The 136487-nt window shown below is 34.2% G+C and overlaps 10 protein-coding genes, 1 long non-coding RNA gene, 1 other non-coding gene and 2 pseudogenes across 19 annotated transcripts; 7 read left to right on the top strand and 7 right to left on the bottom strand.

The window, feature by feature from the left end:
* The first annotated feature begins 23024 nt into the window (after nt 1–23024).
* LOC144559844 (putative disease resistance protein RGA1) lies at nt 23025–28460 on the top strand. Its single transcript, XM_078308989.1, has 2 exons — nt 23025–26902; nt 27824–28460. The coding sequence occupies exon 1, from the start codon at nt 23160–23162 to the stop codon at nt 26865–26867; it is 3708 nt and encodes a 1235-aa protein (XP_078165115.1). The 5' UTR covers nt 23025–23159; the 3' UTR covers nt 26868–26902; nt 27824–28460.
* A 16305-nt stretch (nt 28461–44765) lies between these two features.
* LOC144559265 (VQ motif-containing protein 9-like) lies at nt 44766–45932 on the top strand. Its single transcript, XM_078308279.1, has one exon. It carries the CDS (start codon nt 44963–44965, stop codon nt 45695–45697), a length of 735 nt encoding a protein of 244 aa, XP_078164405.1. The 5' UTR covers nt 44766–44962; the 3' UTR covers nt 45698–45932.
* An 830-nt stretch (nt 45933–46762) lies between these two features.
* Nucleotides 46763–49923, bottom strand: ABC4 (UbiA prenyltransferase family protein). Its single transcript, XM_078308278.1, has 10 exons — nt 49630–49923; nt 49258–49361; nt 48943–49014; nt 48714–48852; nt 48318–48412; nt 48113–48212; nt 47849–47887; nt 47595–47705; nt 47443–47508; nt 46763–47009 (listed from the first exon to the last, which is right to left on the bottom strand). Exons 1-10 carry the CDS (start codon nt 49867–49869, stop codon nt 46914–46916), a joined length of 1062 nt encoding a protein of 353 aa, XP_078164404.1. The 5' UTR covers nt 49870–49923; the 3' UTR covers nt 46763–46913.
* Nucleotides 49924–50852: 929 nt separating this feature from the next.
* Nucleotides 50853–52390, bottom strand: LOC144559483 (ras-related protein Rab11D-like). The gene is made up of 2 exons (XM_078308506.1): nt 52054–52390; nt 50853–51569 (listed from the first exon to the last, which is right to left on the bottom strand). The coding sequence occupies exons 1-2, from the start codon at nt 52260–52262 to the stop codon at nt 51125–51127; spliced, it is 654 nt and encodes a 217-aa protein (XP_078164632.1). The 5' UTR covers nt 52263–52390; the 3' UTR covers nt 50853–51124.
* Nucleotides 52391–58055: 5665 nt separating this feature from the next.
* On the bottom strand, nt 58056–59206 carry LOC144559301 (small heat shock protein, chloroplastic pseudogene; annotated as a pseudogene). The gene is made up of 3 exons (XR_013513116.1): nt 58930–59206; nt 58624–58818; nt 58056–58328 (listed from the first exon to the last, which is right to left on the bottom strand). The product of XR_013513116.1 is annotated as a small heat shock protein, chloroplastic pseudogene (transcript).
* Nucleotides 59207–60633: 1427 nt separating this feature from the next.
* LOC144559263 (RNA-binding (RRM/RBD/RNP motifs) family protein) lies at nt 60634–64517 on the top strand. Of its 3 annotated transcripts, XM_078308274.1 has the most exons (6): nt 60634–60907; nt 61019–61127; nt 61443–61513; nt 63421–63612; nt 63990–64120; nt 64203–64517. In XM_078308274.1, exons 1-6 carry the CDS (start codon nt 60806–60808, stop codon nt 64249–64251), a joined length of 654 nt encoding a protein of 217 aa, XP_078164400.1. In that variant the 5' UTR covers nt 60634–60805; the 3' UTR covers nt 64252–64517. The 3 variants fall into 3 exon arrangements, with proteins under 3 accessions (XP_078164400.1, XP_078164403.1, XP_078164401.1); XM_078308277.1 differs by lacking the exons at nt 60634–60907; nt 61019–61127 and adding an exon at nt 62038–62090 and having other exon boundaries at nt 61466–61513; XM_078308275.1 differs by lacking the exons at nt 60634–60907; nt 61019–61127; nt 61443–61513 and adding an exon at nt 61581–62090.
* Nucleotides 64518–65043: 526 nt separating this feature from the next.
* LOC144559256 (pentatricopeptide repeat-containing protein At4g16470-like) lies at nt 65044–66922 on the top strand. The gene has a single exon (XM_078308266.1). It carries the CDS (start codon nt 65109–65111, stop codon nt 66867–66869), a length of 1761 nt encoding a protein of 586 aa, XP_078164392.1. The 5' UTR covers nt 65044–65108; the 3' UTR covers nt 66870–66922.
* A 293-nt stretch (nt 66923–67215) lies between these two features.
* On the top strand, nt 67216–68378 carry LOC144559262 (protein PHOSPHATE-INDUCED 1-like). The gene has a single exon (XM_078308273.1). The coding sequence runs from the start codon at nt 67216–67218 to the stop codon at nt 68122–68124; it is 909 nt and encodes a 302-aa protein (XP_078164399.1). The 3' UTR covers nt 68125–68378.
* Nucleotides 68379–72741: 4363 nt separating this feature from the next.
* On the bottom strand, nt 72742–73971 carry LOC144559865 (uncharacterized). Its single transcript, XR_013513276.1, has 2 exons — nt 73647–73971; nt 72742–73075 (listed from the first exon to the last, which is right to left on the bottom strand). It is a non-coding gene; the product is annotated as an uncharacterized LOC144559865 (long non-coding RNA).
* Nucleotides 73972–78661: 4690 nt separating this feature from the next.
* Nucleotides 78662–85313, top strand: LOC144559257 (7-deoxyloganetin glucosyltransferase-like). 2 transcript variants are annotated; one of them, XM_078308267.1, is made up of 4 exons: nt 78662–78763; nt 81951–82190; nt 82985–83240; nt 84234–85313. In XM_078308267.1, exons 1-4 carry the CDS (start codon nt 78701–78703, stop codon nt 85157–85159), a joined length of 1485 nt encoding a protein of 494 aa, XP_078164393.1. In that variant the 5' UTR covers nt 78662–78700; the 3' UTR covers nt 85160–85313. The 2 variants fall into 2 exon arrangements, with proteins under 2 accessions (XP_078164393.1, XP_078164394.1); XM_078308268.1 differs by lacking the exon at nt 78662–78763 and having other exon boundaries at nt 81848–82190.
* Nucleotides 85314–89246: 3933 nt separating this feature from the next.
* Nucleotides 89247–92218, bottom strand: LOC144559258 (7-deoxyloganetin glucosyltransferase-like; annotated as a pseudogene). Its single transcript, XR_013513112.1, has 3 exons — nt 91900–92218; nt 90790–91048; nt 89247–90347 (listed from the first exon to the last, which is right to left on the bottom strand). The product of XR_013513112.1 is annotated as a 7-deoxyloganetin glucosyltransferase-like (transcript).
* A 3811-nt stretch (nt 92219–96029) lies between these two features.
* Nucleotides 96030–131445, bottom strand: LOC144559259 (7-deoxyloganetin glucosyltransferase-like). 3 transcript variants are annotated; one of them, XM_078308271.1, is made up of 4 exons: nt 131442–131445; nt 98095–98380; nt 97438–97693; nt 96030–96954 (listed from the first exon to the last, which is right to left on the bottom strand). In XM_078308271.1, the coding sequence occupies exons 2-4, from the start codon at nt 98356–98358 to the stop codon at nt 96035–96037; spliced, it is 1440 nt and encodes a 479-aa protein (XP_078164397.1). In that variant the 5' UTR covers nt 98359–98380; nt 131442–131445; the 3' UTR covers nt 96030–96034. The 3 variants fall into 3 exon arrangements, with proteins under 3 accessions (XP_078164397.1, XP_078164396.1, XP_078164395.1); XM_078308270.1 differs by lacking the exon at nt 131442–131445 and adding an exon at nt 100319–100322; XM_078308269.1 differs by lacking the exon at nt 131442–131445 and having other exon boundaries at nt 98095–98478.
* Nucleotides 120314–120398, top strand: TRNAY-GUA (transfer RNA tyrosine (anticodon GUA)). Its single transcript is given in 2 exon segments — nt 120314–120350; nt 120363–120398. It is a non-coding gene; the product is annotated as a tRNA-Tyr (tRNA).
* LOC144559255 (uncharacterized) lies at nt 124090–128654 on the bottom strand. The gene is made up of 5 exons (XM_078308264.1): nt 128484–128654; nt 127135–127527; nt 125932–127045; nt 125500–125646; nt 124090–124814 (listed from the first exon to the last, which is right to left on the bottom strand). The coding sequence occupies exons 2-5, from the start codon at nt 127189–127191 to the stop codon at nt 124342–124344; spliced, it is 1791 nt and encodes a 596-aa protein (XP_078164390.1). The 5' UTR covers nt 127192–127527; nt 128484–128654; the 3' UTR covers nt 124090–124341.
* Nucleotides 131446–136487: the final 5042 nt, after the last annotated feature.

Raw genomic sequence — 136487 nt, 5'->3', positions numbered from 1 at the left:
AATTTTTTTTTTGTTTTCTCAACTTTGAAAAACACCATTTGGCGGCTATAGGAGATAAATGGCGAATGCAAGTCAGTCAAGCAGGCTTATTGTCAAATCAATCAAATCATGGAACATCTCTATTGATCAATTCTATGGAGTATATAGAAGATAAAAAGGCAGTCAGCCTTTTTGTACAGAAAATGAATTGCATTAGCCGCCTTCTCAGGATTTTCTCGAGATAATGTAATCTACAATATTTGCATTTATTTGGTGAATAGTGAATTGGCCGATACAACGGTTGTATAATTCTGTTTGTGTACGTGCAACTTGCCGGATGGAATCCTCACTACTGTTGAGATTTAAAAAAAAGGGGGAATTTCATGTATCCCCCTCAAAAACTTTAATATTACGTATTTCCCCCTCAAAAGTTTATAATAACATATTTTCCCCTCAAAATTATAGAAAGTCACAAATTTATCCAAAAACAATAAAATAATAAAAGTTAACACTTAAAATTTACTAAACAATATTAATTAATAAGATATGACCATTATACTCTCCTCCCTCCTTTCTCTCAGCTAATAGTTTTGATGGTCCAACTTAATATTTTTCGATTTACTATGTGAATTTAAACTTTCATTAGAAGACGATGAAGTGGAAGCTACATTTTTTCCCTTTCTTTGAACCAACTCCTGAGGAAGACTCTCAATTTTACCCTCCTTCCAAATATCGTCTACTTTATTTCCATTGTCAAACTACCCATTTCAACCAACTTATCCTTCACCGATTGAATATTGTTTCGTAAATCAATCAACTCCTTCAGTGTTGTTTCTCTAAACCTATTATCAGCCAATTCAACCCTAAGTAGAACTAAAATCCATTCTTGCACAGAGACCAAATGCATTGAAACAAGTATCAAATACTGCTTAATTTTCCTATAAGTGATATAACTAATCAATATACACATTCTATTCAAGTACCAGTAAAGGACATTTGAAAGTACATCTTCTCTCTTTTGTACCAGTAGTCCCCTGTACCAGTCCGGTAACTATGCTCTTCCCCATCAACTGTAGTTGTTTGTATTTACCAGTTTGTGTAGTTGTTATGTTCCGTCCCGCTGCATACTCTATCTCCATGCATGTCAATCCGTACCGGTGCTGCCTGGTACATTCTTGCAGTGCTGTAAATTGTGCCTCTTCTCCAGCAGTAGTGAATTCTCCAAACTCCCTTCTCTGTTTATGCAGTTTGTCAATCATGATCAGTCTGTACCGTCCAGCCCTTGTACCAGCTGTACCGATTTTTCAAAATACTTCAACTGCCAAAGGATCTCCTCCAGCAATTGATCTGTGATCTGTGTTATTATTAGAGTCGTTAAAAACATGCACATCTTTCTCGCCACACCACGAACTGCATAATCAGAAGTGCCGATTTTTGTGACTGGTTAAGTTTTTCCACCTTGTCAAAATCCATTAATTCAATCTCTGGTTTTTGTGGCCACTCCTAGTTCGGTCTTGTCGGTATCAGGCCGGCATATAGTTGCAATATATAAGGACATTCCCGGAATATATGTTGTGTCATCTCTCTATTTCTTTTGCAAAGAATACACATGCTCTCTATCATCCAACTATGCTCCTGCAAATTCTCATGTGTTTGTTTTGAATTGCTAGCCATCAGAAAAAGATCTGCAAACTACAGACCCTTAACATCTATCTTTTTTTTTTTAATACCAACCATACAACATTTCTACTACATTCACTTATAAATTAGTAATACGAACCACATACCATATGGACTACATTTCTATAAAATAAACTAGTAATTTGAATACTTCAAATTTTAATAACCCAATTCTGGTTTCAGACCACGTCTCAACTTTATGAGCTCTTAAAACTTGTACCAGTAAGCAAGGAAGGAAGGTGTACCAACTGGTACTGAAGTCAGCAGGGTAAGGGTAAACACAAAAAAGAAATACTCTGCAAGGAGATGAGAATTGAAATGATTTTAGAAAACCTCCAGATTACTCAAATTAAATTACAAAAGTACAGTTTAATCTCAATGAAAATAAGTTGTGGACAAGGTATATGCATAATAGACATTCAGTATGCAAGTAGACAAAGAATTGTCCGAATCAAAGAATTGCATTTATATCTCCTCATTAAATAATTGCCCAAATCGGAGGACCGGGTTTGAGGAAAATAGAGAAAATAGATGGATTAAACTTGAGGGATTATGAACTACTATGACTACTTCTAAACAGGTTCCCATGATATTTTAGCGATTTTAGCCTATTAAACTTGAGACCTGATTCTGAACACAGTAAATTTCGCTAAAAGAAAATCAGCCTGATCTGACATACTATAGTAATTTCAGCAATTTCTGTGATGAAGTACTTACTCGACAGGAAATTTCAGTCTATTAAGTACTTAATTGAAATCAGAGAATACGTTTGATGCCAAGATTTATTTGGAGCATTAACTTTTTGCAGCGACGCTAGAGAATTCTTTGGAATGAGCATACATATAGAGAAGAAAGGAGAGAATGAGGGAGGGGGTATAATAGTCACATCTTATTAATTAATATTTTTTAGATAATTTTTAGTGTTAAATTTTATTATTTTATTGTGTTTTGGTAAATATGTGACTTTTCATTATTTTGAGGGGGAAATATGATATTATAAATTTTTGAGGGGGAAATACGTAATATTGAAGTTTTTGAGGGGGATACATGAAATTCCCCCTAAAAAAAAATTATCTAAACCGTAAGATTCAAATCACGGTCAAGAATCTCGAATTCACATCGTCTGATATGGCTTAAATTTGGAATTTGCCTATGAAAATTTCAGATCGTCAGAATTTTTAAAACATGAATCTTGATCTACTCCGTAAATTGTAAACTGGTTCGAATTAAATTAAAAAAAAATCTAATTTTTAAACAAATTCAAGATTTAAATTATGTGAGAAGATACGCACTCCCTTCTGATTATTCATGCCTTCATGGCATGATGAAAGCGAATCTCAGTGATATTAACATTGTGATAGGAATTGTTGGGCTTTTTACAACTTAGGTCCTTATTATGTTGAGTCATTTATGGAGGCTTACTAGATTAATCTAACACAGCCTAATTTTATCTTCTTTTCAGTCCAAAGTCGAATCAACCAACACAGAAAGTACAAGAAAAAAAAATCTAGATCTTGCTTGATTCTTTGCAAGTTTGCTTGATTCAGGTTTTATTAGGATTTTTTTTTCCTGACCCGAACTAGGTTTCTTCTATTCATAATTATAAGTCCTACGATTTTTTAATCAACTGTGATACTGTCTCATTCTCGGTTTCTCTCCTCTCTTTCATATGAGTTGTGTGTGTGGAGTCTGTGGACTGGGGAAGCATCTCATACCCACTGGCTCACATAGTTACATTATAAAGAGATCAGGGCAGCCCGACATTTGAAAGAGACGCTCTGCAGGTGGGGTCTGGTCAGGAGATAGAGACCGTCTTTTAAATAAAGCAATAATTGAGATGTGGGGTCAAGTGATAATTACTGGAGAATAAAGGAAAGTGAATACTGGAGGTGATCGTTTTTAGAGTTTGTTATCTGTTTGTTAGAAGTTGGTTACGCAGCTACTGTGGACAGTGTTGACGTGGCAGCTAGCCAATCAACTGAGAAATCTATTTTACAATTTACCAAATTACTTTGTTATTTTCGATCGCCTTCTGAGTTTGTAACCAGTTGGAACATAATAACATGTCTGCTAGATTTTATTATCCATTTTAGTAACTCGCCACAATTTTCTAATTTAAAGGGGATATGATTTTAAGGTCATCCCGCAGGTATGTAAATCAACAAAAAAAAACAATATATATTTGCATTTTAGTAACTCGTCCCTCTTTTCTAATTTAAGGTTGACAATGATTGATGGTCATCCAGCAGGATTACTATATAAATAATAAAAAATGGTATATGTTCGTTTTTGAATTTGCTGGTATTTGTTTTTTATTTATGTAATTTTTTATTTACTTTACTTGTGTTTTGCTTAATATTGGGTTATGAAAGAATTAAGCATAGATCTCTTCATCTCACAGTAAATCTTATTGTGCAGTGAATTAAAGAAATATACTCTTATTAACCAAGTCATCTCTCTAATTATTTGTTTAATTAATCATCTCCCTGAAAGCATAATAGTTATTTTAACATATTTATTAACTTAGGTTGGATGTAACTAACTGTTTCCATTTACCTAGTCATATTGATAACACAATTAATGTAGCAATTCTATCTATTATGATAATTATAACTATTTTGATTATATAAAGAGTAAATTACAGTAATGGTAAGGATCACTCGTTTACCATTTTGGTCCTTAAAGTTTCAAAAGTATATCACTTTGGTCCTTAAAAGACTCACTTGTTTACAATTTTGATTTTTCTATTATAAAAGTATCATTTTAATTCTGAAAGTATCACTTATTTTATCATTTTATTCCTTAAAAATTTTCATTTGTAACAAATTAGTACAATAATTATAGTATACTGAAAGTTTCATTTGTTTATCATTTTATTCTTTAAAAGTATCATTTTAGTTCTGAAAGTATCACTTGTCTCTCATTCTTTCTATATATTGTTAGAAAAAGAAAACGAGAGAAACCCATTTTATAGCATATTAAAAAGTTTAATTTTATATCTCACACCATGTTTGGTTGTGGCCTATGTCACACCCCGCGGCCACGGGTCGTAACAGTCCCCCGCCGTAAGCATACAACGTCGTGTATGCTTACAAGGCAATTAACAATTTAATCCAAACAACAAGCAATATAAACAAGTTTCTAGTATATGATCAGAGTACACAGTCTGGACAGAAAATAATACAACAAAAGTATCTCATCCGGATACCAACCATGAGGCCTACCCTAAATCTATACAACAAAACATATCTAGGGTCATGTAATGGTAAGCTACTAAGGCCTACTAGTCTCGTGCCTCTCCGGAATCAGTCGCACCAATACCTGTAAAGTAACCCGAAGGGTGGGGGTGAGAATAAAATTCTCAGTGCGAAATTTGCCACAGTTTAGATTATTGGACTTGCAATCAGACTCTATATTCAACAATGAAACCCAAACCATAACAGTTCAAACAGATATATATTCATAAATAACAGAATGCCAATGCTAGACAACAATTAATCCAATTTGAATCACAGTTTACGGAATTTCCAAGATGAATTTCAAACACAACACATATTTGGCTTAACTCGACTCATTAGGGCTTGTAGCAACTACAGATGTTCTTTCGAGCTGGACCCTTTATCAAACCCACATCTGTAGGGTTACTGACACCTACAGATGGCCCACCGAGCTGGACCCTTTATCTGACACCCATCTGCAATTGCTTGGCTTAACAGTTTATTAAGGTCTGGTTCAAGTCACATAAAGAAAATTCTCTTTAGAATCGTTTCCAGTATTCGCAATATTCAATTAACCATCCAAATGCATTAACACGTAGGAGAATGCCACCGAGCCATAGACGTTACACACTAGTTGTTAGTTTGTAATAATCTAGAAGTCAATAAAATGATAATTTATCATAAAGCTTTGTTCATGAATTGAATGTTTATTTATATATCATTTTGTTGCCTTGAGTATTATTGAATTTATGGATCATTTCGAGTTCATGACTGAAATTGTGAAACTCCATAATATAGATGATATATACTCTTAAAAAGTCACTGACCAAGGTAATTAGCAGGAACACTAATTACCGCGATAAAGTTAGTATGTGGATTAAAAGATGGTTAAGTTTTACAAACCACCTAACACGAGATGTCATTTTAATCACATAGATACATTAAATAGAATGAGATGTCATTTTAATCACATAGATGTCATTTTACAAACCACCTAACACGAGATGTTTTAGGAACATGGTATTTGACAGACCCCGAATGAGACATTAAATAGAATTGTGTTCGTGTCATTTATGTTTTCATTCAGTGTCACGTTCTACAGTATGAGGTATTTATCGTTCTCACTGAGAAATATGTATGTGTGATTGTTATCTAACACTGTCCGTAAAAAGCAGTCATAACGGTAGCATTTCCATAATAGCTTAGCTGAGGAAGTGATAGTCTACCAAGAATACTATTTGTCCCTCGTATTTTATACGAGCTATAGCATCACTGGGCCCCTTGATAGAGTAAGATTATCTGCTAGCGGTATAATTACAAGAGTAATTATATTTGATAATCTGCTCAAGATCAAGAAAAGATTCAGTTAGCAAGGATGACACACATCTACCTTGAAACTAATTTGATAGCTATGAGACAGAAGAACAGACACAAGTAAATTGTTTACTGGATCGTGATATTGTACTGTACAACATTATCTGTGTAATTGGATGGTCATGATGTGTTGCCAGATGCCGCTCATGATTATAGAAGTTAAAACAGTTTTAACTCTGTTTACCAACATAACACAGATCCTATTGGGTCACACCATATAAGAGTTAATCGGAGAATCTTATTGTGATTGATTATAAATTGGTTATGATCAATAGTAAGATGGTTATAATTAATTATACGTGTTATAATTAAATTATAAATGTTATGTAAAAATAACAAGCAAAAACATTGGTTAATTTATAAGCGTGTGTGACACGTTGTATAAAAGTTAACCGGTTAATTTATAAACGTACACGGTACGTTGTATAAATTACCGAAACAACAACCGCAAGAAATATAATTGTTCAGAATAATTATACGAATATTATTTGTATTCGGGCCGAGGGCATTCGGGTTTTTTCAGATTCGTCCTTATCCGCATGACGTGTCATCGATCCTATCCAGATGACACGTCATCGATCTTATCCACATGTCATCATTCTTATCCATTCAATTGCATATCTTGTAAATAGGCCGAACTTGGAGGGCATTTTGGTCTTTTGGCAACCGACCCTAAACCCTATAAATAGGGGTGGAGGGGTAGAGAGAAAAACACACTAATTCACACGTATCGTTTCGTGCAGAATCGAATCGGTATTTTCTCTCTTTCTCGGTTTCTCTCCCAAATAGTGTTTCGATTGAGAAAATAAAGTTATACGTAGTTGACGTATAATCTTGCGGGTTGTTGTGAAGTATATTTACGGGATTGATAAATAGTGTTTTACCGAATTTCGCGGTATGTCAGTTTTGCTTATTGATGAAACTGAGCAACCAAAAATTCGTGTTAACGGGTTTTCGTCTTTTTCTCTGTGAATAGTGTTTTTGCATAATTCCTCGGTTTACAGTATTTCTGGCAAAAGAAATAAACCGCTCTCTGGTTAGTCCTGGTGGATAACCTATAGAGGCACCATACGTTTGGTGCTCCGAGGAGAATCATTCCCGTGATGTAGCTCTACTCGCTCGGTCTGCATTCCAACTATGATTTGGAAACAATGTATAAATATGCTATATTAATATATTTAATTGGTAAGTAGATTAAAGTTTTAGAAATCAATCATGGAGTAGATCTGTAAAAGGATTAAATTGGGTTTTGATGCCAAAGGAATACTGAAGGTGGACCGTCTTGGAAAGTTTCCTGACATACCCCGTTTAATCCTGAGCTTAAGTTGGCCGTAGAAATTTTTGTTCTACGGTCATTCCGCAGCTTAAGCCTAAATGGGTTTTGGTTACCCATAAACCCAACACTAGTCACCCACGATTCCAATTCACGCATCATAACATAATCAACCTCCCTCGTCCCAACCGGTACTGGGAAACATTGAGGGCCGTTCACCTAAGGCCATTTAGGATCCTGGGAATCAAAGCCAGCATACTGCCCGACTTTGCAAATTCATTGGATCAAAGTGCTTAACTTCGTAAATCCATTCACATACATATCCAAATCGTGGTGACTTTCAATCAAATCAGATTATAATAGATCGACACAACCTACAACCATACCAGCATGCAAATCACTCAAGTCACATCAATTCGAGTTTAATTTGATTGGGCTATGATATCTCCATATTATATCTAAATTACAGCCCTGATTTACACTAAAACCTGTGTTTTAAAGCCTATAAAAGTGGACTTTGTACTTGTATTTCGATGAAATGTGGTACTGCTATGCTTTGTTTGGTATTTTGCAGGAAAAAAGGGCGAAAAACTGGATCTGACTACTTTTCATACTGCCCGTATGACATTCTGTACGGGCCGTACAAGATCTGCCCAACCACACAGAAGTTTCCACAACAGAGGCACAAAGTCTCCAAGACAAAGCACAGGCATACGGGCCGTACGGGGTCACATACGGCCCGTAGGGCGCTAATTCGGAAAATCCAGCTGGAATCTGAAATGAGCATAATTTAAGGAGGCCGAAAAGGAAGCCTCTGGGGGCGCGATCTGGGGCATTAAATGAGATATTTCCACACCAAAAAAAGGGGGATTCACCACTGGAAGTTGGACAACCTTTCTTGGAGCAAAAGACAAGAGGAGGAGAAGAGGAAGAGAAGGGAAAAACGCGAGTTTGCAACGGATCTTCGGATTTCTCCACTGTTTTGTCATGAACTCTTTTATTTCTTGTTATTTGTGTTATCTTATGAACATGAGTAGCTAATTTACTTTGTTTCTAGGGCTAAGATGTAGTTTCTAGTTTGGTTTTGTTTGCATGCTACTTGGATTTTGTGTTGAATGCTTTGTTTTTACCTTGTTGAGTAGTATTTTGATTGCTTTATTTGTGCTTGCTTGAATTGATTAGTCATCCCGTTAGATGAATGCGCACATCTAAGTGTTAGGAGCCAAGTCTATGACATTTAATCCAACCAAATAAAGTATATGAAGTAGGGTGAAACCAAGGAGTACCCGAAAGGTGAAACTTTCCTCGAGGCGAAAGTCCTTGGATACTTTTAGTAAACCAACAAGTAACTTGGATAAATTAGGCCAAAATGCGAAAGTTGAGGTTTAACGTATCTAAGAGGGAAGTATTTGAGTCCGATAATCAAGTACTAGGCCAAAATGCGAAAGTTGAGGTTAGGTATCTAGATCTGGTCGATAGAAACCCTAAACATTAGCACCAACACAGAAAACAGTAGCTGCAGCATTAACTCGGGGTCCCCTACGGGCCGTATGGTAATCCGTACGGGCCGTATGCCTCGGGGCTGAACAGAAATGAAATCTGAACCCTGGAAATGTTTTTTTATCAATTGAAAACAACTTTAATTCTCTTTATCGTATTTTAAACTTGTCATAAATCATTAGAATTGTTAGAACTAAATCAAACCAATTTCTCTCACTTCTAGAATCTCAAGTAATTTTAAGACGAGTCCGGTTATTTTCTTCTGTCCCTTTGGATCGATACCTAAGCATACTCATCGATAGGATAGTACACTTGCTATCTGATTTGACAGAGTATAACAAAGGTTTAAAAGGTATAGCTTGCTATACTGAAACTTTGTAGCATATATTATGTGCGAACAAGTTTCTCAAGGACATCCTCACGAACAAGCGAAGCTTGGAGGGGCGTGAGACAGTGAAACTCACAGAGCAGTGCAGCGCAATCTTGAGTAACGAGCTCCCACCCAAACTGGAAGATCCTGGCAAATTCTCCATTCCTTGCGAAATTGGGAAGGCTACCATCAAGCGAGCACTATGTGACTTAGGGGCCAGCGTGAGTCTCATGCCACGCACCATCTTTGAGCACATGGGAGTAGGCGAGCTCAAACCCACGCGCATGACTCTGCAGCTTGCTGATTCTTCTGTCAGGGTACCACTTGGCATAGTGGAGGATGTGCCGGTTCTGGTCGGTAAGTTCTATGTACCCGTTGATTTTGTGGTGATGGAGATGGAGGAGGACAAGGAAATCCCAATCATTCTGGGACGACCATTTTTAAAGATAGCTCGAACACTCATTGATGTGGAGAATAGGACTCTGACTCTGCGGATTGGCGATGAGAAAGTGGAGTTCAACCTCAACCGAGCTATGAAGTACCCATCTGAACCATCTGAACCGGAGACATGCTACGCCATCGACGTCGTTGATCAATTGGTCAAGGAACAAAGCCGTGAGGATTATGGTAAATCTTTTAAAAATTACTCTGATTATTTGGCTGAATTGCAGGAGAAGAAAGTGGCTCAGGAGAAGGCATGTGCGGCAGAAGCAAAACCCGACCCTCTGGAGGACCTGACACACGACCCGCATACATCTCACACGGACCGTATACCACAGTCAGGGAAGCTGGAGATAGCATCACACGGACCGAACACATCTCACACGGACCGTGCACAAGCCCAAACAAAACAACAAACTCTTGAACTCAAGCTTCTTCCAGCTCACCTCACATTCTTAGAGAATTTGAAAGCTCTGCAAATGGTGATTCAAGGTATTATAATGAGAGCTCAGCACACTGTGATCTGGAACTTCATCGAGAAGGCGACAGGCACAAAACCAGCCACATGCGAGCTCAAGATTTTACCAGCAGACCATCATACGGGCCGTGCAGACCAGTACACAGTCCGTGCACCTCAGAGGTGGGCGCTCCGCCCGGATCCACCCGACCCACCTTTCACCAACCAGTGAGGCGCCCCTGCCTCACCCCTCACTCCGTATCTGGTTAGTTTCCATATTTTCTTCTATTTTATTTTTCTTGTGTGAATTCAAGCATTAAGGACAATGTTTCATTCAAGCTTGAGGGGGTGGAATAGAAGAAAACTGTATCTGCATTTAGGTCATGTTTATTTTTCAAAAATTTGTATTTTTAGGTGATAAATTTGTGTGAATTGCGAGAATTAGGGTCCAATTTGAGAAATTTTGGTTGTGACATGGTTGAATTTGTGAAATTGAAAATAACCACACATTTGGTTGGAAGAACTGTATACGATAGTTTGTTTTGGGACTTTGTAGAATTGAGAATTGAATTGTACCAAGAAAGCATTTGAAACCGAACTATGCCTTGTAAAAATAGAGAAATGAGATTCGAAAACAATAGAAAGGTTGGGATATCCATTGGTATGAGATAATACCATTGGATATGTGTATTCATGATATGTGCAAACAAATGAAAAAGATGGAGAAAATAAGAGTACTGGCTATAAGTCCATTAGGGCGCCTTTGAGCTCGTCTCCCAAATAAAATAAAATAAAAACAAAAACAAAAAAAGGGAAAAGAAAGAAAGAACTTTTGCACATAACAACACATGTAGTCCACGACTTTCTGACCTAAGCTTACTCCAAGCTTGGGGGGATTTCAAAGAAAAACAAATCACCACAAATGAGGGCATAAACTTGGTAGAAAAATGAACTATTGATGCGTTTGATTACTTAGTTCTTGCAAATAGCAATACATTTTTTAATATAGAGTTTTAATCGATTCAATTGTGGGGTGAATCAAAGTTGACGAAAGGAAACCAAATCACTACCCAAAATGACTCTAATAGGTTTCTAACGAACGCAAGATCATGAAATTTTTCCTCTTAGTAGATTAACTTGCATTTAGGTAAGTCCAACAACCAGAACCACACCTAAGTTAGAATTTTTGCTTGAGGACAAGCAAAGTTCAAGCTTGGGGGAATTTGATATATCCATATTATATCTAAATTACAGCCCTGATTTACACTAAAACCTGTGTTTTAAAGCCTATAAAAGTGGACTTTGTACTTGTATTTCGATGAAATGTGGTACTGCTATGCTTTGTTTGGTATTTTGCAGGAAAAAAGGGCGAAAAACTGGATCTGACAGTTTTTCATAAGGCCCGTATGATATTCCCTACGGGCCGTACAAGATCTGCCCAACCACACAAAAGGTTCCACAACAGAGGCACAAAGTCTCCAAGACAAAGCATAGGCATACGGCCCGTAGGGCGCTAATTCGGAAAATCCAGCTAGAATCTGAAATGAGCATAATTTAAGGAGGCCGAAAAGGAAGCCTCTGGGGGCGCGATCTGGGCCATTAAATGAGATATTTCCTCACCAAAAAGGAGGATTCACCACTGAAACTTGGACAAGCTTTCTTGGAGCAAAAGACAAAAGGAGGAGAGGAGGAAGAGAAGTGAAAAACGGGAGTTTGCAACGGATCTTCGGATTTTCCACTGTTTTGTCATGAACTCTTTTATTTCTTGTTATTTGTGTTATCTTATGAACATGAGTAGCTAATTTACTTTGTTTCTAGGGCTAAGATGTAGTTCTAGTTTGGTTTTGTTTGCATGCTACTTGGATTTTGGGTTGAATGCTTTGTTTTTACCTTGTTGAGTAGTATTTAGATTGCTTTATTTGTGCTTGTTTGAATCGATTAGTCATCCCGTTAGATGAATGCGCACATCTAAGTGTTAGGAGCCAAGTCTATGACATTTAATCCAACCGAATAAAGTATATGAAGTAGGGTGAAACCAAGGAGTACCCGAAAGGTGAAACTTTCCTTGAGGCGAAAGTCCTTGGATACTTTTAGTAAACCAACAAGTAACTTAGATAAATTAGGCCAAAATGCGAAAGTTGAGGTTTAACGCATCTAAGAGGGAAGTATTTGAGTCCGGTAATCGGGTACTAGGCCAAAATGCGAAATTTTAGGTTAGGTATCTAGATCTGGTCGATAGAAACCCTAAACATCAGTATCAACGCAGAAAACAGTAGCTGCAGCATTAACTCGGGGTCCCCTACGGCCCGTATGGTAATCCGTACGGGCCGTATGCCTCGGGGCTGAACAGAAATGAAATCTGAACCCTGGAAACGTCTTTTTATCAATTGAAAACAACTTTAATTCTCTTTATCGTCTTTTAAACTTGTCATAAATCATTAGAATTGTTAGAACTAAATCAAACCAATTTCTCTCACTTCTAGAATCTCAAGTAATTTTAAGACGAGTTCGGTTATTTTCTTCCGTCCCTGTGGATCGATACCTGAGCATACTCATCGATAGGATAGTACAAAAACTTGTTCGCACAGAATATATGCTTACAAACTTTCGGTATAGCAAGCTATACCTTTTAAACCTTTGTTATACTCTGTCAAATCAGATAGCAAGTGTACTATCCTATCGATGAGTATGCTCAGGTATCGATCCACAGGGACGGAAGAAAATAACCGAACTCGTCTTAAAATTACTTGAGATTCTAGAAGTGAGAGAAATTGGTTTGATTTAGTTCTAACAATTCTAATGATTTATGACAAGTTTAAAAGACGATAAAGAGAATTAAAGTTGTTTTCAATTGATAAAAAGGCGTTTCCAGGGTTCAGATTTCATTTCTGTTTAGCCCCGAGGCATACGGCCCGTAGGGGACCCCGAGTTAATGCTGCAGCTACTGTTTTCTGTGTTGGTGCTAATGTTTAGGGTTTCTATCGACCAGATCTAGATACCTAACCTCAACTTTCGCATTTTGGCCTAGTACTTGATTACCGGACTCAAATACTTCCCTCTTAGATACGTTAAACCTCAACTTTCGCATTTTGGCCTAATTTATCCAAGTTACTTGTTGGTTTACTAAAAGTATCCAAGGACTTTCGCCTCGAGGAAAGTTTCACCTTTCGGGAACTCCTTGGTTTCACCCTACTTCATATACTTTATTTGGTTGGATTAAATGTCATAGACTTGGCTCCTAACACTTAGATGTGCGCATTCATCTAACGGGATGACTAATCAATTCAAGCAAGCACAAATAAAGCAATCAAAATACTACTCAACAAAGTAAAAACAAAGCATTCAACACAAAATCCAAGTAACATGCAAACAAAACCAAACTAGAAACTACATCTTAGCCCTAGAAACAAAGTAAATTAGCTACTCATGTTCATAAGATAACACAAATAACAAGATATAAAAGAGTTCATGACAAAACAGTGGAGAAATCCGAAGATCCGTTGCAAACTCGCGTTTTTCTCTTCTCTTCCTCCTCTCCTCCTCTTGTCTTTTGCTCCAAGAAAGGTTGTCCAAGTTCCAGTGGTGAATCCCCCTTTTTTTGGTGTGGAAATATCTCATTTAATGCCCCAGATCGCGCCCCCAGAGGCTTCCTTTTCGGCCTCCTTAAATTATGCTCATTTCAGATTCCAGCTGGATTTTCCGAATTAGCGCCCTACGGGCCGTATGGGACCCCGTACGGCCCGTATGCCTGTGCTTTGTCTTGGAGACTTTGTGCCTCTGTTGTGGAAACTTCTGTGTGGTTGGGCAGATCTTGTACGGCCCGTACAGAATGTCATACGGGCCGTATGAAAAGTTGTCAGATCCAGTTTTTCGCCCTTTTTTCCTGCAAAATACCAAACAAAGCATAGCAGTACTACATTTCATCGAAATACAAGTACAAAGTCCACTTTTATAGGCTTTAAAACACAGGTTTTAGTGTAAATCAGGGCTGTAATTTAGATATAATATGGAGATATCAAATTTCCCCAAGCTTGAACTTTGCTTGTCCTCAAGCAAAAATTCTAACTTAGGTGTGATTCTGGTTGTTGGACTTACCTAAATGCAAGTTAATCTACTAAGAGGAAAATTTGCATGGTCTTGCGTTCGTTAGAAACCTATTAGAGTCATTTTGGGTAGTGATTTGGTTTCCTTTGGTCAACTTTGATTCACCCCACAATTCAATCAATTAAAACTCTATATTCAAGAATGTATTGCTATTTGTAAGAACTAAGTAATCAAACGCATCAATAGTTCATTTTTCTACCAAGTTTATGCCCCCATTTGTGGTGATTTGTTTTTCTTTGATGCTCCCCCAAGCTTGGAACAAGCTTAGGTCAGAAAGTCGCGGACTACATGTGTTGATATGTGCAAAAAGTTCTTTTATTTTTTTTTATTTTTATTTTATTTTTGGGAGACGAGCTCAAAGGCGCCCTAATGGACTTATAGCCAGTACTCTTATTTTCTCCATCTTTTTTATTTGTTTGCACATATCATGAATACACATATCCAATGGTATTCTCTCATACCAATGGCTATCCCAACCTTTCTATTGTTTTCAAATCTCATTTCTCTATTTTACAAGGCACATTTTGGTTTCAAATGCTTTCTTGGTACAATTCAATTCTTAATTCTACAAAGTTCCAAAACAAACTATCGTATACAGTTCTTCCAACCAAATGTGTGGTTATTTCCAATTTCACAAATTCAACCATGTCACAACCAAAATTTCTCAAATTGAACCCTAATTCTCGCAATTCACACAAATTTATCACCTAAAAATACAAATTTTTGAAAAATAAACATGACCTAAATGCAGATACAGTTTTCTTCTATTTCACCCCCCAAGCTTGAATGAAGCATTGTCCTCAATGCTTGAATTCACACAAGAAAAAGAAAATAGAAGAAAATATGGAAACTAACCAGACATGGAGTGAGGGGTGAAGCAGGGCGCCTCACCGATTGGTAGGAGGTGGGTCGGGTGGTTTTTGGTGGAGCGCCGTGTCAAATGTGTCAAAGGGATACACCATTCTTTCCTTATACTGGTCGGGTGTTTTTTTCGTTTTAATGCACCAAGGGACAGAATGCATAGACCATGTTGGTTGTGCACGGCCCGTATGCTGGTCTGTACGGTCCGTGTGCCTGTGATCATCCGCTGGTATGGTCCTATGCATGCATGTGGCTAGGTTTGTGCCCATCAACTCCTCGATTAAGTTCCCGATCACAGTTTGCTGAATTTTCAAATCCTCCAAGAGTCCAGCAGTGCGATTCGGGGGCGGATCTGAGCGAAGTGTCGTGTTCTCAAACACTTGCAAAAGAAAAATCCACCCCATATCTTTCAAGTCCTTGATCGAGCACCCGATCGCGCTTATGTGAGCTTTCAATTTTCCCAAGAGCGTGGCAGTCCGATTAGGGTTTAGATCTGCAGTTAAGATCACAGGACAAGATTTATCTGAGTCTAGAAACTCATACCTGAAGTTAGCTGGGAGAGGCTTTAATTCGGGAGTGATCTGCTCTGTCTGGCTGGTTGTACGGTCCGTATGAATATTGTGCGGACCGTATGCCTCAGCTCCAGCCTGAGCTTTTGGTTCCTTCTCAATCTCCAGCTTCTCTGTTTGAGATTCCTCTGGTGTACAGTCTGTATAATCTGGGTACGGTCCGTATGGCAATTCTTCCAGACAGATAGGCGTCATGTCTGCCGTGCAGATCGTCTCAAACTCGCTTGTTTCATCCTGCAACTCAGATAAATAATCAGAGTAATTTTTAACTGAGCTCCCGTATCCCTCACGGAGTTGTCCCTTAGCCAATCGATCCTCCACGTTGACTGCACAGCATGTTTCTGGTTCAGCTAGCCTCTGAGGGAAAGGAACAGGTGGCTGGTAGGGTGGTGGTTTCTTAGCCACCTTCTTTTTCTGTCTGTCAGCTTCATTTTGTACGGGCCGTACGGGATTGGTACGGACCGTATGGTCTGTCTTCTCATTCACAACTTCAATCGGATCAGGCTCTGACTGTTCGAAAATCACAGGAGGGGTCGATACGGGCCGTATGGGATTCGTACGGACCGTATGGTCTGTTTCTGGCTCGACAGGTATGGCTGGTCCTTGGTACTGTGTCCCATTGGGCGTGCCAGGTGGTTTCTTGGGCCCCATCCTTCTCTGATTCTCAGCCTCTTTTAAAAGGTCTAGCATAAGCAAAGTGTCCCCCTTCCTTCTCTGGTTCTCAGGCTCTCTCTGTACGGCCCGTGCTGGGTTGGTACGGCCCGCGTCGGAAGAATCTTCAACATTCACTACTAGCCGCGTTGGATCTGCACGGTCATGGATCTCTTCAGATGGCTTTGGCACGACCTGTGTTGGGTTAGTACGGTCTGTGCAAGGTGGTGTGGAGTCAGATGAGGCTGTGTTGGCACGACCTGTGTTGGGTTAGTACGGTCCATAATACGGCTTAATATGGAGAACAAGATGAACGGTTCGGATCGACCGTTATAATTTTGAAAAGTCAAATATTGAGCCGTATTACGGACCAAATCGTAATATGCATAGTACCATAGACTCATATTATAAATTCGTAGGTATGAATACTATATGTTTTGACTATTAATAAAATCGCGTTAACCTTGCTCTTTGGTGGCAATTAGCACATGCGCGTCAGTTAGTGGTACTCCGTTCTACTTTTTTTTTGTCTTTTAGTGCAGGAACAGATAGGGAATTGAATAGGGTACTGTTAGTCCTTCTCTATTAAAAAAAAAGGAGAACAACTGATATTAACTTTTAATGGAAAATCAAATGTTTTGATGAAAATATTGACAATCAAAAAATTGTAATAGGTACAATAACAATTAGCTCATTTTTTAAAGTTATTTTTCTCTATTTGACAGCTGTCTCCACGTCAACAAAAAGTAGTAACTCATAACCTGCCATGATGAGGTAACCAAGAGCAGTATTTTTATTTATAAACATAATATGGATTCTAGACGGATTACACGAGGAGTGGAATTTTTTTTTTTCGATTCTTTCTACCGAATCAAAATGTCCATAGAATTCATCTATTTATCCTACATTATTGTTATATTATTTTTATAAATAAAAAATTCTAAACCAAGGTTCCAAGTTTTGTACTCCATTTCTACATATAATTGAGAGGTCAATAGCTAATTATGAAACAGGTCGCTCAACAACTACCCATTCTGATTTTTTCCTTTGCTAAAATAAAAAGAGAGGAACTGATTATAGTTGATTGTGTGAGAATGAGCTATGATAGGCAGGAATTAAATCAGGGAGCTGGCGCCTATCTAGGCTGATTTGGAATCTCTCAAATTAGCTATTGTATCTTTACTTTATTTGTATTCCTGTTTTACTAATAAATATTAGGAAATAAATATTAGTGATCTCCTGTGTTCTATAAAGGAGCATTTCTTCTTCTCTGTTAAATAAAAAAAACTAAGATTGTATTAAAAATAATTTATCAATAAAATATGAGGGAGGGTTGGGCGGAGTCTTGTGTCACTTGTGATTAATTTTAGCATGGTATCAGAGCTGAATCGATCCTGAACTATAGATCGGTTTTCTTCTTTAACCTTAGCCGAACAGAAAAGTTCTTGGCTCCGACAGAACCAGAATCCAACACTAATTTCGACCTAATTAGTGTAAACAACATGGCGTCTCCTTCCTCACCAAAAGAACCAATCAAACAAATTGAAGCTACCAACCTTCTTGAGCGGCTTGCCCAACTGCTGTCACAGCCACCACCACCCATACAACAGCAACCAAGCCAGCTGCCAGTCATTATGCCAGCGGCTGATGGAGGGATACCACCTGTATCAATCAAATTCAATGGACAAAACTACGGGCTTTGGGTTCAAGTGGTAGAGATGCAACTGGCAAGCAAAGATAAACTTGGCTACATCGATGGTACCTTATCCCCTCCTGCTCCAACAGCGGGAAACTTCAAGAAATGGAAGACTGAGGATTCGACTGTTAAGAGTTGGATCATCAGTTCTATGGATCCAAACCTGATAGGTAATTTTATTAGATTTCCTAGTTCTAGAGATGTGTGGAGAGCTGTTGAAACTGCATACCTTGACCGAAATGATAGGTCTCAGGTGTACAATCTAAAAAAACAAGTAGCTCGACTCAAACAGTCGGGTAAACCAATTGAAGTTTTTTATAACAGCCTACAGGCACTTTGGCAAGAAATAGATTTTAGGAGACCTAACCCAATGGAATGTCCCAAGGATATAGAAAACCATAATGTCCTAGTGCAGGAGGACAGGGTCTATCAGTTTCTTGACGGTCTAGACGACCGTTTTGACAAGGTACGGGGAGAAGTGCTCCGTATGAACCCTTTTCCAACTGTCGACGAAGCGTTCGTTGTGATCCGACAGGAAGACTCACATCAAGGCGCTATGGGTGGGAAAGAAGACATAAGTGCACCCATGGCTATGGTGGTCAATACAGAGAAGGACCAAGCTGCCTCAAAATTGACCATGTCCAAACCTAATTCAAACCCAATGAAAGCACGCCCACCTCCTCCTGGCGGGTGTACTCACTGTGGCGGTACCAAACACACTAAAGAGACTTGCTTCAAATTGAACGGGTATCCAGACTGGTTTAAAGATCTCAAGAAGAAGAGACAGGTCGGTCAACCACCAAGTGATGGCAACAGAGGCAAGGCAGCCTTGGCTTCGGGTAGTGGTGTTTCACTAGTGCCAATTGTAGATGGTGAGAAGGTGCCAACAGAAGGTAATCAATCTGTTATTTTTTCTAAGCAGGTGGCTACCAAAAGTCAAAGACCAACTGAGGTCTGTTTATTTTCATACTCTAAACCAGAAATTGAAAAGCATGAAAATTGTCTCAGTAATGAGGGGGTTGCGTTGGTTTTTAGTGAACATAATAATGATACTTGGATTATCGACTCGGGTGCGTCAGATCATATGACGTTCTCACCCACTGATTTACATGAACAAACTGAACCTAGAAGAAAAGAAATTGTTAATGCAAATGGTGTTATCAGCCCTGTAACAGGTGCTGGAACTGTACACATATCCCCTGCGATGACTCTTTCAAACACGCTACTTGTTCCATCCTTATCTACAAAGCTGTTGTCTGTAGGACAAATCTGTGAAGATCGTAATTGTGTTGTACTAATGTACCCAACTTTCTGTCTCTTTTAGGATATCCTCACGAAGGAGATTATTGGGCATGGTACTAAACAAGGGCAGTTGTATCACCTGGAAGACATGAATGGAGGAAGTGCTCATGCTACTACAGATTTATCTATTAGTAGAAAGAATAAAGTGTTGATCTGGCACAAACGACTCGGTCATCCATCATTTGGTTATTTAAAGAAATTGTTTCCTGACTTGTTTGTAAACTGTGAGAATTATAAATTTGAATGTGAGACTTGTATTCAGGCGAAAAGCCACAGGGTACCTTATCCTAATAGTTTGAATAAGAGTAATTCTCCATTTGAGTTGGTTCACTCTGACATGTGGGGTCCTTCCCCTGTTATCTCACGTAATAGGAATAAGTGGTTTGTTTTATTTATCGATGACTGTACTCGAATGACCTGGCTTTACTTACTCAAAAGCAAGGATGAGGTTGCTGTGATTTTTAAGCACTTTCATAAAATGATACTTACCCAATTTGGAAAAAACATAAAGATTCTCAGGACTGATAACGGCGGAGAATTTATAAACAGAGATCTGAAAGATTTTTTCCAGAATGAGGGCATACTCCACGAAACCTCATGCGCAGGAACACCACAACAAAATGGAGTGGCAGAGCAGAAAAACCGACATATTTTGGAAACAGCACGATCCTTGCTATTTGAATACAATGTTCCACAACGTTTCTGGGAAGATGCAGTAATGACCGCAGTCTATTTAATCAATCGTATGCCATCAATGGTATTGAACTTTCAAACTCCACTTCAAAATCTAACCTCTTTCTTCTCTATTCCGTCATGCCTCAAACTTCCCCCAAAGATTTTTGGGTGCGTTGCATACGTACACGTCCCAAAAACACAGAGAACAAAAATTGATCCGTGTGCAGAAAAATGTGTGTTTTTGGGATATGGATCACAACAGAAAGGATATAAGTGCTTCAATCCTGTGACAAAGCGAGTTTATGTAACAATGGATGTCACATTCCTAGAAACAGAAGGATACTACATGGCAAACAAATTTCATTTTCAGGAGGAGAATGAGAGTGAAAAAGAAATTATGTTTGACACAACAACTAGCACATCTGAAAAATTTGCACATTTCGGCCCAGAATACAGCCCAGGTTGCAGCCCAACGAATCCAATAGACCATGACCCATCGCTCTCTGACCCACCGCTTCCTAACCCATCACTCTCTAACCCATCGCTCCCTTCAACAAACCCAGATCCATCACTCCCTGACCCATCACCGCCACTGTGCAATGAGCAAATAACAGATCCAGTGACCCTAGCGGGTCCAAGTTCTACAACGGATCCGGATCCACCAGAACAGACTATTGAACCAACCACAATGGCAAGGAATTCAGAAAATGTGCTAAAGCAATATTCAAGAAGAAAGGTACGCGAATTGAACAAAGGCGCTGAAGATGTGATACAACCCTCCCCTCAACCACAAGGCCCGGCTCCAGAGGATATCTAAGAGGTGAGTAATCTGAACTCTGAAACAACTAATCAAAATTTGAGCTATAGATTACCTTACAGGTCCAATCGGGGAAAGGCACCGGATCGATTTCTTCCCCACAAATGGGGAAGCCAGAGTACCACATACTCGATAAATAACTTTGTGAGCACCAACCACCTAGCCGAACCTCTCAAAGGTTTTGTGGCGAATGTCTCATCCATTCAAATTCCTAACTGCGTAGAAGAGGCCTTAAGGGATCCAGAATGGACCAATGCAATGGCAGTTGAGATGGAAGCACTCGAAAAAAACCACACATGGAAACTGATAGAGCTACCAAAAGGGAAGAGAACAGTGGGATGCAAGTGGGTTTTTTCTCTGAAATACAACGCAAGTGGAAAGATCGAAAGGTACAAAGCAAGATTGGTTGCGAAAGGCTAAACTCAGACATACGGTATTGACTTCCAAGAAACATTCTCTCCTGTTGCAAAATTAAATACTATTCGTGTCTTACTTTCTCTTGCAGCAAATCTTGACTGGCCCTTGCACCAGTTCGATGTAAAGAATGCTTTTTTGCATGGTGATCTTGAAGAAGAGATCTACATGGACCTTCCTCCTGGATATGAACATCCGGAGTCCAAGCCAATGGTATGCAAATTGGAAAAATCATTGTACGGGTTGAAGCAGTCTCCGAGGGCTTGGTTCGGTAGATTTAGCAGTGCAATGAAGAGTTATGGATATCAACAAAGTGATTCAGATCACACCCTGTTCCTGAAACATAATCGAGGTAAGATCACTGCTCTTATCATTTATGTGGATGATATGGTGATTACAGGAAATGACACAAGTGAAATGGAGAACCTAGAAGGAAAGCTATCTGAAGAGTTTGAAATGAAGAATCTTGGAGGATTAAAGTATTTCTTGGGAATCGAAGTTGCGCGATCAAAACAAGGGATTATCTTATCACAACGAAAGTATGTGCTAGACCTGCTAGCAGAAGTCGGACTGCTAGATTGCAAGCCAACAGATACCCCAGCTGTTCAGAATTTGAAGTTAGGAGACTCTTCAGATCATGCACCTGCTAACCAGGAAAGGTACCAAAGGTTAGTTGGAAAACTGATTTATTTGTCGCATACGAGACCAGATATTGCATATGTTGTTAGCCTAGTGAGCCAATTCATGCACTGCCCAAGTGAATTGCACATGGAAGCTGTGTACCGAATACTCAGATACCTTAAGGGTTCGCCAGGTAGGGGACTTAGTTTCTCTAAACAAGGGCATCTACGAATCGCTGGGTATACCGATGCAGATTGGGCAGGGAACATAACAGACAGAAAGTCAACAGCAGGCTACTTCACTTTTGTTGGAGGAAATCTTGTGACATGGAGGAGTAAAAAACAGAATGTGGTAGCACTGTCAAGTGCTGAAGCTGAATTTAGGGGAATGTCAAAGGGATTGTGCGAACTTCTATGGTTGAGGAAGCTCATGACAGAACTTGGGTACGAACCTAAGGAGGAGATGGAACTTTTCTGCGATAACAAGGCGGCCATAGACATCTCACATAATCCGGTGCAACACGACCGAACCAAGCATGTAGAGATAGACCAACACTTTATAAAACACAATCTAGATGAAAAAATTATATGGTTTCCTTTTGTGCGATCAGAGGATCAATTGGCCGATGTCCTAACGAAAGCAGTATCCGCTAAAGCATTTAATAGCTCATTATGCAAGTTAGGGATGATAGACATTTACCACCCAACTTGAGGAGGAGTGTGAGAATGAGCTATGATAGGCAGGAATTAAATCCAGGGAGCTGGCGCCTATCTAGGCTGATTTGGAATCTCTCAAATTAGCTATTGTATCTTTACTTTATTTGTATTCCTGTTTTACTAATAAATATTAGGAAATAAATATTAGTGATCTCCTGTGTTCTATAAAGGAGCATTTCTTCTTCTCTGTTAAATAAAAAAAACTAAGATTGTATTAAAAATAATTTATCAATAAAATATGAGGGAGGGTTGGGCGGAGTCTTGTGTCACTTGTGATTAATTTTAGCAGATTGGTGGATACAACTGCTGGTTCTATCCTTTTCTTTGAGTCAAAACTCACCTGATAGTTGTTAGCTTGCCATGAGAAAATTTCAACAAATTCCAAGTTTTTAATAGCAAAAAAAATAAAAAAAACATCCACTGCTCTTTCTTCAATTTAGCATGGCAATGGTGGCTGAAGCTTCTGCAGGTGCCATAATCGGCAAACTCGTCGATACGGTGCTGACTTACACGGATGGCTCCTGGTGGCTGGGTGCAAAGGCCATGAAAGCAGAGGCACAAAAGCTGCAAGCAGCACTTCCACAGATCAAGGCAGTTCTTCGAGCAGCAGAGAGAGGTAAAATCAACCCAAGGGACCGAGATCTGGAGGCATGGATGTGGCAGTTCAGAGATGCCGTGGAGGAGGCCGATGATGCACTCGACGAGATTGAATACTACCAGCTGGAAGAAAAAATCAGAGCCAAGGGTAACAGGGTCAGTGGTGCTGTCTCTGGATGTAAAAGAAAGCTGGTTGATTTCTTTAGGAATGCATTTATTAATGATGGAATTCTGAAAAAATTGACGGAGGCTGTGAGGGTATTGGAGACTGTTGCTACAGGTGTCGGACCGTTTCTTGAGCTGGTGAGAGGTCTCAATCAGGAAGTAGTTGGGTACAATTTCCGTAAGACTGGTCCACTGTTGAACGACATGGTAATCGGTCGGGAGAATGAGAAAGAGATAGTTCTAGAATGGTTGACAGTTGCATATGATGGTGACGATCAAGCACTGCTCTCGGCATTTTTGATATATGGTGCTGGTGGAATTGGAAAAACTGCTCTTGCTCAATTAGTTTGTAGTGATCAAAAGGTGAAAGAGAACTTTGAGCAAATTGTATGGGTGTGCTTGTCAGATAATGATACTGGAATTGATGCAGCGACGGTTATAAAAATAATCATAGAAGATTTTAGTAAGAAGAAATGTGAATTCAGTAACTTAGGTACTCTCCAAACAACTCTACAAGAGATCGTGGCCTCGAAGAAATTTCTACTGGTATTGGATGATATTTGGAGGGATGAGACCAGTTCAGAATGGGAGAAAATTCTGGCTCCACTGAAATACAGTCAGAAGGGAAGCAAAATATTGTTGACCACCCGAATGGAGTCGGTGACTAATATGATTGCAGGGTTGATAGAAGGGAAAAAGAAAAAATTGAGATTAGAAGGTTTAGAAGAGAAAATCTTCGTTGAACTGTTGTTTAGGTATGCATTTTCTGGTACAAACCCCGATGAATACCAGCATCTCCATGAAATTGGCAATCAAATAGCAAAAAAACTTTGGGCATGCCCGCTAGCTGCAAAAGTCATTGGTGGTGTTCTGAACAGTAACATAAATTTTGACTATTGGAAGAAAATTCTGGAAGAAAATATTTCAGATGCACAAACAAACATGGATGGTATCACGAAAATATTACAATTGAGCTATTATCATCTCCCCCCACATCTCCAGTCATGTTTTAGGTATTGTGGCATATTTCCACAAGATATGGAACTCGAAGAGGGATATTTGGTTAACAAGTGGATGGGTTCAGGATTAATCCCTCGGCATGAACATGGAAAGAGGCCGGAGGATGTTGCGCACGATTATTTGGAGCAGCTAACAGCAAAATCATTTTTCAGCAAGGTAAGTTTACCTCCGGGAGTCCGTGACTATCACGTGTACAGAATCCATGATCTTTTACATGATTTGGCACAATCTATTTCTGGAGGTGAATGCTTGAGAATTACAGATGATGCTACATACATCCCTCCCACAACACGTCATTTGTCTATTAAAGTAGAAAATGTTGGCATCTTTAGAAAAATCCACAATCTTAACAGGTTACGCACTTTTGAGATTACTTGTATTGAGCAAGATTTGGATGATGACCTTGGTTTAAATGAAATTTTAACAGGGATGACAAGTTTACGCTTACTAAGTGTAAACACAAAAGCAATAAAAAACCTACCCAGCAGAATTGGAGATCTAATACACCTCAGATATCTATCATTTCAAGGCTTGCGTCGAGGCTCGAAAAGTAATTTTTGCAATCTCCCCAAGTCAATTAACAAACTTTATCACCTAATTTTATTCAAATTAAGTGATAGTATTGAGATTAAGGGTAGTAAATTAGAGGGTATGTGTAACCTGATTAATTTGCGGTATTTGTACTTGCATTGTTCTGGCAAAACATCGATTCCCCAGGTGGGAAATCTACATTCTCTTCAGGAATTGAATCACTATTATGTCAACAAAAAAGAGGGTTACAATATAGCCGAACTCAAGCACCTTACACAACTTCATAAACTATATATACATAATCTTCAGTACATAAACAATCCTAACGATGCTTCAGAAGCTAACCTAAATCAGAAAAGACATCTCAAGTCACTTGGCTTATGTTGGGCCAATGGCGAGAGAGATAAAGATGAACAAGTAGCTGAAAACCTAAAACCACCAGTCAATTTAGACGAATTGGACATCTACTATTATTCTGGTATTAGATCTCCAAATTGGTTAATTGATCAATCTTTTTGTAATTTAACATCCATTACCCTAAGATACTGTTATAGATTGGAACACCTTCCACCTCTTGGCCAAATAAAGTCGCTCAAGTATCTCTCTTTGGATGGTTTGAAAGCAGTAAAACAAATCGGCAATTCGTTATACAGCAGCAATAGCACTTCCACTGTCTTCCCATCACTGAGAAACCTAGGCATTCGGGACATGCCAGAATGTGAGGAATGGACTGGAGTTGACGGCAAGCTGTTATTCCCTAACCTTGAAATGCTGCTTATTGCCAACTGTCCTAAATTACGAGCAATGCCCAGCTTACCTCCTAATTTAAAGAGATTCAAAGTTTCTGGTGTAGCACTACACACCCTTCCTGGATTCTATCCACTTCCTAGTGTTAACAATAAAGGTGCATTTCCTATACCTTTTGCTCTTGAAGGTTTAACAATAAGAAATTGTAGAAGGTTGTTTTATATTCCTGTTGAACTCTTGGAGGAATCCAACTATCTTTCAAGTCTACATGTATCTGATTGCCCGAATCTCATAGCAAAAGCATCATCACTAGGATTGCCAAAAGGGCTAAAGCACCTTTGCTTTGGAAATATTGGTCATCTTGAGCCTCTATTTATGAAATCACTTCAAGATCTTACCTCACTGGTGGAATTGACAATGAATGGTTGTGCAAGCATACGGTTGCTTCCCCCCGATAAGGTGTTCTCAAAGCTGACAAAATTGAGGGAATTACGTTTATTACATTGCAAAGGGCTAGCATCTCTTGGTGGAATAGAAGAGCTGGCATCCCTCAGAAAGTTAAGTATCCGGAAATGTGATAAGCTCATTGAAGTTTCATTCCTTCAGCAGCCCCTGATTACTGAGATTAATAATCAAGCGAATCTAGCAACCCATCATTTAAAGCTTGAAAACCTTCACGTACTCCAAATGGACCACAGTTCACTCCTGTTGCTGGATCCATTGAGAAATCTCAGACTCGTTCGAAATTTGAGAATTTACAACGGTTTCCAAATCACATCTTTACCGGAGCAATGGTTGTTACAGAATCGGTTCTCCCTCCAGCATCTCACGCTCCATGGAGTTTCCTCTTTACAATCCTTGCCCCAAAGCGTAGGAAGTATGTACTGCCTACAGGATCTGAGTATCTCCGGTGCCATACTAATAAATTCCCTGCCAAACCTTCCTGCTTCATTGAAATCTTTGACTATCACGGGATGTCAACATGAGTTGAAGAACATGTGTCAAAGGGACAATGGTTTTTACAGGCCTAAGATCTCCCAAATACCAGAGGTGATCATTGAATCAGTTGATGAAAAAGAAAATCAATAACTTCGATGTACACTCTACAGCTAGTTGATTCCACTGTGAGTACCATCTGTCTTTTCTATTTCCTTCTTATTTTGATTATCTACCTCTTAGATAATTCCTTTTTTGTAAAGAGGTTTCTTGGGATGCAATTCTTACTCATAACCTACAAAACATTTTGGATTGACTTTATTGTTATGAAGAGCGTATACTTGTCTTATTTTTTTCAAGGAACAAAGAATCAATCATTCAAATTTAGGGAGAATTTCATGTATACCCCTCAAATACATCAAAATTACGTATTTTGCCCTCTAAAATTCATAATATCGTATTTACCCTTCTTAATTTCAAGAACTCACAAATTTATCCAATTTATTGATTTTTTTTTCTATTAAAAGTAATTGTAAATTTATAAAGTACCCTTTATTAAAAATATATATATATGTAGTCAGTGTAAGAAAAATGTTTCGCCTTCTAACTGACAATTTTCGGAGGACAAAATGGTTCATTTATCACATACACAATGGTAATTAGACATGCTTGTGTGTGTGTCATAAGTAAGAAAATGAACCATTTGCTCTTAAATTAGATGACTAAATATTTCTCTTAAACATGATACATATTTCTATTTTGATAAATGGTAAAATGAGTATTTTATAAATTTAAATGAGTTTTAATAGAAAAGTAAATAAATTAGTTAAATTTGTGAGATTTTGAAATTTAGAAGGATAAATATGATATTATGAATTTTAGAGGGATAAATATGTAATTTTGAGGTTTTTAAGAGACATACATGAAATTTCCCCTAAAATTTATTACTTGACCATTTCAGGACTTGGAGGTTCTTTTTTTCTAGTTTTTTTTATTCAATGCAACTAGATTGTTGATAAATTTCAGTTGTGTAAATGCTGGTAATCAACCAAATTACTTTACCCAAAATACAAATGCTGTTTTAAGTCTTTATACATTGTTGCTGCAAGGTGGTTGTTGCTACTAACAAGGGGGATGTTAAATAGGAAGGGATGTGAAATGTGATGTGGCACCAGATTGTGTTCTATGCGGAGGGGGGTAGATGGAAACAAGCTTCCACATGATATTGACTTGCAATTTCTCCAAACAATTCTGGAGGGGCCTGTTATCAGCTGTAGGTATGGTACCGCCAGCATCACACCTTACCCACTGGTACGATATCTGGTAGGACCACGGCAAAAGCGACAGTGCACTGGGAGGCTTCAATAGGATACAACATGCCGCGGGAGCATGGGCATTATGGCCCGAGAGAAACAAGAGGATTTTTTATCAGAGAACGCGACCGGTACAGTGCATTATCAATGATACACAATATAGAATAAGGCAATGGAGTCAACACTGTTGAGAAGAAAATGCATACTGAGGACTCGCCTGGAGGAGGTGAGTCAGGTGACCATGCGATGAATTACAGTGCTTTGATTTGCTCACTATTCTCAATTTGAGATATAATGTAATTAGGATCAGGATGTGATAGTTTGCTAATGTACAGAGAGTAGGATGTAGAAACTTTTTTTATCTCTGATGCAAATGTCAGAAAGCTATTTGCCAACTAACCTTCAAAAAGAACGAAGGTTTTTACACATTGTTGTTGCTTATGTATATCCTTTAGAAAAAGTCAAGTCTTCTTAATTCACAAGACGAGAAGCTCTTACATTTCCAACAATTTCTAATGTTGAAACAAGTGCAAATGGAGTCGTCAAACAAATCAAATAACATGGATACAATATACTTATCCATGACATCAAATATTAATAGAAATGATACTAGAGAATTTATGTCTAAATCTCAGCTTAAATTTGTACATTAACGAATATAATAAGCAGGTGTGTATATATGGCACCAGTGTACCATATATGTTGTAATTAATGAGAAAATTGGTAATAGTATCCAATGAAATTTAAAGCTGTAGCTCTTTTGATGAGATTATATGGTCCTATATTAATTTGCCCGTATATCATTTTTTATTCGACCTGTACCATAAGTTTAGTTTAGGATTCTAGTTATATATGCATTACATATCCGGTCTAGTTTCATAATCATAATTCTTGTGCCAAACCTTGCAGCCAGTGCTACTGATCAACCAAGACTTAAATCTGTTAGGACTAACTAGAATAGTTAAGTACTTTATATTTTTTTCTAAATAAGATAGGAGTCTAAGCCTTTTATTTTATATTTTATTGATAAATTAAAAGTAAGTAACAATCAAAAAGCATAAAATTGTTCAATGAGTATTGAGCAGAAAAAAAATTAAAGTAATTACATCTCTTGTAATACTTGGTTAATCAATTCAAAAATTAAATAAAAATTGTCTCTAAAGATTGGCTGGCATCTCTCTCCGTGATATGATAGCAATTATAAAGAATCTTCGCAAACTACATAGGATATTTATTTTGGAGAATTGAACACTGTGATTTGGTAATTATCATTTTCACATCTATTTGAAAATAATAGTGAAATTACAATTTGCAACTTGCAAGAAATGATACAAAAATAGAGAATGATATTCATTAAATAAATGTGTCAGTGTCACTGTCACTGTCACTGTCTCAACACTATATTTGCAGAGATAGCAAATACTTGGAAGGAACCATCCATGATAGTTACGTATCTTAATCTATGGGGTACCATGTTTAGCAAAAAAAATGTTGTATCTTTTAGTTGCCATAAAACAAAGAACTGGGAAAATAAAAGTAATTTAGTTATTTTCTTAAAAATCAACCATCAATTAAAATAATAAACCCAGTAATTAATGGTGAGAAGAGGGAAAATGATGGTTTAGGCACAAAGTTGATCTTTGATGGATTTTTTTTTATTGAAGGTCAGATACATTTCATATTATTTTAGATGTTATTTTTTAAAATTAAACTTATTTCTTCGAAGAGAACCAAAGAGCTCGTACCACTATACTAAATCAGTTCTTATTTTTTTATTAATTAAGTTCATCTTACAACTTGTTTGGATTGAGAGTAGAGGAAAGGGAGGTGAAGAATACAAGAAAATGGAATGGAATAGAAAGGAAGATTAACATATTTAATTTCTTCGTATTTGAATGATTAATGAGAAAAAATAAATTTAGCTCTTTTTTCATCTTATTTCTTGTTTGGTTGATTAAAATTTGGAAGTTAATGAGAAATTTAGTGGCTGTTGTAGGTTTATAACAAAAACAATTGGATGAAAATTATAGATGTTAGATATACATTTGTGAATTTGTATTATTTTTCTAAAAATATTTACAACAAATTGGGAGAGAAATCGATTATATTAATTATAATCATGCAACATTAAACCTTTTACCTCCGACATAATTCTGTCAACCAAACACGATTTGAGTAAAAAAAAATATTTTATTTCCATTCTTTCCCTTCCTCTAATCTCCATCCAAACAAGGTGTTAAGTGTTTTATTCTTAAGCTGTCAAACAAGAATAACTTGGTGTTTTAAGATGAAATAAGAGTTAAGATGAAGTTAAATCATATTTTACATTTACAGATAGATTAACTTATGAGCATGTAAAATAGACGGTTAGAGGAAAAAAAATCCAATTTCTCTCTCCTCCTTTATTGATTTTTAAGTCAAACTTAAGCAATAAATTCCAATCAAACTAAAATATTTTAAGTTAATTTAACTTAAAGTAAGCTACTTAATCCTCTTACAACTAAACACAATCGAAGGAAGGCTTTTGTCATGATAAGAATTAGTCTTTTGATCTAATGGCAAAGGCACATGATCTCCATATGAGAGGTCATGAGTTCGAAACTCGGATATGAGAAATCATTTGTTGTAATAACAAGGATATTAGGAAGTTGGTTGGCTTAACCTCCAACCTTTATTTAAAAAAAAGACTTATGTCATGACAATGGAGCATCCTGTTAAAGTCAGTTATGCCTGGTTATAATGCAGCTTTCTATGTTTTTATTATGACCACAAATGCATGTCCTGGACACAGTGACAAACGAAAAGTTCAGTTTCGATTCGGCGAGTTCAAAAATTCGTGATTCGGAAATAATTCGGGTATAATTTAGAAATTATTCGGTACAATAACGAAGCCAAAAAAATTCCCAAAAAAAAACTCCAGCAAAAAAAAAATAATACATGACTCGTATTTTTTTCGCGTTTTCTCGCAAAAAATATGTGACTCGCGTTTTATTCACGAATAAAACGTATTATACGTTTTTTTTTTTTTTGCGTTTTATTCATAGTTCGATTCGAAAACGTCAAACAAACGTTTAATACGCGAATAAAACACGAATGGTCCTAGACATGTTGACCTTTATGGGGTTCACTACAATGGCCGCATGAGATCCGGAAACAAACCCCAGTCTCATGAATTCTAACAAATTAACCAAGCTTATCTAGAATTTTTTATTTATAGAAATATAAATGAATTATTTGAATTTTTATCTTAGAAGAAATCAAATCATTAATTGTGATTCAGCTTCTTTAGAAATAAAATTACTATCATTCATCTATTTTATATATTTTAAATTAATTTCTATAAATAAAAATTCTGAAGCATATCATTGAGTTTATTAAAAGTTTGAGGACGGAAGAAATAGAGGACACATCTTCATCATGGTTATAGTGGACCTTGTGGTGCATTTATTTTTATGGTATTGTTGTGCATTGTTGGAGTATACTAATTACTAATTAGTATTAACTAATAATTATAATTATTATTTGTCCGGTATAAATGAGTGCCCGTTAGAATCAAAATTTAAATACATAACGTTTGTCTTATTATCGCTAATTCTAATATCAGTAGGTTTATATTTGTGAACATTCTTACAAAATCTAAAACGTGACTTCTTACAAAATTATCACTTCGGGTTTACCGACTAAAAAAGATCGCACTATTCGACAATATGTTACAAAAGCACTGTTGGAGTAAATTAAGTCTAAAAGTTTAACAGTTTTAAACTTTTTTTTCTTGTGAACATCTAACAGTTTTATTTCTACTTGAGTTTTTTATAACAATTTTATTCCTACATGAACTTTTGATCTCAGATTACTAAAAAAAATTTGATTATAGAGCTGAAAGTATTTAAACCCTCATGTGATAAACGGTTTTTAGTGGGTATGCAAGTTTATCTCATGGCATGAAAGTTCTTACTCAGACATTTTCAGACATTACAAAAAAAAAAAGAACAACAAAAACTGTATCGGGTCGGATCCTGTAGTCAGGTCCAGTCAAAGGTATGTACTCTTCCCGTATATGGAAGCAAATCTGCTGCGATCCTAAAGGATCGCAGGACCTGCGATTTCAATTTTAACCATTTATTTATTGAAATGTACTAATCTCAAAAGGAGATAATTTTTGTGCACGAATCTCAAAATATATAAACGGTTGAAATTAGAATCGCAGGGACCTGCAATCCTTTGGAATCGCAGCAGATTTATTTCCTCCCACATATAGGGGTGATTAATGAATGAGTTTGAGCGAGTTAGGGTATGTTCATATTCGGTTATCAGTTTAATGAACGAGTCGATTTGAGTTGAGAAGACAATACCGAGTTGATAATTATATTCATGCTCGGTTCGTTAAATGCTCGAGTTGATTCGTGCTGATTAAGCGACTCGTTAAGAAATCAAGTTTGTAGGCAATTTGAATTTTGTTTTGAATTTTTTTTGTTTTAGATACATCATTCAAAAACTAATGAACATTGATAGAATTAAAAAGTTTATCATAATCCAACCTGTTTAAAACAAGTATATAATTTAACAAAAAGTTGGATTTGGATTTGATCCGATTAGAATTGAATGTGGCATAATTTCATGTAATTCAGTTCTTAATGAATAAATTATGATTTATGAGTAAGTTAGGGTATATTCATATTCAGTTCATTAAATTAACAAATAAGTTGATGATGAAAGAATTATTAGCGAGTTTTTAACAACGAGTTACAGGTTATGAGTGAGTTAATCACCCCTACCTACATAGCATGAAAACAAATCGCAATGTCAGTGTCATGTGCACGCGCAATACTACTCCGCCGATACAAAGTCCAAAATGGTTGGAGATCAACATTGAAATTAGAATTATTAGGCTTTTTACAACTTACGTTCTTATTATGTTGAGTCATTAAAGAAGGCCCAGTAGATTAATCTAACACGGCCCAATTGTTATCTTCTCTTCTGTTCAAAGTCGAACCAACCAACAGAAAGTACATTAAACTGGGTTCATTTCATTTATGATATATCAATTATGTAAATCGGTGATTTTCGAATTCCATAGAGGCATAGATGTTATCTCATATTCTCATAGCAATTTCCCTACAAAAATATTAGTCCTCTTATCTGCCGATAATAACATTTAGCTCGCATCCAGAGATGGATAATTATACAATAAAATTTTAAGTAACCGAATCTTTCCAAAATATCTAATAAAAATTGTACAAACATTTTTTTTTTTTTTGGGTTTCTTATACCAACATTTTTTTACTGAAATTCATATGCATTGCAAAAAATGATAAAAGAAATCAAACACCGTTTGAAAAATAATATGTTTGTAGTTACGTTTAGCAACCAAAAATATTTCCAAATATTAAAATGAAACAAAAAGGAAACGAATAAACTAAGAGCATCCAAAAGCAAAAGGACTTCTATTTGTCGGGTTGCGACTTGCGAGAGGGAAGCGCGACTGGGTTGAATGGAATCGGGTTCTATAAACAAATCGCTTAATTCCTCGTGACAAAACAAAACAAACAAACTGAACGAGCGACGGGTTTTGATTCCTGTGGTCTATGTCCGGTTCTCAAATTACAATGAAAGAAATTATAAAACTATCCTCTCGTCGAATTTTGTCAAAATTCGGACTATCAATTTTATTTTCTTATATCCAAAAAGGAAGAGCTGCAGTGAAAATTAAATTGTTTTTCTTTTTTAAGTAAAGGTTTGGGGTTTTAAGTCACCAAATTTTTTTCGAGAGAAGTCACTAAATTTTTTAATACCCTTATTATTATAACAAATGATTTTTCTTTTTCGGATTCTGAACTCATGATCACACATAGAGACCATGTGTCTTTGTTACTAAAAAAGAAAATTAAATTGTTGTCAATGATTTATATTAATGGAGCATGATCTCACGCACTCCGAATGCCAAAAAAGAGTCACACCGATCAATTTTGTCACAATACGATACGTCACGTGGATTGTTCACGTGTTATGACTCTTGTGTCTTATACTGTAATTATTCACATGATGTGATTATTTTTTGAAAAAATTGACATGACACATCACGTGAAAGAATTGATCACAGTATGGCATATAACATGGTTACGTGAGTCACACATGATTAGGACCGTTAGATCTTGATAGAATGATAAATTTTGAATAAACTAATTTAAATCATGAAAAATGTGTTCATTCAAAAAATAAAATCATGAAAAATGTGACCAATGTTTAGACAAGTTATGTGTGATCATGACGTGATGGCGGACTCACGTTAAGGCAGGGGTGGGCAAGGGCCCTACCCTAAATTTTTGAAAACAGTTATCAAAGTACTTGATTTTGAACTCTTGCCCTGCCCTGAAAAAATTAAATGCCTTACCCAGAGAGATTAATTTAAAAATTGTTGATTCGGTTGAGTTTTGTAAAAGAATATCAGCGGAATCTGAAAATTGAATAGAAATGAAGATGAGTTTACGGGAAAGAGAATCTGACAAGATGCTATCAATATTTGAGATTCTGTTAGACCAAAGTTTAATAATATTGGGCCGTTTCTTATTTAACCAAATTAATAGTTAATTTCAATTTTAGCCCAATCTGTTATTTGAATTCAAAAGTTTGGAATTACTTTTCCATTCATTCAAATGAAGCAATATATAATGTAATAGTTTATTTTTAATTAATATTTGTATTTTATTTTTCGATAACTTATCATTTTTTTTTTAAAAATGTTATATTTTTTGAAAAATCCAAGTTTACGATCTCATTCGCCTCATTCACTTTTTGCGGTTGGATTTGAATCTAATTAGTTAACGGGTTGAACCCGAGTAGTTGTTTTCTTGCCCTATCCTAACTAAAATTCTGTATCCGCCCCTAAACGTAATTAACATATTATAATTATTGACATAACATGACTATCTTTCTAAATTTAATCACAACACGTAAAAAATTTAACTTGATCGCAGCAACATATTACGTATTTACATCCTTATCACGTAGCTTTCTTTGTTTTTATCATGACTTCAAGTGTGTGTCCTGGACATGTGCACCTTTGTGGGATACACTACATTGGCCGCATGGGATCTGAAAAGAAAACCCAGTTTCATGAATTCTATGAACAGAGTTTCCAGAGCATATCCAGAACTTTTTATTTGTAGAAATTTATTAAAAATAATATAGAACAGTGAAATAATTATTTGAAAATTTCGATTCATAGGAGGAGCCCAATAGACAGTTTTAATCATTTAGAAATGACATAACAATAGTAAGGATTGAGTACTGGACTATGTAGGGTGGGCCGATGCATTAAAAGAACTGAATTATTGATTACTGAACTAATGATTCAATATAATATTATTTCTTCTATGATATCGATATTACTTCCTTTTCTTTTCTTTTGAAAACCATCGAAATATTATTGTCATTCATCTATTTATATATATATTTTTTAATTAATTTCTATAAATAAAAAATTCTGAAGCACATCATTGAGTTTATTAAAGTCTGGAAAAGAAAGAAAATAGAAATCATTGTTTTTGGCGCTCTCGGCTCATGGACAAAGGGCAGGTCTCTCCATCATGGTTACTGGTTAGTGGACCTTGGGGTGCATTAGCTGGGTATGATAATTTGCATTAACTAACAATTATAATTATTTTTTGTCTGGTATAGATGAGTGCATGTTAGAACCAAAATTTGTCTCAATACATAATTTTGTCTTATTGCTAATTCTAATATTTTAATATAAACAATTTTATGTTTGTACAGACTTTCTATCGAGTACGAAATAAAAATTAGTAGTTTTTTTTTTATCATGTTTTACGTGTGAAGTTGTAGGTTGGGCCATTTTTATTAATACTCTAAAAAATAAAATTAAAACTGCTTCCGTATTGGTTTTTTTTTTTTTAAATTGCCTCGACCGCTGGGCCAACGGGCGGTCCACCCTCCCTAGCAGACCGTTCGGGTTAGGGGCAGTCCACTAGGGATCAGACCGTCTGTGGTCCAGGCGGTCCTCTTTTTTTATTTAGAGATCTTAATATTTTGATTTAAAATAATTTGATGAAGAAAATTTTTTCTTTTTTAGAGTGTATGCCAAAAAATAAGACATTTGATATATTTATGCAGTGATGTTGCAACTCTTTATAACTTTGATTTGGTTTGTCAGTTGAATATCACAAGTTTAAATATAACACTAATTAAGGATTTGGCCAAAAAATTCTAAGCTCTGACAGCTTGTTGATCTTCTTCTCTTTATTTATGGTACTAAAACAGTAGTTTAGAGCTACTAAAATATGAACAAACCTCAAATTAGATCTCTGATATGGTACCAAGTCCAAACTCAGCAACCAAGCACTAAGCAAAGGCCACTAGTATAGTGCAATGCACTAAAAATATCAAATTTGACCTCTTCTGATAAATCAGTGAGTCTGGACTGATACAGGGACCAAACTACAAAATTGATTATACCAGCATGTAGAGCATTCAAAAATACACATAATTGATACAAATTTCAATTTATTTGGATTTTTCTACAATTAGTTATGAATTTTCAAAGTTCGGCTTTTGAAAAAACTTTAAAATATCCATAACTTTGGCTAGGAAAGTCGGATTTGCGCGTATGACCGCTTTTCGAAAAGGGGGGGGAACAAGACAAATCTGAATATCACCCGGGGGGCCACCCTCGAGCATCCGAAACATCATAATTTCAAAAAAAGTCGTTTAGTGCTTCAAAAATTCAGTTTAAGTTTTCGTTTAACGATAGACGTACAACGATCGGTATTTTGTTTAGTCAAAAGCCTAAAAGATTATTCAAGAATTATTCATATAATTATTTTAAAATGCATTTACTATTTATTGTGTTTGTTTGCCTATCTCCGAGTAAATGGTATATGTTGACAATAATCAAATAATCTAATTATTCTCTAAAAAAAAGAAGTTGACATCATTAAGTCAATCTAACTATATTTCCTTGTGTATGAATAAAATAAATTACTAAAAATCAATGTCAAGTCCTTAATTAGTGTTATCTTTAGACTTGTGAAATCCAACTTATAAATAAAATCAAAGTTATAAAGAGTTACGACATCACTGCATAAATATATCAAATGTCTTATTTTTTTTGGCATACACTCTAAACAAGAAAAAAAATTCTTCATAAAATTATTTAAATCAAAATATTAAGATCTCTCTAAAAAAAAAAGAGGACCACCTGGACCAAAGGCGATCTGGTCCCTAGTGGACCACCCCTAGCCCGAGCTGTCTGCTAGAGAGGGTGGGCCGCCCGTGGGCCCAGCGGTCGGGGCAATTTTGAAAAAAAAAATCCAATCCAGAGGCTGTTTTAAATTTTTCTTCTTTTTTGGGTATTAATAAAAATGGCCGTTGTAGGTTTAAAAATAGAACGGAATTTTTTGTGTATATTAAAATGTTAAATGACTTAACTTCTAATTTTCTCTTTAAAAAATAAAATTTGAAGGTATAATTTGACAAGAATTTTTTATTCATAGAAATTAATAAAAAAAAAATAGAAAGACTACTTCTATTCTTAGATCCATAGAAAGATCGGATTCATTGTTTCCAATTCAATTGTTTAAATTAAAAACAATACCTCTGATTCAAACTAATATTTTTTTTATATGACCAGATTTTTTGTATCCCTTAGATCAAGTGAAAGTTGCAAGGTTATTGATTTGGTGCCTTTGCGTGTACTATATCTCACAGAACCCAATCAATTCATGCAAGAGAAATTTATGTGCCTAGTTCCCTTCTATGCTACGTGGATGTTGATGCTATTAAACAAAAAAAATGAAATGTGGTATCTTTTTAATTAAGAAAAGCTATGCACATGATCCAAAGTCCAAACTACAACTGAAGCTGCAGCATTATTATCATAAATGTATACAAAGAAACTGATCAATTAAACAAAAAGAAGAATAATTGATTTGAATAAGAGACATTGATTCTGATGGTGTGGTGTAAGAATAAAAGTACTCTTTTATTTTATTTTTTTTCATATATTTTATTAATTTTTATGAATAAAAAATTATCTAATTACGAAATAAAAGTAAAAAAATTTCAACTTATTTTTAATATAGATTGGTATCAAATATGCAACCTCCACAAATAAAGAAAATAATTAGTATTAATTAGGGATATTTTTTTCCTTTTTATTACTTATCTTTGTAAACTACAAGTTATTACACTGAAAAATGTATCACTGCATGTAGGAATTTTTATTCTAGATCCAACTTTATCTATCTTAATTCAATCCATAGATAAATGGGTTTCCGATATATTTATAGACGAATTGAGTTTGGTTGACATGTTTATTCAACACCAGACATATTTATAGAATCGGACAGTTTGATAAATATCGGATTAAATTTAATCTGATATCAAATCAGCGCTGGCTGATTCATATCAAAATCCATACAGATAACGTCAAAATGCGCAAGAATTAAGTGCTCACATATTCTTATACGGATCAGACAGTTCCAAGTTCCAACACATCAGACCGCCCCCCACCTCCCATGTTTATTGTTTAATTTTATAATAATATTTAACAATATTTTTAGCCTTTGGATACGATGTCTATTGAGTTTGAAACAAAATTAAATGTGGAAATCCAACTGCTTGTAGCCGTTACCAATTACTGTACATTGATATTCATATATTTGTCCAGATATTGATACAAACATATTAAAATTAATTTGTGTAGATGGGACTGGGGGTTGCGTGAGCCATTTACCCACTTAATTGGATAACGATGCGAATATTTCGACACGTGATTGACTCGGATCAGACATATCTACGAAATATTTGAAAAGTTAAAATGTAATACGCTGCTTAATCAACAACATCTAACGGGATGTAATTATTTTCTTTTGTTTTTTCAGATGCTTACAAAAAACGTATTACAAACTGATTTTTTATTTTCAGGACACAGAATCAATATTAAAATGCAAGGATTAACTATCCAGAGAAAGATCAGCTAAAGGAAAAGCAAATTACTTATAACAATGCAAATATGCAATCAATATTAGGAGGAATGTTCAAATGTCTCATGTTTTTCATATCTCATCATCCTTCACATTTTTTTTCGTTTTTAAAATTTAGACAATTAATCTAAATCTCTAAGCATAATCTTTATATTAATATACTTGAAGTTAAAGATCAAATATTATATTTTTTTAAAATATTTTACTATTTTTTAGATGAATACAAAATCACTGTTTTCATATCAAAAAAATATTTTAATTTATTCTGCTAGCGAAAATACCCACAGAAGTTTTTTAAACAAAATTACCTCAAACCAAAGTTCGAGACCAAATATGCACATCTCAAAACTAAAAATATTTATTCATTGAAGACCGTATACGATTAAAGAGAATATATATGGACTTTGTTCAAACTGACAACTTTAATCAAGCTGGGTTGAGTTTTTTTTTTTTTTTTTCATAAATTAGGCGATTCTAGATAACACGAACCGGTTGATTTAGATCTGACAGCCCTAGTTGAACAGAATAATCAGACTATGCATCCAATTTAATACGAGCTTTTTCGGGAAAAAAAAATGCAGAAAACATAATACGGGTTGCAGTCTGATAGGGAGAAAAACCGAGACGTTGACCGTGTAGTTGTGTGGCAATAATAAATCCGTTACAAAGAATTAGTATTTGATTCAGTGGTAAAAATACATGATTTCTGTAGAAAATTATGAGTTCAAAATTCAGCTGAAAGAAATTATTTTGTTATAATAACATGAATATTAAATAGTTGAGTGATTTGAACTCTAATTTTTATCAAAAAAATAAAATAAATATGTTATATGACAACTTCAATATTTTGGACATTTGGATATAATTGTCACAGAAGGATTTCGCAACCTTCTCCCGTTGCAGATTGCACAATAGTGAAAAACAATAGTCGCTTTGTTATTGATTCCGTCATAGCGTCAGTCATGTCATGTGTAATACTAAGAATTCATTTGATCTATTATTAATAAGTTTATAACCTAATTTAATACTTGCATGTGTAATACTAAGAGTTCATATAATTTATTTTATTTCTTAATTACACTTTTATTTAAAAGAACTAGTTTCTAATCTAGTGGTAAAGACACATGGGCTTTTAATGTGGAAAGTCATGAGTTTGATATCAAAATAAATGAAATCTTCTATTGAAATAATACGAGTATTAAATAGTTAGGTCATTTGATCTTTAACTTTTACTTAAAAACAAATTTTATTTTTAAAATTCTAGTGAAATATAACTTTGGACCAAATATTAAGATAAAATTATGGATAATAATCTATGAGTGAGTCTATGGTACTATGCATATCACGGGTTGTTACCGTGTTACGGCTCTATATTTGAGTTTTCAAATCCTAACGGTCGATCCGAACCGTTCATCTTGTTCTCCATATTAATATGTGTTTGGAGACCAAATTTTACATTTTTTGAAATTTTTTTACTATTTTTTTAGATTTATTGAAAATCACTGTTTTTGGATGGTCCAGAATTTTCAGATCAAGTGATTTTCTAAATATCTAAAAAAATAGTAAAAAAATTTCAAAAAAAATGCAAAATTTGGTCTCCAAACACATATTAATATGGAGAACAAGATGAACGGTTCGGATCGACCGTTAGGATTTGAAAACTCAAATATAGAGCCGTAGCACAGTGCCAAATCGTAATATGCATAGTAGCATAGACTCACTCATAATCTATTTTACTTTTCCTACTTGCACAAAAAAATAAGTGCATTACGGAATTTTATAATTATTGACAAACTGTTTTGATATGCTCAATATGTTCTAATTTTTTTTTGCGTAAAAAAGTATAAATCATATCTAATAATTTTATTTCTACGTGAGTTTTTTTTAATCTCGTTTTTTTTATTTTTTTTTACAAAAAAATACATAAAGATGAAAATGTTTAAACCCTCATCTGATAAAGGTGTTTTTATTGGGTATGCAAGTTTATTTCATGGCATGAAGGTTCATGCCTGACATTTTCAGACTTCACAAAAAAAATGTGAACAGACAAAAACTGTATCGGGTCGGATCCTGCAGGCCGGGTCCAGTCAAAGATTAACCGTTGGAGTCAAAGCATCCGTTCTTTAAGCTTTACAAAAATGACTCATCCACAAAGTGCCAAAAAGAAGAATTTAATGGATTCAAAAGAAAAAAAAAGAAACATAAATTATAGTCCTTGTCCCTACATGTCTCTCTCTTCACTTATAATTTGTCGTTTTCTCCATCAGAAATTTGCAGAAAGGACCCCACGTATCAAGAAATTCAAAATGAAATATATTCAATGTATTTATTTGGTAAAAAATAATAACAAGAATTTATTTAATTAAAATGAAGGATTGTCCACGTTTTGGTTAAGCCTTGGTAAATTATATTCGTTTTGTCGTTGCGCTTAAATATTGTAATCAATCCTTAAATAAATAACTAGTTAGTTTTATAAAAATGAAAGAGTGAGTCTATGGTACTATGCATATTTGTTACTGTGTTACGGCTTTATATTCGAGTTTTCAAATTCTAACGGTCGATCCGAACCGTTCATCTTGTTCTCCATATTAATATGTATTTGGAGACCAAATTTTACATTTTTTGAAATTTTTTTACTATTTTTTTAGATATTTAGAAAATCACTTAATCTGAAAATTCTGGACCATCCAAAAACAGTGATTTTTAATAAATCTAAAAAAATAGTAAAAAATTTCAAAAGATGTAAAATTTGGTCTCCAAACACATATTAATATGGAGAACAAGATGAACGGTTCGGGTCAACCGTTAGAATTTGAAAACTTAAATATAGAGCCGTAGCACAGTGCCAAATCGTAATATGCATAGTACAATAGACTCACTCAAAATGAAATATATAACTGAAATGCACCTTTTTCTTAATATTCGAATACAGTGCTAAATTTGCCTATTATTGGCTACCAGTAAGATTTTCTTCTATGATAAAATGTCTTGCAAATAATAACAAAGTGAAAGTAATTTTTTTTTTTAGCTCGTGCTGTAATTAAAGTCTCTTTGAAACAAAAAAAAAAAAAAACTATTTCTCTCACCCACTATTTCATGTCTTACAAAAGTTAGATTAATCATGGGCAACAATCGGAGAGAATATTAAGAAGAACGTATGGAGGTAAATTGACTCTATTTTATTTAAATTTTATATATAATTTAGAGTAAAATATTAATGGTAATGTAAAATTGATTCTTATTCTTACATAATTTTTTTATATGATTCAGTCATGTATATATTTGAATATTATGTTAATTGTATTATTCTAAGTGGAGATTCGAATTATATTTGTATTTATTTAATATTCTATTTGTATTCATATTCATTTAATATCTAATTCGTACTATGAATATGTAGAAAATAAATACGAAAAAAAATTACACCCACAATCCGATTGGATCTTTTTACACCCTAAATACAAAATACATTAATCAAGAGATGATTGTTCATTCGAAAGTAAAATAGAGTAACCATTTGTATATCACTCTCTCTCTCTATGTATATAAATTATAAAAGAGGAGGGTTCAAATGCCTCCATGTTTTTGTGCCTCTATCATGCTTCCATCTCTCTCCATCATTCTCAAAGTTCAAACAATCGATTCGAACCGCTCAACTTAACCTCCATACTAAAATATGTTTGGAGACCAAATTTTATATTTTAGGAATGTTTTTACTATTTTTTTAGATAGGTACAAAATCAGTAAATCTGAACCATCTAAAAACAGTATTTTTGTACCTATCTAAAAAAATAGTAAAAAATTTTCTAAAAATATAAAATTTGGTCTCCAAACATATTTTAGTATGGAGGTTAGATTGAGCGGTTCAGATCGACTATTTGAACTTTGAAAATAATAGAGAGAGATGGAGGTATTTGAACCCTCCTCATTATAAAATCAAGCTATGCCTATGTCCATTTAGATGGTGGATTGGGGATTTCGTTTCACACGTGAGTACATGACGTAGTTGCTAAATTACCTTGATTTTTCACTTCGCACACCCCAACTTTATTATATTATCATATCATTGACTTTAATTTGATTCAAATTTAGTCACGATGTTCATTTCAAATTCAGCTCACAGACAAATTACAAATTAACATTTTAAATAATCGATATGTGCATACATATTAAGTCACAATTTTTGTAACGCAAACGTGCATAATCTCATATTTTTCAAAATTCATACAACTTTCTTTTCTTTCAAAAGATGTAGCCAGTAGTAAAGTATTTGTACCAACATATTTTAGAAACTCAACACAGCATGTAAGCTTAAATAGAAACAATTAAACTTGTGGTTAAATTAATTAAATAATTTTGGACATTTTGACTATAGAATTCTTCAAATACACTTCGTTGCGAATAACGATTAAATAATTAAATGATACCTTGCCACTAAAAGTTTTTTAAAAAACTTGACAACATCGATAAATAAATCCCCCAAAAAAAAAAAATCCATAATCTGACCTGCTTCTGTTATAATACATCTAATTCGTCAGGAGTTAATTCATAACTAAATTTTCTCTAGTGTTTTTAAAATTTTAACTTTTTACAAATGGGACAAAATGTGCTTTTTTTTTTTAATTTTGACTGGAATCAGTACGCAACTTGAAAAAAAAAATGACACGGAAGAAATTTCAGGCAAAGTCACGGAAAAAATATGATTTTTTTTTATGGAAGGATAAAAAAAATAGTTATTATCATAATATTTGAAGTAGTATGTATTTTTATATCTGTCCCAATATAATTGCAAATTACAAGTTTGCTTCTGAAAATAAAAAAAAAATGTTCCAGACATATGAGAAAAGAAAAACTGTTCCATTATGGTGTTTTATAATGCGGTTGTATATATTGCATGTGAGACCGTATCTGCTTATAAAAAGGATATAGAACCGCACACATCCGTATTCAATAACAAACTATAAATTTTCAAACAATTATCTTATTAGATATAAAATTGATTACATAACATCAACATTTAATGAACTAAAATTATACTAATATCATCTTATTGTATATTATTATTTTTTGGATATTCTATAAACAATTCTCTTTAGTTCTTAAGTTTCAATTTCTTTTTTTCAAATACACATCTACAGTTCTACACAACACTAATGCATATACATCCGCAAAGCGGCTTTTGTGTTCTACAATAACCAATCACATGTATATTAAAAACCTCATATTAGAACGTTGCTTCTAACTGAAGACTCGACAAAAATGGTCATGTTTAAAATTTAAATCCCATCGAATCAATAATTTGTGCCGTTGAAAATTTCTATTCAAAGATATGCTTGTAATAGTCAACGTGTTTTTATTAGTAAAAAATACATTTCACAGGTACTTTTCTCAAAGGGACCACATTTAAATTGTTCAGTATTAAATTACATTTCAATCAGACGTTTCAAATACTTTATTTTATCCATTCTACATCATGGAATACTTGAGCATTCTAGATGATACAAGCTCTTATTAGTTTTTTTTTTTTAAAAAAAAACCTCCGCATAAGTTATTAAATAAATTTCTTAACTAACCGTACTATCTTTCATTTCCAAACTCTTATAGTTGGAGGATAAAATTTGTTGGTTAGCACGACACAAACTATGGTTAGGACTTAGAAGGGTAACTAATTTGTTGGTTAATTAGCAAATACTCTTATGACTTATCAGAGGAGGGGGGTAATTTGTTGGTTACAATAACTAGGAGGTAAGAATTGTAAAAGATCCCCGCTTCAATTAATAATCATTAATCACACAGGAACTTTATTTAATATTTTGCCTCCATTTATCATTTTTCTAGACCTCTTTCCTCTCTCAATCATCAACCCCAAAATTCCCAATCAAATATTCATTTATCACCTCTGTGCTCCTCTCTCAAGTCTCAACTCCCTTCCCCAATGGAATCAAATCCACCAAATCCCTCGTCTCACTCCACCACCACTGCCGCCGCCGCCGGAACTGCCACCACCGCCTCAGCAACAACTTCTAATACACAAATCGAATCATCCCTCAAATCTCTCAATAAATCCTCTTACAAAATCTCCAAACCCACCAATCGTCCCTCCCCTCCCCCTCCTCTCCCAATTCCAACCCCTTCTGAACCCACCACAAATTCCAACCCAGATCCCAATCCCTCCATTTCCGCCTCCACCCTCTCCGGGCCGGTCGCGCCACCGCAGCCTCCAGTCTACAATATAGACAAAAACAACTTCCGTGAAATCGTCCAAAAACTCACTGGCTCCATCTCTCCAGTTCCTCCTCGCCCCACCGCTCCACCTGTCTCCACACCTCCAGTCCCTCCGCTCCCGCAGCCCTCCAGTTCTTCCCGCCTCCATCGTATAAGACCCCCTCCTCTGGCCAATCTCTCGGCCAGACCCCCTTCAGTTGCTGGTCAACAGGCTCTCTCACCTTTGCCGCCTCTCCCGTCTGTAGGAGTCACAGCTGAGTCGCCGATCTCGGCTTACATGCGCCGTTTGCATAGTACTGGTATGGAGCCACTATCTCCTCTTGGGTTTGGGTGCCTACAGTCTCCTCGTACTGCGTACCAGATGATGATGATGTCATCAGCCGGGTTGCCAACGTCACCTGGCGTTCCACCTCTTCCTGCGCCAAGTCCAAGAGGGGAAAGGTAATGAGGGTGCATTCAAAGGTTGGATTTGCTTTTTTGGGGTTTAGATTAGAAACTCTCTCATCTTTGGGAATGTAGATAAGAAGTAAAAGGCTTATAATATTTATATTAGTGGAGTTTTAGACGAGATCTGGGAAAGATAAGAACAGCGTTGACTGTAAATGGATCTTTGAAACTCTCAAAGAGATTATTTGTTGTCATGTTTTGAATTTAAATGATTATCCTGCATCTTCTTTTTTGGCATATTGTCGCTTTTGATATGGTTGGCATTTTAGATTCATTTTATTTTGTGAATTTCGAATTTGTGATTGAGCTGCTATATATTGAGAACTAAACATTGCGAGTTGCAAGGGTGGTGGGAGCTTGTAGGTTTAGCATTGGCTGAAGAATAGATTTTGTTTGTATACATTTTGTTATGAATTATTTTTTTGAATTATTTAAGCGTATTAGAGAGAAATCTCAGCCTATCAGTAGATTATGGATTTATGGTTGAATGGCCTGTTGTGCACATAATCATTGGGATTCATTTATTTGATTTGTACGGACATTCGGCTCTAATTCAAAATCAGTTGACGCATCCAAATAAGAAAAATGAAAAAGTATCTTCAGAGTTTTATTATGTATGATCTGGGTAGTGGACAAGTAGCTCTATTGGTACTGGATTACAGTTTAATAATTTGGCAAATAAAAATAAAATAAACCGATCAACTTGCTTTCTTTGTTATAGCTTTCTATCTTTATTTGATAGGATTACGTAGATTATTATCACTTGACTATGATATCTATATAGTGATTATAAAATTTTGACATTGTGCCTACCTCAAAGAAAAAGGAAAACAATTTAAGTAGACATTTACAACCTTCTGGCTTTTTGGTACCATCGATTCTTTTCCCTCGTCGCACATTTGCAGACTATTTTATCGCAAAATTTGAAGTTCTCAGGTTGCTAAAACATTTCTTGTACATGAATTAGAGAGGAAATCAGTTTTCTGTAGAAAGGAAGTTCTATTATCCATTTTGAAAACTTTGCAGCTGATTTGTTGATATTTATTTATCATACCACTACATGTACAAGGATAAAAAGCTTTTAGAGCAATTTAAATTTTGGTTATACATTATATATTCCACAACTTTTTTGGTACATAAACCACCTTCTAACTGTTGATATCTGAAACACCATATTGACAATGCGTGTGTAGTACTATTGTCATGCAATTATTTTACTTGGCTAAAAACAATCCGGAAGCTAGAGCTACTCCAAACAGTGCATGTAATCTCACACAGTAATATTTTGCCATGAAGATCTTCACCTTGTCCTGTCAATTCATTTTATCAGCCTCAGTTGTTTTGTACACATGTATTTGTGTGTACTGTGTAGTGATGTGCTGTCAGTACATGTTCGAGCTAGGTTGGCATATTTCATTCAATATAGCAACCTGCCAGCAAGTCTAGAATGTTGTTCAAAGCAGTCTGGTTCACTGGCTGGCTTTAAGTTGACAGTATCTATTGAAATTTATTATGTATTTTCAATGTAAAATAATTGGATTAACAAAAGATTAAGATTTAAATTTTAATCAAATTCAGTACTATAGGACAGATGTAGTAAAGACTCAAGTCGGGTAGAAATTTCCCTGACCAACCAGCTGGTCAAGAGCTGTTGAACTGCATGGTCAGATTGTTAGGGTTGACCTATTAACGAAAAAAGAACCTTCCTTTCTCTATTTTGAAGTAAAGAATAGAGGATCTCACCCTGTGATTTTCCTGGACAAAGTCAGACACCATTTTTCCTATTGGGGCTGTCAGAGCACATAATAACTGCAATGCACAAAGATCAATTAATATATCGAAGATTTAGGTCACAAATCTTATGCATGGAAACAAAGTCTACAATGTAGGCTTACAAGAGATGCAGCTGGAAGAACTTTGGAGATGCCGAATACTGCTAGAAGAACATACAAAGATATGATCGCAATTGAAACTACTTTTGATCCTGCTTCTGTACCAATTCTGACCTGCAGTAATATATTTTACACCACAAAATATTTTCAGTACATAAATAACGTGTAAATACCACAATAAGGGAATAATAACGATATACAAGTATGTTTAGGCACACACGGATCTTAAATGCTAAAAAAAAATACAAGATGCATACCAGAGGAGACATCTTTTGTACTGCTAGATCTTCTTCAATCTACAAATGCATATTTCCATTAGAAAGATTAGCCCCATTTTGCAATCTTAAATACAAAAAGAAAGAGCAAAAGTGAAACAACAAGTTTTTAAGTTCTGGGTAAATTATGAATCAGTTCTTCATACTTGTCAACAGTGCAATCATGGTATAAATATCTTCACTATATTGAAAATAAGTTGGAGAAATACAGTATTAGATTCTTTACTTTAAAAGAGAAGTTTGTACCTGATGGAAGTGGCTACAAAATAGAATCAAAGTGGTTGTTAATCCAACAAGCACAGAAGCTGCAAGTACTGTTGCATTTAAAGGAAGAGGACCTGTTCCACTGACAAACTATTAACTCAGTTTCTGAATAAAAAAGGGATTAATAATCAAATATGTTGCAGCGTAGACAATAAGCAACTAGCAAACACACTCCCATTAGGATTACCTTGCAAAATAAAAGGCTGTGGTGGCAAAAGGACCAAATGCTGCGAAGCAAAGCGGCTCACCAAGTCCTTGATAACTTAGTCGAAAAGGAGGACACTAAAAAAGGAAATTTGTAGAGAAGTTACTGGTACTGACAGTCATAACCAAAGCCTATTTCACACGCAGTAACAAGATAATCTGCATAATTACTGAAACAGTACAAGGCTTGTAGAACAAAAAAGGTTGCAAAGATCTTGGGAGTGCATGTTAAAGTTAATATTAGCTCTTCCCCTCTGATTCTGTGTCTTATAATTGACTTTTGTTTACAAAAATACACCCCTTTATTAGTGTTTACTGCAAAAGTTCAAGATGGACAAATACAACAAAAACATCTACTGAACTAAGAAGCAAAGCGTACCTGATAACAGTATCCACAGAAGATAGCACAAGTCACCAATAAAAAGAAGCGCACATCACTTGCTTGTAAAAATGCCCAAATCAACCCAGAAAAGCCGAGACAGAGACAGATGATTGCACCAATTTGGGTGGCACTTCTACTACTCAAGATCAATAAAAACAAAGGAAGATAAAATATTCAGGAGTCTTGACATTTCTAAGCTATGTTTACTTTGAGAATTATGAAGTACCTGCCAACAATGTTAACCACAGATTCTTTTTTGTTTTTATCGGCACCAGTATCAAAATCATAAACATCATTGCTACAATTTAAGCAGAAGAAGAAAATTAGTTGAATTCAGTAGTGAAATACAAAATATAGTGAATTTTCGATTATCTTGATTGAGGACCTTTTATGTATCTAAAACTTAGTTTTTGCATCACCATGAAGGCATGAACCATGGAAGTAATAAAACTTTTTTCCTTTTTACTTCTCTTTTTGATGTAAAAAACTTGTAGGGGTTCATTCAAACAGGAATGAATTTGATGCATTATAAATAAGGCACCTCAAATTGAGCCAAGTTATGACAAGGACTGATGAAACCAAGAGAATAAAATATCTTTTAGCAAAGAATAAGCTTGTTCTGAAATAAGCTGCGGCCGCACCAACCTGTAATTTACAGAGGAACCGGAATTAAATGTTAATTTGTAGTTTGTATATAATAATTGTATATAATAATCTCGAATTGTTTAATGCTGACTAGACCAAACTTAGTAAAACTTCTACAACTAACTTGTATAAAGTGCCCATTGGTTCCATTTACCTTTTGCTAGTTCTACATCAATCAGTGTTATTACCAAGTCAAAGCAAAGCAAGTAAAAACGCAATTCACATTTCTTGTTAAAAGAATTTGACAATAAAGCACTAGGTTTCATACAGTCAGAGGAACCAAGGCGACAGAGTAAATAGGCAGCTTGACAGCCCTCCATATCAATGTCGCTCGTGAAACCTCATCGATGGACGAATCGAGTGACAATCTGGGGGATGCACTGGAGCAGCACGGGGAGTTTCTCAACCGGAGAGAGCTCGGTCTAGTTCTGACTGGAAGAATTGATCGAGTTTTGCTAGAGACAAATAGAGAGGGGCAGAGAGGGAGGGGAAGGAGTGAGAGCGACATTGATGGTCGTGTGTGCGATGGAGCATTTCATCGAACGGATACAGGCGGGAGGAGAACGGAATGGATAAGGTGGTTATTGACTGATTTCGGGCTTGGGCTATTAATGGATCGGATTTGGTTGAGCTGGTGACGAGATCCAAATCCATATGCTATTTAAGAATTTAATGAATCCGATGCACAACATATGCAATAGAGGCATAGAACCTGTTACTGCAGGCTGCAGCCATAATTTCATAGTGCATCTCACTAGGAAAAAAATGAACGTTAAATATGTTTAATAATGAAATTTGACTCTCATATCAAGCTAAAAGAAATATACCCGGTAGTGATTTTTTTAGTGTCTATCTAGAAGTTTTATAATACCTACGTTACATATGCATACTGAGATAAGGTAATATTGAATTTATTTCAATAATTTCATCGTAGTAACCTTCGGTTTTGGATCCTCATCTTGTTGATTCGCAATCCAATCTTATACTTCAAAAAGCTAACGAACAGTGGTTGGTCGGGATGAGGATCCGATAGTGTCAATTAGGATTGGATGATATCAGGTAACCTACATGGCTATATCCACAAACCGAAATGTTGGATCAAGACCTGCTACCTTTTGTTCAAATTTTTAGGCCAGGAACACTTGAATAGTTTCTTACCAGTTCAGCTCCAGCACCTCCGAAAGAAAACCTGTCCATTCTCACCCAAATGTTGACACACAAATTCATAGCAACAGAGATGTATGACATAATACATTTTTGGGGACAAATCTAAGAATAAAAACAAGAGCAGCTAAAAATAACTGACAAATATGATATATTAGAATAATTATACAGTTGACCATGTACCCACTTAAACCAAATGACATCAAGCTGCCACAATTTCAAAATTAAGCATCACTAATAGTCAGCACACGCTAACAGAATTTGTAAATGAATGAATATCACAAGTCAGATCAATAATATCTCCAGAATTCATCTTTTGCTCCCTCGTTACATTCAATTTAGTGCATACACAACACACTTTGCATATTACTCACATATTCTCATTGACATGAATCGTGCATAACAAATTATATAATCCCAGAAAAAAACATAGTAAACTCCTAATCCACGATTAAGCTCATCCTAAACATCAACTTGTAGCTGTCCTAACCTAGAAACTGATTGTGTACCAAAAAAGAGCATAATCAACAATACAATCGATTTGACCAAAACAAATCAACCCAGAAACCCAAAGATACAACAAAGCAACTCCCTCCTCTCTATGCTTGACAGCATGTCTTTGCCTTTGGCACCTCCTGAGTGGGCCCTGGCACGACAATCTTCTGACCAGACAGTGCTGTGGGCCCAGCACCCCCATTTCCTTGACCTGATGCAGTGACATTCTTCTTATTTACCACATTAAAAATTTCAGTCAAAACAGTCTGAAATGCATTTTCAATATTGGTAGCCTCAAGAGCGGAAGTTTCTAGAAAGAAAAGAGACTCTTTCTCGGCAAACTCTCGGGCATCATCAGCAGATACGGCCCGTTCGTCTGACAAGTCGCATTTGTTGCCAACTAGCATGATCACGATCTGACGGTCAGCATGGGCCCGTAGTTCATCCAGCCACCTTGCAATGTGGTCAAAGCTTTGGCGTTTTGTGATATCATACACCAATAATGCTCCTACAGCACCTCGATAATATGCACTAGTTACTGCTCTGTACCTTTTTTATTTAAAAAAAGGAAGTATAAGTGGTCTTGATAAATGTAATCATCATGATGGTAATTGTAACTTCAACTCAGAGTCTCTGACAAAGTTCTTCATTTAAGTTTCTAGAGGGTGGGGATAAAGGGTTCATTAATACTCTATAAAGTTGGTACTTTACTGGCAACATACTGTGCAAGACAGGTTAGTACTAATATGTACCAGTAAATAATGAGCTGATCTATGTCAGATAGCTTTGTTTCGAATGGATTAAATTTGCCAGAGAAGAACAGTTTAATGAAAACGAGTCATAATTAAACACTAAATTGTAAATCCTTTCAATAACTCTTTGTTATCAATGCCATAAAGTGAGGTTAAGACGGTAAATGAGCACAGATCTAAACACTCGAAAAGCTAACAATGCCAGCAGCAGATCAAGTACTTAAAATTTAGCTAAATTAGTAAAAGTAGAAAAGGATTAGATAAAAAAAGAAGATAAATACCTTTCCTGACCAGCGGTATCCCAGATCTGTGCCTTTATATTCTTGTTTTTAATCGATAGAGTTCGCGTCTGAAACTCCACCCCAATGGTGGCTTTCGAGTCGAGACTGAACTCATCGCGAGCGAACCGAGACAAGATCTGAGATTTCCCCACGGCGGAGTCCCCGATCAGCACCACTTTGAACACATAGTCTATCTTCTCCCCCGCCATGTCCCGATTGAGGTTCGGTTTGATTCGAACCAGGTAGAAAGGAAGTAACAAAGGACGGGGAGTGTGAAAAGAAGATTTGGTAGATAAAAGAGTTTTGTACGAGGCGGGCGTTGTGGCCTCTGGCCTCTGGGGAAATGGATTATTTAATTAATCAGAATTCACAGATTATGCAGAAACACGGAGTTATAAGTGAATGATTTGTAAAAGACTAAAAGGTTTGCCGAGTTACAAGTAGGGGTTGATTAGTCAGTTGGTTTAAACCGTATTAAAATTATTCAACTAAACTTGATGTGTAAATGTTAATTAATTATCAATGATATTAATGTTAATATGATATTTTATTTATTATTGTGTGTAATGATATGATGCTGTCATAATATTTACTAGTCTCTTGGTTTATTTAACTTGTTTAGTTTATATAGTGTTGAATTGAACATATTATAAATCGAACTATAATAATTTTTAAATCGAATAGAATTAAACCAGACACTGGATTTTATTATTCGAAATAAATTTATTTAATTAAATTTAATAAATCGAGCTATTTAAACATCTCTAATTACAAATATAAATTGTATAAAAATAAGCAAAACGGATAGCCAATTGTTTAAATCAACTTCCAATAATATACTTGTAATAAATTGTGTGGGAATGTAGAAAGTAGAAACAATGCGAAGAGGAGGATTTAAAGATTTTATTTTTTATATCCTTACTGCTATGCCTAGGGGTGCTATCGGGTCGGGTCGGTATTTGGATCCGTACTCTAAAAGTGTTCGGGTCCAAATTTTGATCCATACACTTATTTATTTCAATTCGGATCGGGTCCGGATTCGGATATCTATCTATCCGTAGATATTTCGGGTCCAGTCTTTCGGTTCCGGGTAGATATATACTCATAACTTATTTGTAGATTATCGGGTCCAGTTCGGATACAGGGCAGTTCCGGATCCGGAGCGGGTATATGTCACAAAAAATCAAGAGGATGGAGAGAAAATAACTTTTGAAAAAAAAATATTGAAGAAGAGATATAATTTTTAAAAAGTAAAATATTAAAGATGATGATTTCTTTTTTTATGGTTCAAAAAATCTATTAATGAAATACTAATAATTTGTAAAAATGACGAGGGCAATAAATTTCCATTATTATGCAGAGGATATTAAGGCAAATATTGAAGGGTGTATTCATAGTAATAAATTTTATTTAAAAAATTAATGCGGCTGTTATGAAATGAATAAATTTGACATCCATCTATGTGTATAAACATAGTGAATATGTTACTGCATTCTATTTTCTCACATTCAAAAAAGTACTGGACTCACCATAACTTATGCAAAAATTAATATGCAAAGTTGTATTTTTATATATTAATAGTTATTAATATATGTTTTATCGGATATTTATACGGGTATCGGGTCGGGTTCGGTTATGGGTCGGATAATTAAATGAAACCCATATCCTACCCATTACAATATCGGTTCCGGTTCAGATCCGGGTCGGATATTAAATTATTAATTTTATAACCATACCCATAATTTAACCGGTTATATTTTTTAATCCATACCATATCCAAATTAATCAGATCCGGATCAGTTCCGGAGAATCGGGTAAAAGTAGCACCTCTAGCTATGCCCTCTCAAACAAGAATTGAGAATCATTCGCAAGATCCACATAAGCAATTTGTTTTGCTAGTTTTTGGATAGTAATAGAGCGAAAAAATATTTTGGATAACTTAATCCTTTGTGAAAAGTGATAATAAGAATTATATTCTTATTTCTTCAATTAATTATTTTATCAAATAGTCTTGGAAGCAAAATTTTTCCTTTTCGGTATGTGAAGCTTAATATATTTTTTTTTTTGCAACTAGAAAAGGGCCTCAACCCTCTCCTTTTTTGTCAATTGAAATTTTCACTCGCGAAATAATATTACACACACTAATATCGTGCCCGTGTGTTGCAACAGAAATATATTATAAGACAAAAATATTATCATACAAAATGACACACTTTTGTAAAAAATAAATTAATAAAAAATAATTATTCAACAATAAAAAAACCAACATAGATATATGAAGAAATAAGAAAATGAAAAAAAAAATTACTACTCAAAATCAGATAACTTGTTATCTAATATCCTTCCCTACTAATTATAGCTTCAGCACTGATTTTTTTTCTAAAGTATTAATCTCCATGCACAAAAGTATTTATACCTATAAGGTGAATAATTTTTACATAAATAATTCTCTTTAACCAAATCTCAAATTATATGAGGGGCCATACACGTTTTTAGATATGTATTTTTTTTTCATTCAATCTCATTCACATTTCTGACAATCTATGAGGAATTTTACGAATCTAAAATCACGAACGCCTTCTACATAATTTTCTCTTTCAAATGAGATCCATGATGACATATTTTCGGGCTCGTCATCACACAAGTATTTATACATATACTTGCAAGTACGTTTTACATATGACACTGGTTGACATATGAAAATATTAATATCAAGTATTACAAGTATTTATACCTATGCATTGGAGTATTATACCTATGTGGTCAATTATTTTTGTTAGAGAAATGTTAATGCATGGACGATTGGGGAAGGTTGATGCGGGGTCCCCACTACTTCATTTGATGAAGGTTAACACAGGGACCATTGAGGGCTGGAAAAGGGGTGATTATGTCAAGTTACACATGCAAGTATTAGACATTCTTCGGCCATTTTTATTAATATCCCTAAAACAAATGTAAATTTTAAAAATGCCCCTGTCTCCCATTTTTTTTTAAATATGCCCTGACCGCCAGAATTACAGGCGGCCCATTCCTCTAGTGAGGCGCCAGCCGCTGGGGCGCTCCAATAGGCCTGTGAGGCGCCACCCCCCAGGCGCCCCATGGTATTTTTTTTATTTTATTTTTATTTTTTTATTTAGAGATCTTAGTATTTTGATTTGAATAATTTTGTGAATTTTTTTTTTCTTATTTAGAGTGTATGCCAAAAAATAAAATATTTGATATATTTACGAAGTGATGTCGTAAATATTTGATATACTAAGATCTCTATAAATATGCGGCCATGCAGTCCTTCCATGCGGTTTTGATAATTTGATTGTATTTTAATTAAAATTTATGTGAAAAAGGACTAATTTGGACCGTACATCTTGATGGGTAACTTGACTAATCTGGGCCATTGGTTAAAAGGATTTACATGCAATTTACTTCTCAGAAATAATTTTCTCCGGGCTGAACAGAGCGGTGCTTCGTAACCTCAGACATCGCTCGCAGGGGGCTGCCGCCCCCCTGCCACCCCCCGCATAATGAAACTAATATTGTGAATTGTGATTGTGAAACTAATGAACTGTGATAACTGTCTTATCATTGATTTTCTTTCCGATAATGACAGTATTATAATATTGTTTCCGTATTGGTTCTGTTAACAATATGTCAGAATAGTTAGAATGGTATAAGTCCTAACACGATAGATACATGTTATAGTATATTTCCGTGTTACCAGCCTATAAATTGTAAAGTTAAGAAACCAAATGTTACTAGACTTAGTGGTTCTAAATATATGTCACAAACGTTACTTGACTTTATGGTTTAAAAGATTTAGACCCAAACCATTTATTATGATACGATCCTTAGTGTTTTGATTTAATTATGTAATTTTTGTTGTTCAATTAGATACATGCCTTATATTATGTATATTAAATGGTAAATAGACACGGCAGAATCGTCGCACCTCCGGATTCGGGGTGTGACAAGCATAACAATATATACGTGAATTTTTATTTTAAAATTCGCATATATAAATCCGCATATGCGTCCGCATACCGCATATGCGGTATGTAGTGGCCTTCCGCATGCATGAACAAAACCGCATTTTAGAACACTGCATACACATATACACATATACACATATACACATATACACATATACACATATACACATATACACATATAGATACAATTATACATACACATACACATACGCATACACATACACATATACATATACATACACATATATACATATACATATACATATACATATACATATACATATACATATACATATACATATACATATACATATACATATACATATACATATACATATACATATACATATACATATACATATACATATACATATACATATACATATACATATACAATATACATATACATATACATATACATACACATACACATATACATACACATATATTGTGTATGTATATGTGTATGTATATGTATATGTATATTGATGTCTCCATATTATGTCTTATTTATAGCCCTGATTTACACTAAAACCTGTGCTTTAAAGCCTATAAGTGTGGACTTTTTACTTATATTTCAAAGAAATGTGGTACTGCTATGCTTTATTTGGTATTTTGCAGGAAAAAGGGTGAAAAACAGGATCTGACGATTTTAGGAGTATGCGGGGGGTGGCAGGGGGGCGGCAGCCCCCTGCGAGCGATGTCTGAGGTTACGAAGCACCGCTCTGTTCAGCCCGGAGAAAATTATTTCTGAGAAGTAAATTGCATGTAAATCCTTTTAACCAATGGCCCAGATTAGTCAAGTTACCCATCAAGATGTACGGTCCAAATTAGTCCTTTTTCACATAAATTTTAATTAAAATACAATCAAATTATCAAAACCGCATGGAAGGACTGCATGGCCGCATATTTATAGAGATCTTAGTATATCAAATATTTACGACATCACTTCGTAAATATATCAAATATTTTATTTTTTGGCATACACTCTAAATAAGAAATTTTTTTTTCACAAAATTATTCAAATCAAAATACTAAGATCTAAAAAAAAAAAAAAAAAAAAAAAAAAAAATACCATGGGGCGCCTGGGGGGGTGGCGCCTCACAGGCCTATTGGAGCGCCCCAGCGGCTGGCGCCTCACTAGAGGAATGGGCCGCCTGTAATTTTGGCGGTCAGGACATATTTAAAAAAAAATGGAAGACAGAGACATTTTTAAAATTTACATTTGTTTTAGGGATATTAATAAAAATGACCGGACATTCTTCTTTTCAGAAAGCGCCAACAATCCATCCAGTGAGTTTAAGAGTAGCTTTACCTTCAGGTGGCAATGAAAACCTATGGGCGAAATATTCTCCTATGCCCTATTCCCCCCTTTGCATGCACCTGTTCATGATGTTTTTATTATAATAAGCAAATTGTATGTGCATTATACCGAATTTTTTTAAAATACCATAATAAAAAAATAAATCAAAAGATTCTAGATTTAGGAAATTTCTATATTTACACATACCACACATTTAATTTGTAGCTTATTTATGAGGAACACATATTCGCTTAGAGGTTCTCAAAATGTAAATATATTCAATATTACAGTGTATTTTTTAAATTTTTTTGGGAATATCTAAACCAATCTGCACCCCCATAAATACGCCGCAGATTGACTATACGACCAGAATAAATATGAAAATCTCCAAATCTAGAGTCTTTTGATTTATCCTTTTTTTTGTGCTACAAATAAATTTTTTTATGCATTATAGGAACATCTAATTAGCAACGAAAGTTCAGGATTAAAATTTTAGAAATTGAGATGGAAGTAGATGGGAAAAAGAAACAACAAACAAAGAAATAGATGAAAAAAGACTAAGCGTTTTATTTATCACCCTTTTTGACTGCATTTGACACATATTCAAGCACTATTTGCACAATTAACAACCATTATACAGCACTAATAGTAAACAGTAACACAGTAAACACTCCTAGCTAGCTACATAACTACAATCACAATTTTCCCTCAAGGCCTCCCTCAACCATCAATCTGCACCTCTATTACATCACCGCGCTCTTCCTCGTGCACCTTAGGGATCACCACCCGGAGCACACCGTGCTTCATCTCTGCTTTGATTTGATCCAACTTGTAACCCTTCTCGGGTATCTCGATCCTGCTACTGTACCTCCGCCGTGCCCTCCCTTGCCCCTGCTCTTGATTTCCTTCAGCTGCAGTAATATCTTCTACGCCATTGCCTGTTCTGTTTTCCTCTTCTTTCTCTCCTTTTATCACAAGAGTATTACCTGTAGATCAAATGATTTATCAATTCAAATAAATTATTTAAAGAACACCTTCTCAATATCAGAAACACTCAAACACCCAGTATACAATGAATATATATCACTGATAATTGTGGCATTAATTATTACCGTGTAAATAGTCCTAATTGATTTTATTGTAGTGAACTTGATAAAATACTATTGCAGATTAAATTCTGTTATAAGATAACTTGTTTATTTATTTACTTGCGTACATGTCTATAAGCTAGATGAAATCATGTTCCAATTGGTAAATTAATAAAAGCAAAAACATATATACCTTCCACCCACACCTTGACATCATCCTTGCTGAGTCCCGGCATCTCGACTTTCAGATAAAGTGACTTGTCATCCTCCCTGACATCCCACCCGGTCCGAAGCACTCCACGACCACCCAAAGGGACATCCATAAGCCGGTCCATGAAATTCAATACCTGGCTTATAGTTCTACCAGGATTAAACGGATCCCACGGATCTGAACCATACATACAAACAAGAATTTAATAATATATAGAAATTGCTTCATGATCTGACGTGCTATTATCTAAATTATACCAAGGACACCAGTGAATTTCTATATATATACCAGAGAAGAAGGCAGGCAAAAAATCATCTCTACGGCCATGCCGTGCACGGGCTGTGGCAGGACGACGGCCATGCCGTGCAGGGGCTGTGGCAGGTTGACGGTCAACGTTTATGCTCTTTTCATCACTAGTTGCAGTGTCGGAAGAATCAGTAGACAGGGGTCGATTCACAACAACACCCGAGGCTGCACCAACCGTCCGATTGAACGAGCACCGACCTAGGTTTTGTAAGAGTATGTTGGCTGTACTTGTTCTATTTGACAGTGCCCTAGCAGCCATGGCTATAACTATAAGATATGTTCAATTGCAAGTGCAAAACTTAAAACTGTCTGTTTCTGAGTAACAGTGGAGATGAGTACACGGAGGAACGTTTGTACAGAAGAAAGAGCGGTGGGTTAGTTGTACTGTTGGCGTGGTGTGACGAAGAGCAAACACGTGTGCTGTGTAAGTTATAATAATAGGTAAATGCCTGCTAGTTATATTATCTGCAGATTTCTGCTTAGGTTTCTCACAAACTTGTATTTTTTACTAAAAAAAATATACTTTCATTTTTTTTATGATTTTCTGTGTGTAATCTGTCCGTATATACCAGTATTTATATTTGATAGAAAAATATTTATATAAAATTTTAAAAATTTAAAACTGTGTATATTTACTTATTCAACAACATATTTTTCTTAAATCATTCAGTAAAAAGTGATAATTTTTTGTACATTAGATATTAACATTTTAGGATCCGTTTATAAGTAAATTATATGATAAGTATAATGCTTTTGGAGTGTAATAAAAGATGCATATTATAGGGTGTAAAAGAATAGTTTTACTCTTTCTAATTTAGAAGTATAATTTCTAAATAATTTCTGTATTTAATTAATATTTCATAACAATGGTTGAGTTTCATTTTAAAACATGTAAAGTTATCAATCAATTTCAAATTTTGTTAGATACACTATTGATTGCTTTCAAATATAATCATATGGCTGGAAATTATTTCTTTTCTTACCTTTCACCGATGTGTTAGTTATATCTAATTAAGTGTATTATATTTTATTTAATAATATTTATATTAATTAAACAATTAATTTTTAATTTTTATCTGTATTTTTGTTTTTGAAGGAATTCCCAGATATCTTGCATTCCTACTTCCTAAAACCTCGACGATTCGTGGCAAATGCTAAAGAATTCGTATCCTCTGCATTAACTCAAAAATGAATCTTTTGAGTTAATGTATCTCGACTGTTCGATTAGATTTGAGACTCGTGCGAATTAGATTCGCACTAATATTAAAGACTCTTATATTTTCGGCGCAAACCGAATAAACTCCGTTTACAATCGGACGGTCGATATATATTGACTCAAAAGATGCTCTTTTGAGTTCATGCAGACGATGCGAACTCACTGCTAAACGTGCCACAAATGAGAAAATACCGTCGGATTAAAGAATTCGTATCCTCTGCATTAACTCAAAGAGAATCATTTGAGTTAATGAATGTTAATTAATATCGGATCTGTTTAAAGATTTATGCAAATTATATCCTCACTAATATTAAATAACTTTTATGTTATAGATATAAACCGAATTGACTCCAAATCAAATGGTTGAAATTCATTAACTCAAAAGTTGAGATTCATTAACGATTTCTTTTTGAGTTAATGCAGAGGATACGCATTCCCCGACCTGGACACTGGACTCGCCAATGATTGGTGAAACTGGAGAATCTAAATTTGGAACGATCGGTGGATAAACACTGCACAAGAGCTGTCCCTTACCTCTTTCTCCAGTCCCTGGAAAAATAAAAAGGGGGTGATTTGTGGGAGGCATTTCTTTTTAGTCGAGAAGCAAAAGAGCGAGCAGGAGAGAACAGAGAGAAAAGGCCGATGGAGGATGAAGAGCATGAGGTGTACGGCGGTGAGATCCCAGATGTGGCGGAAATGGATGCTGACGGTGACATTAACGGTGGTGAAGTGGATGGTTCCAAGGTCTCTAGCCCCTCGCAAACCCTAATAGTCACCTTAACTTTGATCCTCTTCAGTTTCATCAGTTCGATTTGATTTGATTTGGTTTTTTTTTTTTTTTTTGGAATTTAATAGATTCAAGAGTTGGATGAGATGAAAAAGAGATTAAAGGAGATGGAGGACGAGGCCAATGCTCTCCGTGAGATGCAAGCTAAGGTGGAGAAGGAGATGGGATCTGGGCAAGGTTAAAATTCTTATTTGATTGTTGATTCAGACAACAACCTTCTCTCGACTTCCTGGGCTTATCTATGCATAATTAATTTATTGTCTTGCAATCTACAAGGATTGTTCTGAATATTACACATTGCCTTTACTATATGTTGAGGCTTGTCCACATGTTGATAATTTGTTTTAAGATTAGTATCTTGTATCTGAGATATATAGTTTTGTTTCTTTTTCTGAACATGATATATAAGTTATTTATGGAATTGTAAAGGTCCATACATAATTAAGGATTTACGAGGATACAAATGAATGTTTTAGTTTTGCTTATGTGCAGATCCTGGAGCTGAAGCTGCTAGTCAAGCTAACAAAGAGGAAGTTGATTCTCGCTCTGTTTTTGTTGGCAATGTAAGTTATATGCATATCCAAATTATTTGTTCATGCAAAAGTACTTCTGGCAGTAGACTATTGAAATGAAAGAAAAAGGCTGACCATCTAGGATATACCAAAGTAATGAATATTTTTTTCTTTTTATCTCCTTGCCTTTCCAAAAACTTAAATGTTATTACTGCATTGTGCTGCTGATTTCTTTTCTTTGGTATTATCGATCTTATGCACCTTTCGTGCATTCTTGCATCTATTATTTCGGGGAAAAAAAAGATCATTACAATAGTAAGAGAAAAAGAAAAGAAAAAGAAAAAAGAGATAAAAAAAGAAAAAGGAGGTGCTAAGCAGAAAACAAATAATATAAAAAAAGTTAAAGAAAAGATGGAGCAAAGAAAGATGGACTTTTGATGATAAGAGAAGAATAAAGCAAAGGAGTTGTAATGGTTGTAAAAAGGAGATATAAAGGGGGGCAAGAATGCACAATATTGGGTTCTTGTGCAGGCTGAGCATTTACAACTTCAAGGGATTTTGCTATATGTGCCCAGATTGTATGCAGAAGCTACATCGTGTGAAGGATGCAGGCGTGTGATGCCACATGGTAAAGGGTCCAACTCTTGATCCTTATCTCGATAATGTTTGTTTTGCTACGATTTTCTTTTTCAAAAGCAATAGAATAGTCTGACATCAGAACTAAACACTTGGATGATAAATTTAACACTTCAACAATAGCAAGTATTTTTTAGCTTTCTAATACAAGATCTTAGGTTGTTATTCTGAGTATTTTTGACCCACCTCCCCTGGGGAAGAAAATCTCTTCCCTACACCCTGGAGGTGAACTTAGTCTAAACTGAATTTAACAGATTCCTCTTGTATTTTTTGGTGGAATCCGTGAAACACACTTATTAGACTTTAGTTTTACCTTCACAAAGTTTATTAGACTTTAGTTTTACCTTCACAAAGTTTGGACAGCCTCATCTCAGAAGCTGGAACAATAAAATGGGGAGAAAGGAAAAAAAGGGCAAAAAGGACAAAAGCTATTGAATGAATAATAATGGTGAACTTGGAGGTACTGAATACGCAAGAAAACAGGAAGTAGAATGATATTTACAAATTGTGCAAACAAAAAACTGATAAAAGTGTTTTCAACTTATTAAATGATCGAGAGAAAATAAAGGGGAGTGAGTAAAATTCTGATCTATTGCAAAATATTGGAAAGTGAATAGCTTCAGTATAACATTATTTGAACTGGCCTTTTGAGTTTTTATTACATGTGATAATACTTTTCAGTTATTTTTGCTACATCTGAGCAAATTGATAGATGATAGATCTATTCCTCATAGAAATAATAAATAGCCAAATGCCAATTCAAATCCCCTATTACGAACTCTCTGGCATAGTTTTTTCTTATGATGCACTGAGGCGGTTCCTCCCAGCACTTAATACAGACTAAAATAATAAAAATTTGAATATGACCTGTCTGCTGGTGCCTTATAACAAGGGCAGTGCTTGGGGGTTTGTAACAGAGAATCTGTGCTCCAAATTGATTGACCATTTCAATATATAGTATGTATCTTTGATGCAACATTTTAATAAATTATTCCTCATTCTAAATGCAACTTCTTTCTGTCACTTGGTTGTGATTGCTCTTTTTTTGTTCATTTATAAAAATTCTACAACTAACAATAGCTCAAGTACTGCTTGAATTTTTGAGATTGTACCCTGATAAGTTACAGTGGACCTGTACACAGAAAGTTTTACCTATCTTGCAAATACCCTCTATTTTCTTGTCTTTTGTGATTTTATTACAGGCTCAACAAAGGTCTTGTTGCAGTCAGTACAAACAGTTACATAAGTTTCTGAAAAACAAAAAACAAAAAACTAACCACCTTATAAATATGAGATTACTGATGGGGAGATATAACGTGCAGGTGGATTACGCATGCACACCAGAAGAAGTTCAGCAGCACTTCCAATCATGTGGAACCGTCAATAGGGTGACAATCCTGACTGACAAGATGGGGCAGCCCAAGGGTTTTGCCTACGTCGAGTTTGTCGAAACAGAGGCTGTTCAGGTTGCTGTCCAGCTCAACGAATCTGAACTCCATGGCAGACAGCTCAAGGTTTTGATCTATTCAATATCTATTTGCTTTTTGTTTGTTTGTTTAAGTTAAATTGACACTAGATATTTTATTGATGTGTCCAAAATTGCAATATTTGTTGAAGATATGCTAAAAGAGTAAAAGACATTTTTAAATGGACCAGGAATGTTTTAGAGGAGTATTCAATTTGCACTAGGGTGTTTTTTTGGTCTTATTGGATGATTTTACCCTTTTATGGACTTAATTGCTAAATAAGCACCATGATTTCTAAAACCATTTTGGGTGTCTAGTTATTCTGAGATGTTCTTAGGAAGTTCTTCATTATGGTTGTTTTCTGCAAATAGGGATGACGATGGATAGAGTTTTGAATTTTTATATATATTGTGTTTCAAATGCAGGTTATGCCCAAAAGAACAAATGTACCAGGAATGAGACAGTTTCGAGGAAGGCGGTTCAGCCCATTTCCGGGGGGTTATCCCTACCCCAGGCCTTACATGCCTCCTTATATGGCATCCCCTTATGGATATGGGTATTCATTTCTTCATTTAACCCCTAAATCAAACATTTGTAACATAATTTTTATACATGTTTTCTGGTTTTTATTTCTGCAGGAAGGCTCCGAGGTTCAGAAGGCCCATGCGCTACAGGCCTTATCAATGATCTATATTCCACGAACAGGAGATTTGCTTCCAAAGTTGAATCAAGTAACAAGGCCTTCTTAAGTGGCCTTTCATCTAGCAAATTATCTGTGCGCTTGTTGCTTGTAGCTATAAAGAAACATTGGTTTCTCCTTATTATAAGCAGATCGTCTCTATTTAAACATTTATGTTAGTTGTGTTGGACTTCTTGTTTTTGTGTTCTGCATAGTAATAAATATGTATGTAATGGAAGTTTAGTGCCCTAATGATTCTCTGAATTCTGAGAGACAATTTTAGGTTCTCGGACAGATTCTATGTAGCTAATGATGTGGTTTGACATCTGTAATATAATTCGGAAATTTTAATGGCCAATAGTGCAGCAAATTTCAGAATAAAAATGCTACACAACTTTTGAAAAGCTACTTTTGCAAAAAGCGATGTGGTTAGATGTATGATGCTGAGTTTGAGTCTTATGAGAAGTGATTTTACTCTCGTAGTTTGCTGTGGTGTAGCCGATAAGCTGATTTATTTAGTCTTATGAGTCTTATGCTGAGTTATGAGACTTATGCTGCTGCTGCTGTTAAGATAATTGACAACTTTTATCTTAAAAAAAGTTCGTTATTTAGTTAAGAGTTTCTTGTTTAAGAAAAGAGTTATGAAAGTACAGGTTGAACTGTTAAACGTAATTCACTGATCGAACTAATCCGGAAGCATTGGGTAACAAAATTAATATTTTTCCATGAAGTAGTTAAACGAAGAACATAATCTGCTAAAATCAGATTTTTGTAGTCAGGCGCTAAATTTATGCCACGTCAGCATAACCACATCCTATTCTATCCCTGATCTTTCTTCTCCGTCGGTCTTTACCCTTCACTAAACATGCTCTCACCTCAACCAGACTCTCTGCATTATATTCCTCACAGTTCAACACCCAAAACCACCACCACCACCACCTACCCCAGCTCCACCCCAAATCTCAACTCCACTAATGGCAAAGTCTCCTTACAATTCAACAATAACCTCCAGCGTTACCCTTCTGACCTGGCGTCTGACATTCGTCAGAAAGCAAGGGATAAGAAACCATTTATAGCCCTCAATCTCTTTCGCTCCATGGTATTCTCTGATCAGTCCGAAAACCCTAGTACCTATCCAATCTCAACCATTCTTGGATGCTGTGCTTCACTCCGAGCCGTCCGATCAGGAAAGGAAGTACACGGTTTTATGATCCGACACAGCTCACACGGTTTGTGCACGTGCTCTTGCGAAAGTGCACTCGTTGATTTCTATTCCAAATGTCGGATGTTTTCAGCAGCCCAAAATGTGTTTGACAGAATGCCTGTGAGGGATGTGGTTGCCTGGACTATAATTCTCACAGCCTATTCTGATAGACGCAAATATGAAAACCATACGATGGCATTGTTCATAAAAATGCTATATGACAGTATTGAGCCAAATTCATATACTATTAACGTATTACTAGGCTGTACCACATTGCAACAAGGGAAGCAACTGCATGCATATGTTCTGAAGAATGGTTGGCATTCAGATACCTTTGTTGGGAGCTCTTTACTTGACATGTATGCTAGAAATGGTGAATTGAATGCTGCCAGATCGGCTCTAGACCAAATCAAACACAAGGATGTTATATGTTATAACAGCTTGTTATCGTGTTTAGGTCGAGTTGGTTCAATTGTTGATCAAATTGAACTTTTTATAGAAATCTGTAGGTTGGATTTTGACCCGACTCAAGCCACTTTAGTAGCACTTCTTAATGGGTGTGCAAATTCTGGGTTCACTGGCCCATCAAGACAATTGCACGGCCAAGGGATCAAAAGAGGCTTTAGTTCGGATGATATTGTACAAGGGGTGATTGTCGATATGTATGCAAAGTGCGGAGACCTAATATCTGCCCGTGCAGTCTTCAATCGAATAAATTTCACGAAAAATGTGGTTATTTGGAACACCATGATTGGTGGTTATGGTAAACATGGGTACATAAAGGAGGCCTTAACCATTTTCTCTCTGATGCAAAGATCCATGGTAAGACCTAACTATATCACCTTTATATGTCTATTATCAGCTTGCAGTCATGCTGGTTGGGTTGATAAAGGTTGGAGTCTATTCAATGCAATGCACAGAGACTACAATATCCGACCTAGGAATGAGCACTTCTGTTGCATGGTGGATCTATTGGGCCGAGCAGGGATGGTACGCGAGGCGTACCAGTTCATTTGCTCGAACAAGTGCGAATATAGACCTTCAGTGTGGGGTGCTCTATTGAGTGCATGTCGGGTCTGGGGTGATACTGACATAGGAGAGATTGCTTCCAAAAGGTTGATTGAATTGGAGCCTTATAACTCTGGATCTTATGTGGCAATGGCTGGTATATATGCGGCCAGCGGAAGGTGGGATGAATGTAATAGTGTGAGAGAAGTGATGGATAGTCACGATATAAAAAAAGACACCGGATATAGTTGTATTGAGGTTCATGGTAAAGTTTGCAAATTTAGAGCAGGGGATAGATCAAATAACACAACTTGGTTAGATGATGTTTATTCAATCTGTGAAAGTTTGAATACAAGTATATCAAATACGTGTATGATTGATTGCTTTGTAGATTGGGAAGCTCAAATTCTATGATAAATATATTATGTGAGTAACACATTCTGAAATTAGTTCTTGTGGCAACTGTATTTTGCTTATAGGATGAGGTTTAACTTCTGTAACAATTTATTTGTTAGCCCATGGTTGAAAGCCTATTAGCCCAAGTAATGCATGCAAAGAAGATTCTAATTGCACATGGAGAGGAGAATTACTTCAAACTTCTCCTCCCTCCCTCTCTCCTCCCCTTTGCTTGTCCTACTCATGCACTCAATTCCTTTCTCCATTATTCCAATCTCTTTAATTACCTTAACCCACTCCCTTGGAGCCCAACCCTATTAGTTCACCACCACAGAAGAAAGGAAAAAAGAGGTGGAAATAAACCATGTCTTTCTCATCTCCACATAAATCTTTTTTCTCTCTTCTCTTCCTCTCCTTGATTAAACTCTCTCTAGCATCCCTGTACCAGCCACCACCTACCATCTTAACATACCACAATGGTCCTCTGCTGCAAGGCCACATTCCAATTTCTCTCTTTTGGTACGGCTCCTTTACCCTGAAACAGAAATCCATAATCACTGATTTCATTCTTTCTCTAACACCCCACAACCCAAACTTAGCATCTCCACCCCGCTCACCAACCGTTGCCAAATGGTGGCATACTGTGGATTATTATGTCCAAACTGCGGGTAAAATCAAAACCCACATCTTACTAACAAACCAATTAACTGATGAGTCCTACTCACTTGGCAAGCTACTCACTCGTTCTGACCTCTCTTCACTTGCCACGCGCCTTGGGGTGTTGCCAGGTGGTATAGCACTGGTGCTAACCTCATCTGATGTGTCAGTTGATGGGTTCTGCATGAATACATGTGGATTGCACACACCAGAGTATATATGGGTTGGTGACTCTTCAGGGCAATGCGCTGGCAAATGTGCGTGGCCATTTCACGCGGCTGAATTTTATGGCCCAAATAGGGGGGTTGTGGTGCGACCCCCAAATGGTGATGTCGGGCTAGATGGGATGGTGATCAATTTGGCAACTCTGTTAGCAGGTGTGGTCACAAACCCGAATGGAGACGGGTATTTTCAAGGGGATGCTGCTGCACCAGTTGAGGTGGCTGCTGCGTGTCCTGGTGTTTACGGTCGTGGGGCATACCCGGGTTATCCCGGGCAGCTTAAAATTGATAGACTTACAGGAGGTAGCTACAATGTGGAGGGGAGGAATGGGAGGAAGTTCTTGGTTCCAGCATTGATCGACCCATTGCAGCATTCGTGCCAGATAATAAGCTGATTTGGGTTGTTTTGAGATTTGCCAGACTAAATTTGGTTATAGATACGTCGTGTCAGTTTGATTGATTGTGGTCAGTGTGACCAGTTGATATCAATGGCACAATTGTTATGGGTTCGCTTGCTTTTACCATAATATTTTTTCACTGATTAACCGAGTTAAATGTTCAAGCTCTGCTTTTGGAAATAAGAAATAGGAGGCTTTAAATGTAAGAAAATACAATCTTTAACCTAAATAAGGTCTTGTAGTCCCTTTTATTGCTCTGTACTCCGAAAAATTAAAGTCCATTATGGGCCCATAAATGAACTATTGTTATTACAAGGGATACTCATCTGATGGGCCTGATTTATTATGTGCTCATAGCCCTTGGCACCATCCAAATGTCTTTTTAAAACCTATCAATTTATGCATCCTGACTTTCCATGGCTCTTCTTGATAACTTCAAGATCTTCCGATTTTTTTTATTAATAGTTACTATCTTTTTCCCTTTTAAGTTAAATTCTTAACGGCTCTTTAAGCCTTGTATGCAAAGTAAGGTTATGAACAATTATTAATACAAATCTTTAAATCAATTCAATTCCGCAATTTAATAGTACCACATTAGATTTTTTTTTTCTTTTTCTTTTAGAGTTATGATGTTGAAGTATAAAAATATACTTAATAATGCAATACTGACAAATACTGTACAAAAAAAGGTTAAACCAGGTTTTTCGGTCAAATGGTATACATGAAAGGATCAATCAAGATATTTTTTTTTGGGTTTGGTTCTTGGACGAAAGCCTACAGATCCAATTTAAAACATACCATAACGGAGCAGGTAGCAAATAGCGTAAAATGTGGTTTGCACAAGAAGATTTCAGATTCTGAATTCGTATTATCTGTATTTTTATAGAGAAATATTATTTCAGAGGTGACAAAAGTGAGAAGACTCTGAAATTTTGAGATATTGAAATGGTAAAGAAAAGAAAAAAAAAGGTCCAACTGTTAACGTCAAGATTCCTCAAAAATAGTCGCAAAAATGTGCTCCAAGCCCTTGGGCTCTTGAACAGAATTCAACCACACTAGAATGGATGGTACAAAGCCCTTCCAGCGTTTTATACTTTTAGAGAACACTAGAATAAGTAATTTTTTCCCAAATCAAATCGAAAATATCACCGAAGAATGAGTGTCACAGTAATTATTTGGGTAAAGATTTTATCAGAGAAGTTTTGGCTTCATGCAGTGTTATGTTAGTTGTATATTCAACCACATGAAATCAAACCAGCTCTATTAAAATATTTAGCCTAATTGTTTCTTGTTGAGATTTTCATTCGTAAACTTTCTTTCTATTGTATTAATCATTTAAATTTTGTCGGACTTTAAATTCAACGCGTCCTCGGGTGATGGAGTTGAACCACATTTTTTGATGGACAATTGCATGAATTATTTTTGTTCTTAATTTTGTCCTCCAGTCCTGGCAAGGGCGCCTTTGAAAAATAAATTTAAGGTTTGAAATTCAGTCTTCGTCACTAAAGGTAATTATTTTGAGAACTTTGATTTAATCTCATGCTGGGAAAAAAAATAAGTGTAAGAGCTACAGGTCTGAGTGGTTACTACAATAAATTGTGATATGTAATAGTTGTAATAGAGTTAAATCCTTTTTGACATAATGCATCACAAAATTTTAAAAATAGTCTGAAGAAGAGAAAGAATTAAGCAATTTTTTTATAAATTGTTCTATGTTTCAAAATTTTCAAATTGAAATTAAAAGAAAAACATTTTGTTATAACTTTACAGTCCCCATTATTTGCTCCTGCTTCTTCCCCATATAGACTATGGAGCAAATCATTTTTAAAACACAGTTACCAAGAAATGAAGTTCATGGAAACTGAAACAAATAATCTGGATTCTGATCACCAATTAGTCTAGTTGTACTTGTAGGTCATACCACCAAAAAAATTTGGCCTCTTTTGGTGGCACCATGATTCGCGCAATCGAATATTTAGTATATTACCGTTGAGATCTATGAAAAGCAAAAAAATATTAACAACTTGCTCTAATCAGATCGGAGCACGAGGCCTCACCTTTCAAGAATCAAAAGATGTACAGTACAGGTGTATATCCGCCTAAGGGCTTTTCCTCAAAAGAAAAAAAAAACAAAACAGATGTATATCAAACTTCTTGTCGTTCTTTGTTCGAACAAGAAAAAAAAAATAACAAACCCAGCGTGAACTTAACCTCAAAAATTTAGATTGACTATTAATGATAAATTCAAATCATTTAAACCGATTTAATTCATAATTAAAGTATTTATATGTCAAATTTATTTTTCAAACTAATTTAATATAAATTTAAACAATTAAAAATGATGAAATATGAATGCATTAAAATTTACTTATAAACTACTTTTTTTATCGGTTGACTTTTTAAAATTAAATTGAAAATTTATTATTTTGACATACATACACATCACTCACGAAGCAAATTCGTTTCAACAGTTAAAATTTGATAAATTTTGAAGTTAAACCCACTAAAGAACTTGATGAGCTTAAAAGAAATTTAATTCTACTCCATATATATAATAACTACGTGCGAGACAGATTTTAAATCCTGATGATACTCAGATTGTGCCTTATCAGCCACCAGGAGACGAGGAGGATACATCTAACAACAATGCGTAGATGGCTTATTTAGTTTCTAGTTTCTTTTCTCTTTTGTTATCCAGTTTGCTATTATATGTTTTTGTGATGTAAGGAAGTGATGATGAACTTTTATAATTTTAGTTGATTTAGATTGTTGTTTTTGGTTGTAATGAACTACTGGTTTCTTAAATGAAACGAGCTCAAAGCCTTTTATCACAATATATATACATACATACATATATATATATATATATATATATATATATATATATATATATATAGGCTGTGGCTAATTTGCTGCCGGCAGCATTTCTGCTGGCGGTGCTGCCACTGTTTTTTCTATTTTTTGTTGTTCAAACGACAAATCTAAACCGTTAGATGTTTAATCTATATTATAATCTACTTGGAGACCAAATTTTACATTTTTTGGAATTTTTTTACTATATATTAAGCTGGTTTGAAAACCGCTGATTTCAATGCTGCAGAAATTTACTGGAATCAGCGGTTTTCAAACCAGCTTAATATATAGTAAAAAAATTCCAAAAAATGTAAAATTTGGTCTCCAAGTAGGTTATAATATAGATTAAACATCTAACGGTTTGGATTTGTTGTTTGGACATCACACGGCTAAATATAGCCCCGGCAGCACCTCTGCTGAAATGCTGCCAGCAGCAATTTAGACAGACTCTATATATATATATATATATATATATATATATATATATATATATATATAGAGTTATGCTATCCTACTTTGCAAATTAAAGGGGCTGTATTAATTCGTGTTTCTGACCCTCCGATCTGCTTCAAGAATAGTGCTGATCAGATCGCCAAAACGCGGAACTGGACGTCTCCTGTTAAGCACCCTTTACATTTCCTTTACAATTTTAGGAAATGGAGGCCTCCAATTAAAACCCTAGACAGCTCCCCGTGTCTCCTCCTCTCTCACGCGAAAAAGAAGAACGGCAAAGGCGAAAATGAAAACCCTAGACAGCGAGACCCCTCTCCTTCTCTCTCACGCATAGGCTAAGAGGCGAAACTGGAGCTCAGTCGCTGCCTCCGACTGGTCGACTGGTCGCTCAGCGCAGCCCTAACTCCGACTCCACTACCCCGACTCCGACCCCTCTCCTTCTCTCTACTTCCCTCCGCCTCCGACTTGCCAGGAGCTCTCTCTCTCTCTGGAACCATAACTAGCGGAGGAAACAAGAATCCTGTCTAGTTTTGTGCTGGACTATTGGTATGGTTTACTCCTGATGAGGAGTACCACTCTTTCAATGCTCCTATGCGAGGACAATTTAAAGCTTGATTACTCTACAATTGGGTTGCCGGCTGATGGTACCAGGAGATTCGGTACAGGAAGTATGGTGTTGTTCTGCGGATCTTGTCAGAACTGAAGGCAAGATAAGAAAGAAGACGTGGATTTGTTGGCTTTTAGGAATAACGTGGATTTGTTGGCTTTCAATTTTTGTTTTTGGGCTTGGGTTTTTAGATTACATAGTTACAATTTTTGATGTACAAGTAAAAGACTATGGTACTGGTACCATGTGCTAATCTGTTGAATTTGTTAGAGATATAATAAATCATGGTTTATGTTTCAGTTTTTTTCTTTTGACTGACAATAGAGGATAGTGCTCTGAATGTGTTGTTGGTGCAGCTTTTTTATTTTTTTCTTTTGTAAAATAGTTGAAATTAGAAAAAGGCATTCAATGTGGGATGCATACTTGAGGTGTAAACCAAGTTACCAGTAAAATCAACCAGTACATTACTTTTAATAGTTGAAGTTGAAAACAGAAAATAACAACAAAAAATCAAAATTTACAAAAATTTCAGATTTAACATTATCTTATTATGAAGTTCTACCATCCTTGTCAATTAACAACTATAAACAATGGAGTAACAAGAAATGAACAAAAATTGCATAAATCAAATATCTAATTGAATATATGGCTAAAAATCATCTTTGCAGCTAAGAATGGAAAATATATAGTCCAAATACTAGTACATAAACTCACATCAGAGGCCAAATTAAAAATATGGATCATTGTGCAAACAAAGTCAGAGGTCGAATAAAGCTGAGCCAAAAGAAAATATAATCAAAGTCTTAACATATTTAAATTGCAAATACAACAATATAGCAGTAGCAGCATATCTGAACATATTTAAATTGCGAATCTAAACAAAGTCTAAACAAATTAACATAGTCCAAATTAATAGAATCCAAATTAATAAACAATTCATAAATCTTCTTCTTCAGACTCGTAAATTTCTGCCAGACTCGTAAACCTCTTCATCTCTTCGTCCTAACTAAGTCGCAATCAACTTCAATACATGTCCTGTATCACAATTTAATATACAATGTGTTATAATCAAGGTCGAACAATTTAATATATCAATCTAGACTCAATTGAACCAGTGGTGATCTCTCAAATTCTGAAATTAGGCACAAAAATGCTTAAAGTTTCAACACAAATGCCCTCAATTTTACCCTCAATGCAACATAGAATCTATGAATTGCTGGAACTGTAGCTATACTGGTGCCTTAACATCTAACAACCCAAAAAATCCAGATCCAAGATGGAAATTTGATTGCTAAATTTAACAAAAGGTTATCAAATTTAGAATTCCTCAAGTCAGTGAGAATTGTGACATCACAACAGATACCAAACAAGAATTTTCAAAACAATCTATAATCTGACAAAAGCAAGCAAAATGACTTTTAAGAACATCCTAGTTTTGCTTTTTTTTAATCTTAATTTGTCATTTCTTAAGCATTCTAAGATACAATTATAGTAAATTGTGCTAAGTACAAGTACGATATCTCAATAAGCCAGAAATTAAATTAAGCATTAAAAGGAAAAAGGAAAGAGGTCAGGTAGATTGGTACTCATCAGGAGTAAACCATACCAATAGTCCAGCACAAAACTAGACAGGATTCTTGTTTCCTCCGCTAGTTATGGTTCCAGAGAGAGAGAGAGCTCCTGGCAAGTCGGAGGCGGAGGGAAGTAGAGAGAAGGAGAGGGGTCGGAGTCGGGGTAGTGGAGTCGGAGTTGGGGCTGCGCTGAGCGACCAGTCGACCAGTCGGAGGCAGCGACTGAGCTCCAGTTTCGCCTCTTAGCCTATGCGTGAGAGAGAAGGAGAGGGGTCTCGCTGTCTAGGGTTTTCATTTTCGCCTTTGTCGTTCTTCTTTTTCGCGTGAGAGAGGAGGAGACACGGGGAGCTGTCTAGGGTTTTAATTGGAGGCCTCCATTTCCTAAAATTGTAAAGGAAATGTAAAGGGTGCTCAACAGGAGACGTCCAGTTCCGCGTTTTGGCGATCTGATCAGCACTATTCTTGAAGCAGATCGGAGGGTCAGAAACACGAATTAATACAGCCCCTTTAATTTGCAAAGTAGGATAGCATAACTCATATATATATATATATATGAGGAGGGATCGGATGACACCCTTTTTTGGTGACATCGGATGACACCGTGCATTTTCAAAGTCCAAACAGTCGATCCAAACCGTTCAACTTAATGGATATGTTAAAATGTGCTTGCAGATCAAATTTTACATTTTTCTGAATTTTTTTACTATTTATTAAGATGGGTACAAAAATTCAACGGTCTGAATATAGCGATTTTGTTAAATACTTAATAAATAGTAAAAAATTTTCAAAAAATGTAAAATTTGATCTGCAAGCACATTTTAACATATATATTATGTTGAACAGTTTGGATCGACTGTTTGGACTTTGAAAAGTTTGAAAATGCACGATGTTATCCGATTTCACCAAAAAAGGGTGTCATCTGATCCCTCCTCTATATATATATATAGAGAGAGATGGACTTGGGTGAGACGCGGAGTATACGCGTTTGGTGCTCCATGGTACATTTTAGCCATTTTGAAAATCCAAACAACCGATCCGAACCGCTCAACACGATCTCCATATTGAAATGTGCTTGGAGACCGAATTTTACATTTTTTGAAATTTTTTTACTATTTATTAAGCCACTTTGAAAATCGCTGATCCGGTGGTCCAGAAATATTTACTGTTCACCCGGATTTTCAGATTTTCAAAGTGGCTTAATAAATAGTAAAAAAATTCCAAAAAATGTAAAATTTGGTCTCCAAGCACATTTCAATATGGAGATCACATCTAACGGTTCGGATCAGTTGTTTGGACTTTCAAAATGAAAATATGACGTGAAGTACAAATGCGTGGTGCTCCGCGTCTCACCCAAGTCCATCTCTCTCTCTCTCTCTATATATATATATATGCGAGATTGTTTTCTTATAGGGTGCATTTGGATGGAGTAAAAATAACACTAATTCGAGAATAACACTATTCCTTTGAGCTATTCGATATTTGGATGGAGCAAGAATAGCATTAACTCACAATTCTTTGTTTGTCTTATATGAGTTAGCTCACTATTCTGCTAACCCAACCAAAAGTTGAGTTAGCTACTATTCTCAAACTTGAGATTAACTCTATTTTTGCTCTATTCCTTATTTCATTCAAATGTATCCATAGAGATTTACATCAAATCCTTAGTGGTACTGAACAATAGAATCTTTTAGAATTAGTAGATCGGACCGTTCTTTAAACTTTGTATGAATCTTAAAGAGGACCCCCTACAATCAAATAGGCACCAGATTGAATTAGGTATGGTTGAAAGTTAATCTGAGCCGTAAAGTTGGGGATTCCACCGTCCAATACCGGAGAGAATATTGTCCGATTTACATTCATAAACTTTTTTCTGTTGTATTCATCATTTGATATTATGGGTTTCATTCCACGAGGGAATGATTGTTTTTCAATTAATGGTATTTTTTTTTGAAAATTAGTGGCATTAAATGTCTACTAACAATTTCATTGATAAAAAAACATATTTATCGTAATTTCTAAATATACTATTTTATTCTCATGAAAATCTTTAAACTACTATAATATTCTAATCTATTTTAATTATTCTAATACTATAATCTTCATCTCGCTCCACGACTGGATCCGCTTCTTCGACCGTCGCCGCACTCCGACAACAACCTGATCTACTCATCGCCGCGCTCCAATCGAGATGTTGATCACCCTAACGCCATCTCGCTCCACGACCAGATCTGCTTCTTCAACCGCTGTCGCGCTCTGACAACGACCGAATCTACTCACCGTCGCACTCCAATCGAAATGTTGATCACCCTAACGCCATCTCGCTCCACGACCGGATCCGTTTCTTCGACCATCACCGCGCTCCGACAATGATCGGGTGTACTCACCGTCGCACTATAATCGAGATAGAGACTCTACGCTACGAGTTCCAATGATACCGCACTCTCGGCTCAGATCGGCTCCGCTCGGCCCCAGTTCCTCCCTTCTCTCTTGTTCTCCTCTCCACTCGAGAAGATAGAGCCGAGAGAAAGTCGAGAATAAAAAAACTACAAGAAATAGAAAGAATGAGATTGAATGGAGATAAGGAAAAAGTTGAATGGCGGCTGCCAAAACCTAATTTTTTTTTTTCTTTTCATACTGCACGTGTAAATGGAGACGACTCATTGGTTTATTGTTGGCTCGCCACGCCTATCATGACTGTTCTCCTTTATTTTGGCTTGAGATAGGTTGTGCAGAAACTCCTTGATTATGATTAGATTTTATTTCTAACCTAGTCCAACTTGTTTGAAACTAAAAATTTGATTGTTGTTGTTGTTGTTGTTGTTGTTGTTGTTGTTGTTTGTATTCATCATTTGATATTATATTGGATTTTAAATTCAACGCATCCTTGAATTAATGGAGTTGGTAGTTGGCACATATTTTTTTGATGAAAGATTGCATGAATTATTAATTTTTTCTTAAATGTAGTTTATCAAGCGTATTTCATCAGAGGTAGACAGAAATGAGTTGGAGTGTGAAAAAAATAAGTTGGGTTGGGAAAAAGAATTAGTTGACAAGAAATTGAATTCGGCCTAGAGATAAATAAATTTGTTCACTAGTATGTTTGGTTGGATTGAAAATAGATTATTTTTAAGAACAAGTTATTCGGCGTTTGATTATGTTAGAATAGCAAGAATAGAGAATCAAATTTGTTTGTCCTATTAGAACAAACTATTCTCACAAAAAATTAGAACAAGCTATTTTAATAAGACAAATATCAATTTTACTATTCTTGTTATTCTAAGATTACAAGCAAACATACTAAATATTGAGTCGCAGTAAAGTAGGCAATAGCCCTAAATTATTTGAGCTATTTTTTTTTTTTTTCAAAATCTAGGAATATAATTGACAACTCACATCTGCTTTCCTTGAGCCTTATGGATCCACATCTCCTCAGGTAACCTGAGATATAATTTTTAAATTCAGACTAATCTGGCATGAATTAATCTCATAGCAGAACCTATATAGTTACAAACTAAAAATTATGAGAGTGATAATTATTTTTTCTTTCAATTTGTCTTCAAGGCAAAAAATAAAATTTTCTTTTCATTCACTGTTTTTTTTTTCCTTTGATAATTCTCGTCTATTTTTTTTGGCGATCTGTGAGAAATTTTATGAATTTAAAAATATAAACGTCTTCTACTTGATTTTCTTTTTCAAATGAGATATATAAAAAGTATTTTTGAGTTATAATTCATGCTGCTTGTTTTTTCTTTTCCAACGCTTTATATTTCAAATTGTAAGTCTTAAAAGTACTTATCACAAGTTAATGGTGTTTTTAGAAAGTCTTAATATTTATATTAACAACTCTTAACAGTGCTTTTTAGAAAGATAATATTGGATTTTCTTTGTCTTTATTTTGTTTTTCACAAATCTTAATATTGTTTTTAGAAAGTTTTAATAGTTATTTCAGAAAATCTTAATTGTGTATCATAACATATATTAATAGTTCATTGTTTTCTATATGTCTTTAATTCTCCTTCTGTCATTTTACAAAACAAATCTTATTTCATCTTGTAAATCGTCAAGCACAGAAAAGCTGGAGATTGAGATAGGTGGTGCGACGGTCAAAAATGGAGCAGATACGGGAATGAGAGCGAAAAAGAAAAAAAAATATAATCGGTAGATGGAGAGAAAGTTGGAGGACGAGGGGACATAAAATTTCTCAAACTTTTTTAAACGTTTTGAGAATAGAAACGTATGTCTCTTTAAAAAGAGATGAAAACTTGTGCCATTGTACTATAAATTTATGGTTTATATAAAAAAAGTTCTATTTTGATAGTAATAATTAGATTATTTAGCAAAGAGGGAAAATTTTCTCTCTTCATACCCAAAATGTCTTTTTTTTTTAAATCTCTTAATTATTATAGGAATTTAATTAAACTTGTATGAAATATATAAAATGACATAATTAAATATTATTGAAAAGAGAATGAAAGAATGACTCGACCTATGGCTGAATACTCAACGCATAATCATCTAAATCCATTTGATTATTTATATTTATGATAAGATTTCAATCAAATTTATTTTGATATCAAAATTTCATAAATAAATCATATCTTTCACATATACAATTTTTCACTATTTACAACAAATTGATTCAATTTATTCTTTCTTTAAAATTATATTATTTTTGGTTCAATTCATGTATGATTTTTTATTTGCGCAATTTAATTATTATATAATTGATTCATATATTCAAAAAATAAACTGAGAAAATAAATTAAAATTTTACAAACGAAAAATCAAATATGAATTGAACAAGAATTAATGTGTAACTTCAAAGAAATAATAAATGGAATGAATTTGATTACAAACAGTAAAAAAATTATGTTAAAAATTCGACTTTATGTATAAAATTTAGATATAAAAGTCTATTTTAATTTGACATATTTGTCCTCAACTCCATCAACGCTATCATGAAAGAAATAACAAATCAATGGCTACAATTTTGAGGAATCCGATAAGAATATTTTTGTGGAGAACACCATATCAAATTAAACTCATTTAAAAAAACTGATACAAATTCAAGACAAGGAGTCAAGGATCCATGCAGGAAATTTCAGTGCGGCAAATGACAAATTGTGGGCAAATATGTGAAGCACTTCGGTTGGTGAAATTCATGTATTTGATGCAGACGCTATTTATAAGATTGAAGAAAATTGAAGCCCTCTGATTATTGCAAGAATATAAAAAAGAAGTCAAATCAAGTGGGACCCAGATTAAAAAAAAGTCCCCACGCTATTCTTGCTCTCACTAATTTATTAAATTATTTTTTTTTTTGAAATAAGTGGTCATTGCCACCGATTTTCATTAGAAAATCCCAAGGGTGAAGATGGTACCAAGTTGGTACCAACCCACCTATGTTCTTACAGCAATCCTCATAGCTAGAAATAGAACAAAACACCACATAGAAATATAGCTTTGTAACAACAAAACAACAAAAACTAAAGGCAGTCATAATAAAAAACGCCGGTTCGAAGATCTTCAAATGAAGCCAGGTCCAATAGATCCTCATCATATAGTGTCATCTGCTCTAGGTTATGAATACCTAAAGAAATAAGCTCACCAGCCCCTAAAAAGCTAACATATCACCAACGAATCAACATATGCATAATAGTCCCTGTAAATAAAGAAATCTCAAAACAGTTCATCAAAGCCTCCATAAACCAGAAACCCGAACAGACAAGTATAGAACATCACAAAAGAGAACTGTAGCATAAAAGACCCTAAAATATTAGGTCACCGCTATTGTTAAGTTGTTTCCACTATATCCTGCACTAGTTGAGGAACCTTCTTCATCACTAGAAATGATCTCTACTCCATGCATAGGGGTTGAAACTTGTGTAGCCTCCATGGAAATGACCATTGTACACCCTATCAGGTCCTTCAAATCACAAGGTAAAATTAGATTCAAATGACATGTAAGATCTGTTTTTTGGTTTAAAGCCCAAAATCTAGCCATAGTTAATATTTTTGAACCTATTGCATGCACATGCTGTATATTACCTTCTTTAAAAATAATCCTATTTCTATCCAACCATATATTCCATAAAACAGACCCTCGAATTATTTCAATAATATTTGGTTCTTTTAATGGAATACAGTAATCCATTTCCCACAGGGTATCTATAGTCATATAAGCAAAAGAAAAGTTATTATACTTAGCTATCCAATTCCAAATCGATCGTGCAAAAGTGCAAGTCACAAACAAGTGGTCAACAGTTTCCTTTTGGGAACAATACACACATGTAGTATCACCTGTCCATCCTTGTTTACTTAATCGATCTTTAGTTAAGACACGCTTTTGTCTTACTAACCATAAGAAAATCTTGATTTTTAAAGGAATTTTAGCCTTCCAAATACTATTGTAAGTATTAACAGGGACTCCACCAAATTCTAAGAACTTATAAAGGGAATTAACATTAAAGGTACCATGTGGATTCCACCTCCAAGAGATTTGGTCAGCAGTAAGGTTTAAACTAACAGAAGAAATACGGTTGACTAAGGCTATCCATTCAGTAAGGAGAGTTTCTGTTAATTGTCTAGCAAATTGAATATTTAATCTATTGTTTTGAAAAGATGCAGCTACCCTAATATTTTGGTCATAAGCAATTTCAAAGAGACTAGGGAAATCAACACTTAGCAACGTATCTCCACACCATGTATCTAACCAAAATCTTATTGATTCCCCATTACCAACAGACCAACTACTACTTACCTGAATAATATGTCTTAATTTTAAGATATCATTCCATAAAGAAGATTTCACTCTTCTATCACCTGTATACGAATATTTTTCAATTATGAGCTCTTTCCATGTACCTGTTACCTTATTATCGTAAAACCTAAACAACCATTTAGCCAACAAGGAGATATTCATACGTTGGAGATCTAAGACCCCAAGACCTCCTTGGTTTTTACTTTTACAGACCTTATCCCAAGCAATTGGAGATGCTTTTTTCCTAACAATGTTCCCTCCAAACCATAGAAATTTACGTCTTAATCTATCAATTTTATACCTGATCTTACTTGGCATTTTATAAAGAGATAGCCAGTATAACGGAATAGATGAAATAACGGAATAGATGAAATAACTGAGTTGACCAAAGTAACTTTTCCCCCCATTGACATCAGCTTGCCTTTCCATGTTTGTAAACGTTTTTCTATTTTGTCAACTAAAGGCAACCATTCATTCTCGCTTAACTTTTTCCAATGCAAAGGTACACCTAGGTACATGATTGGTAGCTGCACTAATTTACATCCTAACAAGCTAGCTAGTTCTTGGCCCTCCACAGTGCTAATGTTTAAAGATACCATCTCACTCTTGTCAAAATTAATTTTCATACCCGAAAGATTTTCAAAACATAATAATAACCACCTAAGAACAGTGATCATTTTTCTATCAGCTTTCAAGAAAAGTAAAGTGTCATCTGCGAAATGTAAATTCAATATATTTCTAGAAGTAGAAAAATTTCCTAAACCTTGGATCAAACCTGATTGTTGAGCTCTCAATAATATTTTATTTAACGCATCAGCTACAAGGTTAAATAATAAAGGGGATAGAGGATCCCCTTGACGTAAACCCCTTTTACAATGAAAGTAAGCCCCTAATTCTCCATTTAAATTTATGCAAGATCTTCCACTCTCTAAGAATAAGGTAATCCAAGAAATAAACCTATCACCAAATCCTCGCAAATGTAAAACCTCCAACAAGAAATCCCAATGGACTCGGTCATATGCCTTTTCAAAATCCAGTTTAAATAATACACCTTGTTCTTTATGTACCCTAACTTTATGTAAAACTTCATTGGCCACTATAATATTATCCATTATCAATCTACCTTTGATAAATGCAGTTTGGGATGCATCAATTAGATCATCAATGCACAAAGAAAGCCTATCCGTTAAACATTTTGTAATAATTTTCATACTACAATTTATTAAGCTGATTGGTCTAAAGTTTCTAACTTCATTGGCATTATCTTTCTTTGGGATTAAACAAATAGAAGCCATATTAATCCTCGCTAAATCCAATTGATTATTATAAAAAGCTACTACCAATTGCATAAAATCATGTTTGATATCCTCCCAAAAAGTTTGATAAAACAAGAAAGAGAACCCATCAGGGCCTGGTGCCTTTGATGGGTTACATGAAAAAACTGTTTTAGTAATCAAACTATCAGTATATTAGATATCGAAAGACACCCTTCCTCTCATTCACTCACAAAGTCACACTTAGACACAAAGTTACAGGAAGAGAGACCATTACCAACATGGGATCAATTCCAAATGAGAAGCCTCACGCTGTATGCATCCCATATCCAGCACAAGGTCACATAACACCTATGCTAAAACTAGCCAAGCTTCTTCATTCCTGCTATTGCTTTCACATAACCTTTGTTAACACACACTACAATCACCGTCGCCTTCTCAACTCAGGTGCGCTGTCACCGCAGCTTAATGTTCCAGATTTTCGTTTTGAGTCGATACCAGATGGACTCCCGGTCCCACCAGCTGGCTTTGAGGATGCAACACAGGTATGGTTAAATTATTTTGTATGATATTATATACCGGTAATTTTAGCGTAAATCTAAATTTCAAGGAATCTAATTTTTCAGGTACATCATATGTTAGAATAAATCTTAAATAATAGTCGTTGGTTTCAAAGAACCAAAATATTATTTTAGATAATAGTATCAAGTGAAGTGTCTTATTCAAAATAAAATCTTTCTCAAAATCTGTACCACTGTCATTCAATATATACAAAATATTTGTTTTCTCATCTCCTTGTCTCTTTTTGTAGATAACAAATTAAGGAAATTTTATATAAATTATATTTAAATTTTAATCAAATGATGTATCTTAAAATTAAGATGCCTGGTAGAACCGTAGAACTATCCATGATCTAATGTCTAAACCAAGTGTATTTTCCATTTAATGAAAATGAAAGCAGGTGGGATTTATAACCAAATTCCTTCTAATGATAATCTAGTGGATCCAATTAGCTAGAAAAATGTCCTAGAGTTGTTATACCCAAAGGTCGAGAATTCGATTCGCCCTCACGAACCTTGGTAGCTACTACCAAGTTTTCAAAAAAAAAAAAGATAAGTCTAGTGGATCGATTGTCCTTTTTAACTAAACCAGCAAATTGAATTGTTACATCTCCGGACCTTGCTAGTAGTATTGAGTTTTCTGAAAATATCAAAGATGTAGCCGAAACCATTTTAATTGTGAGAATATTATTCTATTCTGATTTAAACTATGTATATCCAGCTCCATCGATCTTGACAAAAAGACTGATTGCTTGACTTTCATATATCCCTCCTTTCAGGATATCCTAGAGCTCTGCAAATCAGTTGAGAAGAACTGTCTGAAGCCATTTAAGGAGTTGCTCGAAAGGGTGAATGGTGATACGGGCTCACCACCGGTGAGCTGCATCCTGTCAGATGGAGTAATGAGTTTTACACTTGATGCAGCGGAGGAGATGGGGTTACCAGAGGTAATCTTTTTTACCACAAGCGCTTGTGGCTACAATGGATATCTCCATTACAAGGAGCTAATTCAGAGAGGGATCGTTCCCCTCAAAGGTAACGTATCATTTTTAATCGAATTGTTTTATTGTTTTGATTAATTATCAGTACTCTACTTCGGTGTCAGTGTTCAATTCTCATTTTCATGTATAGTAGTATATTGATGTAGTCCGTTTATATAAAATTGGTGATTATGTTTTTGATTATTTTTTATTGTAGCATCACACACTATCATATTTAGTTGGGTAAATTTCGCTGGAGGTCACTAAACTTTGTTATTTGTCATGAATTGGTCACTCAACTTTGATTTGTCCCTTTTGAGTCACTCAACTTTGTTATTTGTCCCAATCAAGTCACTCAACGTTTTCCATCCAAATTTTTAACGGAATATTCCTATTCCGTCCAAAAAATTAACGGAATATACCCATTCCATCCAAAATTTTAACGGAATTAACATATTCCATCCAAAAAACTAACGGAATTAGCATATTCCGTTAAAAATTTGGATGGAAAACGTTGAGTGACTTGATTGGAACAAATAACAAAGTTGAGTGACTCAAAAGGGACAAATCAAAGTTGAGTGACCAATTCGTGACAAATAACAAAGTTTAGTGACCTCCAGCGAAATTTACCCTATTTAGTTGGATTGCCATGACATCAGTATACAAATATACCAGCAGCTAAGTCATGTATTCTAGATCTTGCCAAAATAATATTGTTATGTTAAGTCATGATTATAATATCTACGGTAACTTTATTCGGATCTGATCCGATTTGAAACTAATAAGTATAAGTATATGGATTGAAATTCGGATCCGAACACTTTTAGAGTACGGATCCAAATATAATAGTATCCGGACCCTACCCGACCCAATAGCACCTCTAGGCATCGATTATGTTTACCAGCAAGTACACAGCATTTTCTACCGCTGTCACAATTTTCTACTCTTTATGCATTGTCCCAATTGCTAATCAAATTCGCACAATCAATTATATAATATTATATTTGCATAAAATTATATTTAACATTCCAATTATGACATAAACCAGATGAAGCTCAACTGAAGGACGGATACCTTGAAATGCCCCTCGACTGGATCCCTGGCATGAAAAATATACGGCTAAGGGACATGCCGGATTTTTTACGCACCACCGACCCAAACGATATCATGTTGAACTATCTAAATCGCGAGAGTTGGCGCAATACCAAAGCAACTGCTATTGTGTTAAACACCTTTGATGAACTGGAACAAACTGTATTAGACACACTACAAACCATGCTTCCTCCAATCTACACTGTGGGCCCACTCTCTCTACTCTCCTCCAAGGCGAACAAAGTACCTCTCAGCTCGAATTTATGGAAAGAAGACACTGAATGCATGAAATGGCTAGACGGGAAAAAACCAAGCTCGGTTGTATATGTCAATTTCGGCAGCATAACAGTCATGACTAATGATCAATTGATAGAGTTTGCTTGGGGTTTGGCAAACAGCAAGTGTGATTTTCTATGGGTTATAAGAAACGATCTGGTGAAAGGCGATACTGCTGTACTCCCGCCAGAATTCTCTGCAGATATAGAAGGGCGGGGCCTCCTCGCCGGTTGGTGCCAGCAGGAGGCTGTACTGGCACATCCTGCTATTGCGGGCTTTTTAACTCATAGTGGATGGAATTCTACACTTGACAGTTTGAGCTGTGGGGTGCCTATGATCAGCTGGCCCTTCTTTGCTGAGCAACAGACCAATTGCCGGTATTTGTGCACTGAATGGGGGATCGGAATGGAAATTGACAACAATGTGAAGAGAGATGAGGTGGAATGGCAGGTTAGAGAACTCATGACTGGAGAGAAAGGAGCAGAGATGAGAAACCGGGCAGTCGAGTGGAAGAAGAGTGCAATTAGGGCCACTCAGCCCGGCGGTTCATCCGCCGTCAATCTTGATAAGTTGGTGAAAGAAGTGATTCTTTCAAAATGGAAGTAACTCTGCGCTGAAATATATGCTGCATGCATGATTTGTCATTTTTGGTTCGTTAAGTACGTAGTTTGTTTGTTTCATGAAGTAATTAAGATGTTTTGTTATGTTCTTATGGCACGAAAAATAATGATTTTCCATTACACAAGTAAAATTATGAAGTTATTCTATTAGAGACGCGTCTTTTACTAATAAAGAAAAGAAAAAAACAATACTTAGTCTCCACAAAAAATTTATTGTGGGTAACAGTTGGAAATAACATGGTTTTGAAAATCGAGATTGCAATCGGAATTGATAAGTTACCATATAATCAGAATTGGATGAATCGATCTGCTAGGGTTAAATAATATTTCCTACCGCCCTACCGGCCATCTTCTTACCGTCCCTGCTAACTTTCAAATTATCCCTGGTTCAATGTTCCTTTATTAATTCTGTTGTTTTTAAATGCAATTAATAAAAAAAAATGGGGTAAAATGAAGACATGCAAAGAGAACAAGGATAAAATTTATAAAAATTTATCTCCTGATATGCTAACAAGCTCTGGTTGAAATTTTGTAAAGGTGGAAACAGGGGCCTCCGTTAAGGATCCGTATCCTCCCACGTAGGGTGTCATTGTGTCAATGGGTACGATACGTATTATATCCATACCCACTAAGAATTTGCATTATCCATATTCTACTCATGCCCGTTAAGAATTAGCTTTATTCTATCCTACTCATGCCTGTTAAAATTAGCAAGTAATGAAACAGTAGTAGATGAATAACAAATAATACAAATAAAATAATTTTATTATTTTTACAAATAAATCATCAAAACTTATCATGTCATACATATGCAATACAATTGTTAATATAAATTAAAATATAAATATGCAATTAATTCTAAGTAATAGTTTTTTATTAAACAAAAAAAAAATCAAAATCACAAATATCTCTTCTAACAAATTCAATTCCTTAACTAAATAATAAAACATTCAAATAAAAAAGTAAAACATTTAACATAATATTCTTCTTATAATATAATTTATTTATATAATTATCCGTTACGCAATGGGTATGAAATAGCCTTTACCCGTACCAATATCCATTTATCTAACGAAAAAAAATCCTTACCCATACCCATACCCAATATGTTAACGAAAACAAAATCTTACTCATACCCATCTTATCGAATACGATACGGGTAGGGTAAATGAGTAAATTGGTGTCATTGACACCCCTAACCTCACTCAACACAATTGAAATAAACGGTCCAGATTTAATTTCAGCTAGTGTGTGATTGGGATGACAGTAGGAGGCCTCTCTTCACTATTCCGAATAAGCATGGTTTTTGAGTTAATATAAGGTCGTAAAGTAGTGGGCTCCACTGTTAGTTTACAAGTACATATTTATATAGAAATCATATTGAACAGTTTGGATCGATTATTATGATCTTCAAATCGAAGATTTGAGACCATAACGCGAGTCAATATGTACTATGCATAATACCTCACTCTATCACTCATCTAAAAATATCTTTAATATTTTACATTATAGAATTTAAATCAAATTCTTCATCTGATTTCATATTCGTCGGGTTATTCAATTGCCACTGGCGGTTCACTCTTTTGACTTAGTGGTGCCTAGTGTTTTAAAATGCAGTCACATATGAACAAAATCGCATTTTAACACATTGGTGGTACCATCGTACATCAGTTGGGAATTGGAATACTATCTATCAGGGAACTCGTGATCCAGGGACACTTTGTGCCATAGAAGATCCAATGACCATTCTACCAAAGGGCTATTCCGTCACAATTGTGCCTGCTGTTTTTACCTTTGATTTATAATATATTTAGTATGACAAATTATATTTTTAGTTTATAAATACATGTCAACAGCTAGAGGGAACGTGCGTGCTTTCTCCGGAGGCACATGGAACGGAGGAGGGTTAGACAATTTTTTTTTTATTTTGTTGGAGCTATCCGATTTGAATTCAATTATGGACATAAAATAGTTTTCGTCTTTGACTGACAGAGAAAGAAGACCGATTCCCTTTTTTTTTAAATAGAGAGAGGGACTAACGTTAAAGGTTTAAAACAAAAACAACTACGTTACCGGTTAATTTAATCAATTTTAATAAGATCTAATCATGTGGTCTGCAAACGCTTTAGAAAGGAATTATGTTTAAAGCCATTCGGTCAAGTTCCCATCCCTTTGAAAAAATTAGCGCCACAAGCTACATGAATGACAACACAACAATTGAGGCAGGAGAAGAAGAAGAAGAGTGGGGTTAGGAGAGTGCGAAGGAGCTGGTATGATTTGAATTTGGGTTAGAAAGCGTGATGGATGTTTATCAAAGGATCCGAATTGAAAATACGGTTCCTTAAAGACACCAAATTTAATTTTTAGTTTGGAGTGTCCAGATAATTAAAACCCACCCCTAATTCATCAAAAACACTATATATTTTTATAAATAAAAATTTCTGGCAGTTTACTGTATTTTCTTGTTCCCCTTTTAAGTAAAGAAATGGTAATGTAATTGGAAGCAGCTGTTACCAAATGTTGGCAATGAGTTATCGATTCTTCATGGACAGGTGCTCAATATTTAACTTCATTACAATAATCATTCTTTCTCTTTTTGTTGAAAAAAGCCATGTTATTATTTTTCTTCTTGTGATGAGTTTAATTAAAGCGACACATGTTTAATTATTTAAAGTTTTTGAGGTATCTTATTAATATTTTTTTTTTCACTTTTAATGATCTATGCAGTATATATATATATTTTAGTTTGGTCAACAATATATCTTTTCTATTATAATTGAGATGACGACGAGGTGATCGAGCCATGATAGTGTTTGTCTTTTTTGTAATTAAATAATATGTTTCGGTTATAATGCTTGTGCTATATTATATTAGTGAATTAGTTGAGTGATATATTTTTCTTTACATAAGTTTTTGACAAATTATATTTTTTACAAATTTTGTATATAAAATACAAGCTTCTACAAAAAAGAACTTAATTTTCAATCTGATTCGGCCTATTCTCACTTATTCACTAAATTCTAATTCAACTTATTGATTATGATTTTGTTCACGATTTCTAGAGCCATGGTTAGTGTATTGCAAAAGCACGGTGTGTCGGACACACGTATCGGCATCTACGGCTAAGGACACGACACAACACGACAAGTCTTGTTAGATGTGACGTATCAAGGCGTGTCCGTACTACGTTCTTAACAGTGTTGTGTTTGAATTTTCTTAAAATCAGCACTGTTAAATACGACACGTCTAAACACGCACATGACACGGTACCTGTACGACATAGGTACAATACATCACGTCTAATTTCCTTATTTTTAGATATACTTTCTCTAAATTTTATTTCAACTTTTTTATTACTTACAAATATATTCTTAAATTATATCAAAACACAAAAGTACTACAAAATATTTAAAAAAAAAGAAAAAACTAAAACTAATCTAAATCATTTCACTTTTTAGATATTTTTTCATATTTTTTGAACATATTACATATTTTAAGTAACAAATTATCAAAATTAAAAAAAAAACATTGGCACGGTATGTGTAACTACGACACGGTCACACGGCATGACGAAATACATCGTATCAGACTGTGCTGTACTGCCAAATGTGTTGTGTTCAACTTTAACACTGTACTATATGACGTGGCACGGCATGTCTAAAATTTTTGACGTGCTGAATGGCACAGCCTTGTCCCGAGCACACCTAAACACAATACATTGAAACACCACATGGTACAGTCGTAATCAGGACAGAGCTAGATTTTCAAACTATAGAAGTCAAATAAATATAAATGTCAACCATATAAAACATTTCTACATAGAATGAGATTAATTTTACAATATCACAATATTTTAATCTAAATTGTATATAAAATCATATAAAAATATAAACAAAAATAAAAAAAATGGGAGATCCCTATTGGTTCAATATACATCCGCCCTTGGGCGGTGATCGCAATACAATGGCCATGGTGTTTCCAACACCCACAATGAATTTTGCGTGGAGGACAATAAGTATGTTTTCTTTTCTTTGTACAGTAAAAAGACGTCTCTGATAGAATACGATAACTTCATAATTTAATTACTAATATAATGATAAACATTAATTTCTTTTGCCATAAGTATATGGCAAAACATCTTAATTACTTCAAAGTACGTACTTAAGAAACCAGAAGTGCCAAATCATGCAGCATATATTTCAGAGTAGAGTTACTTCTGCTTTGAAAGCAGGACTTCTTTCACCAACCTATCAAGATTGACGGAGGATGAACCGCCAGGCTGGGTCGCTCTAATTGCAATGTTCTAAATTCCACTCGACTGCCCGATTTCTCATCTTCGTTCCTTTCTCTCCAGTCATGAGTTCTCTAACCTGCCATTCCACCTCATCTCGCTTCACATTGTTGTTAATTTCTATCCCGACCCCCCAGTCGGTGCACACATACCGGCAATTGGTTTGTTGCTCAGCAAAGAAGGGCCAGCTGATCATAGGCACACCACAGCTCAAACTGTCAACTGTAGAATTCCATCCATTATGTGTTAAAAAACCTGCAATAGTAGGATGTGCCAGTACAGCCTCCTGCTGGCACCAACCAGCAAGTAGGCCCCGCCCCTCTATTTGTGCAGAGAATTCTGGAGGGAGTACTGTACAGCAGTATCGCCTTTCACCAGATCGTTTCTTATAACCCATAGAAAACCAGATCGTTTCTTATAACCCATAGAAAATCACACTTGCTATTCGCCAAACCCCAAGCAAACTCTGTCAATTGATCGTTAGTCATGACTGTTATGCTGCCAAAATTGACATACACAACTGACCCTTGTTTTTTCCTGTCTAACCATATCAAGCATTCAGTATCTTCTTTCCATAAAGTTGAGCTGACAGGTACTTTGGTCGCCTTTGAGGAGAGTAGAGAGAGCGGGCCCACAGTGTAGATTGGAGGAAGCCTGGTTTGGAGCGCGTCTAATACAGTTTGCTCGAGTTCATTAAAGGTGTTTAACACAATAGCAGTTGCCCTGGTATGGCTCAAACACTGGCGATTTACACAATTCAACATGATATCATTTGGGTCGGTGGTGCGTACAAAACTTGGTATGTCTCGTGGCCTCAAATTCTTCATGCCAGGAATCCAGTCGAGGTGCATTTCAAGGTATCCGTCATTCAGTTGAGCTTCATCTGGATTATGTCATGATTGGAATGTTAAATATTGTTTTATGCTAAACATATAATTGATTGTGTGAAATTTGATTAGTGATTGCGACAATAACATAAAAGAGTAGAAATATGGGACAGTGGTAGAAGGGCATGGCATTCATTATTTTGTCCACTGATGTAATGATTATCCAACTAAATATGATACTATTTTAAGCTCCAAACAAAAATCGTCAAAATTTATTGCTCTTTACATCATTAAAAAATAGTAATTAGAAAAGAGAATTGAACATCACAATATTGTTACATTACTATATCATAATTTCACTGATTATATATGCACGGATGACATGAACATATTACTATTTATATTGGAAAAGAGAATTGAATACGGACAACAAATCAGAGTATCAATAACAAATTCAAAACAATAAAACAAACCGATGTAAAATGGTAAATACTTTACCTTTGAGTGGAACGATCCCTCTCTGAATTAGCTCCTCATAATGGAGATATCCAGAGTAGCCACAAGCGCTTGTAGTCCAAAAGATTACCTCTGATAACCCCATCTCCTCCGCCGCGTCAAGTGTAAAACTCATGGCTCCATCTGATACGATGCAGCTCACCGGTGGTGACTCCCCGATACAGTTGGCCCTTTCGATCAACTCTTTAAATGGCCTCAGTGAGTTTTTCTCATCAACTGATTGGCACAGCTTTGGGATATCCTGAAAGCAGATATATCATATATATTTATGAATTTATGCTCACGCAATCAGTCTCTTTGTCGACATGGAGCTAGATTTGCATATGGTTCATTATAAATTATCAAATTAGAATAATATTTCTCACAATTAAAATGATTTCAGCATGTCATCCTTTTATCTTTTCCAGAAGTTTAACCAAATGGAGGCTAGACATTATGTAATTTTCATTAGAAGGAATGTGGTTATAAATACCACCTGCTTTCATTTTCTTTATTTTTTGAAGGTCAGTGAGCCGGAGCTCCTGACAATTCTATTGATAAGTAAAAATAGTATTTACAATAAGGTCCCTATTTTATTGGCTATTTACAGGAAACTCAGCACAAGTAATAAATTGAAATATTAAACTCCTATGACCATTGAGTTGGCCACCTGCTTTCATTTTCATTTGAAGGAAAACAAATATTTTGTATTGAATGTACAGTCAAACAGATTTAGAGATGAGAAAGATTTTCTATTATAAAAGATACTTAAATTTATACTATTATATATCAAAAATGATGTTTTGGTTCTCAACCAGCTATAATTTTAGTTGTTAACAGGTATGCTATCAGGGGTGGAACTAGAAAATTGAGATTGGGGGATTGAATTTGAGTTCAAATGTAGTGTAATTGCATTTTATAAGGGAGGCTAAAATGTTTTTATGCATATAAAATTACAAACCTTAATGGACCAAATTATAAATTTTCAGTTTATAGGGGTGACTTGCCAACCTTTCCCCACCATTACCTTCTGCCCCTAAATGTAAAAATGCATCTTAGAAAATAAATTTACACTAAAAGTGCCGTAATATCATAAGAAAGAATTGACTATACCTGTGTGGCATCCTCAAAGCCAGTTGGTGGGGCCAGTAGTCCGTCTGGTATAGACTCAAAACGAAATCAGGGACATTTAGGTGTGGTGACAGCGCACCTGAGTTGAGAAGGCAGCAGTGATTGTAGTGTGTGTTAACAAAGGTAATGTGAAAGCCATAGCAGGAATGAAGAAGCTTGGCTAGTTTTAGCATAGGTGTTATGTGGCCTTGTGCTGGATATGGAATGCATACAGCATGAGGTTTCTCACTTGGGATTGAACCCATACTGGTAATGGTCTCTCTTCCTATAACTCTTGTCTGTATGTCTGTATGTGACTTTGTGAGTGAATGAGAGAAATAAAGGTGTTTTTTGCTGTCTAATATATTGATAGTTTAATTTGACTTCTTTTTCTTGAGAGAAGATTTGACCTATTTTTTTAAATTATATGGGATAACCATAGAAAGCTTAAATTTTCTTCATTATTAGTAGCATCTCAGTGACTCAGTCACATAATTAAAATGCAGGTATTTCTTTTTTGAAATTGCTTGGTAAAAATACAGGTATTTCACCGACCGAATTGCTTCTCCAAGATTTTTTTTTTTTTTTTTTTGAGGGTAGGAGGCAACTTGCCATCCTACATTTTCATTAATAAAAATCTTAATTACAGCCGCCCAAGTGGGCTTGTATAAGGTTTAATTTACCTACACTATACAGTGTGTATTTTACAAAGTAAGCACTTAGCACTAAGTATTTAAGCTATCCTAACCGATCTTCTAACAGTGACTCTCCCACTGTTTGACATCCATTATCGTTTCGTTGGTGAGGGTGAGTACGTACCGGCTTTGACTTCGCCAAGATATTTGCCCACATTTTGTCATCTGCCACACTGGACATTTCTTGTGCGGATTCACGCCTTCAATATGATGTTTTACATATAAATTTTTTATCATATTATCCAATGTTATAGCCATTAATTTGTTATTTCTTTCATATCATAGCCGTTATGACTCCCAAAATTATACTATATTAAAACATTATTGACAATTTCACTAATAAGTTGTCAAAATAATATTATTATTATAATTACCACCGACTGAAATTTGAACATCGTAAATTATTATTACTTTCCAAATTAGATATTAAAAAACTTTCATAACTCCATATTATAGGAATTTCTAATTTTTGTTTAGAAACTTTATTTGAACTTAGGTCTGCACAATAAAGACGTATATTACTACCATCAATCTGCAGACTCAGCAACATTGATTAATTTGTATTGAAAATTGCAATTTATATGTATTTAAATATATAAATAGAGTACGCAATTTTGGATTTAAAAATATTGCACATGTAAATATAAAATATATTGTTTAGAATATAGAAAATAATATTTTATTTTATTTTGTAAAAAAAATAAGAAATAGAAAATTAGCTTGTGACAATCCTGTATAATTAGAATTTAGAATTATGGAAGTGTACAAAATTAAGAATAAAAATTAATGAAAGATGAGAGCAATAAGTGTGGTTATGGAACACAGAAAAAAAAAAAAAAAATATGAGCGAAGGGATTGTGTATGAAGTCAAAACTGTTCTAATAAAATATTTATGCATATGCATCAGTGCATTATTGATGATGTGTATGTTCTGCAATTAAAAGTGAATTGAAAGGGATATTTTGTACATTATATTGGCAAGATGATTTGCAGTCGAAGTTGAAGTTAGACTGCTCCAAGAGAGGGCTAAAATGAAAACTTCTATCCTATTCTTGAGTAATTTAATTGGACTGTAAGGACTCTGCGGAATCTGGACTGTTCAAATATTTTTGCACTAATCTTAAATCACAATAATACGGATCCTCCTTGAGTGCCTAAAAAGTTTGAAATATCTCATAGATATGGACTCGCGCCTCCCTTCTTTTCTTCAACGGGTCGAGATTTGACGAGTTTGCTAATGTGAAAATATGTAGCTGTCCTTGTCTTTCTCTCCTTTTCCTTATCGTCAGGCGCGCTCTTGAGACTTGAGTGAGAGGAACGATGACATTTTTGGTAAATTAAATGAATAATTAGGTTTTCTTTTACTGTAATTGTTTTTTTTTTCATTTTAATTATGAATCCATTGACAACTGCACTTGGAACATGATATATATAATACAACCAATAATAATAATAAAAAAAGACTATGCTAGGCGCTTGCAATTCCTGAAAAATATCATTGCAAATTCAGCATTAAAATGAATTGTCTTATATATCAAGTCAATACCGTAGGAGTATAGGACTCCATTTTCCCTGATCTGTCTACTTCATGATCTTCATTCCCATACGGCTTTAAATTGGCAGCAAAATTCAGCATGTGAGTCAGTATCCATCTCCATTATTATTATTGTGATGGCAGATTTAAGTTGCGTCGTTTATTTTGTTAGAACTGTTAGGTACCAATCAGACGATCACAATGTAAGTTTTATTTAATAGATAATTGGATGCTTGATTTCTATCATATAATTAATTCATGTTTTAGTTGCTGCCTTGCTGGCAGCTAATATATATAATTTTTGAATTTATAAAATTAATTGGGCCATGATAATTGTCTCCCCACTCTTATTCCCCTATTATCCTCCCAATTTTATTTGTTTAATCCCGTCCACATTTCTCACGATCTATGAGGAATTTTGCGAATCTAAAACCACGAACGTCTTCTACGCAATTTTATCTTTCAAATGAGATCCATGATAACATACTTTCAAGATAATCGTCACACAAGTATTTATACCTCATCATCTAAGTATTTATACCTAGTATTTTTCACATATGACACTGCTGATATTTAAAAGTATTAATATTAAGTATTACAAGTATTTATACCTATGCACTGAAGTATTTATACCTATGTAGTCAACTATTTTTGTTAGAGAAAGATTGACACAGGGATGATTGGGGAAGATTGATGCGGAGATACGGGGTTCACGATTGGGAATAAATACTTACAAGTATAGGTATAAATACTTGCACGATGAGGTATAAATACTTGTGTGATGATGAGCCCGAAAGTATGTCATCATGGATCTCATTTGAAAGATAAAATTGCGTAGAATGCGTTCGTGGATTTAGATTCACAAAATTCCTCATAGATCGTGAGAAATGTGAAAGATTTTGAAAAAAGAAAAAGAAACACTCACCTCTAAAAACGTGTATGATTCTTCTCCCATGTAGTTTGAGTGGTCCCCCCATATAGTTATATCAAGTTAGACATAAGTATTATTATCTTAGTTTGCAAGTATTAATTTATTATCTTCCAAATATTTATACCTGTGAATTTAATTAAACTTGGAAGACCACAGTGTTTTGAATAAACTTAATTAAACTAGTTAATTAAATTAGTTTATGGAAGTTTAAATCTATTTAAGAGATGGGGGGTGATAGAGAGATGCGGAGATGCGGGGTCCACGATTGGGGATAAATACTTACAAGTATAGGTATAAATACTTGCACGATGAGGTATAAATACTTGTGTGACGATGAGCCCGAAAGTATGTTATCATAGATCTCGTTTGAAAGATAAAATTGCATAGAATACGTTCGTGATTTTAGATTCGCAAAATTCCTCATAAATCGTGAGAAATGTGGACGACATTGGAAAAAAAAAACCCACCTCTAAAATCTGTTAAAAAAATGGAGGGATGATGGGGGATTCATATAATTATTCAAATTAATTACTGCTGAGACGGGTCTCAGGACGCTAAACAAAATATAATTTCTAGTTCGTGAAATGCACAGATGGATTATTAGCTAATTCTTACGATTTGGACCATGTTAACTAGGCCCAAATTACAACAATGTGGATCCAGGCCAACATTATTTCCTTAGACCGTAATTAACTGTTTCGTTAGCAGAAGTTACTAAATTTACCAATCAAATTTCTAGAGCTTTCTAATATGTACATACCAGATATTTACCAGTACTGTTCATATAAACAATGTATTACCAATCCACAAACTAACAAGTACCGCATTAACGACATAAACCATAATACTGATCACTATAACAATCAAGGCATCAAGCTGATATTTTACATGGCCAGCCATCTATATAAATTCACATATCATTTCAAACAAACAGGAAAGTTATCGAGAAATATTTAGGAGATCATTAATTTACTTTCTCTAATTAGGAAGCAGGACATCATGCACCAACCTCTCCAGGTTATTGAAAGATGACCCGCCTGCCTGGGTCGCCGTTTTAACACTCTTCATCCACTCAACAGCTCGATTTCTCATCTGTGCACCCTGCTCACCAGCCATCAGCTCTCTCACCTGTCCCTCTACCTCATCTCTCTTCACATTATTGTTGATTTCCATCCCGACACCCCAATCAGTGCACACAAACCGGCAATTGGTTTGTTGCTCCGCAAAGAATGGCCAGCTGATCATCGGCACCCCGCTACTCAAGCTTTCAATTGTTGAATTCCATCCACTGTGTGTTAAAAAACCTCCAATTGCAGGATGTGCCAGAACAGCCTCCTGTGGGCACCAGCTGGCGAGCATACCCCGCCCTTCGATATCTATAGAAAACTCTTGTGGCAGCAGAGCAGTATCCCCCTTGACCAGATCATTTCTTATAACCCATAGAAAATCAAACTTGCTATTCGCCAAACCCCATGCAAACTCAATCAGTTGATCATTTGTCATGACCGTTATGCTCCCGAAATTGACATACACGACCGATCCTGGTTTCTTCCCATCCAACCATTCCAAGCAGTCGGTCTCCTCTTTCCATAAATTTGATCTGATTGGAACAGAGCTCGCCTTTGAGGGTAATAAAGAGAGGGGGCCCACTGTGTAGATAGGAGGAAGCATTGTTTTCATTGCACCTAAGACGGGTTGTTCGAGTTCATCAAATGTATTTAACAAAATGGCAGTGGCCTTTGCAGTACGACCAGTCTCGCGTTTACAGAAGTTAAGCATTATATCATCTGGGTCAGTGGTACGTATGAAGGTCGGTATGTCCCTTAGTCTTATGTTTTTCATCCCAGGAATCCAGTCCAGTACCATGTCGAGGTATTCATCTTTAAGTTGAGATTCATCTGCGCACGGTACCGAGTAAATGATAAGATTAATTAGTATGAATGTATGAGTATGACAACAATGTTCTATTTGTTTCTCTTTCCTTCCTGATCTTGTGTGAACATGTAGAGATGAACTCCATTATTTTCTTTTTCTTTTTAGTTAGATGAATTTTATTTTGGTATTAATTAATTAAAACTTTCTGTTGCAGAACATGACACTAACAGTTAAGGAGAGAATGAGGAATGGTCTGGCAGTAGGTGATGTGTGTGTGTGTGTGTACACTTAGCCAAAGTAATCTGACGTAATTGATATTGTTGTTACCAATTCATACTGTACATGCTAGTGATGGTAGTGTAATTATTTGACTGCACAATACACAAGGACCCACTGTGCTTTTATTTTAACAAAAAGAAAAGCATCAATAATATACAAGTCATAACGGCAGCATATATAAGCCACAATGCAAAGTATCAATAATATGCAAAGTGGAAAACAATTACCTCTCCGTGGAGTAATCCCTCTCTCAATGAGGTCGCTGTAATGGAGATAGCCCATAAGTCCACAAGCACTTGTGGTCCAAAAGAGCACCTCCGGTAAACCCATCTCTTCCGCCGCATCAAGTGTGAAACTCATGACACCGTCCGAAATAATGCAACTCACCGGTGGTGAGCCGTTGACCCCATTAACCCTCTTCAGCACCTCCCTAAATGGCTTTAGACCGGTCTTCATTGTCGAATGGCACAATTCGGGGATATCCTGCATGAAATGTGTATTAATTACTTGTGTAAGTTATATTTACTTTTCCAATATCATAAAAATAAATTGACTATTTTGAGTACAACTTTTCTTCTTCTTTATTTTAGTAGTTCTTTAATAAACCTTTTTATTGTCCAATTTATGCATACATATATATATCTACAAGTTACCTATATATAATTAGTTCATTAATTTGTAACCAATTAGTTACTCCAAAAGATTAAATTATTAAAGATTGTTTTAGTTAAATATCTTAAACAGAACTGTATTCTTAGTGCAATCACACGGGTACCCATCTCTCTTTGGAGATGTAGGTTCAATTGTCGAGAATAACATCTAAAAATGTACCAAAAGTCCATAATACTTTAATAAAATAAATAAATAAAATAGCTGTCTTATACCTGTGTGGCATCCTCAAAACCATCCGGAGGGGCGGGGAGGCCGTCTGGTATAGACTCAAAATTAAAATCAGGCACATTTAGTTGGGGTGACAGTGCACCTGACTTGATGAGGCGGTGGTGATTGTAGTGAGTCATAACAAAGGTTATGTGAAAGCCATGATTAGAATGAAGAAACTTGGCTAGCTTTAGCATGGGTGTTATGTGGCCTTGAGCTGGAAATGGGATGCATACAGCATGAGGCTTCTCACATGGAATTGAACCCATATTGTAATAGTCGTCTCTAGCTCTTGATGTCTGTGTTGTATAATTAAGAGAGAAAAGTGTGTGAGGAGAGATTTCAGGAAGGTAGTATATATAGAGTGGAATTAAGATGATTTTTAGAGTGTGAGAGGGAGAGATAAGGGTGGCTTGCGTAATAGATAATGTCTTTGCAGTCAAAGATGGATTCAATCATTCAAGTAAATTAAGTGGCGGCTAAAGACCTCCAAGAATGTGTACTGCAATTATTGGGAGCTGATGTCGGCATGACACAAGTGGAATATAAGAAAATAAATATTCATAATTTTATTTTATACACCGGTAGATACATGAGTTCAGATCCAATGAAGTAACCCAGTCTTTGGGTTTTAAATCAGGATCGTTCGATTTGAATCCGTGATAATCTATCTGAATTGGAGCACACACATCTCTAGAAATGAATTCGAATCGCGAAGCAATCTCGAGCGAGGGATTTGAATCGGACGGTCTCGATCCAAATCCCAAAGATTGGGTAATTTTAGGAGATCCGGACCCGTATACATACATGCAACCCTTCTCAATTTAAAATTCCAATATATTTCTTATTGAAATTAAAAAGACATTCGTGAATAAATCGCTCTATTCCCGTATCATCATGGATATTATGAAGTTTACATAAAATATGTAATTTCAACCTGAATTTTTCTTTGTTTTCTTTCTTAATATATTAGTGTTTCAGTATATGTTTAGAATAAAAAAATAAATTATTGAAAGATTATATCATATTATAACAGTATTAAAAATGTTATGTCATCAAAGATAAACACAATTGGCCAATATACAGTTGACCTATCACCAATGACAATAACTATTACTAAAAAAGGTGAGAAGGAAAAGAGAAGCATACACTATAGATCAAAGGTTTAAATAGCGTTTATCGCGTCATAGCAGACTGGTTAAAAAAACAATGTTATGCTCAAATAACGCCGCTATAGCGCAGAATAGCGCACTATAACGCTGATAACGTCATATCTTTTATGATATGAAAACGCTATAGTGCGCTATTTAGAACCTTGCTATATATTAAATATGGCACACACCACAAACCATTAAATTCAAATGGTTCTAAGAATAATAGTTGCTACTTAGTTCACAGAAAAAGCATAATTAAAGTAAAAAAAAAAAAAAGGGAAGAAATCGTAGCAAAATAGCATTGCATATTGACATACTGGCAACATTTCTGGAACTCCCAACATGTTGAAATTGTGCACTTGAGCTCGTGTGAACTGTGAAGTCAAAGGGGACCCCAGAGAAGGCTATCCGCCGACCGCCGGATCCGACTATGTGAAACTTTTCTTGGATCTCTTGTAGTGTTATCGGTATAAAAGATTGTGTGGCCAAATTGCATCACTGTTGTTTATATTCTTTATATGTAGCTCTTTGTGACAAAAGAAAATAAATGTGCAATTTTAATCTTGCTGTATCACAGGCACACCATAATAAAACCCATAAAAACAATATTAAAATAGCTGATTAATTTTCAGAGAAAAATAATTTACATCCTGACACATAGTTCATAATATGGGTGAGCAGTCATAGAAGATCAAAGAAGAAAAATCTGATTTCAGCCATGATATGGGAATGGAGATATTTATTAGTGGGAACTTCATTTTTTTTTAATATAATTGGTAATGCTAACTGGGAACTTAACACAGACGACGTACACCTGTTCGTTTAATAATGGTTGTCAAAGAAAACACCAATACGAGTGTGGTGCTGTGTACTTATTTGTATATGTTGCCCAAGCCTCGGAGGTTTAATGAATAAGTTGACTTTTCAACTCTCTAGTAAACTTTCTTCTAACTTCGCCGCCGAATAATGTATACAGAATATAACTAGAGTTCGGATCCTCTCCATTATAATGAAAGGTAATTACTAATTATTCCACTAAATCTGTCTCACTCTTTAGAGAAGGAAAATGATATGCAGCTCTTGTTTTAACCTCAAAATAACCTCCAGTTATTTATATTTTTGTTAAATTTAAAAAGAAAAGAAAAGAAAAAAACTGAATATCTATAAGTGCGCAGTGGAGCGGTAACAAGCAGCGGCGGATGTACATATATTGAACGGGGTCAATCCCGTTTGTTTCCAATTTTTATATACTTATACGTGATTTTTAATATATTATAGGATAACATATTATTATGGATACTGTAAAATTGACTTCTATATGTAGCATAAAATTTTATTTAGTTGACCTTCATAGTTTGAAAGTCTGGCTCCGCCTCTGATAACAAGTGTGTAATTATTTAATACTTAAGAGTGCATTTAGCAATAATTAATTTTTATTAAGATATTTGAAAAAAAAAAAAAGTTTAGGAGATCAAAAGCAGCTGATGATACAATAAATAAGTGACGTTTAAAAATATATAACAACTTTAGAAGAGTGTTCAGGGCGAATCATACATGTTAGAGAGGAAGCATCAGCATCTTCTTATTCTTATTAGGAGTCAAAAATCCCCTATCAATTTAGATATAATTATTTTTCATTTTTATTGAAGTACCAATTCAGATATTTCCTTCATCCAGTGATAACGAGACATCGTCACATCGAAGCAAATTGTCAGCGGTAACATCAAGATGATGCACATATTGTGATTAATATAACATACATATCAAGAGAGCGACTAGCCCATTAGATAGCCTACGGGCGCTTACTGATAAATAATAAATAAATAAAATAAAAAAACTAGCCCATGAGATTAAAATATACAAGGCCCTCCAGGGTGTGTAAATACTTTTTTATCTTAATATATTGTCAGCTGATTTTTGGCCAACTGACCCTTAAAAAAAAAGATATTATAATATACAAGCAAATCAATTAGTTATACTATATGCTTTCTTACTGATAAGTGTCAACTAACCAGAGTAGTATATATATATATATATGTAATCTTAATGTACCTCTGAACCTTTTTATTATTGGATTTAATTCAGATTACAAACTCGCAGCTTACAATAGAATGTGAATTTAATGACAATTTGAAAGTCAGCCTAATTCTATATATTACGGCTGTTTAGTTTATTTTTCAGTACAGAATTAATTAATACCTTTCGATTTAATGCGAACCATATCTCTGAAGATGAATGATACATCCAACATCATTTAATAATCTGGGTGGGAGATGAAGATATATTTAGCAGGAATCAAATATTTTACTAATTAAAAATCTTATGGTAATTAATTTAATGCTAGTAATCATTTTTACAAGCCTTAGGATCAAAATGAAGAACCTTAACACAAATTATGGGTGAAAATATATATGCATATCAATTTATTTCAAACTACAAGACAAAACTAATGCAAATCGGAAAAAATAATTTCCATATTCTAAATGCATGTGCCCGCATACTTACATCTTGCGAGCTATCATTTGACGCGGCAATTGACCATTTAGATTGGCCGGTAGATTTAGATAGTGATTTTAAATGTGTGCCCTTGTTCTTTTTTTGAAAGTTTAGCAGTGGCTGCTAAAACGTACACAAAGATAAAATCAGTCTATACATAATGAAGTTCATAATATTTATCTAATTATAATGGTGAATAATATAATTTTCTCATAATATATATATTTATTATTTGAATATAGATAATTGAAACGTAAAACCATATTATATCCATACGGATATTCAAATATCAAATATTTACATCTAACTTTTTGAATACGGATAGTATTCATACTGTTTTCACCCCTAGGTAGCTTTAATGTTAAAGAAAATATACATATCAGCACAAAAAAGTTTGGATCCTTTGTGTCATAGATGTGACTCATACATGATTTTGTTAATTCACTAAAATACACCCTTACAATTTTTACATTTTTACTATACATTTATTGGTTTTTTAGTTTTCAGAAAACCTTCCAGCCAGCAACTTTTCATTATTTATACCATAAGGCATGTCGGTTCCGCCACAGAAAATCTGAATTCAAACAAAAATAGAAAAAACTAAGATACTTTAGGGACGCTCTATACAAAAATGAGTTACGACAGAATCAAATATGAGATACAAGTTTTTTAACATAAAGAGCTGCGCTATAGAATGGAAAACTGGCTGCCTAATGATATGTGTATCTCCCTTCTTATATTATGTACGTAGTTGTTCTGATTCGTTATCAGCTGAGATTGAAAGATAAAATTTCAAATTGAATATCAACATTCCAATTACATAATCTGTCTTCTTTTGATTAAATATATTTATTTTATTTGTAGAAGTCTAAATTTAGTTAAAAACATACTCGCCACACAGACTGTTACATAGCTTATCACATTAAAATTGAATAAATCTATAACAATATGTTTTCTTAATTCTCCTTACTATTTTCAATTCTTGCAATTAAATTATTTTCTTATTTCTATATTTCTCAGTTTCATTCTTCCCATATGGTTTCGACAATAATAATGGAAACAAACATATTTTTCTAAATTTTGTTTAGGGTTATTGTATTTTTGTGAATAAATTAATAACATATTTTGTATTGATGGAAACAATCATATCTTTATGATCTGGAGAGAAAATTAATAATATCTCTAGAACTTTCTTGCAGAGAAATAATATGTAGAGAAATTTTCCTTGTTAAAATAATTTTCATCTAAAATATATATGTAAAGAAAATCATTATTTGAATCATTTAATCACGTCTTTTTCAATTTTGTTTCTTTACGTATCATTTCTCCTCTAAATTGTTTAATAATATGTATTGTTTGTGGAGAAAATTAGGTATTAAATCGCGATGATACTTCAAAAATAATTCATATTATATTTGATCCGTATTTTTTCATTTGTTATTGTTTCTTTTATTGTTATTTATTATTTGAATTTCCGTTTTTCTTATTTGTCTCCTATTTTCATTTAAATATATATTTTTATTTTGTGTGAATGTCAAACAAAAAAATCTTTTCGTATTCTATTCAATCTTGTAATATATCTCTATTGCAACGCATAGGCACAATACTAATATTAATTATATATATTCCAGCTAGCAATACAAAATTTCATTGAAACACCCGTAATGCAGGAGACCTGCGCAACCATGATATAGAAAAAGAACAAGGATTCTGGAAAAATGCAAGCTAATATTTTTGGTTTGCTTACATCTAGAATAGAATAGTGAATGTGACATCTTGAAATTGGTACCAGTACTGATCTCGTAAATTTTGGAGTTTGTATTTGGGATTAGATAAGTTGATTGTCGTTGTCGAGGGGTTGCTTGTATACGACAGGATAGTAATCGTAATCATAAAAAAATCTTGTGACTTAATTTGTGTGAGGGTGTTTTAGATAAGTTTTTTTAGATAAAGATAGAGAGATACATTAATATTTTTAACTTTCAATATTTATAATGAATTCTTAACAAAGTTTTGGATTTATGATTTCAATTATCTTTATTATTAGATCAAAGTTGCTTCTTAAATCTTTTAAATAAGTTGTATCTCTGTTTCGTGTTTTGTTTAATTAAACATATAACAAGTTTGCTACGTTTTGAAGAAAAAAATTACATAAATCAAAGCAGGGTAAGCTATAAATAAATAAATAAAATACACTAGGTCAATTTTCAAGAATGTCTGAATTAATTGAGGTTTAATTATAATTGACCTAGTAAAATTTACTGAATACTTGCGTTTTTCTATGTACTGTTATGTAGATTTTTTTTTTTAGAGTAATATTTCGCAAATCATTTTAATAAAAATATTAAATTTAAATGTGCAAGAATCATGTTGAACTATTAAATTAGACATTGATTTTTCTTAACCCAACAGAAACATTTGTATATGCCAGAGGCGCGGCAGCAAACTAGTTTACTTATTTATACCTAGAACTAAAAATGATTCGATAAAAATATTAAATTTGTAACATGCAAGAATAATGTTGAACTATTATGTTAGACATTGATTCTTCATTTCATAACCTATTAGACGTACGTATTTGTATACGTCAGGATCGCGGCAACAATTTTGCTTATTTGAACCTACAACGACAACAACATAGCTTTTAGTCCCAAACAAGTTGAAATAGGCTAGAAATAAAACTCAATCACAATCATCAAATAAGAATGAGTAGTAGTAAAGTAGTAATAAAATAAAAGTAAAAAATAAAAGTGAAAGTGAAAATGATAATGATAGTGATAGTGATAGTAATAATACTAATACTAATATTAACTATATTATATCTAAATTATTAACCGTAGGGGTCCTAAACTTACATCCTTAATCTAAGACCTATAATACTATATCTAAAATAATCCATAACTACTACTAGTTCATGGTTTTAATACGTGAATTGTTTGCTTCCACGCGCTCCTGTCTGAAGCCCACTCCTTAGATATATTTCACTCTTTCAAGTATCTAGTAGAGTAAAAGTGATTTGATAAAAATATTAAAATTTTAACGTGCAAGAATAATGTTCAACTATTAAATTGGGAACCAATCCTTAATTTCTTAACCTATCACATGTGCATATGCATGTCAGAGCGCGATAAAATAGTTTGCTTATTAGAACCTAGTCAAGTAAAAAAATGATTTGATAAAAATATTAAATTTTTTTTTTTTTGAAAACTTAGTAGTAGCTACCAAGGTTCGTGAAGGGGAATCGAACTCTCGATCTTTGGGTATAACAACTCTAGGATATTTTCCTAGCCAATTGTGCTACCTCCCCTTTCTCAAAAAAAAAAAAAAAACAATTTAACGTGCAAGGCTAATGTTGAACTATTAAATTGAACATTGATTATTTTATTTCTTAACCTATTAGATGCATTTGTACATGTCAGAAACACGACAGCAAAATGGTTTGCTTATTTGAATCTAGTAAAGTAAAATTGATTTGATAAAAATATTATTTTTTTAACGTACAAGAATTTAATGTTGAACTATTAAATTAGATATTGATTCTTTATGTCCCAACATATCAGACACATTTGTATATGTCAGGAGCACGACAAAATAGTTTGCTAATTGAAAATAAAAATGTTAAATGTTTACCGTGTAATAATAACGTTCAACTATTAAATTACACATTGATTCTTTATTTCTTAACATGTCAGACGTATTTGTATATGCCAGCAACGCGGCAGCAAAGTAATTTGCTTATTTGTGTATGCCCGTAGGCTGTTTTCATTTACCTCACAATCTGCTACAGTTACATTGATTTCATTTAATTTGCTATAGAGAACGCTATTTATCTACGACTACTTGCATGTGGATTCCAGGAGGCCCCAAATTTTGGAGAAACAAAATTTTAGGGCGGGTTCGTTTGTCACGGGATTGTGTGGAATGAAATTTGACGAGTTTGGTAATTCACTTTCTTATTTGCGAGGATTCATACTTATAGGTACGTATAGAAATAATTATGGAAATTTATTGAATGAGTGTTTGGCTGTACTGTGAGAGTAATTATAGAGAATCCTGATTTATTTTAAAAATTATGTATTTCTATTTTAAATTTCTCAATCAAATAACATTTTATTAGTGACAAATAATTAAATAATATTTTTTGTAATAATAATATTTATAAATTCTAAATCAAATCATTTAGTTAAAGCAAGTGACAAATATTTGTTACAATAATATTTTTTCTAAAGTTTCTCAATCAAATAATTTTGTTTTTTTTATCATTTTCTATTCTAAGGTGTTGTTCACGCGGCTTTTAAGTCCATTTGATGAAGAAAGAACTTCCAGATGTAACAAATAATATTTGTTATTTATAACAATTATAGAAGTTGAGTACTACCTAGATAGTTCTGGACAAATCTAAAATGAGTCGCACAGAAAAAAGAAAAATAAAAAATAATTCAGGTATATTTATGTATAAGTTTTGAGAGTGAGCTATTGTCCTTATTTGTTTGTTATTGTTTCAGAAGAGAATAGTGGATCCAGTCTATTTGATGACCAATTGAGAGGTAAGAGAGAGAGTATTCCATCGGTAGTGAGAAAAAATTAATTCAGTCTGACTTGTTAAATTTTTTCCATCAAATTACATTGATCTGGTTACTATTTGAGAAAAAAATTGAAAACTATTTGAGAAAATATCTCACCAATTTCCACTGAATTATTGACATCCGAACACAGCCTAAAACAGTTGTTTTCCAATCATCCTCATGGCAGCTATGCTCTCTCCATGTTAACATTTTTGTTTTTTTGTTTTTCAAATTTTCGCAGAGATTTCAAAGTTATGATGGGAAATTAAAGTCTCAATTTTAGATAATTAACAGTTTTAAGACATTTTTTTAGTCAACTGTATTACTTTCTTTTCATATTAACATTTTTGTTGTTAGTATAATTTTGCAAGGTCAAAGGTATTGTTCTACCTTTCTTTCTTTTTTGGGAAAAATATAATTTTTATATGTTAGACTATTGTGCTTCGTAAAATAAATGTTGTGTTTTATTTTAATTTTAATTATATTATATTTTGAAAAATTAAAAGAGAAAATATTTCTATCTCCATCTCATATCCCTCATCTATGGATTTTTTTGATAAATCATAATTAAGAAAATGATTTTTACTGATCCAGCATGATTACTTTTTTTTTTTCAAAAACCAGAAGGACCGGAGGAGCCCTCCGGTCTCAAATTTTGCCTTTTCTCAAGACCGGAGGAGCCCTCCGGTCTTAACAATTTTTCAGATTTTTGATTGATGGTGGTGCGGCGGATCGTGCAGCGAATACCCAATAAACAACTAAAAAGATGTATTAACTCGCACGAATCTTAAAGCTGATTGGACGGTCCAGATTAGGGGTGTTCATCGGTTCGGTTCGGTTGAAACCGAACCGAACTTGGCAAACCAAAGTTATAATTCGGTTTTAAAAATAGAACCGAACCGAACCGAATTAGCATTGCAACCGAACGGAACCGAACCGAAGTTTTATTTTGGTTTGTTCGGTTTGTTCGGTTCAAACCGAAATATATTAATTTTTTATTTAAAACAATTGATTTATAATAAACCGAAGTATATTAAGAAATAAACCGGAGTATTAAGAAATAAACTAAGATATTTAGAAATAAACCAAGTATTTAAAGCAATTGATTAAGAAATAAACCGGAGTATTAAAAAATAAACCGGGTGGTTCCGATCAAATTCATATTATATGAAAGTTCGGTCGGTTCGGTTATTTCGGTTTTGAAAATTTTCAAACCGAACCGAACCAAAGTTATAATTCGGTTTTAAAAAGCCAACCGAATCGATCCAATAAACCGAAATAACCGAACCGTTTAAACCGAACTAATTCGGTTCGGTTCAAAACCGATTAAACCGAACCGTTTGAACACCCCTAGTCCAGATGTATTAACTCAAAAGATTCTTTTTTGAGTTAATGTAGAGGATATGAATTCCCCCGGTACCATAAAAGGGAATCTTTTAGACTTAGTGGATCTGGACCATTCCTTTAACTTTGCACCAATCTCAAAGCACAAATAATATTGGGCCCCTGCACAATCCCGAATAGGCACCGGCTGAGAGTAAATCTCAAACCATAAAGTGAAAGGAATCTTTTACATATAACGGAGAGGATACTCGTTCAACCAAACTAAATTACTTAAGACCGGACCGGCCTCCGGTCTTGGTTATGAATTTTTGGAGAGACCGGACCGGCCATCCGGTCTTGATTTGTTTATAATTTTTCGGATCTTTTGTGACACATGCAATTGTAATGGATAAAACAGATTAAAATTTTGGAAGACCGGAGGAGCCCTCCGGTCTTGAGTAAAGAAAAATTTTAAGACCAGAGGAGCGCTCCAGTCCTTCTGATTTTTGAAAAAAAAGAAACAATTATGCTGGATCAGTAAAAAATATTTTCTTAATTATGGTTTATCAAAAAAATCCCACATCTATCCCCCGTCAAATAGTCAACGCACTTCTCTCACTTATTAATGATGGGCCCCGCACGTTTTCTCCCGCCACACAATATTAGAGTTGTTTTGTTTGCTATCTCAAGATACAACTATGCATGTGTCCGTGTAACATTCTGTGTTGAAACTCCCAATTAGTTAACTCCCCACTCGCAACACGAAAGGAAGTAGAATTACATAACACATATTTCATGTAAAAAAATTTAAATGGTGAAATATAGATTAGTAGTAGAAGAAAAGCAGTAGTGGTCAAAACTTTTACAGTATTGCAATGTGGTGAAATACGGAAAGCAGTAGTGGTCAAAATTTTTTGAGGCCTATGTGATATATTAATTACATATTAGTATTTTAATAATTTAAACCCTTTCTATGTGATATATTAATGACAGAATAGTATTTTTGCTGAGGTCCAAACCTGTTAATTATAAAATATGATTCTAGTGTTATTTGTACTTGACTGATATAAAGGTACGGTTGACAACAATAGTTTGTTTTATTTATTTTTTATTTTGACTTAATAAAATAAAATATTTGATATTAATATTTTCCATAAGGGTGTCATTGTACAAATAGAACTCTTTATTTGTTTATCAGACCCCTATTGTATTCGAAAAAATATTTGGATAAGCATAAGATTTTTTTTTCGTTAACTTATCAGCCACAGATAAAAGTACCAATTTTTTTCATTATCTTACCCGTTATCACACAAGATAATTTTTACAAATAAATAAATATATATATATATATATAGGTTGGCTAAGATTAAAATTTTTATTTCTTGAGCTTTGGTGCTACCAATTCGTTTTTCAATTTTCAAAGTTCAAAACATCGATCCGAACCGTTCAAGTTGTTCTCCATATTAAATTGTGCTTGGAGACCAAATTTTACATTTTTCTGAATTTGGTTACTATTTATTAAGCCACTTTGAAAATCGTTGATCCAACGGTGGCTTAACAAAATAGTAAAATCAGAAGCCACCGTTGGATCAGCTGTTTTCAAAGTGGCTTAATAAATAGTAAAAAAATTCAGAAAAATGTAAAATTTGGTCTCCAAGCACAATTTAATATGGAGAACAACTTGAACTGTTCGGATCGACGTTTTGAAATTTGAAAATTGAAAAACGAATTGGTAGCACCAAAGCTCAGGAACTACCACTTTGATCTTAGCGAACCTCTATATATATATAATTTAAATAAGTTAAATACGTTTTTCTCATGGCATGAGTTTAGTTTATTAATTTTAATTAGATTGTTACTTTGGCAAGAGTATTGATTTTTTTGTTATTTTGGTTGTTTGATATTTTATATATGAATAGATGATTTTTTTATATATTAATATTTGCGCGTATAGACATCCATACTTGCATTCAGTTATTTTAGAAATATGTTAGGTACCTTAAGTATAAATACTTGCATTACAAATGTATAAATATTTGCTTGATGTTGTATGAATACTTGTATTCTAGATTTTTAAAAATTACCGTATCGTCGTATTTGTATCGTATATGATACGATATCCATACATGTATCCATGCAACATAGTCTACAACGTAAATATTAGTACATAAATGCACAGGTATGAATACTTTTCATATTACGTATTAGTATAATCAAGCACCAAATAGAGTAATTTGTAAAAAAAATATTAAATTAAGATACTTTTCAACGTAACAATTTATACTTCAGTTATAAGTATGAATACTTACAATACTTGATATTAATATTTTCAAATGTCATCTAGTGCCACAAGGAAAAAAATAGAGAATATGTTAGATACAAACACATGATACACGAACTATTCACACTTGCATGAAAATAGATAAATACTTGATATTAATACTTTCAGACATCATCCAATGCCATATGAAAAAAAAAAAATAGAATTTGTTAGATACATATACTTGATACATGAACTATTTACACTTATATGAGGAGGTATGAATACTTGTATACTTTATATTAGTACTTTCAAATGATGCCAAAAGAAGAAAAAAAAATTGTTGATAACATATTTTAGATAAAACGCTTGATATATAAATTATTAACATTTGAATGAGAAGGTATGAATACTTGCAATATTTGAAATTAATACTTTCATACATCATCTCATGCCATATGAAAATAAAAATAAGAATTTCATGGATTCTGTTAATTACTAACACTTGACATATGAACTATTTATCCTTGCATGACAATGTATAAATACTTGCACTACTTAATATTAATATTTTCAGACGTCATCCTGTGTCATATGAAATTTTTTTTGATAGAATATGTCAGGTACAAACATTTCAGACATGAATTATATACACATGCATTACGAGATATGAATACTTGAACAAGGAGGTATGAATACTTGCACGATAAGGTATTTATGATGATGTATGAATACTTGCACGACAGACTACCCGAAAGTATGTCATCATGGATCTCATTTGAAAGAAAAAATTACATATAAGACGTCCATGGTTTTAGATTTGCAAATTTCCTCACAGATCGTTAGAAATATTGACAAGATTGAGCGGAGAGAAAAAAGCCAACTCTAAAAATGTGTAGAAGATGTGTGTATGATGTGTCCAGTTTTTTTTTTCGAAATACTTGATATCTTAGGTATGAATACTTGATATATTATATATTAACACTTGCGTGCATAGGTATCCATGTTTGCACGCATCAGTTATAAAATCTATTAAATATTAGGTGGTCCCCCAAGTAATTAATGTAGTACAGTTAGTTAACAGTCCCCACAAGTAGTTATTGACTGGGGAATGAATGGGGGAAATTGACTGGGGGATAGTTAGTCGATCCCAAATTAAAAATCCGATAACTGTTCAATATTCTTTTTATATTAAAATGTATTTGGATATCAAATTTTAAATGTTTTTAGAAACTTTATTTTTAGATAAGTAGAAAATTACTATTTATATTATCCATAATCTTTTAAATTAATGTATTTTCTACCTATCTAATTTTTTAAAAAAGTTTCTAAAAATTATAATTTTTTTCAAACAAATTTTAGTATGAAGATTATATTGAATTGTTCGAATTAATTATTTTAAACATGATCTATTGATCCTAACTTTACGAAGCACAATAACCCAACTCATCATTTATTTATTTATCCTTACCTTAATTACTGAATGATTTACAATTTAATAAAAAGTTTATAGATATATACATTAATACCATTTTAATATTCAAGATCAATGCATAGAATATAGACTGAGTTTTAACGGAACTGCGTGTCAGCGTATCTCATAATTACCATAAATTAACCTATAAAATTATTTATAACAAAATCAAAAACTGATGTTACGTTTTTATTATTATGTTGTCCTCACTTGTTAATCAGTCTAAAAATTGGTCAATTGTCTTGAAAAAGAAAATCGTTTGAACCTCACTCATCATGATCCTGAAAACAAAGCATAACTGATCGATCAATCTAAGTACGTAACTGTTGAATTGGCTTTAAATAGAAACTCGTTTGACCCACTTCTGAATGAATTCGGATCATCTCAGGTACCTGACTCAACCAAATTATAAATGGACGGTTGAGATTATCTTTTTAAGTTCAGCACGAATCGCAAAACGGACCCCTATGGCCCTATAGTTTCTGTAGGTACCGAATTGATTTTGGTCCGACTGGAATTAATCTGAGCTGTCCGTTTGTAATTTGCTTGAGTCAAGTACCTGGGAGGCTGGGAGGATACGGATTCCTTCTGATCATAATCTGGAAAACGAAGGTGTTGCATTTATAATTTAATATATTTTGTCCAGAGATAGATATATTAAGAGGAAATGGAAGCCAATTAGGGATGAAAACGGTATGGATAATATTCAATTTGTATTCGATCCGTATTCGAAAATTTAGATGTGAATATTCGATATCTGAATATCTGTGTCGGTAAGGATACTGATATGGTTTTACGTTTCAATTATCCGTATCCAAATAGTATATATATATCATATATTTTAAGAGGAGGGATCTACTTACTTTCTTTTTTTGTGACACTGGATTACACTCTAGATTTTCAAAGTCCAAACAGTCGGTTCAAACCATTCAACATGATGGATATATTAAAATGTGGTTGCTGATCAAATTTTACATTTTTATTTTATTTTTTTTACTATTTATTAAGATGGGTACAAAAATTCAATGGTCTGAAAACAACGATTTTGTAAAATACTTAATAAATAGTAAAAAAATTCAAAAAAAAATGTAAAATTTGTTCTGCAAGCACATTTTAATATATCTAACATGTTGAACGACTTGAGTCGACTGTTTGGACTTTGAAAATTTTGAAAATGTAGATGTAATTCGGTGTTACCAAAAAAAAGGATGTAAGTGGATCCCTCCTCATATTTTAACATATATTATGAAAAATTTATGTTATTCACCATTATAATTAGATAAATATTACGAACTTTAATAATTTTTAATATTTTTATATTATTTTAATTAATATCTGATATGATCCGAACCCGTATCTATATCTGTCTAATATTCACTACGAATCCGTATCTGAAAAAAAAAAAAAAAGAATACAGATATGATTTTATCAATATTCACTTGGTTTACACCCCTAGAGCCAATTGATTCGTATTTATTTTCAATGTATGTATGTATAATTTTCTATATAATTTAAATTAAAATATTTTTAATATTATAAAATTCACCTCCATATATAAAAAATTTATATGATTGACTTTTAATTTATATTTGGTCCCTATATTTGAAAGTGTAATTCTCCCCTGATCTCGTAAAATCCGACATTTTTATTTTTACTCATTTTTTTAAAATATTTTAATAAAAATAATCAAGATTTGATTAAAATTTTAAAAATATTCAAAACACAGAAAAAAATCCGCGGCCCCGAATTTTTATTCGAAACAGCGAAAAAATTTAACGGCCTCAAATAAAAATTCGAAACGGTGAAATTTTTCTATGGCCCGACCTTTTTAATCCAGAACGCTCTAATTCCATTCCACACGCAATGCGTTGAGCTGCTGATTGGCTGGGAAATAGGCGGGTCCCATTGATTTGGCTTAACGACAAACAACTCTGCCGAAGTTTTCGAATTTATGAAATCAAATTCAGCCCAACTTAGCCCATTAAGCATTTCTATTTGCTGATTGGTTGAAGCAACAACGCTATACACGTTTTATTTCATTTATTTGCTTCTTTTGAAATCTCTCCATTTCAAGATCCATTGGAGCTCTCCATTTCTCATTTTTTATTTCAAATGAACTCCAACGTTAGAGAACCTCAAATTTGTGCACTAGCTGTTCATATTAAATGATATGAGTACACCATGCCACGTGGCACCAATCAGAACATGCCATGTCATCAAAATTTTCAAAAATCCATAACTCTTCAACCATTTTGAGTTAGGAAGTGTATAATATATCAAAATTCATGGTTTTGCATGTAGAATATTATCATGGATTCTAACATGCAATTCCTCATTCAACTTGGAGAGCCTTTAATCATTTTGATATTTTTCCAAGCATTTAAAATCATTGTCAATTTCCAATTCATTTAATTAACAACATTTTAGGGTGTACTTCTCTTTGGGAGTATTTGCTTGCAACTTCAAATTAGTTTTGCCTGAAATGGTGTACTTCTCTTTGGGAGGTTTTGTAGCCAGATGCTGAGTGTAGGTTCTGTTTGCATAGCAAATGTCCTCAAGGCTCGTTCGTAAAAGAGAATAATACTAATTACATTATATCAATTTTTATTACAACATAAGATTTATATATTGTTTGGGTTAAGTTGGGTAAGAAATGTTAAACCATACCTGACCTCCAGGGTGTTAGGTTGGTTTGACCCTTTGGGAAAGAATCAATATCATAAAGGTTAGTTCTGGTCACATACTAGATTTGATATGCTTTCTATGCTACTTTGGAGTTTGTGTCTTTCTTTAGAGTAACCAGACTTTGATCTTAAATGGGACTGGTTGACCTGATGTGGCTAGTCATTGATTTGACCCTGCTACCTATGAACTCAGTTGATGTTCAAGTACCAGTATAGAAATGCAAGGCTGCTCAAATAAAAATGTTTAAAAAGTGAAAAGCACTCGAAATCATATCATTCCATAATGGTACCATTTTTGTTATGATATGCACTGACAAACACTGTCAAGTTACTCTGCTTTACAGATTTAATCTTCATTAACATTAGGGAAAGGCAAAGAAATATGTTCCTGCATAGAATCTCTGGTTTGAGATTTTGAAGAACCAGATTGAGACTGGAACACCTTACAATAATATGCTGGTACCATTGTTTGATATCTATTTATTTGGTTAGAACTTTACTCTTAGTTTCTTAATGAAATTATGAAACAGGTGGATTTCTACACTATAAACTAGAAACCACATAAATTTTTGCTCCATATCCGGTCCCATTTCTACAATTCAGTGTTAAGGTGAGTATAATGTATGTAAAGAAGATAAAAAATTATTATGTCAATTGAAATTTGTCTTTTTCTTTTTTAGATCAATGTGTTTTTACGGATAACAGGCAGGAGAACAGATGGTTATCATGATTTGGCTTCTCTTTTCATGTAAGCAGCTGCTTTACCCTTTCTTTAATAACATTACAAATCAAATGTTAGGAAGAAATTAATAAAAATTATTCTTTGATAACGTTTTTTGTTCAGCAATTTTGGTGCAACTTGTCATTAATTAGAGATGTTCATTTTCAGTTACTGTTATGTTCTCTGAAATGTTTGATTGCAAATAATGATTATTCCATGGTTTAGCCCAAATTTCCACCAATTAACTCTTAATTCTTCACTAAAGCTTGGAATGGGATTAGAATAGGACATATTACTGTTACTGTTTTCCAGGCTTCCTGTTTTTATCCATTTAATCAAATTTTCGTTTTAATTGAATTTTCCAGTTTTTATCCCTAACTTTAAATGGTCAACTTGACATTGCTGGGAGGACCATCAAAGTGATTTTTTTTTTCATATCTTGCTTAATTTACTATATTTTTTTTTTATAAAACATGACCCATGTCTTCTTTTTTGTTTCATTATTGATATCACATGCAACTTTGAGCACTGCATTATGTCATTTTTGAGTATTTATTCAGTTTTCAGCTGTTACAGACCAGCCTATTCAGGACAATGCAGCAACTTCTGCAAATTTAGATGATGATGAAGGTGGAGGATTGGTATGTCTATGTTACATTGTTTTTTTTTTTTCTTTTTGGGAGTAATGTGGAGGGAAGAAGACAATTGATACTCTTTTTTAAAATGTCATATAATACTTCATCAATTGCTAATGGGTCAGCGCTGCTGATTTTGCAGTTTATTATCTGGCGTGAAAGATGTGTGCGCTCTTTTGCTGAATCGAATAAGAGCATGGATGACCTACTTCAGGAGATTCTGGAACAATGGAAGTACTATATGACATCACAGGAAGCAACATATAAAAAACATCACAGAAAGATGGATTAGGGGACTGGAGCAGAGGGAATATGGTACTGGTACGGTGCAGTGCATCACCCTACTACTGGTACGCCAAGGAGAGCAAGACCAACGTATTTTGATTTTTCTGATTTGCTTTCTTTCTGCTTTTTTACTTTGTTGATTTTAATAATATTTAGGGACTAATCTGCTTATTTTCATGTTTTTACTGTTTCGTTCTTTTGCCTAAATGTATTGAGCTATTTGTAATTTTTCTTATTTAGATTGTAGGTACAAACTCTGTAACTACAAGTTATTAATCAAATGTGGGAAAACCCATGATTTTCCTCATAAAAAAAAAAAATTCATCAATGAATTATTATGAAAGATTTGATATTTTATTTCAGATTACAAATAACATTCTATTTTTATGGATTAGTTGACTGATTAGTATCTATCCAATATAAAATCTCTATTAGCTTGTTTCTCAATTTTTGAATAATTATTATTTTCATTGGTATGTTTTTTTATAGAAATATATTTTTCTTCTTATAATATGTTTCCGTTGCAACGCACGAGCACGATATTAGTTTTTATTTATAGAAATTATGTAAAATAATATAAGGAATTGAGTGAGGTGTAGGGAAATTTCAATCTGAATCAATGATTTAGCTTTTTCAAATATTTTTAGGGAACAAAATCATTAATTCGGTTAGTTTAACTATTTTATTTTTTTGTAACAATGGTTCACAAGCCTGCATTAGATTAAATATATATGAGTCAGATTTGTTATGCATTGACGCAGCACATCCCAGACTCTACTCTGTGTGTACATATTTTGTTTGATTTAGTGAGATATTGAACAATAAGAAGATGATAGTTAGGTTGCTCTGATATCACTTGACGACAGCACATCTCAAACTCTAATCTGTGTGTAGTGTACAAGTTTTGTTTGGTTTAGTGAGATATTGAACAATAAGAAGATAATGGTTAGGTTGCTCTGATACCACTTGACGCAATCTCGGTCCCGGATCTCAACTCCGCTAGTGACGGGTCTCGAACACAGTTTAGTGGAATTAGAAGCAGAGAGTGCTAAGTAGCAAAAGCGAGAATGAAATCTCTTTCAAAAAATATATTAATACCATAAGTTAACTCCTCAAAGAAAATGACACGTCATATCTTTTATAAAACCACCATTATAATAAATAACGTAGAAAAATCAAAAAGTCCAACTTAAAAACTAACAACACATAATATAATTCTTGGAAACTCTAACATAATTAAAATAAGAGAAAATTTCTCCTATGCCCATAGAAACTTTTAGAAATAATCAATTTCTCCATCAAAACAACATAATATCCAATATCTCCATACAAATTTTACATTATTTCTTATATCGCCTAATTTTTATTTAACTATTTATTTATTTATTTTAAATATTATTTTAACAAATATACCCTTCCCTCTCCTCTTATTTGTTTGTCTTAAAACTTTTCGCTGCACTAGTAGATCAAAATAAATGGAATATGGTGCTCTTTTTGTTTATTATTTTCTCGAGATTGGAGAATGTTAATTTTGTTTTTCATTATATTTCCTGTCTCCACAGGACATGGTCTCAAGCCGAAGCTAAAAGTATCGAATCATATAAATCACAACATACTCGGAGTATTATACTCCGGAAAAGGCTTGCCGATAAGATTTATGCGGTCATCTCTAAGTTTCGTGTAGAATAAGATTTAGACGGCTACGACCGAATTTAGTAATGATGCCATGATCCACTCCTTAGCTACGGATTTTTTATTTACTGAAATTTCAAACTGTGGTTCTGGTAAATACGAAATTTTCAAAAAATAGAGTTAAATGGTTTTAACTTTTTTTTAAAGATGGTAATTATAAAAATTTCGGCCTAGCTATCACATGACCTTTGAATGAGAATTTATCACCTGGTGTAGATACTTTTGTAATTTTATCTACCTATATACCAATCGCCAAAATTGGAAAACTTATTTTATTTATCTATAAAATATATGCCCCTATAATATTTCTACAAATTCAGAATGGACCTCCGATGCCCTTTGGATGTTGTTGAATCCTAATTTGTTTCCCTTTTGGACGCTTGTTCCTATAATGTCAGCGTAACCGTCAAAAAGTGAAATGAAATCCATACAAGAACACTGCATTAATTGTGAATTGACCGTTTCCAAGGAAATCATGCTAATATTTGAAGTTGTCACTTGTCAGTATCTTACTATCTTGTAGTATATTTGAAGTTGTCAATCTCCACCCAGGGTTTTCCCTGTGCCTGTTACTCAAGGCCAGTTCAAGAATCATTTCAGGCACAAGAAGATCATAAGACTATTCTCCTATAAATTCCTTCATTGGAGAGAAACCATATGGCTGAACCAATCAACAATACCCATTGCAACTAGAAAAGATGCAAAATCTCCGGTTGTGAAATAAAAGCCCACCTCATTTCCAGGCAAGAGCGCAAGAAAAGCCTTACAGAAAGTGCTCCTTCGTAACTTGGGCTGTTTTCCCTGGTGGCACAATTATTATTAAATAATGACGAGTCCTTATTCGTCTGCATGCATTAACTTAAAAGTAGCATCTTTGTAATGAGTGAGGGGGGTGTCCGATGGGCATCGGACCAAATAGGGTTCGATGAGGGGTTTAAACCGTCGGATCTGCTTTAAGATTCGCACTCGCAATTTCGCGTCTGCTTTAAAATCCGTACACACGAATCTTAAAGCAGATCCGATGGTTTAAACCCCTCATCGAACCCTATTTGTGTCCGATGCCCATCGGAAACCCCCCTCTCCCCTTTGTAATACATCTTGGTCATCTGATTTTAAACGGAATCAATTCGATCTCTGCTTATACCACAGATAATTGTTTAATATTAATGCGGATCTAATTCGCATGAGTCTTAAAGCCAATCAAAAAATCCAAATGCATTAGCTCAAAAAATTCTTTTTTGAGTTAATGCAAAGGATATGAATTCCTTATTCATAGGGTTAAAGATCACAAAAATGATCTCACCAGTCCCATCCTCCTCGACATGAATTCACATCTTCTCTAATACCTTATCAGGGAATCTTTTACGATTACTAGATTTGGACCGTTCTTTTTAACTTGGCACAAATCTCAAAGCCCAATAATATATTCCCTATGGTGAGCCGAATCCCAAACTGATTGAGATTTAAACTCAAACCGTAAAATAAGTGTAATTTGTTGGATTTATTTTATGCAGAACCGTATTGCATATATAAACCCTAAATTACCATGATCCTCTAGTGAACCCTAATCTGAAATTCTAGATTACCTTGATCCGTAGCCATGATCTTCCAGGAATGCACAATCACCGTTGATCACCGGAAGCCCTTAGAATTCCAAGTAATCCCTCTCAAGTCCGATGGAGAGAACGAGAGAGGCGGCAGCGGCAACACTCCGTTCTTCACAAGGAGATATACCCGAATCACAAGTTCTTTACTGAAAATCCCCTTCTTAATCACAATATATCAATCTTTGTTCCCTTTTATTTTCGGTAGAGAGAGAATCAGAGAAACTGAGATATCAAGAACCGTATCTTATCAAAATTGGTACAGATCCATATAAGCACCTTTTAATTAAGAGGAGGGTTCAAATGTCTCCATTTTTTGTGCCTCCATCATGCCTCCATTTATAAAAACTTAAATAACTCAAAGTTTAAAACTTAAATGTCAAAATAAAACCGTTAGATGTAATATATGTTATTTTCTCTATGTGTCCATAAAAAATTATCACATTTTGATTTTGCTTTTATATGAATCAATAAGTTGAAAAATCAATGTTTAGAAATTATCCACATTTGTATACATTTTTACAAGCTCAAGATGACAATCAAAACAAAGTTGAAATGCCATAATTTTTTACATGTACATAGATAAAATGATATAGTTAATATCCAACGGTTTTATTTTGAATTTTAAGATTTAAATTTTGAGTTATTAAAGTTTTTAAAAATGGAGGCATGATGGAGACACAAAAAATGGAGGCATTTGAACCCTCCTCTTTAATTAATCATCAAAGATGATGTATATTCCGTATCTATCTGGGAGTAAATAGGCCCTTTGAATAGGTGCCTTCTCCTTTTAATTAATTAATCTTGTTTTCTTATTGGATATGTAGCGGGTTTCAGAACTTGTTTTATTGGGTATTTCCTTATTTACGGAACATTGTCATATTTGATTGTGTTCCCCAGAGACCAATAGCATAATTGTATTATTACCAAACTTTATATAATTTAGACCATCACTAAATTATAAAGTTATTAATACGCATTTTACACATTAAATGTCCCACTTCTAATGACACATATTGAATCCGATAAATAATATTTAATTTAATCACTTCATAATGGGTCTAATTTTGACAGTCTATTATTCAATATATATTTATATTACATATAAGCCCACATATGTTGTAATTAATTGAAATTAATTCCAACATAATTCTCTGCAATACTTAGCCCACATATGTTGTAATTAATTGAAATTAATTCCAACATAATTCTCTGCAATACTTGGAGGATACGAACTCCCTCGGCCCTTGGCATCAGGTACTCATCAGTGATGCGTCAGAAAAGGTTTTCTTTATATGAACTATTAAATTAAAAAATACCTCATCATCAAACCGACCTAAGCTCAGTTGGTAGAGCGGAGGACTGTAGTTCGTTTCAGTAATCCTTAGGTCGCTGGTTCGAATCCGGCAGGTCGGAAATTTTTAAATTCCCTTATACTGGATGAACAATTTTAGCAGCGGCAATTTTCTCGTCACCCAATCTTCCTATATTTCTTACTTTTAGCAAGTCATATCTCAATAGCTTTCCAATACTTCCAACAAAGAAATTTAAAGAACCATAGAATTATCATCAATTACAATATGTTACTGTGGCAAACTCTCAGTTAATTGATTTCGTCGATTTTCGGGATGATTTTTATGTGATGCTTCAATATCGATTTGGATTTGGATTTAATTTATCTTTCAACTCAAATTTCATAGTGTAGTTAATGGCAATCATAGAAACCAATTTTTGTGACAAACAAACAAACATGGTTCACAATAAGCAAGAAGGAGAAGGTCACTAAAATCACTGAAATTCTTAATAAAAAGCCCCATTGGCACTGAATTTTATCAAAAGTTACTTTAGAAATTATCAATCTTAGTTGTAAATAAGAACGATCCGAACCGGATTGTATGATAATTGTAGTTGCTTACCTCTTCAATTTTTTTAATGGTTTGCCTGGAATTAATGTTAAGAATGAAGAGTGAGGAGTATGCATAGTGCATATGGATCAGTATTATGGATGCATATCTCTATTTAAAAAATATTCCAGATTGTCGATCCGAACCATTAAACACAATTATCAAATGAAAATATGCTAGACGCCAAATTTTACATTTTAAGAAACATTTTACTCTCTTTTGAAACAAGTACAAATCATTGGATCTAAAGTAGGGACCATCCGAAAGTTTGATACTTTAATTATTTAAAAAAATTCTATGAAATGTGTGTTTTGGCCTTCAAATATATTTTTATATGGAGATTATATTGAGCGGATGGACAATTTAAATTTTGAAAATAAAAAAATAATCATAGTGCGAACCAATATACGCTATGGATAGTAGTGTAGCCTCACTCAAGAATGACTGTGTAATCTGCGTATTTGCATTTTCTTGCTCTTTGTATATTAGAGCACTGAACATAGTGTCAGTAAACAAGGAGCAGAGGTTACTTGTTCAATTTGGTAGTTTTTCTTACGAAAAACATAAACCTAATAACTCTAAAGGTAGCTATTTAGGCCATCTGAATGACAATGAATTGATGAGAAATTATCTCTGCGTACAAAGAATTTGTTGCTTTAATGTATCAGGTTTGTAACTTTGTAATTAAAGAGCCTTAAAAAAATACTTTGTAATTAAAGACTTACCAAAAGGTCAGGAACCACTATTTGTGTAATTTGGATCGTGTTTGCCCCCCTGCCATTGTATAAAGCATACGAGTATATGTCGCTTAAAAAATATTTTGTAATTAAAGACTTCTCTCCGTCCATTATTCATTTATGTTTTATTCGGAACCGAAATTGCAGGTGAAGAGTTTAATGAAGCAAGCATACTTGTTGAAATCACAGTATAACCAAAAAGGATCAAGAAAAGAAAAATATCACCCCAATTCATGTTCTAACCCCCCTTCATCATGCAATTTAAAATATCAACCCAATTCATGTTCTAACCCCCATTCATCATGCAATTTAAACTGTTGCTTGTATAGTTTTAGCTACTTGTAGTCCTTAATTGATGCACAAAACAAGTCACTTGATGAAAAAATGACATACAATAAAACTAATTGCTAAATCTTTATGGAACTAACAGTTAAAAGGTATATGATTTCGGATGTCAGCACTCATAGCATCGTAAATTCTCGCTGTCTAACCGATTATGAGATTGAAAAGGTATTGTTTCATGCGGACTCGAAATAAAATGAGGCGCAACCTATAAATTTCTGATATTTGAATAAAAAAAATAAGATAGGGAATATGTTCCTTTTTTATTGCATGTACTCTAGGGGACATTTACATGTGACAACTACGCGGACTTCTTGGCAGTTGATTCTTTACCAGAGATCTGGAATTTAAGTAGGGGTGTAAATGGTTGGATACGGATCGGATAGTGGTCTTACCGTATTCGTATCCGTATCTATTATAATTTTTTGAATACAGATACGGATACGAATAGTCTCGGATACGGATACAGATACGAATCGGATATTAAATATTACGGATACGGATTGGATATCGGACAGATACGGATATTTTTTATAATTAGCTTGTTTGTTACAAAATATCTATTATATTATTAAGATATTAGTCACTAATTATGTCATAGTGTTACATTATTTATCAAAATATATATCAATATGCAATGTAATATATTATTGGTTATATATGCAATTTAATAAATCAATTTAAAAACATATAACACATTGTTGTGGTTTAAAAATATAAACAATCGGATACGGATAATTAAATGTATTACCGTATCCGTTACAATTTTTCAGATAGGATTGGATAATCTAAATAATTTTCCGGATTCGGATCCGAATGAAATTGGATAATATCCAATCCGTTTACACCCCTCAATTTAAGGCGCCAGTTGCCACCAAATACCCATGGGCCATGATGGATCAAAACCTGCTGTTATTCTAGTGCATAAACAGTGTTCCTACTATTCAGTCATTAAATTGTTTCGAGATGCGTATACATAAATGTTTTGAAAGAAGTTGCTTTGAGATTCGTTTCCGAAAAAAAAATAAACAGTTGGATTCTTCAAAAAAGTAGGGGTAACAGAGTTACTGTTCAAGAGAAAAAGATAACAGAGTTACTGTTCAAGAGAAGAAGAAGAAGAGGAGAATAGCAGCAGATTTCATTCCGGGCCATGACCACAAAACCATTGCTCTTTTTATTTTGTTTAGTTTTTCTTTATCGGTGGGTATGATCTGAACTCTGAAGACTAGACTGTCCTTTGTAAAAAAAACAGAAAACCTACTGCTTCCAACCTTATTGCAAAACCAAGCATTTAAAAGACTTAAAAAAAAAAAAAATCAATTTGCTTTAACAGTTTAATTCTACTCAGTGTTCTAAATAGCGCACTATAGTGTTTTTGGAGACCAAACGCTATGCTATGGCATTAAAACACGCTATTTGCGCTACAGACGCTATAGCGGTAATAGCGGTCCGCTATAGCGTGTAGCGCAAATAGCGCGCGCCATGCAACATTTGCTGTTTTTTTTTTCTAATTTATATGAGCTTTAAAATAAATAAATGGTGAAGATATTGTTTAATTTTGATGAATATTACATTATATCAAATTCAAGTCCGCTATAATAATTTTTTCATTTTGCTCTTGGTTTTTTTTAACTGATGATAAATCAAATAAATAATTGCTAAATTATGAAAATTTTAGAGACTAATAAGAATTTCTTCAAGGATCATCTGTTTATTTTACTGAAAGTATGATTTTTTTTTCTTTTCAATTTTTAAGTTATTTTGAAATTTAAATAGAAAAAAGATAAATTATGTTATGATGTTAAAAATATTTTAAATAGAAAAAGATCGATAGTTTATGATATTAGTATTACTATAGATATTTTGAGTCGCAATTTAGACTTTGTATTGGTTCAATATGAATATTATAATTTTTTAATCAGTTTGATATTATTTATTGTTCTATGAGACTAAATAATGTTGATATTTAGTACAAATATATAATATAATTTTTATAAAAATAAAAAACGCTATTTGGAATAGCTTTCGCTATAACTTTTTTTGGAGGCTCCCCGCTATGACGCGATAAACGCTATTTAGAACCTTGATTCTACTATAAAAAAAAGTTTAAGAACTAAGTTTCCATTTCTTAAGCCCCAACAAAGATAAGAGGCACAAACCCATTTGTATAGATTGTTAATTTATATTTTTTTTGGGTCCACCAAAACAAGTGCACTTCATTAAAAAAAAAAAAATCTCAAAGTCCATAATACCAAATAAAATCCCCACCAAATGTACAATCTTACCAGATTATTGCAAAATCTAATCGACAATATTGTATGTAATACCAAACCAGCACAATAACTCCAGAATCAACATACCATTACCAGCTTTAATTTACTTCCTGTGCCGACTCTTTCCCCTGTGGCTACTCCCCTCCGCTACACTCCTACCACCCCTTGATAATGAACCCGACCCAGAATTCTGGCTTACGCGCCGAGCCACTTTCCTTCTAGAATCCCAGCCAGTATTTCCCAAAGCTGCCTTGGCAACCCGATCAGTCGTCACTTCCCTGCCCCTCTGTGGTTTGATCAGCTGCTTATTCAAATAAGCCACTTTTGGAAGAAGACCTGAGATGGCCTTTTTAAGTTGTTCGTCTCCTATGTTACTTTGAATAGGATTGCCAAGGAGATTAAGTGCCAGGAGAGAGTTGTAATTGGCCACGAGTTGACCTATTGCCTTTGTCATGGTTATCTTATTGAAACTTAGGTCGAGCACTGTGAGCTTCAAGAGGCGGTGGAGGCCTTCTACATCGCTTATTTTGTTACCAGCTAGGTACAATTCTTTGATTGCCGTGCAGCTTGATAACCCTGTTAGCAAGAGAAGTTTCGGGTTAGTTGCATGTACACCTTTTGCTCACATGAAAATCCATAAATGTTACAGAAAATAAGAGAATGCAAGAAAATAAAGTAATTTAAATGTAGAAGTAGTGCCAGCTAGATTTGTTAAATCAGAAACCATAGTGGTGCTGAGAGACAAAAGTTCATTTTTCATGTTTTAGTTTTGTCCATCATGCTTTTTTTGGCACTAGGTTTTCAAAGATTGTCCGTTGATTGTACTTCTTCTACCTACCAAGGAGCAAGATATTATAATTTTCCTTATTTGTGTACCATATTTCGCTTTCCATGAGAGAAAATGAAAGATAGAATTGCCCCAGAGCCACAACACTTAGACGCCCTTTGTTTTCTTCCAAATTTAGTCAACTTTGATACAAAGCTGGGTAGTAAAACATTTGGCTGGTACCAATCTCTTAATGAACCAAACATTTCAACTAGAAAAGCTATCAAAAATTGGACCACCTTGAATTATCTTCAAATCCTACAAGATGTGACAAACAAATGATGGAATATTTTGGACCACCAGTACATGGTCCCTCTAAAGGAAAAAGACACAGTAGCATGAATTTTGGTCAAATTCATGTCTCCAATAGAATGAACGAACTACTTTAACAACTACTCAATAATGTAACAAGATGTTTTATAGAGAAACATTTACCCTGGCCAATACGAGAAATTCGATTATAGCTGAGATTTAGCACCCGAAGCCTGGTCAGCTCTCTCAGCCCCTCAATTGCCACAATTTTGTTTCTTGACAGATCAAGTGTGTGCAAACTCTTAGGCAATGCCCCAGATGGAATATGCACTGCACCATGAAAGAGATGGGCAACAAGTAATCAGTCAAAAGCACATATGGTGGTCATTAAAAGATGTCCTTTTAGAAAGATATTCTGCCAACATCCCATTAGTGAACTATATTTTCTATTCATTATAGATAAAGTCTCCTTTTCTTTTCTTTTTTCAAGTTTATTTCTACTAACTAATCAATTAAGTAAACGGAAAATTCAGACAAGTGACGGCATATTTTTTAAAAGGACCCAAACTACAATCACAAAGTATAAAGGGAGCCAATAGTAACAACATGCCTTACCTATAAAATTGCTCGATAAATTAACAGCTTTGAGACTGGTAAAGGCCGAGATGGCTGGTACGACCTTGAGAGCCATTCCAGAAATATGTGCCACGGAGGAAAGAAAGTTTAACGACTGAATAACATTATTTGCTTGCAAATCCTCATCTCCACCTCTCCTCTTATTTGCATGTGAGTGGTTCTTTCCGGAAGACTCCCCAACCTCAGGTAAGCTGGGTAAGAAGAACTCACCAGCCAGTAACTCCTCATTTTCATCTTCCTTATTTGGTATGCTGTTAACCCAAGCGCTCACCCGATCATGGTACGAAGTCTCAGTTGAGAAAGCCATCCATTGATTTGAGGGGTCCTCTATCACTTTTTTCTTCTTTTTATCCACAATCTCACTTGTCTCAAGGGTATCAGATGTGTAACCACCTTTGTTGTTATTAGAAATGTCACTAATAACTGATTCAGCTCTTGTTGGCACCCTGACACTGGATATCCAATTAGACCGATGAAGGTTCCTGTGGCTCCACATAAAAAGCCGCCACCAAAGCTTTCTGCTTCTAGAAGGAAGCACTTGACTAGAGGACCTCTTTTTCAGCATAACCCGGTCGGCAGTGCACGAGGTCTTAACTGAAAACGGGCTGTCGTTTCCTTTCTCATTGGGTACAGCACCATCTGGTAAGGATGCCAAGTTACCATAGGAACGGGATTTGTTGACTTTGGAATCAGTCCAAGCAGCTGATTTTCTCTCGATGTTGGAGCAGGAGCGCTTTAGCAGCCTTGGGGAGGATGAATCTTTAGACATCCCCTGAACCATACCTGGTTCACTCTGGTGGCTGCTAGGCGTTGGGATCTCAGGTGTGGTTTGGTTCAGGTGGTTCGGTCCAGACCAAGTAGAATTGTTCTGGTTTGATTGGAGGTCAAGGTCTGATAAGTCCCTTTTCATGGAGTGTTTCTTATTATTGTCATCAGCTCCCTCGTAAGCTGTTTCAACCGTCACATTAGCATTTGGCATCAATTGCTCAACAGTATTATGGGGTGGCAAGATCTCAAAAAGCAGCTCTTCTGGTTTAACTTTTGGGTTTTCATTTGTTTTTGCTTGTTTAACATCAGCTGATATTGCACTTTTCTGGAAATAGATAAAATAAAACAAAATTATAGTGTAATTATTTTACTGCCAGTTATTAACATATATATGATAAAATACAAGGAACAAACCTTGGATAATTTCTTCTTCTTGCTTGTAAGAAGAGTAAAGCACAAGAACCTCACCATCTTCAAATGATTCAACTGACAATTCTCCTAGTTTGAACTTACTCTTTTTATCTTTTCTTGGGTAAAATATCTAGAGTTCTCTAGCTAAAGACAAAGACAGTAACTGATGATAGGGTTAGCCGTTATCTATGGGAGATCCTTTGAGAATTTGAAGGAGAAACCAATGGAGACAAACAGAGGGTCTCGAAATACAGGGGAGAAAAGATGTCGCATAGTCAAGCGGGGCCCACACCTTTGTCAAGGTGCGAGGTAATGATGCCACAGTGACTGCCAGAGTGAACAAAAACAAAAAGTGGTATAAATGAAGACCTTCGGACCCGTCTTGTCAAGATTTACCTGAATTTAAAAAAAATAACAATAATAATTAAAAGAGGTTGATAGATAAAATGTAGAACTTCAGTGAAAAACAGGTCCATCCACATTATTTAGCATCAAACTGTGTCTCTACTTGGATCAATTATGGAGAATTGGATTCTTTCCTGAGGGAGAACAAATTACCAAAAGTTGTATTTTGTTTAAAACTTGAAACCCTGGGTTCGTCTTGGCATAAAAGAAGCCCAACCCAGGCAAGACAAAGATATTCATTTCTCTTTAGCAAACCTTCTCACTATTTTTTTTTCCTTTATTTGAAATTTTTGCTGGAGAGAAAGAATGATTAACTAAATGGTGGTTAGTCAATGAGGGGCTTAGTTTTGAAAACCGAACGGATGTCAAAAGTAACATTCGCAACCTGATATATGAGGCTTCAAAAAGAATTTAATCGAAGTCAACCGTACTGACGCCAAATACAAGAGGAACATAAAATGAGAATAAAAGAGAATTAAATCTTGAATAGTAGTCACATAGACCGACTAAATTAAAACGGTAATTTAAAAAATAGAAGATTACAAAAACTTCGATGAGGAAGAAAAGCTTCTAGCTTTTCATCTTAGGCGACTAGGCTTTTCTTCTAGCTTTTCATCTTAGGCGACTAGGCATAACCTCAAAGGCTCAAACAAGTCTCCATCGGAGAAACTATTGTACGTTACACTTCGTAAACGAAATTATGAGAAAATGGAGAACAATTAATCTATTCCGGTACAAAGGTGGGAGAAAAGAACCTTTTTCGGTCCCTTTTGAAGAAATATAACACGTGAGAGGAAACAAAAGCATTTCAATCAAAAGAAAAGGCAACTATTAAGCTGTCTCTTCTTTCACCATAAATTGAAGGGAATTTTAATTTTGTTTTTGTTTTAAAAAAAAAAAAAAAATTGACAATACTTGGGTCGTAAACTTGAAAAAAGGAATCGTACCTGACCCAGATCAAGCCAAGAGAGGTACTCGATCAATAGAGGAACCGTCAAAAGTGGTAGAGATCACGATTCGAGAGAGGTCGGAGAGAGAGGAATGCTGAATACAGAAGGGGCGGGAGAGCGCTTGACAGCGGAGAGAGAGGGGTTGAAGAGGAAATATGATGGAAGAGGCTAGCGATGAGATACGCTCGTATATAAGCGGTGGCTCTCGGGAATTCCAAATAATACCTACCTATCTTTTTCTTATAGGCCCTTGAATAACTACAATATTGAAGTTACTTAAACAGGTAAATTTGTTAAGCCATTTTTTGGAAGGTTTAATTTTATAGAGATCATATTATTATCAAATCAAATGAAATGATAATTATATGTCAAGACGGACAAAATCTAAACCTTGAGAATATTATTTTTAATTTAGTAGGGGTATACATACAAAATTACAAAGACACGGTTGACACGCGTATGACCACCTCTCTACGGAGCACCGAGCTCCACATAAATACACAAATGCGAGCCCGTGCCAGCTCAGCTACTAATTTGTTCTTCATTCCTTCATCATTATGGTGACATAGACCTCAGTTAAATTTAGTAGATGCGAAAACGAGTTTCAATTTAGCCGGTTTCGAGTCGTGTTGCGACTAATACACTGTAATTTTAGAGTCAAATTGTATCATGCTTTGATTAAAATATTAAGGATTGATCACGGTACACAAATAATCACGCCATATAAGTCATGTTGTATTTAATATAATGTGATCAAACGTGTCTCGCGTGATCATTTAATAATAATTTAAGTTTTGTCAAAAAATAAAAATAATAATTTAAGTTAGTTTATTCAAAATTCACCATTTAATTAATATCTAGTGATTCTAATTACACGTAACTCGCATGACTACGTGTCGTGCCCTATCGTAACTAGATCTTTCACGTGACGTAACATGTCAAAGTTTTAAAAAATGATCATGACACAGGACACGTGAGTCATGACACGTAACTGACACGCCTATTGTACCGTTCTGTGTTGTAACTGTGATGGAACTAGCTCTGTCGTGTCAATTTTTCTCGGATTGTGATTTTTACCAAGTTTGAGAGAACAAGCACTCGGTACGGAGCGGGAAATAATTATGAGCAACGGTATTTTAAGAAAATTTGAACAGCAGGAATTCGGAAAAAACACTGTCGGAAGGTCCGGAGCCCCGGAACACAGCCTCCGCCCTCCGGGCATAATATAAAAAATGACAAATATAATACACGGGAATTAATCGGAGCGGTCCAATGAGCATTGAATTTGATCTCATGTTTAATCAAGATTCATCCTAAAGTAACGCTAAGTTCTGTAACTTAATTTAATTTCGTTTATGAAAGCAACAAAATCATACGGAAGCATGGACGAATTTATTTAATATGAATGATGTTAATTGATTCTTATTTCTTTATATATTTTTTGTATGACTTTTATATAATTTGAAATAAAATGTTATGGATACCGTAAAATTAATTTCATTTTTAACATGAAAATTTTATATAATTAGCTATTATCATGTATTTGATTCTCATAATTTGAAAGTCTAATTTCACTCTGTCCAAAAACTATTAAAATCAGTATTGTTCAAACGCACACAAATTTTAATACTAATTGAACAGCTCTGATGAAACATAAACATGAATTTGGTGCAGTCTCCATCAGACCATCCTCCACTTCCTACACTGGACCGTCTGAAAATACTATAACCAAATTAACTTTGGCGACTAATATCATGAATTTTTTAGCTGATTGTAGAGATTATTCCAAAACTTTTATAAAATAAATTTACCCCAATTACCATTCTCGTAAACAAATTTAAGTAGAAGTTAGAAGTCGAATCAAATAAAAGATTATCATTTTAAATTTTAAATTTTAAATATGCAATTTTTCGGAGGATGACATCCATTTAGTAAATTAAATTTATCAGCATTTGTTTGTTTCTAAAAAAATATAATGAATAATAGAAAACGAAAAAAGTATATATGGAATGACCATTTTCATATTAAATTCACTAGAGCACCATATAGAGAATCTATATACTTTTCAGATTTATCAACTCAGATGAATGAAATCTAAATCGTTGGATTGATGCATAAACAATTAGTACGAAAAATTATCCAAAATTTCCCACTTGGAGAATACGAGGTACATGCAAATGCATTCCCACTTGGAGTTTAGCCCTTTGCTTCCTTCTTGTAAAAATAATAATTATAATTATTATTTAACAGGTAAATAAGGAAAATGAAGAAAAGCATGTGATTTTAATCAGGAAGGTACCACGATTGATCTCAGAACAGATAAATCCAATGTAGAAGAAGTCCATTATTCCAACTTATGATGTCGAAAGAATTATTGAGACGAATGCCGAAATTGAAGACTCGCGTACCTACATATTCCCCACAAGGCCACAATATTTATATTTTTAGAAATTAAACAATCCATTTGTCCGATACAAGAGTAATTATTTTTTTTATTTCTCAATAAATAGATTGGATCAAATCAATGATTATGTTTTATTAGGAAGAGACCAATCAGACACATTTTCACAATTTACTGAATCAATATCATACAGTGTAGAAAATCAATATGATCAAACTAGCAATCTGGTTCTATTGGTCGATCTCCCCAATGACACCAGGGTGGAAGAGAGAAAAAGAAAAAAATAAAGGAGAGGACCTACAAATTTCATAGCTCCTAATAATTTGGTTTCAATAATTTTCGAACTTTTTATGACAGAGATACACTGGAAATTATGAAAATTATCAAAATGGACTATTGATTTGGTCCCTCACTTAATGCAACCGAATTATTGGTTTGATCTCTTTTTTTTTTTTTGAAACCTTGTCAGTGACTAACAAGTTGAAGACTTTTGACCATCTTACTTCCAATAATTTAAATTATATTTTTTTTAAATAAAAATATATTTTCGCCACGCTACTTCTGTTTCTATAACAGTAATAATTCATTTTTTAATAGTTTTGCTTATATTGAAGACTTTTAACCAAGGCGAGAGAACTTATAATGAATCTCCCTGATAAATAAAACTTAGAGTGAGTCTATGGTACTATGCATATTACGATTTGGCACCGTGCTACGGCTCTATATTCGAGTTTTCAAATCCTAACGGTCGATCCGAACCGTTCATCTTGTTCTCCATATTAATATGTGTTTGGAGACCAAATTTTACATTTTTTGAAATTTTTTTACTATTTTTTTAGATTTATTGAAAATCACTGTTTTTGGATGGTCCAGAATTTTCAGATCAAGTGATTTTTTAAATAACTAAAAAAATAGTAAAAAAATTTGAAAAAATGTAAAATTTGGTCTCCAAACACATATTAATATGGAGAACAAGATAAACGGTTTGGATCGACCGTTAGGATTTGAAAACTCGAATATAGAGCCGTAGCACGGTAACAACCCGTGATATGCATAGTACCATAGACTCACTCTAAAACTTATATTGTCATAAGAAAAGCAAATATATTTTAGTTATAAAACCAGCTGGCCATAAGCCCATTGTTTAGTGTCAATAATAATAATGTTATACAAGCAAAACATTCATCTGTTGAATAAACATCCCGATGATTAAATCATTCATTTCTAGTTGCAAAAATCATTTCTTCCTATATTTTTTCGTAAGGCCTGACAATTTTACTCAATATATTCATAGGTCAACCACTTTTGCAAAATAATGCAAATTTTGTTATTGAATATGTCTTTTGTTTTGAAGTTGGCGGTTATCAATTAAAAAAATTCATCTAATAAAAAAAATTATGCAAGATTAAATAAGAAATGCAACGAATCAAAGAACGAAACGAAAAAGAAATCAATTAAAGCCTTTTAATTTGATAACAATTTTTCAATTATCACGATTGTTCAAAAACATACAAATGTACCCAATTTATTGTCTTTTCTATATATTAATAAAACTTATTTAAATTTTTTATGATTATTTTATCATTTATTAAAATATAAAAATATGTAGCATGTGTAAGAAAAATGTTCAATGTTCAAATTGGTTGGTTTCTGAGAATAAATAATTCACTTCTCTACACGTAATGCACGCATAATGACGTTTAGGCATACGCTTATGTGCACGTCTCAAGTGAGAAAATGAATTATTTACCCTCACAATCAGGCAATTAAAAGACTGAATGTTTATCTTAAACATTCTATATACTTTTATTTTTTAAATGAGTTCTATATATTTAAAATGAGTTTTAATTGAAAAGAATTGAATAAAATTATGAGTTTTTGAAATTTAAAGGGTGAATATGATATTATGAATTATAAAGGTGGGAATATGTAATTTCGATTTTTTTTAAGGGGCGTGCATGAACAAGAAAATGGATACGGCATGTGCAACATTTCAAGAAAAAAAATATTAAATAAAAATAAAAATCTAGATACTAGAAAAATATCATCGGGAAGATACAGCAACACATGATCAACTATAAATTCGACCTTAATTTATTCTTAAGATACTTGTCATGTTGGGCTGTGGATAAAAATCAGATTCAGGCGTTGCATCCGTTTTTCTCTTAGATTTGTATGTGTGTTTTTTTATTTTCTTTTTTCCGCTAGTGGAATAGACTTTTAAACTATAGTGATTAAATATATATATATAATTAATTATATAAAATATTACTTGACATTTTAATTTAAAATATATAAAAAATTACACATAAATATAAAAATAAAAAAAAGGTCAATTAACCCCATACCTCATATTTACATCCACTCCTGTGATGGACCATTTTTTTGCTAATCTTGTTGAAAAGAATTTGAGTCTGACATCTATCAGACTCAAATTTGACTATGTTGAGTTCCGTGTCCGTCAGATCTGCTTTAAGATACATACATACAAATATTAAAGCGATATGTATGGATATTGAAACAGTATGTACATATCTTAAAGTGAATCGGATAGATGAGAAATTCATCGGACCGAAATTATTCCCAACTTTATTAACTATTCACTGATGAAATAAGATAGTGGTAACCATTTGCGATATTGTGACAATACCTGATTTTACAAAAATATATTAACACTTAAAAATCAACATAAAAAGGATAAAAAAAAACATAGAAAGGAACACTCAAGATTCCAAAATATAGACACTTAAAGGAATAAATGAATTTAGTCCATCGTGAAAATTGTCTGAGAAAGTTGCTCCTGTGGACATTATTAAACCTCTAATTTTTTGTCTATCCTCGGAATATTCCATAGAAAAAGAATGGTGTTGATGAAATGAAATTTCTAATAAACATCATACATTAAATTAGTTGCCCGATCGTTTTTCTTTCTTGAATAAGACCTGATTGTACAGGCACTAACCGGAGAACCAGATATCTAATTCCCTTTTATATATGACATTGACATTCATTTGAAGAAAAACAATAGACTAATTTTTAAACCTGAAAGTTAAACATCAAATGCTAAATACACTATTTGTTCGTTCCTGTTTAATATGAAAGGACCTTAGCAGACCTGTCTCTCTAGATACTAATTGGAGAACGAGGTGTTTGCATTTTTAAATTGAGAAAATCTGTAGTAGAGTTCGAGTAAAGAAGCTTTTTATATTTATTAAAACCAGTTAACAATGATCATAAGTTGAAAGATTTTGTTGAATAAAAATAATAAAAATTCCTTAAATTAAAAACACACATTATATAAAAATTAAGACAAATAAGATTACATAAATCTTATTTGGACAAATATATATAGAGATGGGCTACGGTGAGTTGCGAAGTAAAGCGACTATTTTACTTTATGATCATATTTTGCGATTTTTAAGTTCAAAACGTCGATCCGAACCGTTCATCTTGTTCTCCATATTGAAATGTGCTTGGAGACCAAATTTTACATTTTTTTTTAATTTATTTACTATTTATTAAGCAATTTTGAAAGTCGCTGATCTGATGGTCCAGAAAATTTTACTGTTTTTACTGTTCACAGCAAAACAGCAATTTTCAAAAATGCTTAATAAATAGTAAACAAATTCCAAAACATGTAAAATTTGGTCTCCAAGCACATTTCAATATGGATTAAACATCTAACGGTTCGGATCGGTCGTTTGGACTTTCAAAATAAAAATACGGCGTGAAGTAGAAACGCGTTTTACTTCGCAACTCACCGTAGCCCACCTCAATATATATATATATATATATATAGAGTTAGGCTGGGGTGCTATGGATAGCAGAGAGGCCTCTATGCTACGGCTCAATATTCGAGTTTTCAAAATCCAAACGGTCGATCCGAACCGTTCATCTTATTCTCCATATTAATATTTGCTTGGAGACCAAATTTTACATTTTTCTGAATTTTTTTACTATTTATTAAGTATTTTACAAAATTGTTGATCCAACGGTGGCTGCACAAAACAGTAAAACCGTTGGATTAGTGATTTTCAAAGTGGCTTAATAAATAGTAAAAAAATTCAGAAAAATGTAAAATTTGGTCTCCAAGCAGATATTTATATGGAGAATAAGATGAACGGTTCGGATCGATCGTTTGGATTTTAAAAACTCGAATATTGAGCCGTAGCATAGAGGCCTCTATGCTATCCATAGCACCCCAGCCTAACTCTATATATATTACATTTTTCTGAATTTTTTTACTATTTATTAAGCCACTTTGAAAATTGCTGATCCAACGGTGGCTTAACAAAACAGTAAAACTGTTGGATTAGCGATTTTCAAAGTGGCTTAATAAATAGTAAAAAACTTCAGAAAAATGTAAAATTTGGTCTCCAAGCACATATTAATATGGAGAACAAGATGAACGGTTCAGATCGACTTTTTGAATTTTAAAATTTCAAATTTGGACCGTGTGTATTTCGGCCCATATGCTACCGAAAGCACATTAGCCCCTCTCTCTCTCTCTATATATATATATAGGCTGTGGCTAATTTGTTGCCGGCAGCATTTCTGCCGGCGGTGCTGCTGCCAATTTTTTTATTTTGTGATGTCCAAACAACAAATCCAAACCGTTAGATGTTTAATCTATATTATAATCTACTTGGAGACCAAATTTTACATTTTTTGGAATTTGTTTACTATTTATTAAGCTGGTTTGAAAACCGCTGATTTCAATGCTGCAGAAATTTACTGAAAACAACGGTTTTCAAACTAGCTTAATAAATAGTAAAAAAGTTCCAAAAAATGTAAAATTTGGTCTCCAAGTGGATTATAATATAGATTAAACATTTAATGGTTTGAATTTGTTGTTTGGACATCACAAAATAAAAAAAAGACGGCAGCACCTCCGGCTAAAATGCTGCCGGCAGTAAATTAGCCGGACCCTATATATATATATATATATATAGAGTTAGGCTGGGGTGCTATGGATAGCATAGTGGCCTCTATGCTACGGCTCAATATTCGAGTTTTCAAAATCCAAACGGTCGATCCGAAACGTTCATCTTATTCTCCATATTAATATCTGCTTGGAGACCAAATTTTATAATTTTCTGAATTTTTTTACTATTTATTAAGCCACTTTGAAAATCGCTAATCCAACGGCTTTACTGTTTTGTGCAGCCACCGTTGGATCAACAATTTTGTAAAATACTTAATAAATAGTAAAAAAATTCAGAAAAATGTAAAATTTGGTCTCCAAGCAGATATTAATATGGAGAATAAGATGAACGGTTCGGATTGACCGTTTGGATTTTGAAAACTCGAATATTGAGCCGTAGCATAGAGGCCACTATGCTATCCATAGCACCCCAGCCTAACTCTATATATATATATATATATATATATATCTTCTGATTTAAAGCACAAATTCACCTGCAATCATGAAAGAATTTTATCTCGGGAAGAAAATTCTTCTAATTTCTTTCCTTAAATAAATTTCAATATATTCAGCCATCTAAATACAATTTCATCAGAATGCAAAAGAAAATCATAATATTACAAATTATCTTTTATCTTTCATAAAGAAAACCATAATTTTTTTAATGGAACGTCAG

This window comes from Carex rostrata, chromosome 9, assembly GCF_964058835.1.
Source record: "Carex rostrata chromosome 9, lpCarRost1.2, whole genome shotgun sequence".
Lineage (NCBI taxonomy): Eukaryota > Viridiplantae > Streptophyta > Magnoliopsida > Poales > Cyperaceae > Carex > Carex rostrata.
This window is presented reverse-complemented; position numbering and strand designations above follow the sequence as displayed.

What these genes read in the sequence shown, in the direction of transcription:
- LOC144559844 (XM_078308989.1), top strand. Translation starts at nt 23,160, where the DNA reads ATGGCAATGGTGGCTGAAGCTTCTGCAGGTGCCATAATCGGCAAACTC.
- LOC144559265 (XM_078308279.1), top strand. Translation starts at nt 44,963, where the DNA reads ATGGAATCAAATCCACCAAATCCCTCGTCTCACTCCACCACCACTGCC.
- ABC4 (XM_078308278.1), bottom strand. Translation starts at nt 49,869, where the DNA reads ATGTCGCTCTCACTCCTTCCCCTCCCTCTCTGCCCCTCTCTATTTGTC. An exon ending in TCTGTGGATACTGTTATCAG is followed by an intron (nt 48,413 to 48,713) that starts GTACGCTTTGCT and finishes TTCCTTTTTTAG; the next exon opens with TGTCCTCCTTTTCGACTAAG. An exon ending in TTGTCCAGGAAAATCACAGG is followed by an intron (nt 47,010 to 47,442) that starts GTGAGATCCTCT and finishes ATGAATTGACAG; the next exon opens with GACAAGGTGAAGATCTTCAT.
- LOC144559483 (XM_078308506.1), bottom strand. Translation starts at nt 52,262, where the DNA reads ATGGCGGGGGAGAAGATAGACTATGTGTTCAAAGTGGTGCTGATCGGG. An exon ending in GATACCGCTGGTCAGGAAAG is followed by an intron (nt 51,570 to 52,053) that starts GTATTTATCTTC and finishes TAAATAAAAAAG; the next exon opens with GTACAGAGCAGTAACTAGTG.
- LOC144559263 (XM_078308274.1), top strand. Translation starts at nt 60,806, where the DNA reads ATGGAGGATGAAGAGCATGAGGTGTACGGCGGTGAGATCCCAGATGTG. An exon ending in GCTCTGTTTTTGTTGGCAAT is followed by an intron (nt 61,514 to 63,420) that starts GTAAGTTATATG and finishes TATAACGTGCAG; the next exon opens with GTGGATTACGCATGCACACC. An exon ending in GCATCCCCTTATGGATATGG is followed by an intron (nt 64,121 to 64,202) that starts GTATTCATTTCT and finishes TTATTTCTGCAG; the next exon opens with GAAGGCTCCGAGGTTCAGAA.
- LOC144559256 (XM_078308266.1), top strand. Translation starts at nt 65,109, where the DNA reads ATGCTCTCACCTCAACCAGACTCTCTGCATTATATTCCTCACAGTTCA.
- LOC144559262 (XM_078308273.1), top strand. Translation starts at nt 67,216, where the DNA reads ATGTCTTTCTCATCTCCACATAAATCTTTTTTCTCTCTTCTCTTCCTC.
- LOC144559257 (XM_078308267.1), top strand. Translation starts at nt 78,701, where the DNA reads ATGCAGGAAATTTCAGTGCGGCAAATGACAAATTGTGGGCAAATATGT. An exon ending in GCTTTGAGGATGCAACACAG is followed by an intron (nt 82,191 to 82,984) that starts GTATGGTTAAAT and finishes CCCTCCTTTCAG; the next exon opens with GATATCCTAGAGCTCTGCAA. An exon ending in AGGGATCGTTCCCCTCAAAG is followed by an intron (nt 83,241 to 84,233) that starts GTAACGTATCAT and finishes GACATAAACCAG; the next exon opens with ATGAAGCTCAACTGAAGGAC.
- LOC144559259 (XM_078308271.1), bottom strand. Translation starts at nt 98,358, where the DNA reads ATGGGTTCAATTCCATGTGAGAAGCCTCATGCTGTATGCATCCCATTT. An exon ending in GTTTTGAGGATGCCACACAG is followed by an intron (nt 97,694 to 98,094) that starts GTATAAGACAGC and finishes CATTTCATGCAG; the next exon opens with GATATCCCCGAATTGTGCCA. An exon ending in AGGGATTACTCCACGGAGAG is followed by an intron (nt 96,955 to 97,437) that starts GTAATTGTTTTC and finishes TACCGTGCGCAG; the next exon opens with ATGAATCTCAACTTAAAGAT.
- LOC144559255 (XM_078308264.1), bottom strand. Translation starts at nt 127,191, where the DNA reads ATGGTGAGGTTCTTGTGCTTTACTCTTCTTACAAGCAAGAAGAAGAAA. An exon ending in TTTATCGAGCAATTTTATAG is followed by an intron (nt 125,647 to 125,931) that starts GTAAGGCATGTT and finishes TTCATGGTGCAG; the next exon opens with TGCATATTCCATCTGGGGCA. An exon ending in AATTTCTCGTATTGGCCAGG is followed by an intron (nt 124,815 to 125,499) that starts GTAAATGTTTCT and finishes TCTTGCTAACAG; the next exon opens with GGTTATCAAGCTGCACGGCA.